General features: G+C 44.3%; 5 protein-coding genes across 6 annotated transcripts; 2 read left to right on the plus strand and 3 right to left on the minus strand.

Moving 5' to 3' along the window:
- Positions 1–11,357: 11,357 nt before the first annotated feature.
- On the plus strand, positions 11,358–24,429 carry cunh16orf87 (chromosome unknown C16orf87 homolog). The gene is made up of 4 exons (XM_072381092.1): positions 11,358–11,643; positions 17,456–17,555; positions 22,694–22,873; positions 24,074–24,429. The coding sequence occupies exons 1-4, from the start codon at positions 11,578–11,580 to the stop codon at positions 24,190–24,192; spliced, it is 465 nt and encodes a 154-aa protein (XP_072237193.1). The 5' UTR covers positions 11,358–11,577; the 3' UTR covers positions 24,193–24,429.
- A 5,154-nt stretch (positions 24,430–29,583) lies between these two features.
- Positions 29,584–52,724, minus strand: LOC140302243 (anoctamin-9-like). 2 transcript variants are annotated; one of them, XM_072381065.1, is made up of 24 exons: positions 52,357–52,724; positions 50,807–50,867; positions 45,371–45,493; positions 45,148–45,287; positions 44,762–44,811; positions 44,503–44,561; positions 41,584–41,663; positions 37,841–37,975; positions 36,605–36,698; positions 35,514–35,574; positions 35,328–35,410; positions 35,108–35,212; positions 34,171–34,335; positions 33,650–33,686; positions 33,220–33,331; positions 32,782–32,836; positions 32,594–32,691; positions 32,301–32,497; positions 31,633–31,785; positions 31,313–31,457; positions 31,108–31,224; positions 30,925–31,018; positions 30,720–30,832; positions 29,584–29,797 (listed from the first exon to the last, which is right to left on the minus strand). In XM_072381065.1, the coding sequence occupies exons 2-24, from the start codon at positions 50,828–50,830 to the stop codon at positions 29,764–29,766; spliced, it is 2,274 nt and encodes a 757-aa protein (XP_072237166.1). In that variant the 5' UTR covers positions 50,831–50,867; positions 52,357–52,724; the 3' UTR covers positions 29,584–29,763. The 2 variants fall into 2 exon arrangements, with proteins under 2 accessions (XP_072237166.1, XP_072237165.1); XM_072381064.1 differs by having other exon boundaries at positions 50,807–50,872.
- Positions 52,725–64,275: 11,551 nt separating this feature from the next.
- On the minus strand, positions 64,276–72,637 carry tssc4 (tumor suppressing subtransferable candidate 4). Its single transcript, XM_072381090.1, has 2 exons — positions 72,533–72,637; positions 64,276–66,423 (listed from the first exon to the last, which is right to left on the minus strand). The coding sequence occupies exon 2, from the start codon at positions 66,384–66,386 to the stop codon at positions 65,511–65,513; it is 876 nt and encodes a 291-aa protein (XP_072237191.1). The 5' UTR covers positions 66,387–66,423; positions 72,533–72,637; the 3' UTR covers positions 64,276–65,510.
- A 258-nt stretch (positions 72,638–72,895) lies between these two features.
- Positions 72,896–83,267, plus strand: shcbp1 (SHC SH2-domain binding protein 1). Its single transcript, XM_072381066.1, has 13 exons — positions 72,896–73,171; positions 73,567–73,779; positions 73,868–73,983; positions 74,064–74,272; positions 74,369–74,464; positions 74,551–74,781; positions 74,876–75,053; positions 76,371–76,491; positions 76,785–76,916; positions 79,946–80,064; positions 80,252–80,338; positions 82,723–82,846; positions 82,925–83,267. Exons 1-13 carry the CDS (start codon positions 73,024–73,026, stop codon positions 83,212–83,214), a joined length of 2,064 nt encoding a protein of 687 aa, XP_072237167.1. The 5' UTR covers positions 72,896–73,023; the 3' UTR covers positions 83,215–83,267.
- A 1,156-nt stretch (positions 83,268–84,423) lies between these two features.
- On the minus strand, positions 84,424–99,051 carry spg21 (SPG21 abhydrolase domain containing, maspardin). Its single transcript, XM_072381089.1, has 9 exons — positions 98,734–99,051; positions 98,572–98,634; positions 87,729–87,890; positions 87,200–87,280; positions 86,758–86,903; positions 86,571–86,679; positions 86,161–86,268; positions 85,933–86,073; positions 84,424–84,907 (listed from the first exon to the last, which is right to left on the minus strand). The coding sequence occupies exons 1-9, from the start codon at positions 98,785–98,787 to the stop codon at positions 84,791–84,793; spliced, it is 981 nt and encodes a 326-aa protein (XP_072237190.1). The 5' UTR covers positions 98,788–99,051; the 3' UTR covers positions 84,424–84,790.
- Between the last annotated feature and the right edge of the window lie 20,767 nt (positions 99,052–119,818).

A 119,818-nucleotide genomic window follows, 5' to 3' on the forward strand; every position in this document is an offset into this window, starting at 1 on the left:
TCCACCTTTCCACACTACAAAGATTTGGAATTAAAGGCTGCTATATAGGTTTCCAAAGATGTGTCAAACATTGCAAACTGATAAGTTAATTCAAAGAAAAGGTGATGGGAAAACAGCAAAACATTTGTAGCGCACCACTTTCAGCTCTACGTTCGAACAGAACCTCACATTTGGACAGTGACCAGAGACATGGGATGGTGAAAGATAAGCTAGTTTGACACTAACTTTTATCAACATTAATATTTTGCACAGGATTGGTCTGATAAAATGTTGAAGCTGTGAAAGTAACTAAAAGGTCACACGTTTGCAATGAAAATAAAGACTACATAACTGTAAAATTGGAATAATTAAATACATTGGAAATGAATGGCTGTTTTAAGTTGGAAAATATGATTATTAAAGCATTCCATCTATAACCAGAGACAAAGCAAAGTCAAACATGACTGCTATTTTGCTCAGATCTGGCTTTGGTTATCACCAGTGTTACACAGCTGGAACACTTTGGTCTTTTAACAACCATAAAGGTCCACTTCTACCTGTCTATGCAACTTCTGGTGGTGACTATATTAAAATGATGAACATGTATGGCATTAAATTGAGGACTGTTTTCGTGAAATTTCAGAGAGGCAGACACAGAATCACTAACCTGTAACAACAGGAGTGAGTGTGAGCCTGCATGGCTGTTTGTCTCTGTGTGGCCCTGTGATGGACTGGCGACCGGTCCAGGGTGAACCCCGCCTCTCGCCCAATGACCGCTGGGATAGGCTCCAGCCCCCCGTGACCCTGAGTTGGATTAAGCGGATATAGAAAATGGATGGATCTTTTCATTCACATATCAATAACATTACCCAGTCTGCATATTTTCACCTACGCAACATCGACCGCCTCCGCCCCTCCCTCACCCCCCATACCACTTCTATTCTTGTTCACGGCCTCGTCACTTCTCGCCTGCATCTCTCTCCTCTCCGGTGTCACTCACAAATGCCTCCATAAACTCCAGCTAGTCCAGAATTCACCTGCCCATTTTAACCAATGTACGGTGACCTTGAGTGTCCAGAAAGGCGCCCATAAATAAAATGTGTTATTATTATTATTATTATTAAGTCACTTCAACGATACAGTCCAGTTTAAGACAATTACAATCTAATTCATTATAATAAAATCATAATACTATCAATTCCATTTAAGTAAATTACAAATTAGTCTAATTCATACAAAACTATTTAAAAAAAACTCAAATGAAACCGAAAACTTCTCTTCAGTCTAAAGCATGCATGAGTTGACTGTGGAGAGAAGCGACTCCCTTTTAACAGGAAAAAAGCTTCATCAGAAGCAGGAAGAGCAGCCACCGCCTCGACTGGCTGGGAGTTAAGAGGACAAGAAAGAGTGGACAACAAACACCATAACACCAGGTCAGGAATACCTGCTGAGAGGGTATCCCATCACAAGTTAATGACAACAATAATGCCAAATATACACGGAGAGTAAAGAGAGTAGTCGGCAAACTGGCAGCTGGTTCCACAGAGAGGGGCCTGATAACTGAAGGCTCTGCCTGCCATTCTACTTTTAGGGGCCTGATAACTGAAGGCTCTGCCTCCCATTCTACTTTTAGAAACTCTGGGAACAACAAGTAAACCTGCAGTTTGGGAGCAAAGTGCTCTGTTAGGAAAATATCTTACAATGAGATCTTTAAGATATGATGGAGCTCGGTCATTAAGAGCTTTATATGTGAGGAGAAGAATCTTAAATTCTATTCTGAATTTAACAGGGAGCCAATGAAGAGAAGCTAAAACTGGAGAAACAGGATCTCTCCTGTTAGATTCAATTCAATTCAATTCAGTTTTATTTATATAGCGCCAAATTACAACAAATGTCATCTCAAGGCACTTAAATAATATAGTCCAATTCAAGCCAATTTGAGTAACAATTCATCCATCCATCCATCCATCCATTTCCTCTACCGTCAATCCGTCGGTCGGGTAGCGGGTGGGCTGGAGCCTATCCCAGCAGTCAATCATAATCCAATTGAATCCAATTAATTCATTGTAATCATAATCCAATTAATTCATATAGAGCCAATTCAAAAATATTATCCTAGCTAAGGAAACCAACAGATTGCACAGAAACTTGTCTTCAGCCCAATCTCCCGTCCTGAGCGTGCCTGTGGCGACTGTGGAAAGGAACGACTCCCTTTTAACAGGAAGAAACCTCTGGCAGAACCAGAACCAGGAAGGGTGGCCATCCGCCTCGACCAGCTGGGGTTTGAGAAGACAGAAAAGAGGGAAAAGAGTCACATGTCACATGTACATAAAATCAATTGAGAAATTAAACAGCAGCTTAACTATGGGATGTTTCAGGATTACCTGAGCCATCCCTAACTATAAGCTTTATCAAAAAGGAAAGCTTTAAGCCTAATCTTAAAAGTGGAAAGGGTGTCTGCTTCCCGGACATTTACTGGCAGCTTATTCCACAAGAGAGGGGCCTGATAACTAGAGTTACAAATGTAACTATGGTTCTATGAATTCTGGATGACCACCAGAGCTGGTTGAATAATATATTCATGTCAAGAATAAGCTGGAAATTCTGAGAGTAAGCTATGCTGATGAAAAAAGACTTTTTGTAGCCCCGGTGCCCACCTTACCTTCATGGCTTTATATTCAGTTCAATTAAGCTCAGTTCAAACATATTTTAATCCACAAGGGGAAATCATATTGCTGGAGTATTTTTTTATTAAAGGTATGCAATTGTTATGGATAGATAACAAAATGAACTAGAAATTTTTATTAAGATAATTTGTGCCAATGGAGCTACTGCCCACTGAGAGAGACAGAGGCTGTCATGTTATATTGTATTAAGGGCACACATAAATCAGGCTGTCATACAGCTGTTATAATAGGTTATAATAGGGCTCTGGCCTCATGATTAGTTGCCATAGATATGTACATGATATATCTAACGTTGCTGTCCATTGGAATGTATGCTGTCCATACGTCAAGGCGGCCGCCATCTTGGGACGGGGGAAGCCGTGTCTACTTCCTGCATTAGTCAACCGAGCCAGAGGTCTATCAACCATTAAAATCACCACAACTCACTGAATTTTCAACCGATTTTAAAGCTGTTTGGTTTAATACAAATTTCAGACATATATTTGTGGTAAAACATAGATTAACATATATATATATATATATATATATATATATATATATTATATATATATGTATATTGGTTCCACAGATGTATTTTAACATCAGGGAGGTGACACTGATGTTTTTAAAGGTTTATATCTGGGTTCATTCAATAGGAACAATTTCTAATAGTATATTTTATTATCATTTAGTGGGCACTGCGTTGTGTTAGTGAAATATTAAGATTTTATGAGAATTTGTCATGACACTAACTTTGCAAAGATGGTCAGGAAAATGAAAAAGTGATGGTTTCACTCCTTCCTTTAAACAGTTGACTGTCCAGTCCTGTCAAAGTCTGGTTTAAAGTGACAGCCGCAGAAGACTGAACGGTCCTTTGGGATAAAACCTCTCCTCCTGAGTGCTGCTGCCCATGCCTGCCTCCTCCTTTTATCTTTTGGAAACTGACACAAAACAGCTCCATCTGAACAACGCTCAGCTCTCCGTGCTTATGGAGCTACAGTTCAGGTTCATAACTTCCGGTAGCAGTTCATGTTAGTGCTGTGAAACTGATTCAATAGATCATTTAGGAATAACATGGCCTACTGAGCACAATTTTATACAGTGGCTGATTGCCAGATGTCACTTTCATCATCTTACTGATGTCTTACTAACAAAAACATCTTTTGTTTTCTTGTCCTGACGTAAGCTAGTAATAAGCTAGTTTCATTCTTATCTTAAGAGAAACATCAAATTCAACACGTTCATAACATTTAAATAATATAAAACAACTTCTTACTTGTGAGATGTTATTCCAAGTTCATTCGTTTCGACGTTTCTTTCGCGGGAACATCCGTAAGCGGCACAAAAGTCTGGCATTTTCAATAATACCCAAGTGCAGCCACCTGACTGCAGCCCGCAGATCGGGGCGTGGCTCAATGTGGGCGGAGCTCAACGTTGAGCCGCGCCCATGTATGGCCCCGATTGACTCCTTTTCGGACGCCATCTGGTGGTGGAGACGATGCAGCACATTCCTAAACGGCAATGTGTAAAACAATTGTAATTATATATATTAGATAGATCTTTTTTTCTTCCCGTCCATAATTTTATCCATTCTGCCTATATTTAAAACAAAGTTTTTATAGATTTTCCCCATTACAGAAACAAAAACATACACCTCTGTAAAGAAACCTACTGTATATGATTGTACCAGAGATAGTCTGTACATCTCACAAACCATATATGTGTCAGGAATTGCAGAGAATTGGACCCAAATGCAGACGCTGGTAGAGACAGGTAGGTGAACAATAAACTTTATTCTTAATCGCAAACTGAACTCACAGACAACAGGAGGAACACAGGAACACCAGCCAGGGGGAACACCTTTCAGTGAGCACTATACATTATTGAATGATATACCCTCACCTGTGATGCATTCCTAACCATCAGGCACAAGTGCAGAGACAGGATTATGTGGTCGTTAAAGTTATGGATACCATCCTCCCACTCCTGGTATCTGTAGATCATGCCACAGTTCAGGCATGTCTTTCTGTATGTTGATATCCCTAAAAATCCCTAATTTTTCTATTTCTCGTGTAGATATAAACCTACTAAATGATAAAAACACAAGACCATAGAAAGACCTGTGATAGGACCAACCTTCAACTACACCTGTACTTGCCAGGATCTTTCCTTTCGAAGTTATCAGTTGGTGTTCACAAAGTGTGTAGTCACATTCTACACATTTTGTTTCTTTAGGGATAAGGTGCTTAGGAAAGCTGCATTTGTTTTTCCCTCTCTTGACAGTTCTATGACAGCTTGGGGTAGGTCTGCAGGTAGCTTTTCATGGGTGAGGAAGTAATTCAACACCCTTGCAATTCTTTTGTCATCTGGTGGATAACTGTCCTCTTTACACTCACTTGCATTTTGATCTGCGGTTGCCTGGACTGGACTGGGTGTCTCTGCCTCTGTGCTCTTCACCTTTCTAAATAGCTCCCTCTTTGTAATGAAGAGATGCCATTTAGCAACAGCTTTGTGAATGCAAGACTGTCTTGCTTTAGAGCAGGGACAATGCCAGTTGTTCTGTTTTGTGTCATATGACACAATTACTCTTCCCAACCTACTGTAATATATTACCTTTGGTTCATGAATAGAGATATGAAATTTGGATGGTGGACCACCCACAGTCAGGTGCTCAGAGAGGGGCACACCCTCTGCATCAGCATTTTGTTGGCAATGCAGGAGAGTGGCCTTACGCTCCTTGCCAAACCATTTATTCTCCTCCATTGTTTCCAAAGCCTCAGCAGTTAGAGTCACGGTTTGATCTTCAGCAAGTGGGCAATATAATAAAGATTGTAAATGGAGGCACTCAAAAGGCAACATCCCACTCCTTACTGCAAAGTCACCATTCAGAAGGCACTGGTCGACTTCACATATCACCCTCTGTGTTGGCCCCCAAGTATTCTTTATCACGGGTGTTGCAGGACCACAAAAAGACTTCTCAACTGCAAACACACCATATATAACATCGACACACTGACAGGCCAAAAATCTGTCCTTTGACACAGTCTCAAAGTGGTGGGTATGCTTTCTTTTGCAATGTGTTTTTAATTTTTTTCTGTTTAGCCTCACTTTGCAGTGGGGACAAGTGACCATCCTCTGTTTTCTGTGTATTGTGTGACTATATGTTTTAGGGGTGTCTGAATACTCTGCAGGGGCCACTGGGTTCTGTATGGGGGTCACTGGGTGCTGAGTGGGGGCCACTGGATGCTGAGTGGGGGTCACTGGGTGCTGAGTGGGGGTCACTGGATGCTGAGTGAGGGCCACTGGGTTCTGTATGGGGGCCACAGAGTGCTGAGTGGGGGCCTTTGTTTTTTCTTTGGGGGCTGCAGCATGCTCCTCCTCCTGGTGTATTTCTAAGTGTCTTATAAACTGTGATCGATTGATGATTGTTGCTGCACAATAGCAGCAATGAAAATATGTTGCTGTCCGACAACTTAAGCCACACTTAATCATTGTGAATTCTGAAAGAGAGGACAAGACAGCTCTCAGAGCCCACATTTGAAATTCAGTATCAAAGTAAGCAATCTTTTTTGGACAAGGTGCAAACAAAAGAATACTCTTTTGAGGGCACAAACAACAGAATCAGAAATACTTTAATAATCCCTGTGGGGGAACAAAGGACAAAACCTGACTTGAGTATGAGAGCATGGGATGGAAAAGGCTTGTCCAAACTATTCCAAAAAGGGATGTGTGGCTGCAGGTTTTTGTTCTACCCATTTAAAAGCACACAGTTTGACCAATCAACTGTCTGAGATCAGTTGATTAACTGAGTCAAGTCTGGTGTACTGTTGCTTGGTTGGGACGAAAACCTGCAGCCAAATGGCCCTTTGTGGAATAGTTTGGACATGCCTGCTCTCTCTGGACAAGACGAACTGGCACAAAACAAATGGGAATGCAGAATACAACTGGCACATACACTGCCTTAATCACATCCTTGATCTTGTGCTGACTTATGGCAGTCAGAGTGAACAGTTAACAGTGTTCCCTGTCTTGTCTGTCCATTTTTTAATAACTTTTAAATTAACATTACTTGACTATAAAGCTTCTGAGGAGAATTTTACATATAGAAGGTGTCCATCAGATAATATTGTAACCAAATTTGAATAGATAATTCCATCATTAGTTTAATCTTTCTTCAGATGGCCACCCTTCCTGAGTCTGGTTCTTCCAGAGGTTTCTTCCTGTTAAAAGGGAGTCGTTCCTTTCCACAGTCGCCTCAGGCTCTCTGAGGATGGGAGATTGGACTGAAAACAAGTTTCGGTGCAATCTGTTGGAAGCAGCCTTTACTTTAATACTTACTTTAATTTACTTTACAGACAGTAGAACTCGACTCTCTTGCTTCAATGTGTACAACACTGGACAATGTTGCCCCTCTGAAAAGATGGCATAAATTTCCATTACTATGCTGATGATACTCAGCTGTACTTATCTATGAAACCAGATGAAACCAATGGGTTGGTCAGACTACAAGCCTGTCTTAAAGACATAAAGACCTGGATGACTCAGAACTGTCTGCTTTTAAATTTAGACTAAACTGAAGTTGTTCTCTTTGGACCTGAGCGCTTCAGGGAGAAATTGTCTAGCTATATAGTTACTCTAGATGGTGTTTCCTTGGCTTCTAGTTCTACAGTGAGGAACCTTGGAGTTATTTTTGACCAGAATTTATAATTTGATGCACATATAATTGGTTTCTAGGACTGCCTTTTTTCACCTTTGTAATATTGCTAAAATCAGGAACATCCTGTCTCAGGGTGATGCAGAGAAACTAGTTCATGCATTTGTTACTTCAAGATTGGACTACTGTAATTCCTTATTATTGGGCTGTCCCACATTTTCTCTGAAAAGCCTCCAGCTGATCCAAAATGCTGCAGCCAGAGTTCTGATGAGAACTAACAGGAGAGATCATGTTTCTCCAGTTTTAGCTTCTCTTCATTGGCTCCCTGTTAAATTCAGAATAGAATTTAAGATTCTTCTCCTCACATATAAAGCTCTTAATGACCGAGCTCCATCATATCTTAAAGATCTCATTGTAAGATATTTTCCTAACAGAGCACTTCGCTCCCAAACTGCAGGTTTACTTGTTGTTCCCAGAGTTTCTAAAAGTAGAATGGGACGTAGAGCCTTCAGTTATCAGGCCCCTCTCTTGTGGAATAAGCTGCCAGTAAATGTCCGGGAAGCAGACACCCTTTCCACTTTTAAGATTCGGCTTAAAACTTTCCTTTTTGATAAAGCTTATAGTTAGGGATGGCTCAGGTGATCCTGAAACATCCCATAGTTAAGCTGCTATAGGCTTAGACTGCTGGGGGACCTCATCTGTCACACCTTTCCTCACTTTGCTCTCTTTTTCCCCCTGTTTAATTTCTCAAATTTTTTTATGTACATGTGACATTATTATGGTTATTAACTTGTGTTTCCCTGTTCCAACAAGTATCCTTTGAATGGTGTTATGGTGTTTTTCCCCCCTCTTTTGTGTCTTCTCAAACCCCAGCTGGTCGAGGCGGATGGCCACCCTTCCTGAGTCTGGTTCTGCCAGAGGTTTCTTCCTGTTAAAAGGGAGTCGTTCCTTTCCACAGTCGCCACAGGCTCAGGATGGGAGATTGGACTGAAGACAAGTTTCGGTGCAATCTGTTGGTTTCCTTAGCTAGGATATTATTTTTCAATTGGCTCTATATGAATTAAATAGATTATGATTACAATGAATTGTTACTCAAATTGGCTTGAATTGGACTATATTATTGAAGTTCCTTGAGATGACTTGAATTGTTGTAATTTGGCGCTATATAAATAAAATTTAATTGAATTGAACTGAATTAATTAAAAACTAAATGAAAACAATGAAATAGGAGTGTTATTCCTGACCAGTGCGTCAAAAAACATGCTGTCCAGGAACAAAACAAACAACCCCATGAATCTCTTTATTAATAGCCTATAAAATGACGTGTTTTCCCACGCAGGGCTATAACAGCCATTTATTTTTTTTTCAAATAAAATTTTAACAGTCCTCATTCATTTTGAAATCCGTATGTTTCCACATGCTGTTGTAAGTTAGCGCTGATGTCCTCAGTTGTCTCCATCTATTTGCCGTGCATTTGAAATATTGAAGCGGCTGGCTTGACTGCTGTCTCGACTGCTGGTCCAAAAGTATGTCAGACTACAGTGAAAATGCTCTATTACCAGTCCAGCCATGACATAAGTTCATAAGAAAGCTAATAACTAAAAACACAGTGTATCATCACAGAGAGCATAGCATATTTTAAAATAAAATTATGTTACTTCCTTCCTTGTCTGTCACAAATATTGCAAATTAGCACAGAAAAACCTTGCTTACTTCCATTCTGCAAATTATAATCTTCTTCTTAACAACATTCACTTCTCACTATTCACCAGTAATACACTAACATTTTTACACCGCTCTTCTTCTTCTCTTGCACAGATTCTTCTTCTGCGGTTCAATGTGGGGACAAGTGGGCGCGGCTCAACGTTGAGCTCCGCCCACATTGAGCCCCGCCCCGATCTGCGGTATGCAGTCAGGGCTTACTCACCAGAGCCGCTACAAATCACGCCCCCTACAAACCACGCCCCCAGCTGGCTGTAGCAGCCCATGGCACTTACAAGTAAACAAAAGGGAAGCAAAGCAATAATGGGAGCATTTCAGCGGCCCAGAAGCAAATCTTGTCTGACCCTACAACAATTTATTCAGTGCTTGGTACATTTATTGTCACATTGCCTCCTGATTGAACTTATGGATTACTTTAGATGGAATATTATGCTTATTATGTCTGGTCTGTGCCGTGTTCCCCCACTGCTTCTGTTATCATCCCTTGCTCACTCATTACTTTGATTTTCATAACACATGTAACAGACGACACAAAATGGGTTTGAGTTTGAAGAAATGTGTTTTTTTACAAATAGAGTCCGCTGTCTTTGAAAAGCAGTCATTAATGCTCTTTCTGACTAGCAAAAGATGTCTTAAACATTACATTACCCATCTGAATCACCATTTCCGTCTCGTCTTGCAACACGCAGGTGTCGGTTATAGGGGCGTGGTTTGCATGCGGCTGCGGTGGCTGATGTTGGGTATTATTGGCTCTAACCCACAGCTATAGAGTATAGTATAGTATAGTATAGTATATGTACTCTATAGAGTATATACTCTATAGGTCTGCTGTAAACGTAACTACTTGCTGTCAGAAACCCCCTCCCAAGATGGCGGCCGTGTTGTTGTGCCTGACAAGCCTGAATATGGCATCTACGTGTATATATCTATGTATTGTTGCTATAGGAGACAGCTGCCTGTGTAAGAAAGACAGGAGCCAACCGACAAAAGAGGCATCACTTTGTGTCCTTTTGACCTTGGGGTTTAATAATGATGCATATGTCTCGAACAAACGGTCGCTGTTCGAAAAGTATAAGTCATATCTGAAAAATTCGGCAGAAGCCAGCAGTGTAATTTTATTCTGCTCCTATGTATGGTTTGTTTTTTATGGCAGTTTTAAAATGAGTTTTCATATTGATTTCATGAGTTGGCCTGTTTATAATGGGCTGGAATGCTCCTATCTGCGCTCAGAGGTGATTTGTGAGAAAACTGTGAGGCCAAGCTCAATGAGGGTGACTTTGGGTGAAAGAGGACAAATATAAATATGTTTTGAAGTAAAATTTGTCCAGGTCAAGCAGATATTTTGGATGTGAGAGGCATTTGTTTGAGTTTTTTTTTGGTCATTTTAGAGTGGGCGTTTGAGTGAGAGAGGCATGAGAGGAATTTCTCAGGCTTCCTAAAACGTAAACTGCTGTTGTGTCAAAGCTGTATAATATATCAACAAACCCTTTAGTTCAGTTAAAGTTGAGTCTTTCCTGTCACGTTTAAACTTTGAATGATGTCTCTGTGATGCCGTATGGCTGAGTTATGAGGCCTCCAAAATATGCCTTTTGGTGCTTTTCAGTGCATTTCTCCATAGGGAAAATTCCCAGTTTTTCCAATTTTTCCAGAATTCCTTTCGAGTAATGAGAGAGAATAATACGCTACTGCGCACGCAGCGAGGCGGTTTTTATACCAGTCGGACCAATGGTGCGGGACTAGTAGAGCGCCGAAATTCGTGACAAATTCTGGGAGTCACTGTCCTTCTCAGTGGCATGTCCAGGATTACACCATCTGTTGTTAACAAGCTCTGTAATCCTCCTCCTTTACTGTTACTGCTCTGTCTGCAGTTTCTGTCTCCCCATATAGTCTTAAAGCTGAGCAGAGACCTGTTAGCGCAGTGCCTGATTCCTGATATTCATGCAGTAGGCTTATCAGGGCTTCAAATTCATCTATTTTATCTGCGAATGATCTCACATTTCCCATGATGATCAAGGGAAGAAATCGTTTGAACTTCCCCCTCCTTTCTCGCTATTTTGTTCCTGTTTTGCATCCATGATGTCTCCTCTTTAACTCATCTGGATATGGGGTCTTATTCCAGGTGTTGTACTTTGGACAGCTGCTCCCACAGATAAACAACTTTCCTGCTACTATGGTTACTGACTCTTGTCCTCTTATGTCATGAGGTATAACCATAAGTTGTTGGTTTGTTGTATATATATTGTTCAAGATAGAATAGCATTTGAAATAAAAGAAAGAAAGTTAATCTTCATCTTCACTGTGTATCTATCACTTTTCCAAAGGAACTTGAATGCAACGCAGCAACAGATGGACAGGCTGTGCGCATGCTCACATTTTTAATACTATCAGCACTCTGTTGTCCTCAAAGATAGCTAGATAAATTTTTAACGTCTTGTCGATGTGTATTTCTGGCATGCATGACTGAGCGTATGTTGGAGGAAATCAGTTGTTGTCCATGTATTACAGAGAGCTGTTGCTACCACAAAGCTATCGGTGTGTCTCCGGAGAAAACGGACTATGTCGACAAATAAAACAAAGAAGGTCAAAATGGCTACTAAATCTTGTCCTGAATGCGACCAACAGGTGAGAGAATATATTACTATTATGCACTGTTGTTATCATTTGTGTGCTTTATAGACATGTCTTCATATTAATTGACAACATTCATGGTAGCATACGTGTAGTCACTAGCTCTTCAGACGGAAATGGGCTGCAGCGGCAGCTCCAAAGAACACTTTGTGAATTCCTCTTAAAGGCTGAGTTAGCTTTTGGTTTTCACTTCAAAACGATAGCCGTCAGTTTATCTGAATTCTGATGGGATTATTCACATTTATACCGCTGTGCACAGTTATCGTTTTTACCTCCTGTATTTTCAGCATATGGTGTGCTAAATGACACATTCTGTCCTGTCTTTGATTAAAGTTCAATATATATCTACATTATGTACAACTACTGAGAAGAGTAGTACTAAATAGCTTATATGTACAGAATAGCACACGTGGTGAAGCAAGTAAATAAGTTCTATATGAACTAGTTGAATACAACAATCACAATTTATCACTGTTTCTAATCCTTTGGGGGAAATAGAAAAAACTGTGTGTTTTTATGCTACGTTCCTTAAAAAATACAGGAACATTTGTTTTTGTGGTAGAAAATGTGCATTTCTGAATATGATATTTAGCCATAAAGGTCAGGAAATAAATCAAGTATTTCTGAGAGCTAATATTTAGTTATTCTGAAATGTGTTTACTTAAAGAATAAGTATTTCTAAATGACTTTTGTACAAAGGATGAGCCAAAAAGAAATGAACTATAGTTTCAGGTGTAACAGTGCAAAAGCACAGCTCATATTAACAATATCAGATTAGAGTTTTGTGACAATCTCCATTTGAAACCAAGACCTGATCAAAATGTTGCTTTGGGGAGTATGTTGGCACAATCGTGAGGGTTTTTACCTCTGTCTTAATCATAGGTCCCAAAGATGCTGCGAGTGGACCGTGTACTGTCTCACAGTCCCATGATGGGACCGTGTACTGTCTCACAGTCCCATCATTGGACCGTGTACTGTCTCACAGTCCCATCATGGGACCGTGTACCGTCTCACAGTCCCATAATGGGACCGTGTACTGTCTCACAGTCCCATCATGGGACCGTGTACTGTCTCACAGCATCCCATCATGGGACCGTGTACTGTCTCACAGCATCCCATCATGGGACCGTGTACTGTCTCACAGTCCCATCATGGGACCGTGTACCGTCTCACAGTCCCATAATGGGACCGTGTACTGTCTCACAGTCCCATCATGGGACCGTGTACTGTCTCACAGCATCCCATCATGGGACCGTGTACTGTCTCACAGCATCCCATCATGGGACCGTGTACTGTCTCACAGCATCCCATCATTGGACCGTGTACTGTCTCACAGTCCCATCATTGGACCGTGTACTGTCTCACAGTCCCATCATTGGACCGTGTACTGTCTCACAGTCCCATCATTGGACCGTGTACTGTCTCACAGTCCCATCATGGGACCGTGTACCGTCTCACAGTCCCATAATGGGACCGTGTACTGTCTCACAGTCCCATCATGGGACCGTGTACTGTCTCACAGCATCCCATCATGGGACCGTGTACTGTCTCACAGCATCCCATCATGGGACCGTGTACTGTCTCACAGCATCCCATCATTGGACCGTGTACTGTCTCACAGTCCCATCATGGGACCGTGTACTGTCTCACAGTCCCATCATGGGACCGTGTACTGTCTCACAGTCCCATCATGGGACCGTGTACTGTCTCACAGTCCCATGATGGGACCGTGTACCGTCTCACAGTCCCATCATTGGACCGTGTACTGTCTCACAGTCCCATCATGGGACCGTGTACCGTCTCACAGCATCCCATCATGGGACCGTGTACTGTCTCACAGCATCCCATCATGGGACCGTGTACTGTCTCACAGTCCCATCATGGGACCGTGTACTGTCTCACAGCATCCCATCATTGGACCGTGTACTGTCTCACAGTCCCATGATGGGACCGTGTACTGTCTCACAGCATCCCATGATGGTACCGTGTACTGTCTCACAGTCCCATCATGGGACCGTGTACTGTCTCACCGTCCCATCATGGGACCGTGTACTGTCTCACAGTCCCATCATGGGACCGTGTACTGTCTCACCGTCCCATCATGGGACCGTGTACTGTCTCACAGCAACCCATCATGTGACCGTGTACTGTCTCACAGTCTCATCATGTGACCGTGTACTGTCTCACAGTCCCATCATTGGACCGTGTACTGTCTCACAGTCCCATCATTGGACCGTGTATTGTCTCACAGCAACCCATCATGGGACCGTGTACTGTCTCACAGTCCCATCATGGGACCGTGTACTGTCTCACAGCATCCCATGATGGTACTGTGTACTGTCTCACAGCATCCCATCATGGGACCGTGTACTGTCTCACAGTCCCATCATGGGACCGTGTACTGTCTCACCGTCCCATCATGGGACCGTGTACTGTCTCACAGTCCCATCATGGGACCGTGTACTGTCTCACAGTCCCATCATTGGACCGTGTACTGTCTCACCGTCTCATCATGGGACCGTGTACTGTCTCACAGCATCCCATGATGGGACCGTGTACTGTCTCACAGCATCCCATCATGGGACCGTGTACTGTCTCACAGTCCCATCATGGGACTGTGTCGGTTCCACTGTCTCACAGCATCCCATGATGCTCAGCTCCTGCTGATTCCAGGATTTTAGTGTGTTTTTATGCATGCACAGAAAACACACTAAAAATTCAGTTTCAGTCAGCTCAATTTATTTATATAATGCAAATTCACACCAAAAGCCTTTTCTTTAGTCATACACTCAAATTTTTTTGAGCCACCACCTTTACCTTTGACATCAGGAAGGAAAAAACTACTTTATGCAGATAGTATCAGGAAGGGACTAAAGCAATGAGACGGTGTTGGGAGATGAAGTCAGCTTCCTTCAGTTTATGTGATTCCTAAAGTCTCGAGAGCAGTGTTGTGTTTCAGTTACCTTCAGTTAGATTTACATTGATTTTATTACAATTCATTGTAAATAAATCATAATTCAATTCATTAAATTCCAAATTAGTCTAATTCATGTATACAGAGCCAACAGATTGCACCGAAACTTCACTTCGATCCAGTCACCCATCCTGAGCTGCACGAGGTGACTGTGGAGAGAAAAAACTCCCTTTTAACAGGACGAAACCTCCATCAGAACCAGAGCCAGACTCACATACACTCCCATTTCCAGAGCAGGAATGTTTCTATGTTTCTCTGTTTTGCACATGGCGTATACCGTAAATACATGGCATAAATGCTTTTTTTCCCCCCAACAGTGCGTGTAACACCGATAGTATTAACTTAAATACCTATCGCTAACGTACAAATACGTGGGATAAATGCTTTTTTTTTTCCAACAGTGCCTGGTTTTAACTTAAATACCTATCGCTAACGCACAAATACATGGCATAAATGCTTTTTTTTTCCAACAGTGCCTGTTTTTAACTTAAATACCTATCGCTAATGCACAAATACGTGGCATAAATGCTTTTTTTTTTCCAACAGTGCCTGGTTTTAACTTAAATACCTATCGCTAACGCAGAAATATGTGGCATAAATGCTTTTTTTTCCAACAGCGCCTGTAACACCGATGGTATTAACTTAAATACCTGTTGCTAACGCAGAAATACGTGGCATAAATGCTTTTTTTTCCAACAGTGCCTGGTTTGAACTTAAATACCTATCGCTAACGCAGAAATATGTGGCATAAATGCTTTTTTTCTCCAACAGTGCCTGGTTTTAACTTAAATACCTATCGCTAACGCAGAAATACGTGGCATAAATGCTTTTTTTTTTTTTCAAACAGTTCCTGTAACACCGATGGTTTTAACTTAAACAGCTATCGCTAATGCACAAATACGTGGCATAAATGCTTTTTTTCTCCAACAGTGCCTGGTTTTAACTTAAATACCTATCGCTAACGCAGAAATACGTGGCATAAATGCTTTTTTTTTTTTCAAACAGTGCCTGTAACCCCGATGGTATTAACTTAAATACCTGTTGCTAATGCACAAATACGTGGCATAAATGCTTTTTTTTCCAACAGTGCCTGGTTTGAACTTAAATACCTATCACTAATGCACAAAGACATGGCATAAATGCTTTTTTTCCAACAGTGCGTGTAACACCGATGGTTTTAACTTAAATACCTATCGCTAATACACAAATACGTGGCATAAATGCTTTTTTTCTCCAACAGTGCCTGGTTTTAACTTAAATACCTATCGCTAACGCAGAAATACGTGGCATAAATGCTTTTTTTTTTCCAACAGTGCCTGTAACACAGATGGTTTTAACTTAAATACCTATCGCCAGTGCACAAATACGTGGCATAAATGCTTTTTTTTTTTTCAAACAGTGCCTGTAACCCCGATGGTATTAACTTAAACAGCTATCGCTAACGCACCAGTACGTGGCAAAAATACTTTTTTTTCCCAACAGTGCATGTAACACAGATGGTTTTAACTTAAATACCTATCGCTAACGCACAAATACGTGGCATAAATTCTTTTTTTTCCAACAGCGCCTGTAACACCGATGGTATTAACTTAAATACCTGTTGCTAATACACAAATACGTGGCATAAATTCAGTTTATGTGATTCCTAAAGTCTCGAGAGCAGTGTTGTGTTTCAGTTACCTTCAGTTAGATTTACATTGATTTTATTACAATTCATTGTAAATAAATCATAATTCAATTAATTAAATTCCAAATTAGTCTAATTCATGTATACAGAGCCAACAGATTGCACCGAAACTTCACTTCGATCCAGTCACCCATCCTGAGCTGCACGAGGTGACTGTGGAGAGAAAAAACTCCCTTTTAACAGGACGAAACCTCCATCAGAACCAGAGCCAGACTCACATACACTCCCATTTCCAGAGCAGGAATGTTTCTATGTTTCTCTGTTTTGCACATGGCGTATACCGTAAATACATGGCATAAATGCTTTTTTTCCCCCCAACAGTGCGTGTAACACCGATAGTATTAACTTAAATACCTATCGCTAACGTACAAATACGTGGGATAAATGCTTTTTTTTTTCCAACAGTGCCTGGTTTTAACTTAAATACCTATCGCTAACGCACAAATACATGGCATAAATGCTTTTTTTTTCCAACAGTGCCTGTTTTTAACTTAAATACCTATCGCTAATGCACAAATACGTGGCATAAATGCTTTTTTTTTTCCAACAGTGCCTGGTTTTAACTTAAATACCTATCGCTAACAAACAAATTCATGGCGTAAATGCTTTTTTTTTCCAACGGTGCCTGTAACACCGATGGTATTAACTTAAATACCTATCGCTAGTGCACAAATACGTGGCATGAATGCTTCTTTTCCAATGGTGCCTGTAACACGGCTGATTTATATAAAAAAAATTTTTTAAAAAAGACAGTAGCCTTCCAGGAAAAGTCATTGATCACCTTCAATTTAAAAGCTGCATCATATGTATTTCTTAGTTTTTTTTCCATGTTGAGGGTGAGCACAAATGACTACAATAATTTAGTAGTGTGAGTGTGTTTCGTCTATCGTAAAATTTCATTGGACCTCTGTAAATTATTCGTTAATTTTATTGGTCTAATGTCACGCAGTGAAATGTTTTTGGTGGCATGAAAAAAAGAAAAAATCATATATTGGCCGCACCATATTATGAGCCGCGGTGCTCAAAGCCTGGGGAAAAAGTAGTGGCTTATAGTCTGTAATTTACAGTAAATTGTTCTGCATGACTTTTATTCTGTGCATCTGGGCAGTAAATCTTTTTTATGTCTCCTCCTTGTTTCTGTCTAGATTCCAGTTGCGTGCAAGTCCTGTCCATGTGGTTATGTGTTTATAAGCAGAAAACTCCTCAATGCTAAACTAAGCGAGTGCACCTCACCAGCCATAGCAGGTAAGCTTTGCTTTGCACACATCCATGTGTCTGATAATACAGCTTTGACCTGAAGAGGTGGCTCTCCTATGTTGTGCCATGCACTTATGGAGCTGTTGTTTGGTCTCTCATGTATAGAGGTCTGCACACTCTTCGCTGCACTGCACTGCATAAACAACACCACTCAGTTTGTGTTTTGTCCTTTGGGGGAAGTAGTCTCTGGCTGAGGGTGTCCTTGGGTTTGAAATGCATTGGAATATCATGTTTGGAGAAGATCCCTCTGAGTTTATCTGACACTCCTGCCACATATGGAATTGTAGTATGTTTGTGCCTGTTTTTCTTAGCTTCTCTAACAATGTGATTTAGTCCATTTATCTTTGCTGATTTGACAAAGGCCCCATTTGGGTATCCACAGGTTTGAAGAGCTTTCTTTTAGTGCTAATGTTCCTTTGGTTTTCCTCAGCCAGTTGCCCTTACTCAAGCTCTGAGAAAGAAGAGCTTTTTTCTGGTTAATCAGTTCCATCATATGTTCATTTCCATGTACCTCAACTCCCCTAAGACCCTTATGTTGACGCACTGCTTGTGCCAGTAGCTTTATAAAGAGATCAAACACACCACTTAGGGGCAGCTGAAGCTCGAGAGGAAGAGCAGTCGCCTGCCAACCAGAAGGTCGGTGTTTAGTCTCCCGACTTCCCTGGGCCACAAGTCACTGAATGCCATGTTGCCTACATTATATGAATGTGTGTTAATGTGTAGAAGAAATCACTGTGTTGCCTTATTAGGCATTCTGTATGAGTGAATGTGGCATGTAGTGTGAAAGCACTATGCAAGTACAGCCCATTTTCCATTTACCACTGCCTTGTCGAGTTGATATCTGTAAACTGAATCTTTCTGTGAAACTTATTTCAAATCTGGCTTTGGCATCATATCTTTATACTTTGTATTGATTTATTGCCAAATCCAACTTGTTAGAAATTCAAATTAGTGAAGTAGCTCAAAAAATTTTAGGTATTTACAATAATAATAAATAAATAACTTTGAGAAGAACATGTCAGCAGTGACTGTTAAAAAGACTTATGGCTGTGGAGACAAAGGACCTCCTGAACATCTCAGTTCTGCAGCTGAAGTGAGATGAGCCTCTCACTGCAGCTGCTCCTCTGAGCTGCCAGGATGCTGTGGAGAGGATGTTTATTATTCTCCAACACAGAATACAGTTTCCTCCTCATCCGTTGCTCCACCACAGCACTTAGAGGATCTAGTCTTCTACCTACAACAGAACCTGAGCCATCTCAGGAAGAAGAGACGGCTCTGGCCCCTCCTGTACACTGTTTCTATGTTGGCAGACCACTCCAGTTTATTATCCAGCACCACCCCCAGATATTTGCTGGTCTGAACAATCTCCCCTCCATCAATGCAGACTAACTGGTGTGGAGTTTTAGATCTGCTGAAGTCCACCACCAGCACTTTGGTCTTGGTAGTGTTCAGGAGCAAACAGTTGTTTTTGGTCCAGCCATAGAAGGACTCCACAAGGTACCTGTACTCCTTCTCCAGTCCACCGCGCACACATGCCACAACAGCCGTATCATCAGAATATTTCTGTGTGTGGCAGGACTTTCAGTTGTATCTACAGTCCGATGTGTACAGGGTGAAAAGAAAAGGAGCCAAGACAGTACCCTGTGGATCCCCAGTACTGCATTTTAGTGTTCCAGAAACAAATCTCCCCATCCTGACATACTGTGGTCTGGCAGTCAGATTGTCTATAATCCACGATGTCAGGGAGGGGGCCACACCCATACCTAGAAGCTTGTCTTTCAGTATGGGAGGCCGTTTGATGTTGAAGGCACTGGAGAAGTCATAGAACATGATTCTCACATATGAACCAGGCACATCCAGATAAGCATATGCCCGATGCAGCATGAACAGAATCGCGTCTTCCACTCCTCTGTGTTTCTGGTAGGCAAACTAGAGGGGGTCAAGATCCTCAGCAACCTGCAATCTCATGCGACGAACAAGGAGTCTCTCCAAGGTCTTCATGATATAAGATGTCAAAGCCACCGGTCTGTAGTCATTCAGCTCCATCGGTTGCCCTAAATAGGGCACCGATATGAGACAAGAAGTTTTTCCACAGCACTGGGACTTTTTCCATCTGAAGGCTCATATTGAAGAGCCTCTGAAGAGGGACTGCTAGTTGACCAGCACAGTCCCTCAGAAGCCTTGGACAGTCTCCATTTGGGCCTGCAGCCCTCCCTGACTGAAGTCTGCTGAGCTAAGCTCCAACCTCCTCTATAGTTAGACACAGAGGTTGTAGTGGAGGGATGGCAACAGGAGTCGCCATACTGTATCAGGATATACATACTGTATCAATCATAGAGATGGGGTGTGGGTGCAACTGGACAGAAGAGGGCTAGTGGTGGGAGTTGCTGAAGAGGTGGAGGTGCAGCTGGACTGAGGAGGTCTGGCGGTGGAGGTAGAGGTTGTACACTCCTCCGCCTTTCGCCATCTTCTTTCTGAACACCCTCTTTTTCTGGTTCAGGAGGTCTTTGATGTCACTGGTGATCCGATGGTTTATTATTAGTATAGCACCTTACAGTCCTCACTGGAATCACAGTGTCCTTACAGAAGTTAATGTAGTCTGTGGTGGTGCTGACCCTCCTGTCCATGTCAATGTCCATTTCTTCTTCCTCCAGCAGTACAGCCCAGTCTGTGACATCAAAGCAGTCTCTCAATGCATCACTCCCCTTTGGTGACCACTTCCTGAAAGATCTGGTAGTAACAGGAAGTCTTTGTACACAAGGTCTGTATGTGAGTTGAAGATAGACCATGCTGGGATCAGATCTACCCAGTGGTGGAAGAGACACTGCCCTGTAAGCCTCCTTCACATTAGCATAGAACAGATCTAATGTCCTTTCTCCACGTGTTGGACAGTCCACATACTGTACAAAGCCAGTCAGGCAGGAGGATAGAGAGACGTGGTTGAAATCCCCTGTGATTGCAATGAATGCCTCAGGATGCGGGGTCTGTATTCTAGCAACGTCATGGATGACGTCACACGCCATTGTCCTTAAAAAGTCCTAAATTTCATTTTCCTAAAATAAGGCCTTTAAATGTCTTAATTTCTCCAGTCATATCATTAAAAGCTTTTTTACACTTTGAAAAATATTTCATCGTTTGAGCCGAATTTCCCGCGCAAGGTCTAAATTTGCTTACCTGGTTTCTAGGCACGCGCTTGCTTGACAACACCTCAGTCAGCGTTGCCAGTTCTGCCAATTCCATTGTGCTGTTTTTTAATGAGTTGTATGACCGGTGCCAGAGTTTGGTCCGCATTGCCGGCAGTAAGTCGGATACGTTTCCGGTGAGAGTTGGACTCCGTCAGGGCTGCCCTTTGTCACCGATTCTGTTCCTAACTTTTATGGACAGAATTTCTAGGCGCAGCCAGGGCGTTGAGGGTGTCCGATTTGGCGACCTCAGAATCGGGTCTCTGCTTTTTGCGGATGATGTGGTTCTGTTAGCGTCGTCAGGCCGTGACCTTCAGCTCTCACTGGAGCGATTCGCAGCCGAGTGTGAAGCGGCTGGGATGAGAATCAGCACCTCCAAATCCGAGACTATGGTTCTCAGCCGGAAAAGGGTGGAATGCTCTCTCCGGGTCGGGAATGAGATCCTTCCCCAAGTGGAGGAGTTCAAGTATCTCGGGGTCTTGTTCACGAGTGAGGGACGAATGGAGCGGGAGATTGACGGGCGGATCGGTGCGGCGTCTGCAGTGTTGCGGACTCTGCACCGACCCGTCGTTGTGAAGAGGGAGCTGAGCCAGAAGGCGAAGCTCTCTACTTACTGGTCAATCTACGTTCCCATCCTCACCTATGGTCACGAGTTGTGGGTAGTGACCGAAAGAACAAGATCGCGAATACAAGTGGCCGAAATGGGTTTCCTCCGCAGGGTGTCTGGGCTCTCCCTTAGAGATAGGGTGAGAAGCTCAGTCATCCGGGAGGGGCTCGGAGTAGAACCACTGCTCCTCCGCATTGAGAGGAGTCAGATGAGGTGGCTCGGGCATCTGGTTAGGATGCCCCCTGGGCGCCTCCCTGGGGAGGTGTTCCGGGCACGTCCCACTGGGAGGAGACCCCGGGGAAGACCCAGGACACGCTGGAGAGACTATGTCTCTCGGCTGGCCTGGGAACGCCTCGGGGTCCCCCTGGAAGAGCTGGAGGAAGTGGCCGGGGACAGAGACGTCTGGGTTTCTCTACTCAAGCTGCTGCCCCCGCGACCCGACCCCCGGATAAGCGGCAGATGATGGATGGATGGATGGATGTGAATTTAAGTGACATCCCATTCTTAATCCATAGGGTTTAATATGACATCATCCCACCCTTTGCAGCTATAACAGCTTCAACTCTTTTGGGCAAGCTTTAGGAGTGTGCTTTAAGGTTTAGGAGTGTTTCTGGGAATTTTTAACCATTCTTCCAGAAGCTCATTTGTGAGCTCAGACACTGATGTTGGCCAAGCCTTTGGCTCTCAGTCTCCGCTCTAATTCATCCCAAAGGTGTTCTATCGGGTTGAGGTCCAGGCCAGTCAGGTTCTTCCACACCAAACTGGCTCATCCATGCCTTTCTGGACCTTGCTTTGTGCTCTGGTGCACAGTCATGTTGGAACAGGAAGGGGCTGTTTCCACACACATCACATGATGTGTGTGTTTGTGGCATTGGCTCTGCTGTAAGGGTGTAACTTTCTCATGGTGATTGGACACTTTCAGCAGCTACGTTATGTGCAAACTTTAGCAGAGTGCAGTGTACACTTACAGAGCGTGGCCTGGCTTGCACACACTCAACTCTCCCTGCATTGTCTTTTTTTTTCTTTGGGCAGCCATCCAGTTACATATCATGGTACTTCAGTGCTGGCAGAGACCCACTAAAGCAGCCTCTGCTGATGACTTTGGTGACAGTAAAATGTGTGGCAAAACTAGCATACTATCAATATCTTAGAGGGGGTAATTAAGAGTGCACCATAGTCACCATGGGTGAAAGACTGCTTTGCTGTGCACGCAGACTGACATGTGCAACAACTACATTTTGGTTGTATCTTATGAAATCTTTGCAGTAAGTCATTTATGTATGTATTTTTTGTCTTTGACTGCTGGCGTGTGTCCATGATTGTCTTTGTTGTCTTAGACATGTTGGATTTCAAACGGAGAAGAACAGAGCGTATTCGTAAGGAGAGAATTGACTCTCCTTTAAGCAGTGACATGGAGAACCGTAGAAGACCTCGGGCCAACAGCCAATCAGATACCATCCGAAGGGGACGGGGCAGACCAAAAACAGTGGGGCTAAAAAAACAGGAGGAAGAAAAAGGTAAATAAAAATCTTTGACCTCCACAGATTGAGTTAATTAATGCATAGACATTAACTGAATGATATGTCCGGCAGTGTGAGATGATGAGCTCAAATAGATGAAGTCAATAAAAGACATGCTTACTCTAAGAGGGTTCTGGTAACAGAACGGGGAAGAAAAAACGGTTCAGAACAGCATGAAATCATGTGACAGTTCTGTATCTTTCTGTACCTCAGCAGACACTGTTTTGAAGCTCTTTTCACCCTGAAATGAATTGATGTGAGTGTTTCTGTCCCATTTTAAATGATGAACCAAATTCTATGAATGCTGTACAGGACAGACTGGCCCAGAATCAGTGTGATTATTTCCATTTACAGCTTTCTGATTCTGAACTTTTTGCGTCATCTACCAAAAGCAAGTAAAGTACGGACAGGCCATACAATTGAATCATGCATTTTTGAACTTAATATAATTATATTCACGAGCTAACTGTGCAATTCTGAGTACATAACATCAGAGCTCACTATCAAAGAAACATTCTGCAATAAGAATGTTGAGCTGTTAGCATGAAGCCTTCATATCTCCTGAGGGAATTCTTGAATATGATCATGACCCGTGTTTGCTGCTGTCCCAGCCAACTCTCTCACAAGTAGAGTGCAGATACAGCACCCTCAGGTCCTCCTCCTGGTCCCTGGTGAGCTCAGTCGTGCCTCTGCCACTCTACCCACTACGTCACCTCATCACCTCTGCCTTGCCTGGAAAGATCAGAACTCAAGCATGGCTCTGAGGGAGGGTTTCAACTCAGTTGTGGGGAGGACATTGAAAGTCTTGTAGACCACTTACTGAACTACAGAAAGGACACCATACCCACCACAGTACACTGTTTCTCCTACAGCAAGCCATGGGTCAACCCAAGCATAAAGGTTCTCTTCAATGAAGAAAAGATGGCCTCTAAATGAGGAGGAGCTGAAGAAAGTCCAGAAGGAGCTGAGGAGAAGGATCAGCTGCAACAGAGCACCTTTTACACCACATGCATGTCTTCTAGCTTGATTAGTTATTTTCTGGAGAGGACAGCAGGGGATCAGGAGGTTAAGTAGTTGTCTACCAGTAGTTACCACAGCTTTGGATAAAACAGTTGGCTAAATGAATGGATGTGAATGTCCTGAACCATGTTCATTTTGCTAAAGGGTTTTGAAATGATTTTGGTTTTGTGTTTACAGAGAAACAAGAGAAGGAAGTGGACATTTATGCCAGTCTCTCTGATGAAAAGGCTTTTGTGTTTTCTGTGGCTTTGGCTGAGATCAACCGTAAGATCCTGGGTCAGAAACTCATCCTATAGAGTAAAGCCTTAATAGCCAAGAAAGCGAGACCAGAGGACAAAACAGCTGGTAAGAAGATGACCAAAGACAGCAGAACTGGCTGGAGCTGAACTTTTACATGCATGTACTTCACTGTCAGTAAACTAAGTGACATTTCATCTGTGGCATCTTAAATGTACACCCAGTGCATATGTAGAGATATACTGTATGTCAGGACAGAAAGGTTTGACTTCCATTGTTGTTTATGTAACCATTGAGCAGCAGGCTGTGATGTCATTTTCTGACAATTCTGCTGACGCAGACATCGGAGTATATGAATCCACTTACATCTGAGGGTTTCTTAGTTTGAATACATTTACTTTAGGAGGATGAGAGAATAAAATAATTAATTCTTGAAATAAATGCTCTATCAATATAACATCATCACTTAGCCTTATTCTATGTGTAACATACATGTTTTCTAACCAGCTGGGTCCAAAACCTTAGGGCCATTACAGCCCTTCATTGGTTACTCAGGCGAATCGTAGGAAGTTAAGACGATGAGACTGTAAAGTAAAGAGACCGTAATGAGAACATTATTAGTGACCAAATCAGCAGTTTGGTGTGTTCCCACCTGTTGATTGATCATCCTTTCTTTGTCCCTCAGAGGGGCAGCAGAGGGATAGAATAAATACAGAAATAAGAATAACGTTCCTGTCACACATGCTCTGCTTTTCATTCATTGGGTGGCAACTTAATATACAGCATGTCCTCGTCAGCTGTGAGCGTTTCTGATTCCTCTGGATGGGATATGATTTTTAAGATGTCAGGATTTTGATTGGAGGCTTTTCATAGAGTTTTTAAGACAAACAGTTTTGCAGTGTTAACATGAAATATGTTGGTGTCTTTGATTTCAATAACTGAAAAATAAAGAGATTTAAAGAACGTGGATTAGACTTTGGATGACACAGTTAAGTGTGGCAGCGTGGGAAAACTAAAGGTGCAGTCTTATCTTTCAGACGGGAGGAAACACGTGCAAATGAGTGCTTTCTTCATTTGATGGTTCCTTATGTGCAGATCAGATTGAACATGGAGTTTAAGAAGAGTTGTGATACAGAAAAAACTAAGCGGCTGAAGTTTTATGGTGATACAAGTTCTTAATCCTCTGAGCCAAAATATTTCCATGGCCAGTTTGATTCCTACTGACAGTATTGCTGTGATGCCACATCCCAGCTGGTGCTAACACAGAAGGTACAAAGCACACTTTATCATCATTGATATATTAGATGGTTGACAGTGTGACAATAATAGTAAAACATCTGAGATCTCCAAAAAGACCTTCAAACTGACCCACTTTCATGAAATCAGATTAATTCATTCATATCTGGAGAAAGATTCATTAAAAATTTTCATAATTGCTTAATCCTGTTCAGGGCTGCGTCGGGGCTGGAGTAGGGCTGAGTACCGAACTTCGGTTCTTTTAAGGCACCGACCAGAGGTTAATCACGTGATCAAGAACTGATCATGCTGCCCTCGACTGGCTGTATTAACCTTAAACTTTGCCGCATGCAGGAAAATGTGCTTACGCTCACAGATGGGTTCACGCGTATCTGCGTTGGGAACTGTAGGTGCGTGCGTCGTCCAACAATGCCACCGAGGTCTAAAGCGGAGCTCCATTTCACCAAAGATTGATGCCAGCGATGCAACATCTGCCAAAAAGTCATCGCTGGAGGGATGGAAAATGAACACAATAAAAGCTGAAGGGTAAAGCACTTGATTGTTTTATGTGTTTGTTTTTTAAAGAGGTTGAGAAGTAAAGTTTTTTGTTTCAGGTTTTCCAGAAAACCCTGAAGTTTAGAAGGCTGTTATGAACGAAGTTTTAGGTTTGAAGTTGGTTTGATCTAAAGAATCGGCTGGATAACAAACTCCTACAACAGCTGTAGCTTGTTGGAAGACTTCAGCCTCATGTCCTGAATGCTGTTTTCTGGTGACATCTGCTGGTAGGTATCAAATTAGACTGATGCTGCTCATGTTGCAGGTCTGATTGAGGTAAGCGGAGGGCTGCTGTGGTTGATCAGGAGCCTTACCAACGGTTATTTGTTTTGGTTAGATTATCACAAGATCACCAGTAAAATATCTCAGGATAGCGAGCTCGTTTTCACATGAAAAAAAAAAAGTTCATTCATCCTTTTTTCTTCAAGTTCACAATATTAAATAACCTTTTATCATGATAAAATTAGCTTTGGTGTCCAGAGATCTCAGGTGATGATGAGAGCTTGACAATGAGTGGTTCCTGTGTAAAAACCGAGTTCCATTGTTCAGTGTCACTTGTCATACCTCAGAGTAGATCAAAAAATGTTTCAAGAAAACTAAATTCAGGCATGGCTGCTCTTGGCTTCTGTAAATGGGCTCACTCATAACTTCAAACAACTATGTGATGATGTGGGTTCATCTGAATGTGATTTTTTTTGCGTTATAGTATTTATATAAGGGAGGATAAATCTAGAGATCTAGTTATTTAAAACCAGGAATTGCAATTTTTCTTAAAAACATACATTGGATTTAATACATATAGATGTATGTATATCAGTCCATAGCACCCTGTAAGTCTGTATTAAAACACAGGTTCTTTAAAGATATAGCAAAGATTGTTCAGTTCAGACACAAACAGCCAGTTTTCCTCCTGCAGTATAGTTTTCTGAGGAATTGAACATCCTTTTAGAACCTTCTGCGGCAAAAAGTTTGTGTTTTATTCTTTTTGATCACTGTTGTCCAGTCAACGAAACGCGGGTGCACCAAGCAAAACGGCGATTCTACTCCACAACTCAGGTTGTCGGACTTATCTACTCCATAAATCATGGGATGAAATGCACGAACAGTGTTAATGTCACCCATGTATTTCATACCATTGTTTGACAGGGAACTTCAGGATAAGACCTCTATGCGGTCCCGCAGTTTGCTTTATGAATGTTGAAGACAGAGCGAATAAAAGAAACACATCATTTCCAACTACAAACACCATTTCCAGAAATCTTGGGAAGTTTTCTAAAACTTAAATCTTTAATCTGCTCATTTGCTTGAGCCTTTGTTTAACAGACACAGGTACAAAGGAAATGATTTTCAGTGCCTTCTGATGACAGCAAAGACATCTAGAACTTGGTGTGGTGGTTAGCACCTCACAGCAGAGGGTTCCAGGTTCACCTCCCGGCTGGGGCCTTTCTGTGTGGAGTCTGCATGTTCTCCCCGTGTTCTCTCCGGGTTCTCCGGCTTCCTCCCACCATCCAGAAGGTTAAGTGGTGACTCTAAATTGACCTCAGGAGTGAGTGCATGGTTGTGTGTCTCATGTGGCCCTGTGATGGATTAAGTGGGTATAGAAAACGGATGGATGGATCTAGACCTTGATTCAGCAACAAAAAAAAGTTAGAGAATGGTTTACTGATGAGGCCATGTTTCAGCTATATTTAGGAAAAAACTGACAGTGAAAGAGCATCCAGGCTGTTCTCAGAGAAAGGTTTAAAGCCAGCGTCTGTGATGCTATGGGGCTGGATCAGAGTCCATGGCATGGAGGGCTTCATCTGTGTGAAGGTACCACTGATGCACAGCTGGATGTTGGAGTTCTGGAGAGACAGATGCTGCCATCAAGGTGACGTCTTTTGCAACAATTCCCAAACCATTATAGTGTCATTAAAAGGGAACGGATGGAACACTGGTAAAATAAATACAATGATTGCAATTATTTAAAATACACTGGTTAGTTCTAACTGTCTGTTAACTAAAGGTTATATATAAAGCATAAATATACTGTATACTAACTTGATTTCATGCAATGTCATTCGCTTTCTGTTGCGTTGAAAAAAGTTAACTTTCAAATTACAGCTGATGGTCTGATGATTATCATATTCAGTTATGATTTAGTCAACTGCAGAAACCAAAACAAAGAGATATTCTACTTTTGTGTCACACAGCATTTATTATTTGAATAGGACAATACAGAATAGAAATCTGACATAGGAAGAGGCTGCAGAGCACATCTTCTACAGCATTAATTCATGCATGTTCCAGAAGTGAGTGACGGTCAACATTTATCATCTGAGCACTGTGTGTGATTCTAATGTATTGTTGCTCCATCTCTACAAACAATAATATGAAGATAGCTGATTGTCTGTGTTAGCTTTCCACATCTTGTAGGTCCCTGTGTGCCTTCATGTACATTAGTGTACCTGAATCTGCTCTTTCTTCTCCTAGCTTACCTATAATTAGGGCTGCCACGATTAGTCACCTAGTCACGATTATGTCGACGAATGTCTCGATGCGTTGTGGGTTTTTTTTTTTTTTTCAAGCTTAGTTTTTCTCTCAAAGCTGCTGCAGCACCTTCCACTGCTGCGTCTGCCTTTCTGTCCTTGACACACATGTGCAGTAGTGGTAACCGGGGTCAGCCGTGATGTCACAGGAAGTTAAACCAGACGGGCTCTGGTATCATGGCTACCAGGCAACGGAGCTCAAAAGTGTGGGAGCATTTAAAGAAAACTAAAGACAAATGTGTGCAATATAATATCTGTAAGGCAGACTTTGCCTTCCACAGCAGCACAACGACGTTGCACGAGCACCTGAAAAGGAAGCATGTTGTTGTAGCTGATTGTGAAGAGGGACCGTCGTCTTGGTAAGCTAACTGGCTAGTTAGCTGGTAAAATTAGTGTAAACGGAGAGTTAACTTGCTACTTACTCATATTGATAGCTGTAAACGTTAACATTAGCGATGATGATTTAATTAATTAGCCTTAGCACACATATTTCATGTGTTTTTGGGTTATGTTTCAGTGCTAAAGTATGTTCATCTTCAATGGACGGCTTTGTTACAAAGCTAGCTACATGCACACCTCAGCAAGCAAATGTCCTGACTGAGTCCACACTGAACATGTTGGTGTTATATTTGAGTCATATTTTGTGAATAATTCCTTAGTTTCAGGTGCCTACCTCATTTGATTTAAATGCAGCTGTGTTTGATGCCAGAGAAAAATGAAGGAAAGAAAAACCTAAAAAAAAAAACCAACAGTTTGCTACAGAGTTAAATAATTGTTTTTTGCAACAAGCTGCATATTTCATCAAAGGGTTAATGAACTATGATATCAATTGTCTTTTTTTGTTAGCATATACCTTAAACACTCCAAGCTGAAAGCTAATGAAGGTTATATAAGAGCAGCTGCATGTTTTACATTCTATATATACGTATGATCCGATTAGTCGACTAATCGAAAAAAAAATAATAGGTGATTAGTCGACTATTAAAATAATTGTTTGTGGCAGCCCTACCTATAATGATGTTCTCCTTTAACTTTGGGCAGGAAACTATCCAAGCATTTCTTTATCAAGACAATTTTGTGAACATGCAGCAAAACAATTCAATAACATTAAATAACAAAAATACATTTTGGTTTTACATTTTCATATAAAAACAAAACAAAACAAAATGTCCAATGACATAAACCTCACATAGTATTTTAATAGTTACAGTCCAGAATAGAGATCCAACAGCCTCCAGTTAAAAACAAGAATCCATCTTTCCATCTCGTACTTCACCCAGCTTGGATTTGTCAGTGGGAGCAGATCTGAGGTCAGACTTCTGTTGATTTGGCACGTTTCCTTTCTCTGAATTGAAAAATGAGTTGAAGAGTGTGGTGATGAGCCACAGACTTATAAAGTAAGTATCAATCTGTAATGTATGACACTTAAAAGATGACAGCATTTAAGGATGCCAGCAGAAGCAAATGTGCAATCCAGTTATTACTGATGGAAATACCAGGTGTTACTACCTGCCTGTTGGCCCCAACATAATGTGGAGACAAAAACCTTTTTAAAAACCGGGGGTGTGCATTTGGGAAAAGTAACAAATGTGTAAATCTAAGGGAATGAGAAGTGAACATGCTGAGCTGCGACGAAAAGAGAAGTGAAGCCCTCCATTGCTGCTTACATTTACGAGAGTACCAAGTACTGTAGCAGAACTAAATACCATCAACAAACTGTTGAGAGCGGAGACCAGATATCCAGGACACAGTTCACTATGGAACCTGACAGACCATGAGAAAGCGTAAAAACAAGAAACACACTGTTCAGTCATTAAACTCATCAGTCAGCCTTCACTAAGCCCACAGAAACCACAGCACAGTAAATACTGTAAAACAGATTACTGTAATGATCAAAAAAGGTTGTGAAAACCTCAGGTAGGTGTTTGAACTACACCCTCAGTGGTGCAACCAGTTGAGACAACACTTAAAAGCCTTTCACCGAACCGAAGCAGAGCAGCCAAACACATGAGGTATTTCTGACCACTTTTATGATCATTTGAGATATGACTGTCCAGCCTTCACAGCCATGGTGGTCTATTTAGAAGATGTGTTTATCAAAGCTCGAGCAAATTTGGATGATTACTGATCATGTGTAAATGTTCCTTACATATGGAATGGAGATTCTGTTTACTTAGTAAAACAAGGTTACATTTTGATCAGAGCATAACTTCGTCTTTATTTCTCACAGTGTGACATGAGCATGTTCCATTTCAAGGCTGACTTACCGTAGCTCCTCCTTTAGACGAGTTAGTTTGTCATACAGGCGGTCATTCTTTACGTGCATAGGATTGTTGGGGACAAACCAAGCTGCTATGAACTTACACACCACCACCACGTGCTGTAGAAAAGCAAACGACATAAGCACAAACCCTCAAGTAGCTTTTTTGATTTCAATTATCAACACTGTTGGCAAACTTCTGCTATACGAACCTCAAAGAGGATGACAAAGGCAAAGCGTACAGCCAAGACCAACCAGAACTGGGAGGTCAGAGTGTAGTCGTCTTCATTCCTATAGTCTCTGTAGCTGCACACAAGACAGTTTGTCCATTTCATCTAATCTAAGAAATAATGTAAGTATGTGGACATTAAGTAAAGGTTATTGAGTTGTTTCACCTGCACTGGGTGACATTGAAGTCATGTCTTTTCATTGGATTTATAAATGTGGTTGTGGTCCCGTTACTCATAAAGTATGCTGTAGACAGAGTGTCCCCAATGTAGCCCTGCATGCAGCTGCAACAAGAGGACAAAATACATAGAGTACAAACAACCCTGTCGGCTAACGTGTTATCATGCGTTTCAAGCAGGCGACGTGGCTCACTGTGTGTTTGTGTTTCCTTTGGCACATGGGCTGTAACGGTAACGGTAAACAAGACGAGGAATAAAGTCCGATGTGACTCCAATGACCAGACCATTAGCAATCACTGCCAATACACCAATGGCCTCCAACACCTTTGTCCACACATCTGCAGACACAAACAACAAGACGAATACAGTACGGTTACATGCACACACCTAATGAATGTTTCCGTCATGTTGCGATCTGTTCTTCTACAAATGGGGTTTTTTCCTAGCCGTTCTCCACATCCATTCAATCTTCCCACAACCTTTGACTCATTTGAAATCAGCCCCACTGCTCACCGATGTCATTGGTCTTCCGGGGAATCAGACGTCTTTCCAGACGGACCATTTTGATGGCATCTAGGCGGATCTCAAAGATGTTATTGATGAGGGCTAGAAGTGGTGCAAGAGGGAATGCTGCCACGAATATGGTGGTGAAGCTGAACTGGATCACTGCAGAGCACAGACAGCAGTCCCAAACACGGAGCCACAGAAATGGAATCAGCTTTCAACAAACGAGAAGCGTTTAGTTTGGAAGTTCAGACGTGAGAGAGAAGTAGAAATTAGAAAAAAGTCTCATTTTTAGGCCAGAGCTGCATGGCTTCTTAAGTAGTGGGAGAGAAATCTGACCAATATTTCTAACAGCACTATTCAAAACATAACAGGAGCTTTCATATCTACTAGTTTGAGTAGTTTCAGTAAAGTGTGATGTTACCAACGTGTTACTGCATCATGTTCCAGCTGCATTGGGAGATAGAGTGGTTTCATATTAGCCCAGTGTTAGCTGTTAATGTGGGAATCCACCTCCGTTGTTCCTGGGTGCCCCCATGAGACCCTGAGATAAGATGCCTATTTTGGGCCCATGCCCACTCAGTACCCTACGTACATTAACTCAGATTGGGCCACCTACACATGTTGGCTAGGGCAAAGACCCTGATTTTCAGATATGTTCACAACAGTGGACGTACCCATCTCCAGGAATTCATTGAACAGGCTGAAGGCATCAGAGTTGGCCAGGTGGTAGTTTCGTAACCAGTCCCGAAGTTTGCAGACATCACATGGTTCAATCCGTCCCTGTTCATCATGGCAGGCTTTCCTGTAACAGTGACCACACTTCCTCTCCAGCTTCCTGGCAGTCTTTCTGCTCAGAAGGCTCATTAACCAGCTGAAAACAACATGAATGGAAACTGTTTCAAGGTGTAGCTGACACAAACTTGACTGTTCACTTACCAGAAGAGGTGAGCAAGAACAACACACTCACGGTATTGTGAACTCAAAGATGTTGTTGAGAGTCTGTTTGAGCAGCATGATCACTGCCATCTGGATGAAGAGGTCTGTCAAACAACCACTCGGATGGCACTAAAAGACACACAAACCACATTTGAGAGCATGCATTTTTTTGCAGTTGCAGTTTGAATGTATGAACCCGTTGGAAGTGAATCATCTTACCTCCTCTAGTCTAAACCCTGCAATAAGCACATACTTTCCTGGATGTCCATTTATCCTGTGCAGAGACAACATCACAAGAAGAGCTTTACATCAACAATCAGCAGCTGAATCCTTTCAGAGTAAGGCTGGCTTCTGTATATTGCTTATAATGGTGAGAGGGTTTTAATGCAGTGAAGTTGTTAAGACTGATTCATCTGTATCTGACCCTTTATTTTGCTTTTCTGGTTTATGAAAATTCAGAAATGTATTATTATACATCTTTAAAGGAGAAAATATTTTTAAAACTTCAAAATTTTGTGTGAAAAATGATGATGTTTTGTCAAAGACAAGTTGGCTCAACTCATCATCAGTGCAGCACCAGAAGTTATCCTACAGAATATTTTGTGCCTGACATCAACTACAGATTCCATCACGACGATTCGGTTCCAGTCAGTGTACCTGCCCAGGAAAAAGGCCACGTAGAAGAGCGAGGAGAAGAGAGTGAAGAACTGGAAGGTGAACATCTTGACAGTAAAGCTTCTCTCAGTAGCAGCAAACGAGTTCAGCTTCTCTGAAAACACAAAAACACGAGTTTTCATCTAATTCAACAACAGAAATGTTTTCTACACTACTGAGCCAAAACATCATGACCACATGCCAAATATCTGGCTTATTCACATTGGGGATCAGACCTGTGTCAGCACACCCCCTAATGTCCAACTCAGCACCACAGACTGAAAACACCCCACAAACCCCGAAGGCCTTCTCCTCTTACAGTGACTGAAAAGCAGCTCCTACTCCGAATATTGAGTGGTCAGGTTATTGTGGCTCAGATATGTAAACTTTACCTAGACTTTCACATCTATAGTGATAACAGCCGTGCTCTCACCTATTTCACACAGCTTGAGGGACACCCATCTGTTAACCTGCAGGTGGTGTTAGAAGAGAAACATTACAGCCAGCACACTGCTGATAGGGAGAACTTCAGGAGTCACCAGCATTTCTTCAGAAGCTTCCAGCAGAACTTACCTCCTGTTTCGGTCATGTTCAAACCTGTGTGGGTTTTTTTACCAGGTGACTGCTGTTTTAACTCATGAGCTGTTCATCTTTTTGCACTGAGCCAAATGAGAGATCTTATGTCGAAGTAACACACGGCTGCCTAGAAATATCTTGTAGATGTCACGACTTTAGAACCCTTTCATTTCAAGAGCTACATTTCCCACTCTGTGCCGTCTCCAGTGATGCTAATCCACTCAAATTAAAGCACAGACTTGATCATTTAATGTAGTATTTGTTACTCCATTGCAAAATAGAGCCTTAACAAAAAAGTAGCTGTCCAAAAATTTTTTGCTGTAACTACAAATATAAATGTGTGCTGGGAGTTAATGTAATCAGGATACATATACATACCCGGGTCATGATCTGAATAGTGACGTAGTGCAGTACAGCTCCAAGCAGCACAGCCACAGTGTTAGCATGGTCTGTCAAAAATTTCCACTTGAATTCAGACATCAAGGGAGCAGCCACCACTCGAAACACCACAATAGCATGAGTAAGGCCGATGATCACCATCATCTGCAACACAACAATCAACATGACATTCCAGGACTTGAACCCTGGCTGCTGCCCTTTAATGTGTATGGGTCAACCAGGTGAGCTGCCTGCTACTGCACAGGTTGCTTTTATTTCTCTTCTAAACAGCAACATAAATCTGAAGCAGTCTTTTGAAAAGCTGTTTGTTTTTAGTTGCAGCAAATATGGTCAACATCAGAAAAAGCTCCTCGGGAATCTTTCATCTTTTTGTCAATTTAAAACTCTTCATGTCTTACTGTATTAGGTTTTTGTAATACAATAAAACCTGAAAAAAAACATTTCTGACTGTATCTGGAATATTATATCATATCATATCTTGTGGGGTTTTTTTTGTTTTTTATGGCTTCGACCTGAAACGAGTTTGGAACCATATCATTTAATGTTTGCAATGTCAGATGAGATTCACAGAGTTGTTTCAAGTCTCCCTAATGCACGTCGAATCTTCTTTGAACGTGAAATAACATAAGCAAAGTCTAATAAGTATATCCGATACTACAAATAATAAAAGTGGCTGATATAGATATAAAAGAGGAATCAGAAGGTAGGGACTTGCATGTAGTAGGCACAAAGTTTCAGAAAGGTGAGGCTGCCTGTGACATGGTTTAAGTTTCATCAGTAAGGATGACCTGGATGGGAACATTCCTGTGACACTGAGAAGTCAGGGTAGCCTGGAAGTCACACATGGTAATGCCTCCTACATCCCAACCACCACAGCTACGAGCTGCACTGCAAATGGTGCGAGTGTGTTTCTTACCATGACTGTTACTAAGGTGAGGACGAGAACACTGCGCAGGTAAGAGTGTCTGAACTGTTTGGGTCTACAGTTTGGATCATTGACTATTTCTAGGATCAGTTCCTCCTGTTGACACACACACAATTCATGTACAAATACACACACACATATATATAGATGTATAAATATAAATATGTACGTATACGTGTATTATATGTGTAAGTCAGGCAGAAAGCTTTACCTCCTCCTCACACCAGTCAAAAACCTTCCACTTAGAGACATATTTGGCTCGGTGTCTCTTCCACAGCTCCAGGAACAGCGTAGCTAAAAAAAAAAAAAAAACGCGCACACACACACACACACACACGAGTAGATCAATAATTCAGATCATCACCACACAATACTTTAAATTGAACTCAAGACTCACCCCAGATTGCCATGAACATAGCAAAAGCCACAGTGCCCTCATTGTCAAACAAATGGCTGACCTGTGTACACACAAACAAACCATGACACCGAACAGGAAGAATGGCACTGCTGGACCAGACAAACAGGCGCAATAACGCGACAGGACGACAGCATCCTCACTGCTCACTCAGTGACTGATTCTCACAAAGCGGATGAATGAAAGGGTCAGTAGGAGTCAGTGGGAGGCTCAGGTGATCATGAAGATCAACTTCTAGCCCCTCCATATGTTTATGTTTATGTATTTAGCAGACGCTTTTATCCAAAGCGACTTACAGGTAGGCAGGTAGGGTAAGGGGGTCTTTCCTAAGGACCCCTGCTGGAGGTAGTACCTTTCATGCAGGGGATTTGAACCCAGGTCTCCCACATGGAAGGTGGCAATCATACCACTACAACCCCCCATGTTGTGTGATTGTTGTGCAATCTCACACTAATTAACATATCAGGGGTAATATGGGAATTCTATATTTCTGTGGTAATTCCATGTGGTAATTTACCAGGAGTAGTAAACCTCATTGTAAAGACCAATTAGAGGCCAGTGAGTCATTGATCCAACAGAAACAGAACAGAAAGTAACAATGGAAGAACCCACCAGTGACCATTATTGGTGAAAGAGTCCAGCGAGCTGAAAAAGTTTTCATTTCAGTTTTACTACATAGATCCAATTCACAGGAGAAGTAATTCAAGGCACGTTGAACCTACAGTCCAATGACACAAGGGTCTAAATCAGAGGAAGCAGAGAAAGTGTACCAGCAGGCCAGCGGGACTTAAGTCATTCCTGCATCTCTTGAATATGATTGAGTAATAAAAGTTGGAATAACTGAACTTCTGCTACTTTTACTTTTTGTATTTTACTTTGTTTTCATAAGCAGCCTCGGCAGATTAGTTATTCGTTATCATGCAGGAATACCAACCAATAGTTAGGTCCCATGTTATACTGTTACATCTAGTTGGCTGTGAACTAATTCAAGTTATAGAATTCTTTTGAATGAGGTTACATTAATACATTCAAGTTAAAGTTTGAAAACAGGATTGATAAAGCATCAACTTCACCTTAGCATAGGTGCATGTGTCTGACAGGTGCCACACTTTGGAGGTATTATCCCAGCGAGGGCACATGGTGATGTTGGACTTACACACTTCCTCACTTTGGACATACACACAGACAAAGATAAAAGTGTTATTGTAAATAAAAAGTATTAGCTGTTGCTTAATCATACATCTTCATTTGATACCCATCATAAAGACTTTACTTTTATATGAAGGTAACGTCATGGCAAATGTTGTTGGATAACATAACACACTATTGTACTTCTAGTTAAGGTTTGGCAATAAAACCATCTCAAAGTTAGATCAAAATGAAAATCAAGTTGATCTCAGTGGTAAGCGTTACACGTTTTCAGTTGATCCACAGCTCAAACCAGTCCCATAACAGCTAATGTATCAGACCATCACTTCAAAATAAATGCACAACTGCAAAACATTGTTTTAGCTATCAGCAGAAAGGGGAAAGGGGAGAAAGAATTGACCTGACCGGTGGCATGGAAGCAGGGGTGAGACGCGGACTTGGGTTAACTAGCATTATCCTCCCAATCTGTTGCTTTGGTTTTTTTTCAATTTTTACTTCCAAAAACAACAACTTCTACTTTTACTGTACAGCTGCAGCTGCAGCACATATATTCAGCCCTTTCTCTGTCTTTAGTGAGCAGCCCACACACACTCACCACACTGGTCCCTCCCGTCTCTATGCACAGATACCCAAGAAATGTGTGGAATAAGGCTGGCTGAGTTACACTGTTGCTCCCTGAATGCTTCTGTTGAGCATCGTAAGTAACCTTTTCCCAAGAAAGAATCTAGTGAAAACACAGCAAATTTCAGGCTGATTGTTGCCACTGCAGGCAGAAAGAAGGAAGAGCATGGAGAATATAAATATATATGGAGAATAATATAAGAGAATATAAATTCTAAATATATATAAGAAGAAATTTGTAGATAAAGTCCAATAAAGTGAACTGCAGTCTGTAGGGTGAGTGCAGCAGCCTGGCAGCTGATAAGGATGTTAATGTGAGTGTGACAGGTAGTATGCTGCTGATGTGGGATGTAAATATGATTAGAACTGTAAATCCATATGCATGTAGCTAAGAGGGACTTTGTTACACATACACAATGACAGAAAACTCACTCTATACCGTGATCAAGACTGATATTGATCATTTAAGAAAGCAATATTGTGATTTTTTTTGTCATATTGCCCAACCTTAATTCTAGATATGCATATACCTGACTCACATGAGAGGGCTGGTGTTGAAAAAGGCAAGTGCATACAAGAAAACTATAACACCAAGGGCAGCAGCTGGAACCAGCAGTTTAGTGTACCAACCCAACCACAGGTAGTAGAGAGCCACCTTCTCCCCAAAGTAACACCTGCAGGATCATAAGAACAGAAGATCAGTTTTCATTAAAAACTTCTCTGTCATCGCTGAAATTCAAATTTCACCCAGATTCATTCAAAAACAGCAGCATTCAAAGCTGACACTGTGCATTAGACATAAAGTGTAACGGCTTTAGATGTCCCGCAGACCTGTCTAGGAAAAATGTGAGAGGAACTCAACAGTTTTTGTTGACATTGATGATCATGTTAACTATTGGTGTTGCACTAAAGTGATCCTCATACTTTCTCCCTCTAGTGTATGTTAATGGTGTTTTTATGCATAACACACTTGCAGTTTAAGTTCCACTGTGAGAAACATATGTGTGAGAACGATATTCCAAATGGGGTAAAATACATCTTCAATCTTACCTACTCCATCCTTGAATTTTGTCAATTTTGGCCAGAAGCAACAGCCCTCATAGCTTCCAAATATAACAACTTTTGTCTAATCAGTCTTCAGAAAAAAAAAGCCCTGAGGTTCCTAGAATATTTCCTTGGATTGACAGAATGAGTAATTTGTTCTCATCTTCTTGAGGAAATTTCGAAAAGGTGGCCACCTCCAAGTGGTTCACGGCAGTTTCCAGTATGCTCCAGTTCTTGCTTTAATTTGAGTGACCATCAAAGGCTCTGATGTTTACTCATCTTGCATTGTTTAGTTGCACAAGTTCAGCAAACGTATGATTTAGAGTTTACAGGCATCTGTACAGAAATGAACTTTTATTGTTTTTAAAAAGAGCAACACAGAGCTTCCAACAGCTACCGCTCATGTTCTGCACATGTTGTAACCAGCTCAATATGTAAAGGGACATTTCAATCGCGTTTTCGCCCTGTTGTCGAAAAAAGTTGGCACAATATTAACTGAATAGCAAAACAGCAGCAAAAGCTAACCAGTGGGAGCAAGGGATTTCAGATTCAGTTTTAGTTTCCTTGCCCCTCAGTTAGCTTTAGCTGTTGTTTCACTCTTTGGTCTATGTTGTAGCTAATTTTCTCAGCACTCAGTGATGTTAAAAAACAGGCCTATTGGTTGAAATACTCCAGAATATCCCTTTAAGTTCCCATTGCAGTGTAATTGTTGGGTTTGACAGTGGAAGAATTGTATGTACAATGTGATGTTGCACTGGAAAGTCACAGTCTGAGTACATGTACTCATATATAAAAAAATAGAATTTAATATCAGTCAAACATAATAATATTTACAATAAAATACTGGCCGAAGATGTGTTTTCATCCAAAGACTTCTCATAGACAGTAGCAGCATCTTTCATGTTCTTGTTGTTTGGTCATACTTCTAGGATTCTGCAATCTAATTGGAGCCTGAAGCAGTCAATCTGAATTTATTGCCAAGTGAATTTACTGATTAATTGAATTTGTGACACAATTGTAACAGTGTGCACAGTTTCAGTGAGAGTGCAGATGAAGTTGAGTGAGCGAGAGAGAGACTGACTGAGCGAGCGTGTGGCGGGCTGCCAGCACGGTGGAAGAGTTTGTGAGAGAGCGCAGAGTGAAACTGAGTGAAAGAGGCTCTTATTGCACATTGATATTCATCATAACAAACATGCTTTGTTGAGCGCAGAATGGATTCCTGCATGCTGCAGTTCCGTTAGCTCACATTTAATATTTCCTCAAAATACAGTTTTTGTGCTTTCACAATATTTATTCTGCGCTCCAAGTGTCCCTTTGCTCGCTCAGAAATGAGGCACAAATATAATGCCACATGAGAGTGGTAATATATCCACTCTCCATGGCATTTTACAAGGCCTCCTGTGACCCCGGCTGCTGGCTGAAGTATTAATGCCAGAGTCCGAAAAGGGTCTCTCTGCCAGGGTCTGGGCCAGACCACTCCAGCAGTCCATCACAGCACTTAGACGTGTGTCAATTAAATACTTAACTTCGCATGTTTCCAACTGTTTCCATCAACAAATATATTAACATTTTTCTTAAATTTGAAGACATAGGCTGTGATGGCTCACTGCAAGGTTCCCAAGGGCTTTCCGCTGACTACTGGGACAGAACAGCCACCAGCCTTATGGTACCACCTGGGCAGTAATGAAGAGGAACAGTCCTTCTCCAGCTGCATCATCACCATGTCTCCCACTGCACAGCTGAGAGCTCTGCATCAAGAGACACGGCTGCAATGAAGGAATGATGACCCAGAGAAGGATAAACTTGACTCAGTGGTCAACAGATATGCCCATTTCTACTCTTTCTATAACTTTAGAATGATTCCAGTTCCAGATTCCAATTTTGACCATAGATAGGTGTCCACTCTGGCATTTATGATTGGACACTGCAATAACTCCAGCTCCATGGTAGTTAGAATAAGGTGACCAGATGTCCCAGATTTCTGGGGACAGTCCCCGTTTTGAGTGACCTGTCCCCGGTCAAAGCTGTCCCCGAAAATGTCCCCGATTTTGACACTGAATGGGGGAAAATGCCCTCAGACTCAAAGTACCACCAGTTATTACAGTAGCCATTGAACGCACCGCCAGAGACTACGTCGTATGACGTAGAGACGCAGCAGCGTCAACAACAATCTAGAGTCAGCAAAAACGAAAGAAAAGGAGACCAACGGTCGCGATAAATGGTATGTTGAGTATTAACTTATCTATTTTGTGTGAACTGGCAGTAGACTTGGCTGTGAGTGCATGTGAGTGTGTGTGAAGTGATGTAACTTTAAAGTAAGTATGACTGTTTTTCTGAATTGAAGACCTAACGCAGGGAAATATCTAAAACCTGCAGGACAGCAGCCCTTGAGGACCGGGTGTGGACATCCCTGACCTAACGTAACGTTATAAAAGTCAGTGAACGTTAACATTATGACACTGTTTTCATATCTGTCATTAGGGAAGCTGTGACGTTAACATTAGCATGAGATTACCAGGTGATGACATTTTTTCTCATGTTCTCCTCTGCTCTTATTCTACCTGGGCTCCTGAGGTGGAGGTGGATAAATGAGGAGATAACTGGAATGTCACTAATTCTTTTGATTGCCACCTTTTGTGTAATAAAAGCTGGTTAAGATGCATGAAAAAGTACTTGTCCCTGTTTTTTTATTTCATAACGATGATATTTGATGATTTTTCACCACTGCAATGAAAATGATTTTCATTTCAGAAATCTGGTCATCTTAAGTTAGAAGTCATTGAGTAAGCCTCACAGGATCAGAATTTGTGCTAGCCCACCTGAAACAGAACATCTGCCGACTTTCCCAACGAGAGAAAAACACATTAAGTAGCTTCTCCTTGTTTCTGGCATCTTCTCCTACTAGCTTGTGCTAACTATTTCTCATAGCTTGCTAGCTAACGGCATTGATTGCTGATTTTACTCACGTCATGTCTAACACACGGAAAAAGAAAAAAAAAACATTGTATGGAAATACTAGTTGTTTTTTTTTTGTTTTTTTTTTTAATCTGAAAGGATATTTTATTGTTAATTAATAAAAACATCAGGTGATCATCCTAATCTTAGGTCACATGTTCTCGAGACAACGTTTTCTCAATAGCCTTCCAGTATTTGGTTTGTGGTTTTAGTTTTAAAAAGTGTGCAAAAAATGAAGGACTCTGAATATCTTTAGTAGTCACAGTGACATGTAAAGACTCACTTGACATCATGGAATGGTTGTCCTGAGAAAAGGGCCGACCATCGAGCCCACTCCTTTCGCAGTTTTTTCTGCTCCTTCCTCTGAATAATGGGGGGGACAAAAACAGGTACAAACATCATGGTCTATCAAACGAGGTAACAAGAAATATGGAAAGAAAATGGCGTTCCACTAATTTTCACTTATTCTGGAAAGGAAGTTTGATAATTAAAAAAAAACTTTCACAGAGCAAGAACTGCTCATTATTCATAATTGACAGAAGAGAGTACAGCCCCCAGCTTTTTTTTCAGCACTGTAGCCAGTCTACAGAGACTCATGTATTCCATTAACTCTCAGTAGTGATGATTTCATGAGCTTCTTCAGAAATAAAAATAGTTTCTGTTGAAGAAGAATTCCATGGCATCCCTTTTACAGCATAATAAGAGACTTAAAAGTGCCACTGGACGTATCAGCTTTCATCTGAAAGGCTCCTTCACTTGGTGGTTCGTTAAGTTCACATGTGTATCAATGACTCACCTAACCAGTGGGTGCGACTTGCTAACCTGCCTGAAAAACATTTTTTGGTCGCAAAATCCAACATGTGAATGGTTGTGAAAGCTCTTGGGGTGGAGAGACAATGTTGCATTGTCGGTGCTGAGAAGGTGATACCTGAGACCGCCTCCTCTGTTCAAAGATACTTTTTCCAGTTTAACATAGATGCTTCTTTGACTCCTCTCAGGAAACATATGACTTATTTGTCCAAGATGTGTAGAATAGAATAGAAAAATACTTTATTAATTTTTTCTATTCTTCTTATTATTGTCATTATTATTCAATAATAATAAGACTAATAATAACATGACTTCTTTGTCCAAGATGTGTACATTACTGTCTTGAAAAGAGTGTTCTTCCCCTTCAGATGGAGAACTACTGAGTCTGGCTCCCCTGTGTTGTGCTATGCACTTGTAAAGTGGTTGTTTAGTTTCTTTCACCAATTAGTTTCAGAAATAAAGGAGCCTTTTGGATGACAGGTAAAACATCTTCAAGAAACAAGAAAAAAAGTTCAGCTGCCTTTATTCAAGCTCTTAAGCTAGATTTATACTCTTCCAGAACGTCGACGATGTCGACGTGAAGTCGTTATTGAGCATTCGAAGTTCTGCGTCGAGGTAACACGTTGTTCTGCAATTCACCATGGGGGGAGGGAGGTGTGGCTGTATGTTTGTGTGGTTTCAGGGGTTATAGCCGAATCCTTGCCTTTTCTTCCAGTCACAGTTAACAGCAGTAAACAATGGCAACCGAGGTGGAGCAGCTTGCAGTTAGCTCATCAATATGAAGAACAAAAGCTTAAATTGCAAATGTTGAAGCCAGGCGACAGAGAAGACGTTTGCGGGGGTGTTCTGTACGACCGGCCGAGGCTGGGAACGGGTAAATTTACAACACTGGTTGTGAATTCACTGGTGTGAACAAATGCACTTTAGATAATTTCAAATGTCAATGAGCTTCTTTGCCATATACAGCCATTAGGACCAGAAAAGGCAACTGCCGGAAATTACGTTCTGAGCTGACCAATCACAGCCCTTACGGCCCGCATCTACGTAACGTGAAGTTAGAATTTTTGGGAGATGCACGCCAGGCTACGGTGGAGGGGTCAACATCAACAACGTCTGTACTAAGTAGCGACGTCGTTGACATGACGTTAAAGCATAAACTACGACTTAGGATTCCTACACCATTGAACCTGACTTTTATGTAAACTGTTTTTGTTCCGTCAAGCTCTCTAAGCTAACAATAACCATACCTTCATGTAAACCATCAACCTTTATTTGAAATCCTATTTCAATCAGACAGTTAAAGAATAATTTTTCCTCAGTTAGCAATTCCATAATGCATTTGACTTCACATTTTATTTCATATGGTCACATTTTTTTTGTTATCAGAACATGTTATTGGGATTAAAGAAACCACATCAGGCCAGTTTAATACATATTCAACTGATAGATTCCAGGTTGTTCTTGTAAATGAAGAATGTTCCTCACACACACCAGAGTAAGTCATGGAGTTCCACAGGGTTTCTGAGCTTGGACCGATACTTTTTACTTTATAAATGTTACATTGGGTAATATTATTAGACAGCATGGCATAAATTTCCATTGTTATGCTGATAGGGTGACCAGATGTCCCGCTTTTTGCGGGACAGTCATGCATTTTCATTACTTTTTACACGTCCCGCAAATTGAGAGGTTGTTATTGACAGTCAGACTCCAGTTCTGAAATGCATGTTTTATAATCTGGCATTTATCAAATGGCTGTGTGGAGAAAGCAGTGAGGCTGTCATCAGGGGCAGGGTGGGCTGTTTGATCATGTCAATCAAACAGGAACACGGACGCAGGTTAAGGGCGCGCCCACCAACAAAAAACAATGCAAATCAGATCAGAACGGCACCGGCATGCAGCACGAGACATGGTGGGAAAAGGAGGAAAGACTAAGAAAAGAAAATACAGCTACAACAAAGACTGGGAAACTATCTATCCCTGGGTGAAACCAGTGCGAGGTAAAGTTTTGTGTGAAGTTTGCTTGAGTAATTTTTGAATCAACCAGATGGCAAAGTATAGTAATGTTATAAGCTAAGGGGCAGAATAGAGACTTTTAGCTTTTTAAAGTTATTTTAGACTACCTCATTGTATTGGTATCCCACATTGTCCCACACAAACATAGTCTTTGTTCCACATCTGGTGAATTGGAATCTGGTCACCCTATATGCTGATGATACTCAACTATACTTATCCACGAAGCCAGATGAACCTATTCAGTTGGTTAAATTACAAGCATCTCTTAAAGACAAAAAGACCTGTAAGACACAGAATTTTCTGTTTCTAAAAAGACAAAAGAGAAGTTGTTGTATGGTCCTAAAACAGACAAGCAGGTAGTCAAAGGTTGGCTCACCTCATGGAGGCAGAAAATCGTTTCAAACACATCCTTCGTCAACAGCTCCTCTAGGTTTTCTGACATAAGAAAACAGAATATATCTACATGAGAGGAGGCTGTGTTTTTTTGGCTCCTATCACTACATATCTTACATGAGTCATTTCAATAATTAATACTCATTGCTTCTTGCTAATAATCTTTCATGGATAGTTAGTGTAAAACAAAAAACATATACATTATTAACTATATTAAACTTCTTTAAACTAATCATACTCACCTCCTGTGTTAATGAAGGTCTGATGGACAATGAAATGTACAATTCGTATCCTGGGAGAATAACAAAAAGCTCAAATAAAGTAATACCCCCACCATGGTGAAAATGTGTACTGTCAGGTTAGGTTTTCGTCATTGTTCAGGCCCAGTGAACGTGCTATCATTCATGTAAGGTGTCTTCATACATACATACACAGTACATGTATATGTATATATATACATATTTGAATGCTAATGACATTATTTGGCATCATTAAATACATCACTGATACATCAGTGCTTTAAGCCTTTTCTTTCCTGAAACAACACAACTGGAACTACCTGTACAGCTTTTGTCGAAGGGTGTGTGAAAGACTATAGGTGTGTTTGTGTGTGTACGCATGTGGTTACCTGTTAGCTTGAGTGACAATTCCCTTCATGTCTCCAAACCAATTGCACGAGTCCGAGACTTTGAGCAGGTATTGGTAGTCCTCAAAGATCTCATTGGGAGCTCGCAGGCCAAAAAAAATCTTGTCGTGTTGGATGATCCTCTGAAAGACAACACACACAGGTGGGTTATCTTCGATTCATCCCTTAATTTAAAATGTTTGTTACATCATTTGGAGAAACTCACAGTGACTTTGATGTTTTTCTTTTCTAGCTGCTGGATAAATGCTCTCTGTCTCTGGGCCTTCTGGTCGGAGTCATCATCCACCTTGTCAGCCACCAGTACAAAGTCAAATGTCCTCTGGGTGGGCTGTTCAAAGACACCCCCCCCCAGCGAAAATGGAAATGGAAGATGGAACAGACAAGGAGCGTTGGACAATTGTAACAGATTATTTCTGATAGACCACCCGTGTCTCCTCTCATCCAGTTCTGATCAGGCAAAAGTGTTGGTAGCCAGCAGAGGTGTCAAAAGTATTCACATTCATTCCACTTGGGTGGAAGTATAGATACTAGAGTTTCAAAAGACTTCTGTAAAAGTTGAAGTATCAACTCTTTTGAATCTCTGATTCTCAGTTTTTCCCACCCAAAGTGGAAATCACAAAAACCTCTTGAGTTTGTTGTTGTGTATCGTCCACCTGGCCCTTATTCTGAGTTTCTGTCTGAATTCTCAGAGTTTTTATCACAGTTAGTGCTGAGTACAGATAAAGTCATTGTAGTGGGTGACTTTAATATTCATGTAGATGTTGAAAATGACAGCCTAAATATTAACTTTAATTCTATATTAGACTCTATTGGATTTTGTCAAAGTGTTCACAGACCTACTCACTGCCTTAATCATACCCTTGACCTTGTGCTGACTTATGCCATTGAGAGTGAACAGTTAGCAGTGTTCCCTTATAACCGTGTCTTGTCTGACCATTTTTTAATAACTTTTGAATTTACATTACTTGACTACACGGTTTCTGAGAAGAATTTTACATATAGAAGGTGTCTGTCAGAGAATTCTGTAACCAGATTTAAAGAGTTGATTTCATCATCCTTTCCTTCACTGCCATATGCAGATATGACAGAGGACGGCTACCTACATTTTACTCCAGTAGAACTTGACTCTCTTGTTGACAGCACTATAGTTTCAATGCGTACAACACTGGACAATGTTGCCCCTCTGAAAAGGAAGGTAATCAGTCAGAAGAGGTTGGCTCCTTGGTATAATTCACAGCTGCGTGCGTTAAAGCAGACTGCAAGAAAGCTGGAGAGACAGTGGCGTTCCTCGAATTTAGAAGAGTCTCAATTAGTCTGGAGAGATAGTTTAATAACGTATAAGAAAGCACTTCGTAAAGCTAGAACTGCTTATTATTCGTTATTGATAGAAGAGAATAAGAATAATCCCAGGTTTGTTTTCAGCACTGTTGCCAGGCTGACAAAGAGTCCGAGCTCTGTTGAGCCATGTATTCCTTTAACTCTCAGCAGTGATGATTTCATGAGATTCTTCATCAATAAAATTGTTTCTATCAGAGAGAAGATTAATGGAATCCTTCCCATTATTATCACTGATGTATCATCAAGTAGAGCAGCTTTAGAAGGATCTTTCGAACCTGATTTGTATTTAGACGGCTTCTGTCCAGCTGATCTTTCTGAGCTAACAACAGCAATAGTCTCTTCTAAACCATCAACTTGTATGTTAGACCCAGTCCCAACCAGACTGTTCAAGGAGGTTTTCCCCTTAATTGACACTTCCATATTGGATTTGATCAATCGGTCTTTGTTGACAGGATATGTACCTCAGACTTTTAAGGTTGCTGTAATTAAACCTTTACTTAAAAAACCTACTCTTGATTCAGAAGTGTTGGCTAATTATCGACCTATATCCAATCTCCCTTTTTTGTCTAAAGTTCTTGAAAAAATAGTTGCAGCTCAACTTTGTGATCATTTACATAGAAATAATCTGTTTGAAGAGTTTCAGTGAGGATTCAGAGTGCATCATAGCACAGAAACAGCACTGGTGAAAGTTACCAATGATCTCCTCTTAGCCTCTGATAGCGGACTTGTTTCTGTGCTTGTTCTGTTGGATCTCAGTGCTGCATTTGATACGATCGATCACAGCATTCTGTTACAGAGACTTCCATCCATCCATTTTCTATACCGTCAATCCGTTAATCGGGTAGTGGGTGGGCTGGAGCCTATCCCAGCAGTCATCGGGCGAAAGGCGGGGTACACCCTGGACAGGTTGCCAGTCCATCACAGGGCCAGATATAGACAAATGAGACAAACAACCATGCACTCTCACTCCTACAGACAATTTGGAGTCAGCAATTAACCTGACATGCATGTTTTTGGACGGTGGGAGGAAGCCGGAGAACCCGGAGAGAACCCACGCATACACGGGGAGAACATGCAAACTCCACACAGAAAGGCCCCAGGCAGGGATCAAACCTGGAACCCTCTTGCTGTGAGGTGACGGTGCTAACCACCACACCACCATGCAGCCCGTTACAGAGACTTGAACATGTTATTGGGATTAAAGGAACTGCATTAGGCTGGTTTAAGTCATATTTATCTGATAGATTCCAGTTTGTTCTTGTAAATGAAGAATCTTCCTCACACATTGGAGTAAGTCATGGAGTTCCTCAGGGTTCTGTGCTTGGACCGATTCTTTTTACTTTATACATGCTTCCATTAGGTAACATTATCAGACAGCATGGCATAAATTTCCATTGTTATGCTGATGATACTCAGCTGTACTTATCTATGAAACCAGATGAAACCAATAGGTTTCCAATAGGTAGACATGATCCAAAATGCTGCAGCCAGAGTTCTGATGAGAACTAACATGAGAGATCATGTTTCTCCAGTTTTAGCTTCTCTTCATTGGCTACATGTAAGATTCAGAATAGAATTTAAGATTCTTCTTACATATAAAGCTCTTAATGACCGAGCTCCATCATATCTTAAAGATCTCATTGTAAGATATTTTCCTAACAGAGCACTTCGCTCCCAAACTGCAGGTTTACTTGTTGTTCCCAGAGTTTCTAAAAGTAGAATGGGAGGCAGAGCCTTCAGTTATCAGGCCCCTCTCTTGTGGAATAAGCTGCCAGTAAATGTCCGGGAAGCAGACACCCTTTCCACTTTTAAGATTAGGCTTAAAACTTTCCTTTTTGATAAAGCTTATAGTTAGGGATGGCTCACGTAATCCTGAAACATCCCATAGTTAAGCTGCTATAGGCTTAGACTGCTGTCACACCTTTCCTCACTTTGCTCTCTTTTTCCCTGTTTAATTTCACAATTGATTTTATGTACATGTGACATTATTGTGGTTATTAACTTGTGTTTCCCTGTTCCAACAGATATCCTTTGAATGGCGTTATGGTGTTTTTCCCCCCTCTTTTCCCTCTTTTCTGTCTTCTCAAACCCCAGCAGGTCGAGGCGGATGGCCACCCTTCCTGAGTCTGGTTCTGCCAGAGGTTTCTTCCTGTTAAAAGGGAGTCGTTCCTTTCCACAGTCCCTCAGGCTCAGGACGGGAGATTGGACTGAAGACAAGTTTCGGTGCAGTCTGTTGGTTTCCTTAGCTAGGATATTATTTTTTGAATTGGCTCTATATGAATGAATTGGATTATTTTGAAATGAATTGAATTCCAATTGGCTTGAATTGGACTATATTATTTAAGTGCCTTGAGATGACAATTGTTGTAATTTAGCGCTATATAAATAAAATTGAATTGAATTTAATTGAATACAGATGGGGCTGCATGGTGGTTTGGTGGTTAGCACCTCACAGCGAGATGGTTCCTGGTTCAACTCCCGGTTGGTTCTTTCTGTGTGGAGTTTACATGTTCTCCCCGTGTATGTGTGGGTTCTGTCCGGGTTCTCCAGCTTCCTCCCACCGTCCAAAAACATGCATGTTATGTTAATTGGCATCTCTAAAGTTGTGAGTGTGTGTGTTGTTGTTTGTCTTGTTTGTCTCTGTGTGGCCCTGTGATGGACTGGCGACAAGTCCAGGGTGCACCCTGCCTTTCACCCGATGACCGCTGGGATAGGCTCTAGCCCCCCAGCGAGCCGACCGACCGGTAGAAAATGGATGGATGGATGAATACAGATGACTTTTACAGTTACTGTGTTATTGCAATGCTGTAAACACATTTGATATAGAAATTAAATAAAAAAGCCTGAAAAAACATGTTCACTAAACAGGAGACAGAACTGAAAATGTCCTTTTATTTTGTTCTTATTAATTCTGAGAAGATAATGAATTAGCAGTGTGCTGCTCACTATCTTTTTAGAAGTCAATCTAAATAATCCAACAGTTGACCTCTTCATTTTTGCCCAGAGCCAGTTATCAGAGCAAAATTATTTTCTTTGAATACATTTAGAATCTCAGTGTCTCAAGTGAATGTCTGTATTGGTATTTCCAATTCAAAGGAAAAAAATAAATGGTGACAGTTAGGATATTGCTTTTTAATTTGTATACCCAGTTGTACCCACTTGTAAATGTCCCTGTAATATTACTGGTTTTTACAATCATGATTACATGTGTTAGGATTAAGGGCTATTCCTGGCATCCATGTCCACATGTTGGACATTGTGGATTCATGCACGTCTCTATTTGTGCCACAGCTCAGGTACATGTCAGCCTTTAACATCAGCATGAACCACGGAAGGAAAAGAGCAACTCCACAGCAGCAAGAACAGCTCCTGTGCATGTGCATGTGCAAAGGTGAATAATGGTTGTGTAGATAAGATAAATCCTCTCAAGCAGTATCTGCTCACAGCGCTGGAGTTTCATCTGCTCAGACATAGATAATCGCCATAAATACCTCAATGATTAAAAGCAATGGCACTATCCCTCAGTGAATAAACACAAACTGTCATTTGGCTGTGATGTCTCCAAGTTTTCTGGAAGATTTTAAAATGTGAGGACATGCAAACACCAAACAAAAACTGGTGGAAGAAAAGAAAAGCAACACAGTCTCTGTTTGAGCCAAAGTTAAGCTGAAATTCAATCTTCTTCTAAATGTCCCTTTTAAGTAAAAACTGCATTAGTCTCGTTTAATTGAAACAGGCAGAAGTTGTGATCCATCTCTGACTGAGCAGGTAGTAAAAAGTGAAAACTAAAAGTCAGAAGTGACTCAGTGTCTCATCGCTGCTACAGTTGAAAACAGCCATATGCTAGCTTTTAAACAATCCAACTCCTCCCCAACCACAAAGACCTGCAGCAGGTGAAACTGCACCCTGACACCTGCATGTCTACATGTTATATCCTCCTAGCTACCTGTGTACCTGTACACTCATCCACTGACTGAGCTGGGTTCTGTACAGTTGCAGGTTCGGGATAATACATATATTATAGGTATTATCAGCTTTCACACGGCATTCATTTAAACCAGAGTTTCAGCAGAAAGGAATCCTCAGGAGAATAGGCTAAACATTACTTTTTCAATGTTAATCTACATATGTAAAGCAATGAGACATCAGACACAAGCAGCTTGTCTCTTATTCTGAACAGAGATAAAACTGCGGTCTGGTCAGTGGAGTCCCGTTGTGAGCAGGTACAGGCTGTGTTTGCATGTTATCTCATTGATTCAGGAAAAGCTCAGACGAAGGGGAGAAAGGCAGGGTGGACTCTTACCAGTGAAGGGAGTAAAGGCTCCATGCTGAGGTCATTCTTCTGTCTGTCACACAGCTCAATGCTGTCCTTTAACACACACACACACACACATAGAGAGAATCAAAAAACACTTTAGTTCATATTCAAGGTTTATATCCAATATGGCTAAACTAAACATTTCTGCTTAATTCATATAAGTAAAACGGATTTTGTCTTTATTCAACCTTTGTAACTACAGTTCAGCTTTATATGATTATTATATTTATATGATTTCTATAAATGTTTAACTGCAAAGGTTACTGTTTGTTTGCAGATATGCTTTACTTTCTCTTTTTTATGGATATTTAACACCTGCTGATTGAAATGATACAGGTGAGATGTTATTATGGAACCAGTCTTTGTCCCTATCCAACAGACATGTAGCAGCCTGCAGGTGCAGACCTGCCCGACCTGGCATTCCCTCACACGTAAGATGTGTTCTTTTTTCACTGTAGGCTTAGTTCTTTCTTCTGTGCAGTGTGCAGCCCTGTCTTACTGCCTTCAGACCTTTCACAGAGCAGATCCAGAGATAAGATCAGTTTCTATTGTGGCAGAGCAACAGTAGATACAGCAGTGAACCCTCAACATGGGTGTGACCCTCAACTTTACAATCCCACTATACCGATAATAAAAGTACAAATTATTAATTACAATCACAGTCCTTTAAGAAAAACCACCAGCAGCTAAAACGTCCTGTATTTTAGTTGGTGGGACACGGTGTGTAACACTCAGGGGCTTCTGGTATTTCCTGAACCAAACACATGAATTTGAGAAAACAGTCAGAATGAGAACTGATACAGGAGTTAAACAAAAGCGCGTTGCCCTGCAGAGGATTCAATGAAGACAACACGGCCCCGGCAGAGAAAATTCACGGATTGTTCGATTGCTGCAGCTCTGTCTCCTGTGCACCACAGAGGTAACGCAGAACTGTAGTGTGGCTTCTCTTTCAGACTGAACGACAAAACAAAAGCAGCTGTCACACATGTAGATGACTAAAACTTTTTCAGTTGTTGGAAGTTTGTGATTTAAAGCGCACCGTGTAAAATGTGATTGATACACTGAAAAATACCACAACTGATTTTCCAGATGTTAACAATAAATATCTACTCAATAAACATCTGGAAGTGTCATTATGTATTCCGTCAGTATAAATAAATTTCCTGTAAACTGTTTAAATGCAGAACATCACTCATAACAAAGTCACCTCTGGTTGTTGGACTGTTTGCTTTAAGAACCATATTGTTCATTTACCAGGAAAAAAAACTTCACAGCACAATCTTAACATTGTGTCCGATTTGAATTGGTTGATCCTGTTAAAAGCCCCATATTCAATTGAATAGTCGCTGAGAGATGGACGGCAGCATATGTTGTGCAATGGAAGTCACATCCAATAGAAGCACTTCAGAAAACTCCCCACTGAAGTTGTATAAAGGTTAGCTTCTTAGTTCAATTAATATAAAAGTAAGAAACCTCAGCTGTATTTATCACATATATAAGAGTCATTAGCGTTAGCAGACAGATATCTCTGTTACCTCGGTATTCTTGAAGTACATGCTTGTTGTCTTTTTCAGATGGGAAGACGAGTCTGAGAAAAGCGCATCCGTCCGACAGCCAGCAGCGGTGTCCGGTTCATGAACGTCTCTCCATCACTGACCGTTTCACTGGTCAGGAAAAGGGCTAAAGACCTCTGTGATCTCAACAACAAGTCCGCTTCACTTCCGCATACCTTCAGGTGACCGCTGCAACGTGCTGTGTGAGAGGTATACAGGTGTGCCTTACCTGGTCAGCTGACGTCACCTTTCAAAAAGAAGCCACAGTGATGAGGCGTTTAAGTTCCGCGGTAGCGATCGGCAAACTTTGCTTTGTCTTCAAAGACGAAATCCTTTTTATATGAATTAAAAAGCAAAGATCCTGCTTCTCTGAAATATCTCTTCTTTAGAAGAACATCACTGTATGAGCAAAAAAATCTATCTCTCATTCATTACTGAAGTTGTTTTAGGGCCATCAGCCAGCTACACCCTGTCTTCTGTTGACACCCTGATTTTACCCTTCAGGTTACCTTCAGTAGATTTCTTGCATGCTCAATGTTTTTCATTACACTGGTGAGTAACTCTAGACTTCACTGAACAGTGTGCACTGTGCTTCCATCTCAGCAGAACATTCACTTCCTGCAAGAGCAGAACAAAATCATCTCCATGTGTTCAGCTGTGGGCTGAGCAACATCTGACTTTGGCTCTGTGCTGGACTGGCAACCTGTCCAGCCTGTACCCAGCCTCTCGCCCAGTGATAGTTGGGATAGGCTCCAGCCCCCCTGCATCCCTGAATCAGATTAAATGGGTATAGAAAATGGATGGATCAGTGCATTTATTGCCAAATTACGAAAAAGTCAACACTGTACATTCCAGACTGATGTTATTTGACCATTCGTGTTCTTTAGACTCAGCACTTCAGCTCAGTCAGGATCAAACGATAAATCAAGCATAGCATTAGAGGATTTTTTTTTACTATTAACAGAATCATGAGGGAGATACTGTCACACAGCAAGTGCAAAGCTGAGAACTGAAGAACAAAACATTTTAACTTCCCCGATCGAATCCTCAGAGATCATCAGTGATATCATGCATTTCAAAATCAAAACAAAATCTTTTTGTTTTTGAGTTCTGTTTAAATTGTGAAAGAGTAAGGGGTGACACAGGAACCCAGGCACAATTTGGCCAGTAGAGGAACCACTTACGTTGATAAAAGGCTCACAGATACATAAGCCTTATTCCTGCACAAGCTTCCCTGGTAAGCCAAAGAGACTCTTTGGCTGTTCTAAAAACATATACTATTTGAATATATACTGATGGGTCAAAATGTGTAGAAAAGTACAAAACTTACCAATACTGTGATTGGTCGTTGTATTTAGTAGACAATTTTAACAACTGCTGTTGTGTTTCACTGAGTGCTGTAGAGGTGCAGTTATACTCTGTGGTAATACCTGTTTTATATGCTGTTTTATCCTGTTTATGGAAATATATTCAAAACAGCTCAGTTCATTAACATGATGATTCAAAGTTCTTTTCAGAGAACTGTCATGATCTTGACTGGCTGTTGTTGTTTTTGGTTTCTGGGTTCTAGGCAGGGCTGGGCAGGTCTTCTGGGAGTCTTGGGCGGAGGCTTGATTATTCCTGCCACCACACCTGTTCCTTGTCTAACCTCATTCGGAGACATTTATTCACCAGATTGTTTTTTAAAATGGGTTACTGTGAGGTTTTTTTGGGTCTCAGCTACAGCTTTACCTGAGTTTGTGTCTTCCAGCTTCCATCAACCTTGTCCACCCTCCGTGTCAAGCCGCATTAATCTGTTTCACCCTCCACCATCGGATTACCTGTCAGCCGTGCCCCGCCGACAACTCAAAGCTGACAACACAGCCCAAACCCCCTCCTCCTGCTTGGATTTCACCTGGACTAAAAGTAAGAACAAATGTTTCACTCTTCGCCATATCCCTGGAACCTGGAACAAACATCTAGTCTTTTTCCTCTCCCTGCAGTTTCCCAGCACCTCGGAATTCAGATTTCACATTGCATATCCACTGGCTGTCAATAAATCCTTTCTTGCAAATCCCGTCTGCTGTTGAGTCCTTGTGCCTTTTCAGGCGGCTTCAGCCGTGCAGTGAACTAAATGTATTAAAGATGCAATGAAATTTTTATTTATTTTTTTTTTAGAAAGGAGTAAAAAATTATTAATGCAGTCGCAAACAGAGTTTTAGAATTTGATTGAAAGCAGCAGACCTACAGTTCTGTTGGTTTAACACGCCGCATAAAAACTGAAAGCAGCTTCTTTGTTTAGTTTTCACTCCGAACGCAGAAGACAAGCCTGTTCCAAATGACCTAAGATGCTTGGAAAGCTGATTAGTGTACCACAAGATCTAAAATTTATCTTTGCTTTCGAAACCATATCCTGTATCTGAAAATCAACACTGATTAATTTTGAAGCTAGATTACAGACTTCAGAACCACTTTCTAACTTTTGGTCTCTTGTAAAGGTTCCAACAGTTCAGGAATGGTGGCAGTGATGAAGTATGAGACAGTTTCCTGAAAGGGAAAGTTGTAACCGTGGTTAAACTACAATCATCACAATGTGTTTTTATTTGGGGTCAAAGTTCTGTTTGCTGTAATTCAAACTTAATCTTTAATTCTGTTAGTAGTGGTGCAGCTGGTCCTGCCCTCTAGTCAGCTGGTGCTGGTGAAGTTCTATTATTTTGTGCTACCATTTAAAGGTTTGCTGTGACACTAGCAGTTTGTCATTTGAGAGTTTTGTCTTGTGCATGGTTTCTATTTTCTACTGAAGGCATATGCAGTATACGGGTTATACTCATGCTGAATGAACTCATGCTGAAGTTTGGTTATAGGTGTCACACAATGTGTTTAAGTTAGCACTGTCGCCTCACTCGAGTTCCTGGTTCAAAAACATGCATGTCGGGTTAAGTGGTGACACTAGGAGCAAGGTTGAGTGTGGATGGTTGTAGTCTCATTTGTCTCCGTGTGGCCCTGGGATGGACTGGCACCTGTCCAGGGTGTACTCTGCAGCTTGCCCAATGACAGCTGGGATAGGATCCAGCCCCCATGCAACCCTGAATTGGATTAAGCCGGTATAGAAATGTGATGGATTAAGAGACGATGCGTTTAGAAAGAAAAAGTGTCGCGCCAGCCCTGTGTTCATGGTCACGACCACGTAGCGCGTGCTTGTCCTGAGACCCCCGAGACGTTGACTGTGAGGGGTGGCAACACCCATTCCGAAATCCCGCCATTCCGACATCCCGCCATTCCGACATCCCGCTATTCCGACATCCCGCTATTCCGACATTCAAACGTCCCACCATTCCGATAAGGCTTTCCGTATAAGGAAATGTGCGTTACTCAACAGGTGAGTCCCTTCTTTCTGTTCATGCATTTTACATGTTTTAACACATGTTTACAGATAAGCGTTATCAAAAACACAAAGTCTGGGCAACTGGAGGAGGAGAAGCAGACAGTGGTGGTTTTCAATCACACACTCCAATGCCACTTGTTTCAACTTCCGAAAATTTAATCCAGGAAAAAAAAGGCTTACAAACATGGACCGAAACGGCTCCATAACACGCACAAGAATCCAAAAGAAACGAAAGTTAACTAAAAGAAAGCAAACAAACAGCATGAAGTGGTCAAAATTGGTTTTACGCATGCCTATGTGCGTCTGGCACATGCGTCTTCGGGCTCTCCCACGTTGGTTTGTGGATGAAAGCTATATGTTCAGCTGTAATGTCATGTAAAAACAATCTCTACATGACATTTACTCCCAGGTGTGACCAGTTAGGTCCTTAAGATATCAACAGGCTGTATATAAAGCCTTGCGCAACGGCTGTGTGTTTGTTTCAAATGCGCAAAGCCCATCCGCGCTTCCCATAATTGGAGCGAGTACTCATAAATCACGTGAATAACATGAATAAATGTTTTTACTGCATTTTGTTGTGTTTTACACGTTCTATGCTGTCATTTCTCTCTTCTCCTATTGGCAAGGCAAGACAGAGTGCTCGCAACTGTGTCCTGTGCAGTAGCCGTGATATCTGTTATTGCAATTATTACTTTTGCATATGATGACAGCGTGCAAAAGACGCATGGGCTCTGTGGAGAGCTCCGCTCCAGCTGGCTGCTGTTACAGCTCACCGACACTGTATTTCTGCTTAATCAGTTTCAGTCTCGCCAGAGTTACATTAATATCTGTATTTTTATATTTGAAATTTCAGGGGATTTTGATAATAGATTATTAAAGTTTGTTTGCGAGGCTGTGGCCTTTGCATGTGCAGAGTTTGTGCGCCAAACTTTAGGGCGTATTTGCGCCGGCATATCATTAGTGCAAAATGTTTTGGGTAAAAAATAGGCTATTAAAAGGAACTGTCGGAATGGCGGTATGTTTAAAAAAAAAAAAAACATACCGCCATTCCGACCATAGAAGGAAAAAAGTGTCGGAATGACGGGACGTTTGATAAAAAAATTAAGTGTCGCCATTCCGACAATTGGAGGCCAATGTCGGAATGGCGAGATGTCGGAATGGCAGCATGTAACCGACTGTGAGTGCTGTTCGTTGAGTGAGCTGAACCTGGGTATGAAACATGATGTAAACCTCATTAATTAATCCCCGCATGTTGTATTGATAACTATCTTGTTATTAGGAGAGCTTTGAGTAGTTGAGAGCGGAGCTGCTTCAGTCCTGCAAGGCCTCTGTTGGTAAGAGCATTGCTACATGCTAACAGGCTAGGCCTCGTTGTTAGCTTGTTGAAGTTAGCTCAGATGAACATGCTACTTACTGAGATACTTTTGTAAAACCAATCGGAGTTACATGAATGTTTCCTAATGTTTTATCCCACCGTGGTACTATTGTATCATTGTGGTATGTGGAAAAAAAGACTTCAGAAAGATTGCTAGCGACCACGCTAGTCGCGGGCAGCACTGTTAAGCGAGCTCAGGTATGGTTACATGCTGCCATTCCGACATCTCGCCATTCCGACATGGGTCTCCAATTGTCGGAATGGCGACACTTAATTTTTTATCAAACGTCCCGCCATTCCGACACTTTTTTCCTCCTATGGTCGGAATGGCGGTATGTTTTTTTTTTTTTTTAACATACCGCCATTCCGACAGTTCCTTTTAATAGCCTATTTTTTACCCAAAACATTTTGCACTAATGATATGCCGGCGCAAATACGCCCTAAAGTTTGGCGCACAAGCTCTGCACATACAGAGGCCACAGCCTCGCAAACAAACTTTAATAATCTATTATCAAAATCCCCTGAATTTCAAATATAAAAATACAGATATTAATGTAACTCTGGCGAGACTGAAACTGATTAAGCAGAAATACAGTGTCAGTGACCTGTCACAGCAGACAGCTGGAGCGGAGCTCTCCACAGAGCCCATGAGTCTTTTGCATGCTGTCATCATATGCAAAAGTAATAATTGCAATTACAGATCACGGCTACTGCACAGGACACAGTTGCGAGCACTCTGCCTTGCCTTGCCAATAGGAGAAGAGAGAAATGACAGCATAGAATGTATAAAACACAACAAAATGCAGTAAAAACGTTTATTCGTGTTATTCACGTGATTTATGAATACTCGCTCCAATTTTGGGAAGCGCGGATGGGCTTTGCGCATTTGGCACAAACACACAGCCTTTTATACAGCCTGTTGATATCTTAAGGACCTAACTGGTCACACCTGGGAGTAAATGTCATGTAGAGATTGTTTTTACATGACATTGCAGCTGAATATATAGCTTTCATCCACAAACCAACGTGGGAGAGCCCGAAGACGCATGTGCCAGACGCACATAGGCATGCGTAAAACCAATTTTGACTACTTCATGCTGTTTATTTGCTTTCTTTTAGTTAACTTTCGTTTCTTTTGGATTCTTGTGCGTGTTATGGAGCCGTTTCGGTCCAGGTTTGTAAGCCTTTTTTTTCCTGGATTAAATTTTCGGAAGTTGAAACAAATGGCATTGGAGTGTGTGATTGAAAACACCGTGGACTGCTTCTCCTCCTCCAGTTGCCCAGACTTTGTGTTTTTAATAACGCTTGTCTATAAACATGTGTTAAACATAGAAATTGCATGAACAGAAAGAAGGGACTCACCTGTTGAGTAACACACATTTCCTTATGTCGGAATAGCGGGATGTCGGAATGGCGGGATTTCGGAATGGGTGTTGCCACCCCTCAGGGTTATACTTTGGTGTTCAATATAGTTGATGTGTGGCTGGTTAACTGCCATGCCACTACCGTATTTAATGAGAGACAGAGATGGAATATGGTGTCGGGTTGTAATAATATTGTTCTCATATACTTTACTGTATACATAATGTAATAATTTCATGTTGATTAAACAGGAGCGAGCTGATAGTTAATTTTTCAGTTAAAAAGATAAATATTGAATCTCTAAAAATATAAATACTGCTAATAGAGATAAATAAGTCTTTATGTTAAATACAAGTTTATGATGAATAATTGTGTTAAAATAGTCTTGCTGTAATTTACTGTAAATCCCCATTTACAATGATTGGAACAATGTACTGCTTCTGCAGAGAATCACAGTAGGGGTAGGAGAAAGTCATGTGATAAATATGGATAATTGAAATGTATTTTCTGCACAATGCGTGTAGATTTTTTTATTTTTTGGTTGCTGGATCAGAGATTGATCGGTATTCTGAAACTTCAGTGGTTCAGCGGTGAGCCAGGTGATCGACAGCGGACTGAGATCGGGATCCACTCCGAAGACCAAAGACATCTACTCACTTCCGTTTGACACAGATAAGAAAGTTCACCACAAAACCTACCAGGGCAGCAGAACGAACCCACAACACAGGGTTGAACCCTATCTTCTGATAGAGAAGAAAGGACACTTTCGTTGAACTTTATTTTATTTTATTTGAAGGAGCTCTATTTTTTCATTTCTTTTTTTTAATTCCATGCACTGTAAAATAATAATTGGTTGTGAGGCAATAAAAGATTACTGTTTAACTTCCAGTCAAAGTTCAGCTTTCTGAACTTGGGGGAAATGTGGTCTGCTTTCTTCCATTAAGGTTAAAGGTGCTACATACACAAAGCTGGGAGTATGGTCTTCTACCTGAGTGACTCCTTTCAATTTAACAAACATTTTTACTAATGTTGAACGCTGTTGAAATGAGAATCTTTGTCATTGTATTGCTGTATGCCCTGCTGCAAGACAGTTCAACTCAACAAATGACCCAGGTCACACAGGGCAGAACTTCAGCGTTTAGGATCAGGCTGCTGAGTAGATAAGTCTTGATATGACCTAGACCAGGTCTGTTTACAACAGGCCATGGTTCAGGTTAGAGAGTGAAGTTTTACTCTGCAGAGCTGTTTCTCAGAATAACTGCCTGAACACAACTCAGATTTTATTGGAAAGCAACATGTTTACTTTAAAATCACAGTCAGCTTTAGATATTGCTCTACATTGTGTCTGTACCCATAACAACAAACTTCAAATGAACAGAATCCACCATGAAGTCTAAGGCCTCTGTCATTTTCTTTCTGGACTGTAGAGTTTTCATAGGCAGAATATAGGATATCAGCTTCAACTTCACAGGCCCTGTCATTACCTGAGGCTGCCATGCAAAGCTCCTGTTGTAAAGTTAGGAGCTGCTGAGTTGAAGTGCACTACCTTTGTGTCCCTACTCAGTGATATGCAAACAGTGACAGATGAACAGACATGATGGGTTATGGACTTGCTTTCATTTCTGAGGAAGTTGAGTAATGTCATCCTAAGATGATATTGATCTTCCATTTATCCAAGCTCTCCATTTTGTGCCAACACCATCAGAAAATCATCGTTAACTTCCAAAGAATATTTCTCAATGTGAGATCGTAAAGAACTCTGGTCTCTCAAAACATTGAAACACTGGTGGGAATTTCTTAAAATAACAAAGTCCTCACTTGTCCCATGTAAGCTTACACCCATCTGGAACAATCCTGACATACTGCAAAACAAAAAAATGCTAAACTTTACTCTGTGGAAGATCAAAGGAATCAAACATCTGGAACATATAATCCAAAATGGAAATTTTATTTCATTTGATGAGCTCATATCACAACACGAGATAGGCAGCAATAAATTCCTAGAATATCAACAACTTAAGTCTATAATAACAAAGAAATATATCCTCCACCAACCAGACTTACAACTCCCGACTAGGGTAGCAGAATTTCTAAGCATCTGCACCCCAAAACTACTATCAAAAATATATAAATTATTGTCTAAAATAGATAACACAATGTCTCTTCCATCCTCAAAATAGGAGGCAGATTTATCCATCAGTTCTAGTCATAGCTTCTGGCCACAAATATGTTTGAACACCTTCAGAATGACTCAGAATCCTAATTTACAACTCATACAATACAAAATCCTTCATAGAACACACTATACAGGACAAAGGATGTTCAGGATGGGTCTAACACACTCAAACATCTGCTCACATTGCACAGATAACACACCTGATGATTATGCACACGCTTTGTGGTTCTGTGCGCCTGTCCAGAAGTTCTGGCTTGAAGTCTGTGAGGACCTATCAACATGGCTAAAGTGTAGCATCCCTGCATGCCCCACACTGTGCATACTGGGTGACTTAGACAACATCAACATGGAAATTAACTCAGCACACATGGTTCTCACAGTGTTATGTATCGCAAAGAAAACTATTCTCATGAACTGGAAAGCGAAGAACAATCTGTGTATTAACCAGTTTAGAAATTTTCTTTTAGACTATATTAGCATGGAAACAATGTCTGCCTCCTCAAAACATCAATTGGCTGAATTTCATTCTCTCTGGTCCCCTCTGATTAGCTTTATCACATAGTGGTGGTGGTGGGTTGCTGTCCCGTCGCTCTGGGCGGTTGGGTGTGTGCTGGGGGGGGGCTGTGTGGCTTCGGGCGTCTGGTGGTCTCTCGGGTTGTGGGGACCGGGTTGGTCATTGCTGGGGGGGACTGTGTGTCGGGCTTGGAGGGCAGTTTTGGGGGCTTGCGGGTGGGACTGTCTTGCGGTGTGGGGCGGGGTCCCTTAGGGGCCTTGGGGTGGTGGCTGCTGGCTCTGTGCCGGGTGGCCGGGCCGCTCTGGCGTGGGTGGTGGTGCTGGGCCTGGGCCCTGGTGGTGGGTCTCAGGCCCGGGCTGCTGCGACTGGTGTGACCGGGTGGTTTGTCTGTTTGTTTTTTGTTGTTGTTTTTTTTTTTTTTTGTAGAGGTCCTCCGGGGTGGGGTTGGGTTGAGTGGGGTGGGGCGGGATGGGTACCTTCTGGGGGTACAGTAGCTCCCGGAATATGGTCGCTGCAGGCCCCGAGCCTGGTGGACATCAGCCCCTCCTGCCCTGGGTTGGCTCCCAGGTAGCGGGGATGCCTAATGCAGCCAGTCCCTGAGAGTAGCTCCCCCGGTGTATATCCCCATACCCCTCTCCCTTCTGGCTCCTGTACACAGCACACACTCACACATGAAGGGTTTTGGGGGCGTGTGTGTTCGGTGGGGTGTAGTGGATGGGGCCATGTAGGTGGTCCCCTTGGCTGCACTCTGCAGTTCCCCGCCCCTGTTTTAATTACACCTTAGACATTACTACTTATCAAACACACTCACACACACACATTAGGTCTTGGGGGGTGGTTACACAGAGTGGCATCTGGTGGGCGGGGCTCTTTGGGTATGTAGGCTGCCCAGAGGGCCGCGCTCCCAGTTCTACAAGTTTGGCTGCCCCTCAATTTTAATCGCTCACTATTAGAAAATGTTGAAGAGCCAGAAGGGTGAGGGGAGGGGTCTTCTTCCCACACCCCTGTTTCCTGGTTGCTGCTCGGGGCAGGAGGGGCCAAGAGGATTAATTAATTGTTCTGCTGGTTCGGGGTCTGTGGTGGCTGGGGGGCAGCTGGCCCCCTGGTGTGCCCGCTGCACTACACCCCAGCGGAGTCGAGGGAGGTAGGATGTGTGGATGTATGGGACCTGAAAGTGTGTGTGGTAATGATTGGGCCTGGATCTGGGACTTGCTGTCGCCTGGCCTGCCTGTGCTTCTCCCGATGGGGGGGCGGCGTTGCCTCTCCCCGCTGCTCGCGACTTCACCCACCTGCGGGCACGTCTTGACTCCCAGGGCACTTGGCCAGGGGCGCTGGGGCAGGCGCTGACCCACTGTGTGGCTGTCTGTCTGTGTGGCATTGATGAGAGAGTCGGTGTGATGAAGTGGATGATCTGAGTTCTTCAGTGTCCAACCTGGCTCCATTCACAGAGCCAGCTCTCCTAACTAATATGTCCCGTCTCCTTTCATCCTTGGGTCTAATGCTGCCTCCTAACATGTTGATAACATAACCAGTCTTTCAGAATGCTCTCAAGATGTTTTCTGTAGGCTGGGCATTGGTGAATGAAGGTTTTTCAGTACATGAATAAAAAACTGGTTATGTTATCAACATGTTAGAAGGCAGCATCAGACACAAGGTGGTGATGGTGCTTATAAGGTGTTGGACGGCTGAGTCTGAGGATAGACAGAATACCCACTACACCCCTGCCTGCAGGAACTATGCCACAGTAACGACCAGCAACCAGTTAGACGGATAGAACAGAATCACGCACTCGTTACTTCTGTGACTTTACAGCAAGTCAACATGATGTACGTACATGACACTGAAAGCTGTTCAATATAATGTGGTTGAGTTGAACAATAATCTATGTGCTCAGGCTCCAGGAGTTTACTCAGGGCTGCATCTGCATGTGTGGCCCGGTTCAACCGAGTCTACTCTGGACCAGAGCTGAAGCAAGCATGGAAACCTGCTATTGGTCACCTTGTGTTTTTATCAGCAACATAGAAATGTGTTGGACTGAAAATTACATTGAGCTCATCTTATGTCTCGTTTTTGTGCCTTCAAATCTTTTTTCTTCAAAAATGATGTCAGTAAAGCATTTTGAAGGACGCATCACTTCCTAAAATGCACCTGGAATAGAGAGGACGCTGAAGGAAGAGCACAGGCGTATCTTCTGTGGAGGCCTTTACTGCATCCATGAACTCCAAAGCGAGTGGGACCTGTTAAAGCCATTATGTAAACTGAATAAAAAGAAGAATCTGACTTACGCTCAACGTTACGTCCACACACAAGGAATGTGCCTCCAGCTGTTGGTCTCAGTCTCAATGCACACTTCATATTAATGAGTTACAGTTCACAAGAAATACACCATCAACATACAAATCACACACAGAAACACTATTTAATGCAATGATTAATACCCATCAGTATGCTTTTTACAATCTCCGTAAAGGTAAAATAAAGTAAAGCCAGAAGACAAACCGACTCCCAGCAAGCTTCCAGCCATCTGGAGTGGTGGTGCAGCCCCAGACCTGCCTGAGTCTGCTGGGAAGGGACTTTTAGTTGCTGAATCTGTCATGTCGGGCTTCAGAACTTGTATTTGATGTTTGAGTGAAGTATCAGTATCAGACAGTGATATGGAGAGGGAAGAAGGTGTGCAGGGCTTTTTAGCAAAGGCTTGAGGCTTGAAGAAGTTGTAGAATTTAGCTTTTTGTTCTGCCTGCTTCGTCATTCCTGAGAGAAAACTAAGGTGTTCCAGTGATTTTCCCAGCTGGCCTTACTGTTTGCTGCAGTGGTTCCTGTCCTGCAGTTACTAACAGCTGCAGTGGCAGGCTGTGCTATCCCACTTACCACAGGAAGTGCTTCCTCTGCTTGGCTTCTCTGAAGATCAAGTTGATGTTCCACTCCCACTTCAGGTAATTATGGATTTCAGAAAAATTAAGGTCTGTGTAGCCAACAAGCAGCTGTTGGATATGACAGGAAGTGCTGACTAATGTTTTGCTTGTGACAAACAGTTTATATTCTTTTGAAAGAAAATTGTTTTAATGCTACATATGTGCCAGACATCATTACAGTAACTCATCTTATCTTGGCTCTCTCCCTCACCTGCTCTGCTTGCATCTCTGGTGGGAATGACTAAGACGTGAGTTGGGGAGTCAATGATGTACAAACTGAAAAAATTCAATAATGGATATCCATGTAATGTTGATGGTGACGCATTACCAAAATGAATACTTAAAAATAAGACACATTTTCTGCCACTGCTTTGTCATTTAATTTGAAACAAGAGGCCAACACAGAAGGCCTTAGCTTTAAAAACTAAACAGACCAAAAGTACATGTATTCCAATCTGCTGTACAGCTGCACTGTGTGTACTGAAAATAAGCTGAACCCTAATGAAGGGATATTTACACGTCAAACACATCAGGGGGAAGGTAGTCCTCATACCAAAAGATAAAGCTCTACTCTACACAGAAGCAAAACAGCAACAAAAACAAACGCAAATGTCAATTTCTGTTTCCTTTTAATTACAGTAAGCCTTCTCCAACATTTTGACTGCGACTGGACCAGAATACATGGGCAAACAAACAATGCTTCTCAACGAAGACACTGATGGTGATTTAATTCTACTCAAAATTCAGTCAAACTGCAGCTCAAAGTTCCCAGTGCTATATGAAGCAGTGAGGACTTTCATTTCAAACAGAGGCAGGTTCACACCAGCAGGTGTAAAGTGTTAAAGAAGCCTCCTGATCGGGAAACTGTCTCTGCTGAATCTTATGAGCTGTAGCTAACTAGCCAATGAAGCTAATCAGCTATCTGAAAACACTACAACTGCACCTGCAGGGAGCTCCTCAGCTTAGCCAGCCAACATCAGTTCAGATGAGAGCAGATAAATCCAGTCTTCACCTATGTGTTTTTATTGTTTTGTCTTGATTTACCTACAGGTTCAATGTACACGTGATACCGGATGTAACAGAGTGTCAGAGCTCTGTGCAGCCACATGACCGGCAGGTCTGATGGCTAATGCAGTCCTCTCTGCTCTGAACTGCAGTGACAGGTTTTTCTTATTCTTCACACCAGTCCTTTCATACAACCTGCTCTTCTTATCAACTGAGCATTGTGTAGCCTGTGGAAGAAATAATGTGTAAAACAAGAAAAAGCCTCGTTAACAAAGATCAGAACATGGCTGTAGTATCTGTGAGTCAAGGTCTCCATTTTGTGCTGACCCTGCTCTGTCGTACACCCCCAGACTGACTGATGGGACTGAACAGCATGTTTGTACATAAAGAGATGAGCTCTGCTGTTCGGAAGGAGCTCCCACTGAGCATCAGTCGTCCTCACATCCTGAAACTTTCCTGTAGTTCTTCCTCTTCGTCTTCCTGAGGGAAGTGAAGCCAAGACTGGAGTCCTCTATCATCTTCTGCTCTTGCACTTGTTTCTTCTTCTCTGCTGGACCCACAGCTCCACTCATATCGTTCTCCTCATCTTTCTCTTCTTCATCTGTCTTTTCTACAAATTGTTCAGTTCTTCCTCCAGCCTTCTCTCTTTCTCTGCCTTCCTCGTCCTGCTCTGCCAGGTGACTGAGGTGCAACTCCTTCTCCTTTCCCTGCTGATCAGGTGACATCTGCTCAGCTAACTGTTCCTTCAACAGTTTCTTGGGTCTGGAGAAGACCACCCTATGCTGGATGTCACAGGGGGAATCGTGTTTTCTCTCCTTCTGCAGACTGGACAGAAACTGATGAGCCTCCCTTCTGTTGTCCTGATCGCTGCTCTCAGGCACATCTTCCAGACTGTAGTGAGTCCAGCGTTCAGGGTGCACCAAGTAATCTGGGACTCCTCTCTTCTTTGGTGGTGTGGGACAGGTGGCTGGAGGGTGACTCCTCTTCTGGCTTTCTGTAGCACTCCCCTGCTTCAGACAGGAGACAGGCTGCCTCTCAACACTGTCCAGGCAGTCAAAGATGCTGTGACTGCGGTGTGAGAAGGCTGAGCTCCCTCCACTCAGGATGAATGGACTCTGAGCTGTGGGAGCAGCTGGGGCACAGACCTCAGCCTCGCCGTCATCATCACTGTGATCCAGTTCAGGGTCAAATGGAGCTCTGCTGGGCTGTTCTTCAGGCTCCGATTCATCACTGGCTGACAGCTCATCCACATCATCGCTGTTTAACATCTCACCGTGGTCTCCGATGCGTCTCTGATCAGACATCTCCAAAACTTGACTGCAGCTCAGCTCAATTAGAAACCTGACGAGAGACAAAGGAGGAAGTCAAAACTGCAGCAGTGACACGGTGTTCATAAAGATGCATCCAGAGCACAGCAGCTGCAGACATCAAGTCCAAAATGATTCTAGTTAAACCGTCCGTGTACACTGTGGAAATGATACATTTAAACAAGGGATTTTGGATGTCTGAATAACCGGCTGAGCTCATCCGAAACTGAGATAACATTCAGCCTACATTTGTTAACATTGTAGTTTTACTGAAAATGGCAAACAATCAGAGGTGCAAAGGGCACTGCTGCCTCACAATGAGACCACTGCAGGTTCCACTGTCAGCTCGGGCCTTTCTGGTTGGAGTCTGCATGTTCTACCCATGCACAGATGAGTTCTCTGCAGGGACTCTGGATCGGGCAATTCTATACAAAGTTGCCCCCAAAATAGCTTGAATTGGTGGCCATCTTGGAAAAAATGGCAGCTATCGTGATTTTTGTGCGGCTAATGGGTTTCATAAAAAATAGTCCCAGAGGAGTTTGTGCCAATTTTGGTGATTCTTTCCAACCTCAGATACAAAAACAAAGTCAATAAGTGAACCCAGCAGCTTCAGCAGCAGTGAGTGAAAACTAAGTGAACCCCTCATCCAGCAGCTTCAGCAGCAGTGAGTGAAAACTAAGTGAACCCCTCATCCAGCAGCTTCAGCAGCAGTGAGTGAAAACTAAGTGAACCCCTCATCCAGCAGCTTCAGCAGCAGTGAGTGAAAACTAAGTGAACCCCTCATCCAGCAGCTTCAGCAGCAGTGAGTGAAAACTAAGCGAACCCCTGATCCAGCAGCTTCAGCAGCAGTGAGTATAAAACTAAGTGAACCCCTCATCCAGCAGCTTCAGCAGCAGTGAGTGAAAACTAAGTGAACCCCTCATCCAGCAGCTTCAGCAGCAGTGAGTGAAAACTAAGTGAACCCCTCATCCAGCAGCTTCAGCAGCAGTGAGTGAAAACTAAGTGAACCCCTCATCCAGCAGCTTCAGCAGCAGTGAGTGAAAACTAAGTGAACCCCTCATCCAGCAGCTTCAGCAGCAGTGAGTGAAAACTAAGCGAACCCCTGATCCAGCAGCTTCAGCAGCAGTGAGTATAAAACTAAGTGAACCCCTCATCCAGCAGCTTCAGGAGCAGTGAGTGAAAACTAAGTGAACCCCTCATCCAGCAGCTTCAGCAGCAGTGAGTGAAAACTAAGTGAACCCCTGATCCAGCAGCTTCAGCAGCAGTAAGTATAAAACTAAGTGAACCACTGATCCAGCAGCTTGCAGCTTCAGCAGCAGTGAGTGTAAAACTAAGTGAACCCCTGATCCAGCAGCTTCAGCAGCAGTGAGTGTAAAACTAAGTGAACCCCTGATCCAGCAGCTTCAGCAGCAGTGAGTGTAAAACTAAGTGAACCCCTGATCCAGCAGCTTGCAGCAGCAGTGAGTGTAAAACTAAGTGAACCCCTGATCCAGCAGCTTGCAGCAGCAGTGAGTGTAAAACTAAGTGAACCCCTGATCCAGCAGCTTGCAGCTTCAGCAGCAGTGAGTGTAAAACTAAGTGAACCCCTGATCCAGCAGCTTCAGCAGCAGTGAGCTGCAGTAATGGTTTCCTGTGGGACGTTATCAGTCTCTCTCATGGTTGTGGAGGAATCTCGGCCCTCTTCTCTCCAGCGCTGCTTCAGCTCATTGAGGTTTGCAGCTTTGGTTTCTGCACAGCTCTCTTAAGGTCCCACCACAGCATTTCAGTCAGGCTGAGGTCTGGACTCTGACTGGACCATTGCAACACCTTGATTCTTTTCTTTTTCCCACATTCTGCTGTAGATCTGCTGCTGTGTTTGGGATCTTTGTCCTGTTGATGAGCCAGTTTCAGCCCAGCTTTAGCTGTGGGACAGATGGCCTCACATTTGACTCTAGAATACTTTGGTATCCAGAGGAGTTCATGGTGGACTCAATGACTGCAAGGTGCCCAGGTCCTGTGGCTGCAGAACCAGCCCAGATCATCAGCCCTCCACCCCCGTGCTTGACAGCTGGTATGAGGTGTTTGTGCTGATCTGCTGTGTTTGGTTTCCTCCAAACGTGCTGCTGTGCATTAGGACCAAACATCTCCACTTTGCTCTGGTCTGTCCAAAGGACATTGTTCCAGAAGTCTTGTGCTTTGTTCAGATGCAGCTTTGCAAACCTAAGCTGTGCTGCCATGTTCTTTTTAGAGAGAAGAGGCTTTCTCCTGCAGCCCTTCCAAACAAGCCATCCTTGTTCAGTCTTTTTCTAACTGTGCTGTCATGACCTTTAACCTTTAACATGCTAACTGAGGCCTGTAGAGTCTGAGATGTAGCTCTTTTCACCTTGGGGTGAACTTGCTGGGACGTCCACTCCGGGAAAGATAAGACAGCTGTCCTGAATGTTTTCCACTTGTGAATAATCTTTCTCTCTGTAGAATGATGGACTCCAGATACACAGCTCAAAAAAATAAAAGGAACACCTAAACAATACAATGTAACTTAAGTCGATCACACTTCTGTGAAATCAGCCTGTATAGTTAGGAAGCAACACTGACTGTGACTCAATTTCACCTGCTGTTGTGCAAATGGAACAGACAACAGTGGCAATGAGAGGCAATTAGCAAGACAACCCCTATAAAGGAGTGATTCTGCAGGTGGTGACCACAGACCATTTCTCTGTTGTCATCCTTTCTGGCTGATGCTTTGGCCACCTTTGAATTTTGTCAGTGCTCTTACCCCGAGAGGTAGCCTGAGGCGGTGTCTACAACCAACAGAAGTTGCTCAGGTAGTGCAGCTCATCCAGGATGGCACATCAATACGAGCTGTGGCAAGAAGGTTTGCTGTGTCTCTCAGCACAGAGTCCAGAGCATGGAGGAGAAGCCAGGAGACAGGCCAGTACACCAGGAGATGTGGAGGGGGCCGTAGGAGGGCAACAACCCAGCAGCAGGACCGCTACCTCCTCCTCTGTGTAAGGAGGAACAGGGAGCACTGCCAGAGCCCTGCAAAATGTCCTCCAGCAGGCCACTAATATGCATGTTTCTGCTCAAACTGTCAGAAACAGACTCCATGAGGGTGGTATGAGGGCCCGACGTCCACAAGTGGGGCTTGTGCTTACGACCCAACACTGTGCAGGGCGATTGGCATTTGCCAGAGAACACCAAGATTGGCAGATTCACCATTGACACCATATGCTCTTCCCGGATGAGAGCAGGTTCACACTGAGCACATGTGACAGACGTGCCAGAGTCTGGAGATGCTGTGGAGAATGTTCTGCTGCCTGCAGCATCCTCCAGCAGGACTGGTTTGGCGGTGGGTCAGTAATGATGTGGGGAGGCATTTCTTGGGAGGGCCACACAGCCCTCCATGTGCTACTCAGAGGTACCCTGACTGCCATTAGGTACCGGGATGAGATCCTCAGACCCATTGTGAGACCATATGCTGGTGCAGTGGGCCCAGGGTTCCTTCTGATGCATGACAATGCTAGGCCTCATGTGGCTGAAGTGTGTCAGCAGTTCCTGCATGATGAAGGCATTGATGTTATGGACTGGCCTGTCCAGTCCCCAGACCTGAATCCAATCGAGCACATCTGGGACATCATGTCTCGTTCCATCCACCAACACCACAGACTGTCCAGGAGTTGACTGATACTTTTATACTCCAGGTGTGGGAGGAGATCCCTCAGGAGAGCATCCGCCTCCTCATCAGGAGCATGCCCAGAAGCTGTAGGGAGGTCCTACAGGCAGGTGGAGGCCACACACACCACTGAGCCTCATTTTGACTTGTCTTGAGGAATTTCCACTGAAGTTGGATTAGCCTGTAATGTGATTTTTTTCCACTTTGAGTTTGATTCCAAATCCAGACCTCCATGGGATATTCATTTGGATTTACAATGATTATTTTTATGTTATTTTGTTCTCAACGCATTCCACTATGTAATGAATAACGATTTTCAGCTGGAACGTTTCATTCATTGAGCTCTAGGATGTGTTATTTTAGTGTTCCCTTTATTTTTTTGAGCAGTGTAGTTTGGAAATGGCCTTGTAACCCTTCCCAGATTGATGGGCAGCAACAATTGCTTCTCTAAGATCATCGTGTTAACACACACCTGAATGCTGCAGAGCAGCAAACTGACAAACTTTCTGCTTTTGTAGAGCTGCTCACACTGACTGATGATCAATTAATCAGAGCATTGATCAGCAGCTCCTGGCTGCTACTTACCTTTTAAATTCCTGTGGAAGCAGTAAGGGTTCACTTAGTTTTACACATACTGATTCTGCATATTATCATAGGTTTTGTTCAATAAATAGCACAACGTAATTTATGTCAAGTGTTGTATTTGCCTCATTTTAAGACCTAGTAAGAACCAGATTATTATTATTATCACATATCATCTTTATTATGACATCCAAATGCCTTTTAAGCCTTAAAGTGTGTACTTTTTTCCACACGACTGTAGGCAGCTGTGCTCATCACAGAAAGAGTGCAGAGAAATACTTTGAATCGGAGTGACTTCTGTCCTGGAGACTGGCCTCTTCTGTAAAAGCTAAAAGCTCTTGATGTGGTTGCAGCGTCTCTGGGTAACATAAACACAGATTTCATTGATATGAAGTTGAAGACATAGGCATCTTTAGGACTGGGCATCCTACAAGCAAGCCTGTTACATTTTGGGGTTTCTTAAATTCTAAATTGTGTGCAAAGTTAAGAGCTAATTGGGCAGACATCATGGAAAAGAAGACTTATTTCAAGGCACACTGCTGATGTGATCAAATAACCGGTAAGTGTGCCACGCCATAGAAATGAGAAAGGAGAGAGAGACTGACACTAATGCAGCTCAAACAGATGACAACTAAGAGGTGACGGAGACTGACACTTAATTATATTATTGTACATATTTCAAATTGCCAGGTATAGTAACTGTAGAGTATGCATGCATACTGTTTTTTGGCCTGCAGACTCAGTGGTTCTTTATACAACTCCACTACACTCTAACAGTTGGGTGATCAATCTGAAGGGTAAGATGAGAATTTAAACCATCCTCAAGCTGAAGGGATCTGTGGACATGTTGCAGCACAAAGGAAAGGAAAGCAACACTTATGAGAGCTTTAACGCAATCTTTTAGTTTACACTTAGATTTATTAAATCCATTGACAAGTATTTCCTTTTAGGTGATAGAAATATATTGTGAATTTATTGGTGGAAACAAATAAAAGATACATTCATGTGCTCCAAAATTAATTAGTGGATGTTTACATTTCACTGCCATAGTTTTAGGTACTTTTCTGATTTAACAGTGAGTCATTTCAAACACATTGTCAGTAAATATCATGGCATGGTTAGGTAACATCTAAATAATCCAGCTACCGTTTACATGCAACATCTGTCAATACTGAAGGTGAAATTTACAAAGTCCCAAAATATTCAGAGTCACACTGTTTTAGATGCCCTTTACTGACTTTTTGGTAATCTGTTCCAAGTCACCATCATACTCACCCAGTCTTCTCTAAACAAGAGATCACTAAACCTGATGAAAGCTCACGTTAACAGGTTCGGGCTACTTCTCATTCGAAGTGCCACAACATGGCCTTTTAGTTGGGCTGTGTACCAACAAAGACATACTGTACATATAATATATACAATAATTTACTACAGAGGAAAACAAACAGGTTATCGGCTGATGAGAGAAACTCCTACTGTCCCATTCAACTTTCAGCTAATGTTTGTGATGTTATTACCTGTCCAATGTTAACAGTACATTGTTGTTTAATATCAGATATGTATTTATTCGACTTATCTTCAAAGTCATACAATATAAGAAGACTAGAATGAACGCTTCCTTAAAAAGTTATAAAAATCTAAACCATTCCGCTGTGGGGAGCCAAACAATTCCCATCATGCCCTGGGGCCGCGCAGTCGGGTCGTGGCGCCAGCAACTTACTGTATTAACATTATTACAATTAACATTAGTTAGCAGGCTGATGCTATCTGGCTGGCTGATGTACCTGCAGCCGTAAAAATGAGCTGTTATAAACCTACACAACACGAAGGAAACGTTACAGCTTATTTGTACACACTACTAACAAAAATATATATATTTGGATCTTTATATTATTTCTCAATAATTTACCTGAGTGCCAGCTTTACGATCCCAACCGTAGTAGTTAACCAGCCAAATATTGTCTTCTTCTACGGCTTCGGGTATCTTCATTGTATTGCTGCCTCCTAGCGGCCGGTTACCTGGTAAGTCTACAACAGGACGTGCTTTCCAGTTTGACCTAACACAATTTCACTACGTTCATTTGAACGCCCGTATTCTACTCTAAACGTACATAAGCCGTTGGCAGTGGCTTACATACTCCGATGCGTCATTGCTGACATGTCTACATAGTAAGGAGTAGGACTGGAAAACTTTGCGCATGCTCAGTGGTTGGACAGTCAAAAGGGCGGGCAGTTCTCCCGTTTGATTGGCTGTAGCACTACCGGGATATTTTGAAAGTAACAGGGTGTTTGCTATTAGTTTTGTTTGTCGAAGAGATCAGACGGTAACACACCCTGTTTAGGCTTGTCTTTTCAATTTAGTCGACAAACGTCAGTCCTGAGAGATCTTTTAAATTACTAATGGAACAGGAATCACGGGACGCCGCGTGCATTGTCAACGACATGTCGGACTTGGTAGTGGTTGATCTAGACTCTGCTGTTAAAGTAGAACTCGACTCAGAGAACGGCCTCTCTGAAGAACGCCCTCATATTTTGGATATAACTCAAGGTCTGTGGTAGGATTGCACTTTTTCGCTTTTATTACTCAAATGGCACTAGTTGAAGTGTTCAAGGGAAAAAAAGGCCACTCCTAAGGCAATGAAAACTAACTTTAATCACGCTGGGATAATGTAGCGTTAAGTACTAATGTTAAGTTGTTAGTCCATGTGTGCTGATAGAATTTATAGAATGAGAAGACCATTATTGTGAATCCGCACATTTTTCCTGTGCTTCACCCAAACATCACTTGTCTCCTTCTCAACGTCAGTGAATACCAATGCAGAGCATCTCAGTTCAAACCCTCACCAGAGGTTGGTGCTTGTGTCTCAGCAGACATCAGCTCTGTGGTTTTTCCCTATGTCAAACTTATCAGAGTGAGGTAGTGTGTGTTTGTTTCCTCTACAGCCCTGTTTCAGAACGATCAGGATGGAGCTGGAGAGGACAGTGACGATGGTAATGATGACAGCGGCACAGATCACTTTAACTCTGAAAAGTCAGGGACCCAGCTGCAGAGATGTGAGCGGCATGAAGGAGGGAATACAAGTCTTCCGGACACTTTCCAGACCAGCCACCTGCTGTTTTATGAGCGGTTTAAGGCTTATCAGGACTACATGCTTGGTAAGCATAGCCTTAATTGGCTCAGAAAAATCCTAACTTTGATTGCAGGTTTTCTGTGTTCATTCACGTTTGCCCTGTTTGTATGTAGGGGACAGTAAGCCTTCAGAGGTGAAGGCCTTCACAGCAGATTACCTGGAGAAGGTGTTGGAGCCGTGTGACTGGTTGGCTTTATGGTGCACTGATGTCTTTGATGTTTTGGTGGAGGTGAGACCAGCTGCCACGACTAATTTAGCTGATATCATGAATGGCAGCTTTACTTGAATAAATCCTGTCTGTGATTTCAGGTTCAAGATCTGGACCTGAAGGACCTGAAGGCATGTGTGAAGTTGGTGCTGCCTCTGCACTGTGACACCAGAGGCTGTGAACTCACTGAGGAAGCCATGAATTCTCTTCTGGAGGCCACTCGGCACAAAGTCCCCCTGAAAGAGCTTCAGGTGGTCTATGATGAGTCTGGGGACTTTGATCAGACGGCTCTCGCTCTGGAGCACCTCAGGTGGAATTGTGCTCATTGGACTTGCACCTGCAGGGCTTTTATTGTTGTTGTCATATGTAGTTTGACATGATTTTTTTTGCTCTCATCCACCTTCAGGTTTTTCTACGAGCACATCTGGAGGCAGTGGGATGAGGAAGATGAGGACGATGACTTTGACTACTTTGTTCGTTGTGTGGAGCCTCGTCTCAGACTGTGAGCATCTTGAGTGTCTCTAAGAATTTTGTATTTGTAAGTGTTGGTTCATGTCCACGAGTTACGTTTAAAATGTCTCTTCTCAGCCACTATGACATCTTAGAGGACAGAGTTCCAGCAGGCCTAGTGGCAGAGTACAAGTCCTTAATGGAGAAATGTTCCCAGTGCTTCAGGCAGTTCTCTGAGCTGCGCAGCGGCCTCAGTGCTGATTCTGACTCTGAGCTGGACAACGTGTCCATGGTGGAGGGCCTGAAGCTCTGTGACCAGCTGGAGACTTTCAAGCGGAAGTTGCACATCATTGAAAACCCCCTCTTGAGGTGTTTCCTTCATCCAACCTCTCACAATTCCTGCTTTCACATATCCAGTTTTGTCCACAACAAGGACCTTTACTTCCCTCTCATTCTTTTTCAGATATGTTCTGGCCTATAAAGGAAACTCCAGGCAGCAGTGTGTGCAGAGCCGTGGGCTCAGAGCAACGGGTGTGAAGGTGGTCCACGTGGTAACGGCCTCCTGCAGCACCATCCAGCTCCAGTCACTCCTCAGTGCTCGTCTGATGCCTCTGTGCTCCTCTGAGGACACTGAGATCCAGGTCAGTGCCGCCCACGACGGCTGTGCTCATTGGGAGAACACATGGGCGCCTGAAGTCCGACACAAGCCTATCTTCTCCATTCTGTTATCTCTTCATTGTTTCATGAGTAAAGATTAATATACAAAACTTAACAGAATCTCAGGTTAAGTGAGAACTGACCGCTGTCACTTTCATCATTTAAATCTGTAATAATCAGCAGGACAGATTAGAGCTGAACGATATGGCCAACATTTCATATCTCTATCGATTTACATCATCCTTTTTAAATCCCAAGTACCTCCAAATAATGGAGGATGATTTATGTTTGGGCACCAAATCAGATTCTGCGCCGCCAACGGCCGCGTTATCTTCCGCACTCGTGTCACTTTTCTTTCTTTCTTTCTTTCTTTCTTTCTTTCTTTCTTTCTTTCTTTCTTTCTAATTTCCCCGCTGTGTAAGTAGGGCTCCGTGTCCCTCACTCCCGCCCTCATATATTTGTCATTGGTTGGCTTCAGCTGTTGAGCCACAGCAAGCATGAAATAAGGTTTGTGGTTGGCTGGCCTTAGATTAGTCGATGTTTGTTGTGACTGCCAGAGCCGTGCACAGCTGTGCACGAGCGCGGGGGGGAAATCTATCATTGCTTTTTCAATATTAATATCTTGAATGTTCATATCTAGATATAGATACGATAACGACATATCGTTCAGCCCTAGTACAGACTAGGTTAGTTAAGTTCCCTGCAGGTGCTGCCTGTCATCACACAGACTGTTGAAAGGACGCACCACTCTAAATGGGTCATGAGCTACGACTGCTTTTGACTTTACGTGGAAACGCATAAATTAAATCCAACAGAATTCATGAAGGTCCTACTCAATCAGTTATCGGTTAAAAACTCATCTGTGTTCCATAGAATTGTTGTTAACATGGTGTGAGGTTGGACTGCAACTGTGTCCCGACCCGGGAGACCCACATCTCTGCCGGCCAGTTCTGCTGCTCCGTAAAGTGTCCAAAAAAAGCTCTGCGACACTGACTCTGATGATCTGAGCTGCTAACCCTCTGCGCTTAGTGAGAAGCTCCTTTCATTTGTATCACACTAGAAGAGCTGCTCCAATGTCTCCGGCTGGGGCAAAGCATCGTCTGCCCCAGCCGGAGCACAAAACCACATTATTGTGTTAGAGCTAATAACACACCCCAGTAATGTGGTTTGGGTTTGAATCACTTGTGTGTGCATACATTCACCTAGACTAATTTGTCTTTTCGAATCTTTCTGTAGAAACGGTAAAATTGCTCCAAGTGCAGAGTGTGCACAAACACTGAGTGTGAGCTGTGTTCTTTCAGTTCCACAGAGAGCCGGTGTCTGCGGTGGATGCATGCCATCAGGGCGATGTGGTGATCCTTCTCCCAGGGATCTACTGTGTCAGCAGCTCCATCTTCATACCGGACTCCATCACTATTGAAGGTAGAAGAAAGTCACTTTTTCTTTTCCATCTTTTCCTGTGGACAGCGGACTATGACATCACCATGTTGTTAAAAAGCTGACAAGGCTCTTAAGTCGGAGCGCGTTAATTTTGCGTAATTAATTAATCTCGGCCCTATTATTTAATCATTTACAATAATTTATTTGATTACATTCTCCTATTTGGGATGAAAAACATGTGATTTATCTGCTTTTGTTGGTGAGAGGGCTTTCATTGCAGTGTGTTGCCCTAAAGCTGCTGTGAACTGACAGATTTCTTGGTGTCTGTGTGACAGGCTTTGGGTTTCCTGATGAAGTTGTGATTGAGAAGAAGAATAAAGGTGACACATTCGTGGAGTCCACAGCAGCTGATGTCAGACTGTGCAACATCAAGTTCATCCAACATGATGCTATTGAAGGCATTCTGTGTGAGTCCTCATACTGACATATCTGAGTGGCTCCTATCTGTTTTATGCTGACCAGTATGAGGAAGTTTCCTTTTTTTAAACAGGAATATGTTGTCACATGATGGAATTGCATTCAGACACTGTCACCAAAAGTCCCATATGAACATCTAGACATTAGTCAGGATGTCAAAGTGCTCAAAAACGAACTGAAGCAGCTGTTTGGCGGAATGTTCCAGGACAAAAGGTTGGGAACCACTGCAGGGCTCCAGAGTAACTTGTTTGTGTTGGTTGCACTGGTGCACCCAAACATTTTACAGGTTACCATTTTGTCAAATCTCATACACACTGATAATAATATAACTGATGGTAAACAGAAATAAAGGTGCACTTGTGTTTAAAAGTACTTGATAAAGATAAAAATTCATACTTTACTAATTTATTAAGGGCATTTTATAATGTAGGTCAACTTGATTAATTTAAATGTCCACCACAACCATTAGTAAATAGCTTGTGTAAATATCAGTCAGGTTGACTCAGGACTTGTTGTTTGTGTTGCGCATTAAAGGACAGAAAAAGCTCTGATGTGCAGCAGTAGTTACTGTTTGTCACCTTCCCAGGAACCGGGGAGACTTATGGTTGAACACTTTCCTCAGCTCATGCTTTGACGTCTAGACTAGAGCTTTAGGAGCCGGGATCGGGGATATGTGTTATGGACAGCAAAGTGTTTTCCACAATAAAAAAATAAATAAAAATCGGTACTCTTCTTTAGCTTTAGTCACCAGTGACCATTATGTGGCCTCTAAGAGTACAGGTTGCAATTTCAAAAGCACACAAACTCTGGATCAGAGCCAGTCAGAAGTGATGTTATATTGATGTTATTCTAGGACTGTGAGTTTGAGGGGAAAGCAGGCGCACACAGACATCCGTGTGCAATGAAAGGTGGGGAGAATGATAACAGAGGTGCTGAATGCGGGGTGTACCAGTGCGACAAGGAGATGTGGAGTCGCACTCCTCAGGTTTTTGGTCCCGCTCTGGAGACTTGTGCTGCAAAACAATCAGAAAAGAGTTTTAGGTATTTCTAAAACCCCTTTTTAATCAAAATCATTCTAGTGCAGGTTTGGAGCTGAAGAATGGCTTTGAACTAGGGCTGGGAGATATAGGGAAAAAAAGTCATATCACGATATATATTTTTGATATCGATATATATCACGATATAAAACAAATCACTATTTAGTGAATTTTAAGTGTTCCCTGTTACTCTTAATTGAGATTTGAAGATATCCAAAGGTTAATTTCTAATCTTTTGCAGTACAATAAGCTACTGCATTTATAATCTCACGGTGTCTCTTAGATTTTGTATCCTACTGCAGGGCGCTGGATAAAGCACTCTATGGCCTGCTGCTGCTGCTGCACAGGCCTTGTTATTGAGGGAAGATCAGCACTTGTTCCGGGGTCTGTTTGTAAAGTTTGCATTCTCCGTGCTCAAACGGGTGAGGAAGAAGATTAGCGGTATTCCCTGTCTTTGTCAGAACATGTGCTCGACATAATTTGCAGTGCACACTACTCCGTTTTGTGTTGGACTATCTTGTGGAGAACAAGTATATCGACCATGTTTCATGTCTCTATCGAGGAAAAGTTATTCCTCGACGGTTATCATTTTATCGCTCAGCCCTACTTTGAACCGGTTCATTCTTTTGACTGCCAAACTGTTGGTCCAGGTCAAGTGAATTGGTGCTATATTTGCATCAACTACTACAAATAAATTTTTGTGAGCAGAGTTTAAAACAATGGAGCCAGTGTTGTTTGCTCAGAAAGAGCCATTTGTTCAGCCTTGATACTGAAGGGAAAACAAAATAATCATCTTTTAACACTGGTAAAAAACACTTGCTTGCACCCAATAACATCTGTCTTTTGACTACAAAGTGAAAACGTGTAATCTCCAATTGGTCCAGCTTCAAATGACTGCTAGTTTTTATCGGCTCCAGCTTTGCTCCTCATCGATGGGAACACAACACCCAGGTGTACGTACCAAACAGCTCTTTTTCTTATGGAAACACACGCACCATCTTGTTTGTCACGTCTCCCACGGAGGCTTTGACACTTACCCCAACAACTCATGGACAAAAAGATACAGGATTGAGATATATATATTTTAAACCTGAAATAAAGACAGTTGGAAGATTTTTCCTCTTCTGTGTGGCCGATGACTTTGTCAAGTCAAAAGTAGTCGGCAGGCCTTATAATGTCAGTTGTTTATCAGAAAAACACATTGCAGGATTCAGTGGAACACCACTGAGCTGTAATAGTGACACACCTGTCCACTGGAAGGTAGAAATATCCTGGACCAGCGAGTATTAGCCTGCAAAGGGCTGCTGACAAACCTACTACTACATGTAGTGAGAAAGGCTTCATGGTTTGTCTTAATAGGTGTAACCACTTTGAAAACAAACTAGGGCTGCACCGATCCGCTTTTTTAACCTCCGATACCGATATCAGAGGTTTAGTATCGACTGATACAGAAAAACAGCGCAAATTATGGTAATAAACGTTAAGTTTCATTGTGTGGAAAACACTGGGATCATTCTATTGTGCAAGGCAACATCGGACTTGACTTGAATATTTCTTTCCTATTTACAAATAAACAGATATAAATGTACTGAATTACTTATTTAACAATTGTGCACAAGTAAAACAATCTGCAACTGGTTCAGTCGGTGCAATTAGGGATTCAAAAGCCAATGTAAAACAAAATATTAAATAAAGGAGCTGAAATTGAGGAAAAATGGATATGGATATGGATACCAATACCCGATCTCGATTTTTCTCCGACATCGGTACCGATATCGGATCGGTGCATCCCTAAAACAATCCTGTTGAAACACGCTAAATCTGGTGTAAAAACAGTATTAAAGGACTCTTTTCTCACTGACTTCTGTAGTTGGCATCATAAGAGATATTCCCATGCCCTCTTTTGACATGTTTCTGTTATGCATAACATCTAATGAAATAATTAACTCTGTCGTGTGTGTGTGTGTGTGTGAGATCATCAGGTGTGCGTGAGGGGACTCTGACTATGGAGAACTGTGTGCTGCAGTGTGAAACCACTGGCGTGATTGTACGAACATCTGCACGGCTTGCCATGAACATGTGTGACCTGTATGGCTCCAAGGTGGGTTGAGACGCTCTGGGAAGCTGCTGTGTGCTTCTCTGACACACGTTGCTCTTCATTTAAACCACTTCTAACTGGAGAGCTTAGCCTCTTGGCACTAGCATTGAACTATTTTTGTTTTTCTAACACTAATTGATTAGTGATCAGCTGTGACTGTGCACGTAGTTAGTCATGCTACTGTGTGCAGGGGGCAGGTGTGGAGATTTACCCCGGCAGTGTCTGCAGTCTGGTTGGTAACGGTATCCATCACTGTAAGGACGGGATCCTTATCAAGGTGAGACCCCATGTCTCCTGCTACCACTCACTTTGAGTGGTGAGTATCCCAGAGACTTCGTTTACTCTCTTTCATAACATCGTGTTATCCATCCATCCATTTACTACACCCCCTTTATCCAGTTTAAGCCTATCCCAGCTGTCCACCGGGCGGGAGGGTGGGGTACACCCTGGACAGGCTGACAGTCCATCACAGGGCCACACAGAGACAAACGGGACAAACAACCGTGCACTCACTCCTAAGGACAATTTAGAGTCACCAATTAAACTGACATGCATGTTTTTGGATGGTGGTAGAGAACCCAACTCCAGCCTGGCCCCCTCTTGCTGGGAGGCGACTGTGCTAACCACCACACCACGGTGCAGCCAACATCGTGTTAGTCTCATACCAAATCAACTCAGTCAGTATAAGGAGGAGCAGAATCTTCCATAAATTGGATCAGAGCAGCACTCTTGCTTTTATTGTTGAGAACCATGGCCTCAGATTTGGAGCTTATTTTCATCCTGGCTGTTTTACACTCTGATTCTTCATCATCAGCAAAAAGCAGAGATGGAACCCTGAGGTTCTCAAACCAGACACCCTCGTCCACCCAGTGGGTCCTTCAGTTCATCCAGCAGGCCACAGTTCTTGGAAGCTGTATCAGAACATGGTCCATTCAGATTCCATGCCCCCAACCTCCCTGTGTAGATGAGAAAAACTCTCCTGGAGTCGTGAGTTGAAGAACTTTTGGACAGGAGCCTCCACCAGATGCTCCCACTTCACCCTCATTACCCGTTTGGGCTTACCAGGTCTGTCCAGCAGTTCCCCGCCAATGGATCCAACTCGCCACCTATAAGTTGGCAGCTCTGCCCCGAGTGTCCAAGACATACGGCTGATACGACCACAAAGTCAATCATGGACCTTTGGCTAAGGTGGCCTGGTACCAGGGAGGTCCCAGTCACGCCTCTCCAGGTCACTCCATAACTGTCCACATGGGCACTGAAGTCCCCCATAAGAACAACAGAAACCCCAGGTGACACCCGCTCCAGGACCCCACCCTGAGACTCCCAGAAGGCTGGGTAATCTGAGCTGCTGTTTGGTGCGTATGCATCAGCTGTTCTGGAGCCATCCGCACAGTGTCAGGGATGGACTCGGCCTGTTGAACACAGGTGGCCACTCTGACATGATTGAGTTTGGGCATATCTGGGCTAAGTAGTTGACATTTTTTGTGTTTTGATCAGTTGTACTTGCATGTAAAGTGAAGCTGCACACATGGGAGCTGTTGCTCTGCTGGGCAGAGAGAAGTGAATGGGAAGAGGTCGGTGCAGCGTGGCTGCAGTTGTCCAACACGTCGCTCACACTAACGCTGGTTGCTGATGGCAGCAGTGAATCTGCGGCCCAGCTTGTCGATGAAGAATGGAGAGAGTCGGTGGGGGGAAACCTTGCTGGATTATGTTGGTAGAAACTCTGTCTGAAGCTTTTCTCTATTTTGAAAAAAAACAAAAGAAACTGATATGAATTATAAAGTCTGGATGCCGCTCAGCCCAAGATGAGATATTTTAAACAACACATCTGAGTGAATATGAACAACTGTTAACAAGACAAATCACAGCACATATTCCAATAGTGTGTCGTATGCATCATCTGAGAAGGGCCAAAGAAGGCTGGAGCTCACTGATTCTAGAGCAATTTAATAGTGCAGCTCTGCACAGTAGGGTGGAAACGTTCTTCTGTTTGCACTGTTAGATTAAACGCATGAGCCTGATGAAGGCACAGGGATATCAGAAAGGCTTGTTTCACTGACACCTTGCTGCAGGAACAGCTCCAGCACCTGCAGACAGAGGTAATGTGACAGTGTGACGTGATGACCTCATCATCAGCAGAGTGGTTGAAAAGTACAAAATGCCCCACTTCATTCACGATGAAGACTCCACATCTCTCTCTGCTACGCTGCAAGTATCCAAAGGTTTGTCAAAGATAAAAGTGGAACATTTCCTACTGTGGAAATCTAATTTCCCTTCTGGGAACAATAAAGGAACGTTGAATAGAATTTAAGCAGGACCTCCTAGAAGACAACACAGTGAGATACAATGAATCTCTCAAAAAACCTCTCGCCCCTCTGTAGAGATCCTTCCTGTCCAAATTAAGCTTGCACGATACAGAAAAAAATGCCTGGAACTTTTAGCCACGTCTTTTCCCATTAATGTTCTTGCCTGTTGAAGGAGGATTTATGGTGAAGTTGCATTTGTTCATTACCTGCATGTTTGTCACAAAAAGCTTGGTTATTAGAGTCTTTCTATGGCAGAAGTAGGAAGCAGCTCAGAAAAGGAAAGATGAAGAAGTAATTATGTGTAGTCATAACCGTTCCCTAGATGCATCAATGAATAATAATTCTGTGTATGTAGGATTTTGCCAATGAGCTGGATGGGATGCCATCCATCACCATGGAGAACAATGTGATCCATAACAATGAAGGCTACGGGGTGATTCTGGTGAAACCGGGCAGTGGAGAACCACACAGCAGTGAAGGTGGGCAGCGCTGCCACATGTGAATCAATGTTGCATATCAAGATGGAACTTTTTAGCAAACTCCTCTTTTCTTCCCAGAAGAAGCACCCGTGGCCAAAGACAAACAGCAGGGAGAAGATACAGATGTGCACTTCGTGTGCACGCGGTCATCAAGTGCCCCCCAGCCTGAGCCAGTGGAGGCCCCCAGCACAGACGGTGACACGGCCTCCAGCAGGAAGTGGCAGTTCAGCCGACAGCTGAGCAGAAACAAGGAGGCGACCTGCAGCCGAGCCGTCCAGGATCTGATGGAGCACCAGATCTTTGTTTCCGTCCAGGGGAACCAGTTCAAACGCAACGGCAGGGGCGACTTTGGCACCTTTTTCTACTGACCTTCACACGGACGCAGCTTTGAATGTCCATCTTATTATCGTCATTATTTGATGACGGCTGCAGGAAAAATGCTTTCCTGCTTCACATCTCTCTGGGTTGTGATCGGTTAAAAGCTGCCTTTGTGCTTCTATTTACTCTCTTGATGTACAGAGATGGTGAATTAATCCCCAGTGTTGAATTTGCACAAATGCTTTTATCTAATTTATTCTTTTGGGCTTGTGGTGCTACTTTTTATTAGTTTTAATGCCTCAAGTTTAACATCCACTTGTCACGTAGAGCATAGTTGTGGTGATTTGACTTCGGATCTGGTAGATGTTGTTCTTTAAGTTGGTGTCTTGTTGAAAGTAGAGCACTATTAATTTTCACCTTCAGAGATTTTAGAGGTGGAAGTGATTTTCGGGTAGATGTGCTCTGAAAGTCCAATACACTAAAGTTTTATTAGAAACATGAAATGGAAATAGTTTTTGATTAAGTTAACTTGTAAAAGTGTAAATGTAAATACATTTTTATAGATTAAAAGGTGTCTTTTCAAGCGCTGTGAAGTGTGTGTAGTTGTTTTCAGGAGTCTGATGAGTTTGTGCTGCTGTTTCCACACTGTGTGATCACTACAAAGCGTAGATATCTTTTTCCAGAGATGGAAGCAAACATGAACTTTATGTGGGACTGGAAGTCTGTGAAACCTGCCTGGGGGGCACCCTGTCTCCGGGTTAAAGTCCCAGAAGTCCTGAACTGCTGTTATGACCGTGTCTGCGACAGGAACAGATACTTTGTAAAAAAGCTGTGCTCCCTCCGGGGCGAGGAGGGAATGGTTGAAGTATCTCAGGCTTTCTTGTTCACAGGTGTTGAAGTGACAGACGGACACGGGCTTGGTCAGCAGTAATTTACTGGGCCGTCTTGTTCCAACACTCGGTCTGGATCTGAAAGGCTGAGGCTAAATCTTCCAACTCGACTCATGGGATAGTTGAGACTGCATGTTTTGAATAAAAGAGAGTTTAGAGGACATGTCCTCAACTCCCCTGTCCTGAAGAAGGTCTCAAAACCTTTGGGCTAAACCCATTTGTACATGTCGTCTGCCTTAAACACCTCAGGATGCTACAGCAGCACGCTGGAAGTTTCTGGCGAACCCATTTGGACCCGAGATACATTCTTAGCATAGGTACGCTCATATTTTGCAGGAAATAATTTGGGAGAAAAAAGAACTACTCCAAAACAAAAGGCAAACATGTAATTTAATTTCAGTAAACTACACAAACACTTTCAGATATACAGAATGTCTCTACAACAGCAAGCCAGTGTACTGCTGTTAACCCATGTGACACCGTTCATGTCACACTTCAGGCAGTTTATGAGTGCAACAATTTATTTCACATAAGGCAAGGTGTGTATGTTTTAAAGCAAAGCAACAGCAAAGTACCATTTATGTACAGGTCATCATCAAAATATTGCTTCATCTGTCAAGTAAAAATATATTTTCAGCTGCTGATTGACTGCTGAGCTCCATAGTAAAAATCACTGAAAATCCATGTGAGGAGTTCAGGGGGAGGGTGAGAGGCTGCTCTGCAGGTGACTGTCGTCTCATTGGTTGTCCTGGTTACTGCTCAGGTGACTCTCCTGCACCTCCAGCTCCTCAGCGCTCACCATAGCAGGACTTATGGCAGCATATCTTGTCCCATGGAACTGACGCAGGTGGATCTGCACATGAACAATCTAAATCAAAAACTATTCTACTAAAGCGTACATGTGAGTAAAATGCATCACGTTCCAGCAGGAGTTTTCACCTCACCACTGTCAAACGTACACCCACTATGATGTACTGTTCTATGTAAGCTGGCTGCTCCTCCTGGAACAGAAATTCCATCTGGAATCACATTCTCATGTTTTAAATGAAGCTTTTTCTGTGACATCAAAGAGCTGCTCAGTGTGACATCACTGTTCACATTTCTGTAGGAAAATATCATGTGGCAGCTTTGTGCAGGACAGGGCAGCCTAAACACATTCTTACTAAAAGTCAATGTAATGAAATACATTTCAGGTCTTCCACTGAGCGGCTCAGGTAAAGAGGTCATATCCCAACCAGAAGGTTGGGAATCTGATGTTCCCTGGGCTGGTTGGCAGTGTATCCCACTTACAGTCTGACACACCAAGTCCTGCTGCCCATTAGTGTTTTATAACATGTGATGCAGATTTAAACAAATGGTAACAGCCTGGAGACCAGACTCGTCATGGTGTACACCGCCATGGTTCTGTGTCACTAGTTCTGGGAGATGGCAGTGATCAAACTCCTGAAAGGAGTGAATCAGGGTTGAGTAAGACCCTCCACATATCTGCAAGTATGACAGGCAAGACAATTCCTTCCAACGTTTGGAGCGATGCATAAACAGCATTTTAGAATCAAAGTGATGAGCAACAAAAAGCATTTTGCTCTGCAGTCTGAATCACGTCAGATTTGTTACCTGAGAAATGGCAGCTGTGTGACAACAGACGTATCATGTCTTTGTTCATGGACATTTACAGAAGTAAATCTGCTGAAGAGCTGCAGGTTTACTGCACAAAGATGAGCAGGCAGCCCACACGCACGCGTGTCTTTTCACTGTTACCCTCATACACAACACTGAAATACTTCTGAATGACTCACCTGAACCTTTTCTAGAAAAAAGCAAACGCTGTCTACTTCCTGTAGATACATTAAATATCTCTATACAGGAAGCAGAGCATACCTGTATGTAGAGGTTGACCTCAGCACTCCTGCACAGGTATGGGAAGTTTCCTCCTGTTTTCAGATGAGCTCTTCTGGCATTGGGATACAGTTTATACATCTCCTCTTTGGCCTCCAGTGACAGAGCACTCTGATCAAACACCTCAACACCAAGACCAAGCAACATTCAGTAGTTTGCAGTAAGAACAGAGATGAAATGAATTCGGTACAGTTGATAGGAGACACTTACATCTATAATGGTCACAGCAATATCTTTTATTTTGTGTGGCTCCACATAGGAGTTCTGGCAGTTGAGTGTTAGCCGTGAAGCTAACTCACTTTGGTTGAGACTCTCCAGCTACAGTCAGACATGGAGCAGAGTGTTAATAATCAAACGTATCCTGAACCTGCTGTTAGTGTATGCATGAATGTGGCGAGCTTCGCTTTGCATATAGTCACTCTTATGTTTTCAGACACATTAACATCTGCAACATAACGACAATCAGGTGACACTCCAGCTGGAAATGTGCAAAGCATTTAGCATCAGCAATGTTAAAATGTAGCTTTCCGTTTAGAGAATCTAATCTTTGATGCTGTAGAGACGCGTCATTAACTTGAAGCACCTCAGTAACATTCACTAACACACGCAGGTCCACTCACCCTATCTACCATGAAGTCAATTGCATCTGCCATTTTAGGGTCCACAGGTCCTTTAGCAAAGTTTCCCAGAACGATCTTCTTCAGTAAGAAGGCCGGCATCAGCCAGAAACTGAGGGGCAACAGAAATAAAGCATGAACACTGGAAGCCAAGCTGCAGGGCAGAATGAGAGGGGACCACTAAAAGCACCTGTTTGCTGTCCATGTCTGGTTAAAGATGGAGGTGTCACTGAAAGAGTTACACAGGACCAAAGAGTGCACTCTGGGAGACTTGTGTGTACACTCAGCAAACTTCTGAGCCAAGAACCCACCGAGAGATGCTCCGAACAGATGGACCTGAGGGGGACACGGGATCATCATCAGACACTCAGAGTGCACCGGAGGGTGAGCAGGATACCTTTTACAGCGTAGAAATTAACTTCACCAGCACCAAAACAACCGACTTCTCTGTAAAAACTGTGTTAAAGATAAAGAAGTGTTCATATTTACTCATCCTTTCTAACATTCCCACAAAGAAATGCCCCTCACGACGGGTGTCTTTACACCCCTGGAATGGACAGCGGAAGCCGAATAAAACACTCACAGAGACATTCACGATCCCTTCAGCTTACAGAGAGATGAGTCTGCTTTACCTTGTCCAGCTGCAGGTGATCCAGAAGCTTCCTAAAGCCATCACAGAACTCCATGAGATCCCAGTACACAGGATACTGCAGCTGGGAAAGAATGATGTCCTTATAAATCAGGTAAACTCAGAAACTGAAATTCAGATTTCCTAATCAGATCCATTAAAAAGCATTTGGGAAGAAAACAAAGGTATCAGCACTGAAACAAAGTGAAGAAATCATGACGCGAAACACTGGGCTGTCATACGGTCTTTGCTGTTTCCTGCAGTGAGGCCCGAGCTGCCAGCTGTCTCTGCGAGGTCAGTCAGCGTGGCGTGTTTCGACTCATCAAACACCACGAAGCGCCAATTAACCCTTTTTTAACTGAACTAAACCGGCGAAGTTTGACCTTTCTAACATACAATCTGCCCATTAAACATTACGAGGCATGAGCCACACACACACACACACACACACACACACACACACACACACACCTCCACTCTGAAAAAAACAACACAAACAAGATGCTGCAGTTTTGTTCCAGCAGACAACTCACAGAGATGACTCTGTAACCCCAGCCTGTCAGGGCCAGAACCTGCTGGAAGAACACCTCAGCTGTCCCACTGACAGGGGGAAGGAAGACGATGGGACACCTGATGCTCTTCGGCCCGGCATCATAAAGTGACCACACCTTACTGTCGTCGTCATCAACTATAATCTGAAGGAGACAGAAACACAGCAACGTGAGGAATTACAACCATCCCAGTCAGCAAGATTAACTAAAGAGTGTTTTTGAAACTCATTTGACAGAAGACACATATGAGGAACTCTTTCACGCTCAGGTCAACATCCAGTCAAGACAAACCGCACTTGCATAGATGTGTCTCAAAATTGGTCGACTTCCACTCCAGCACAAAACAGATATTTAGGAGTCTTTAATCATTCGTCTTACACGTCATTACAAGGTTTTCTCTGTATTTAGCACCACCCATCGTTTCCTCAGCTTGCTACAAAGTGGGGATGGTGTTCTTATAGTGATGAGGGGTGCTGAAAGGCCTAAAAGTTCCATTTTAGCTGCTCTCCAGCTCCTTCAGGGTTAGCTTTGGCCTCCTGCTGCCTCTCTGATTAATGCCCTGCCTGCTCTGGGAGTTCTGATAGGACGACCCTCTCTCTGTGGTGCCGTATTCTTTCCATTTTATCATGGATTTAATGGTGCTCTGAGGAATTTTTGAAGCAGCAGATATTTTGTACAACCTGACCCTGATTTGTACTTCTCCGTAACTTAACATGGATGATTTTGGACAAAGGGAGAAGCCACGCATGGTGAGAACATGCACACTCCACACAGAAAGCAGCTGGAAGTTGACCTGGGAACCTTCATGCTGCGAGGTGACAGTGCCAACCACCACACCCCCGTGCAGCCCCTTGGTCCATTTCAACAAAGAAATAATTCAATCAATCTTGATCAACATACAAAGGCTGGAAAAACACCATGGGGGCTACTGTACCTATTACTCAGTGTCAATGAGTTATTTAAGTCAATGCAAGCTCCAGCTGCTCCTGAGTGGTTAAAGCTTTCTGAGTTTGAAATATCTGCTCCTGGAATTACCCCATTTTAATAAGCCATTACAGCAGAAGGAAAGCGGTGCTGAGAGGAGGAAAAGTGCATACTTTGCACTTTAGCAGCTTTGACTCCCACGGTGAAGGGTCTTTGGGCAAACCACTGAACCCTACATGGCCTAATGTGCCCATCAATGTATAAAGGTGTGCGATGGAGGCTGTGCAGCCTGTAACTTTGTATAGACTAAAGGATGATGTAAGAGTGTGTGTGCATGTGTGTGTGGATGGTTCAATGTGGTTTCTGGTGTAAATACGCTTTGAATGAACAACTCGACCAGAAAAGTGCGATATAAACGCTGCCCCAACCACAGTCACACTGGCTTCGGGATGGTTTGAAAAAAATCAGATGTGTACCGAGGGGCTCAGAAAAGAGATTTGACCCGACTTGGAAATCTTTTCTTCCTTTCTTTAATCAACCCTCGACGCAGGCTGAGGAATAGATGGTTCTTAGTGATGTTGGTCGATCTGGTATTGTACAGCAGCGTGTACGGTTTTACATTCGTTGCACAGTATTAAATTGACAGTGAGGACTGGGTCTGTTCATTGCTCTGGACATGGACATGTTGCATAAAGCAGTGGTTCTCAACGATAACAGCGCGTGCTAAACTTGAACAAAACACAGTCGTTTTTCTTTTAAGCCAACACTCCAGTGAGCAAAGTTCACAAAGATGTGCGCTTGTTTTAAAAAAAAAAAAAAAAAGAAATATCTTACTTATTTTAATATTATGTTAGCTATTTAAAAACAGTCTGTTTGATGATTAGACACGAAAGCTTAAAAGTCTCTTTTATTTACTGCATTGCAAAGATTTTTGTGTGTGCAGCTCATATATGACATTTAGGTCAAACATTTTCATGGACTGGAGTTTCAAACTGCTTTAGGATGGAGCCTCAGTCTGAAATAACTTAAATGTGCACAGGAGGCAAATCAAATCTGAAGCCTACAAGACACAGGCCAAATTTAAAATCATTTAGAACATGTTATTCCTGCTTTATTTCCATGAAACATTTGAATGTGCTATTTTACTTTTATTTTCCTATTTAAATCAAACATTTTTGCCCTCAACTGGTCAAGTGACCAGTAACAAACCACAAGATGACTCCTTTCAGTGTTAGAAAACTAAATGCATTCTGTCTGAGCTGTCCCCAGGCAGTCAGTCATACCTGCTCCAGTACGACGCAACATGTGACGCGTGTGAGCCACTGCAAACCGTCAACAGTGCACGCGTGTGGGTGTAAGAAGCATGTGACGCATGACTGAACCTCCTGATGAACATCTGCTGTGGGACAAAAGCCTGACGTCCTCGCAGGAGGAGACAGCAGGAAACACTTTTATGTTCAGCAACACACACACACATCTTTAAAACCCTTCGCAGAGCACAGCGCTGTGTTACGAAAAGCAATCACAGAGTCGTCGGACAGTGAGGCTTGACTTGCGGTGTGTTGAATCCTCCAGACTAACAGGAAGCAGCATGAGCAAACAGTTAGGCTGAAAATACAGCTGCTGTTTTAGCTCCAGTTCACGAAGACAACTGATGATACCAAACATCAGAAGTTAGCTTACACCTACAAATTTCAGCATGTGAACGTCCAACATTCATTTCTGAGGACACGCGAGGCATCGCGGGACACCTGAGGCATCGCAGGACACCTGAGGCATCGCAGGACACCTGAGGCATCGCAGGACACCTGAGGCATCGCAGGACACCTGAGGCATCGCAGGACAGGCGAGGCATCGCGGGACACCTGAGGCATCGCGGGACACCTGAGGCATCGCGGGACACCTGAGGCATCGCAGGACACCTGAGGCATCGCGGGACACCTGAGGCATCGCGGGACACCTGAGGCATCGCGGGACAGGCGAGGAATCGCAGGACAGGCGAGGCATCGCAGGACACCTGAGGCATCGCGGGACACCTGAGGCGCATCGCAGGACAGGCGAGGCATCGCGGGACAGGCGAGGCATCGCGGGACAGGTGAGGCATCGCGGGACAGGCGAGGCATCGCAGGACACCTGAGGCATCGCGGGACACCTGAGGCATCGCGGGACACCTGAGGCATCGCGGGACACCTGAGGCATCGCGGGACACCTGAGGCATCGCAGGACACCTGAGGCATCGCAGGACAGGCGAGGCATCGCAGGACACCTGAGGCATCGCAGGACACCTGAGGCATCGCAGGACACCTGAGGCATCGCAGGACAGGCGAGGCATCGCAGGACACCTGAGGCATCGCGGGACACCTGAGGCATCGCGGGACACCTGAGGCATCGCGGGACACCTGAGGCATCGCGGGACACCTGAGGCATCGCGGGACACCTGAGGCATCGCGGGACAGGCGAGGCATCGCGGGACACCTGAGGCATCGCGGGACACCTGAGGCATCGCGGGACACCTGAGGCATCGCGGGACACCTGAGGCATCGCGGGACACCTGAGGCATCGCGGGACAGGCGAGGCATCGCAGGACACCTGAGGCATCGCGGGACACCTGAGGCATCGCGGGACACCTGAGGCATCGCGGGACAGGCGAGGCATCGCAGGACAGGCGAGGCATCGCGGGACAGGCGAGGCATCGCGGGACAGGCGAGGCATCGCAGGACACCTGAGGCATCGCGGGACACCTGAGGCGCATCGCGGGACAGGCGAGGCATCGCGGGACAGGCGAGGCATCGCGGGACAGGCGAGGCATCGCAGGACACCTGAGGCATCGCGGGACACCTGAGGCATCGCGGGACACCTGAGGCATCGCGGGACACCTGAGGCATCGCGGGACACCTGAGGCATCGCGGGACACCTGAGGCATCGCAGGACACCTGAGGCATCGCAGGACAGGCGAGGCATCGCAGGACACCTGAGGCATCGCAGGACACCTGAGGCATCGCAGGACAGGCGAGGCATCGCAGGACACCTGAGGCATCGCAGGACACCTGAGGCATCGCGGGACACCTGAGGCATCGCGGGACACCTGAGGCATCGCGGGACACCTGAGGCATCGCGGGACACCTGAGGCATCGCGGGACACCTGAGGCATCGCGGGACACCTGAGGCATCGCGGGACACCTGAGGCATCGCGGGACAGGCGAGGCATCGCAGGACAGGCGAGGCATCGCGGGACAGGCGAGGCATCGCAGGACACCTGAGGCATCGCGGGACACCTGAGGCGCATCGCAGGACAGGCGAGGCATCGCGGGACAGGCGAGGCATCGCGGGACAGGCGAGGCATCGCGGGACAGGCGAGGCATCGCGGGACACCTGAGGTATCGCGGGACACCTGAGGCATCGCGGGACACCTGAGGCATCGCGGGACACCTGAGGCATCGCGGGACAGGCGAGGCATCGCGGGACACCTGAGGCATCGCGGGACACCTGAGGCATCGCGGGACACCTGAGGCATCGCAGGACACCTGAGGCATCGCAGGACACCTGAGGCATCGCAGGACAGGCGAGGCATCGCAGGACACCTGAGGCATCGCAGGACACCTGAGGCATCGCAGGACAGGCGAGGCATCGCAGGACACCTGAGGCATCGCGGGACACCTGAGGCATCGCGGGACACCTGAGGCATCGCGGGACACCTGAGGCATCGCAGGACACCTGAGGCATCGCAGGACAGGCGAGGCATCGCAGGACACCTGAGGCATCGCAGGACACCTGAGGCATCGCAGGACAGGCGAGGCATCGCAGGACACCTGAGGCATCGCAGGACACCTGAGGCATCGCGGGACACCTGAGGCATCGCGGGACACCTGAGGCATCGCGGGACACCTGAGGCATCGCGGGACACCTGAGGCATCGCGGGACACCTGAGGCATCGCGGGACAGGCGAGGCATCGCAGGACAGGCGAGGCATCGCGGGACAGGCGAGGCATCGCAGGACACCTGAGGCATCGCGGGACACCTGAGGCGCATCGCAGGACAGGCGAGGCATCGCGGGACAGGCGAGGCATCGCGGGACAGGCGAGGCATCGCGGGACAGGCGAGGCATCGCGGGACACCTGAGGCATCGCGGGACACCTGAGGCATCGCGGGACACCTGAGGCATCGCGGGACAGGCGAGGCATCGCGGGACACCTGAGGCATCGCGGGACACCTGAGGCATCGCGGGACACCTGAGGCATCGCGGGACACCTGAGGCATCGCGGGACACCTGAGGCATCGCAGGACACCTGAGGCATCGCAGGACAGGCGAGGCATCGCAGGACACCTGAGGCATCGCAGGACACCTGAGGCATCGCAGGACAGGCGAGGCATCGCAGGACACCTGAGGCATCGCGGGACACCTGAGGCATCGCGGGACACCTGAGGCATCGCGGGACACCTGAGGCATCGCGGGACAGGCGAGGCATCGCGGGACACCTGAGGCATCGCGGGACACCTGAGGCATCGCGGGACACCTGAGGCATCGCGGGACACCTGAGGCATCGCGGGACACCTGAGGCATCGCGGGACAGGCGAGGCATCGCAGGACACCTGAGGCATCGCGGGACACCTGAGGCATCGCGGGACACCTGAGGCATCGCGGGACACCTGAGGCATCGCGGGACACCTGAGGCATCGCGGGACACCTGAGGCATCGCGGGACAGGCGAGGCATCGCAGGACACCTGAGGCATCGCGGGACACCTGAGGCATCGCGGGACACCTGAGGCATCGCGGGACACCTGAGGCATCGCGGGACAGGCGAGGCATCGCAGGACACCTGAGGCATCGCAGGACACCTGAGGCATCGCGGGACACCTGAGGCATCGCGGGACACCTGAGGCATCGCGGGACACCTGAGGCATCGCGGGACACCTGAGGCATCGCGGGACAGGCGAGGCATCGCGGGACAGGCGAGGCATCGCGGGACAGGCGAGGCATCGCGGGACAGGCGAGGCATCGCGGGACACCTGAGGCATCGCGGGACACCTGAGGCATCGCGGGACAGGCGAGGCATCGCAGGACACCTGAGGCATCGCAGGACACCTGAGGCATCGCGGGACACCTGAGGCATCGCGGGACACCTGAGGCATCGCGGGACAGGCGAGGCATCGCAGGACAGGCGAGGCATCGCGGGACAGGCGAGGCATCGCGGGACAGGCGAGGCATCGCAGGACACCTGAGGCATCGCGGGACACCTGAGGCGCATCGCAGGACAGGCGAGGCATCGCGGGACAGGCGAGGCATCGCGGGACAGGCGAGGCATCGCGGGACACCTGAGGCATCGCGGGACACCTGAGGCATCGCGGGACACCTGAGGCATCGCGGGACACCTGAGGCATCGCGGGACACCTGAGGCATCGCGGGACACCTGAGGCATCGCAGGACACCTGAGGCATCGCAGGACAGGCGAGGCATCGCAGGACACCTGAGGCATCGCAGGACACCTGAGGCATCGCAGGACAGGCGAGGCATCGCGGGACACCTGAGGCATCGCAGGACAGGCGAGGCATCGCGGGACAGGCGAGGCATCGCGGGACAGGCGAGGCATCGCAGGACACCTGAGGCATCGCGGGACACCTGAGGCATCGCGGGACACCTGAGGCATCGCGGGACACCTGAGGCATCGCGGGACACCTGAGGCATCGCGGGACACCTGAGGCATCGCGGGACAGGCGAGGCATCGCGGGACAGGCGAGGCATCGCGGGACAGGCGAGGCATCGCGGGACAGGCGAGGCATCGCGGGACACCTGAGGCATCGCGGGACACCTGAGGCATCGCGGGACACCTGAGGCATCGCGGGACACCTGAGGCATCGCGGGACAGGCGAGGCATCGCGGGACAGGCGAGGCATCGCGGGACACCTGAGGCATCGCGGGACAGGCGAGGCATCGCGGGACACCTGAGGCATCGCGGGACACCTGAGGCATCGCGGGACACCTGAGGCATCGCGGGACACCTGAGGCATCGCGGGACAGGCGAGGCATCGCGGGACACCTGAGGCATCGCAGGACAGGCGAGGCATCGCGGGACACCTGAGGCATCGCAGGACAGGCGAGGCATCGCGGGACAGGCGAGGCATCGCGGGACAGGCGAGGCATCGCAGGACACCTGAGGCATCGCGGGACACCTGAGGCATCGCGGGACACCTGAGGCATCGCGGGACACCTGAGGCATCGCGGGACACCTGAGGCATCGCGGGACAGGCGAGGCATCGCGGGACAGGCGAGGCATCGCGGGACAGGCGAGGCATCGCGGGACAGGCGAGGCATCGCGGGACACCTGAGGCATCGCAGGACAGGCGAGGCATCGCGGGACACCTGAGGCATCGCAGGACAGGCGAGGCATCGCGGGACAGGCGAGGCATCGCGGGACAGGCGAGGCATCGCAGGACACCTGAGGCATCGCGGGACAGGCGAGGCATCGCGGGACACCTGAGGCATCGCAGGACAGGCGAGGCATCGCGGGACAGGCGAGGCATCGCGGGACAGGCGAGGCATCGCGGGACAGGCGAGGCATCGCAGGACACCTGAGGCATCGCGGGACACCTGAGGCATCGCGGGACACCTGAGGCATCGCGGGACACCTGAGGCATCGCGGGACACCTGAGGCATCGCGGGACAGGCGAGGCATCGCGGGACAGGCGAGGCATCGCGGGACAGGCGAGGCATCGCGGGACAGGCGAGGCATCGCGGGACACCTGAGGCATCGCGGGACACCTGAGGCATCGCGGGACACCTGAGGCATCGCGGGACACCTGAGGCATCGCGGGACAGGCGAGGCATCGCGGGACAGGCGAGGCATCGCGGGACACCTGAGGCATCGCGGGACAGGCGAGGCATCGCGGGACACCTGAGGCATCGCGGGACACCTGAGGCATCGCGGGACACCTGAGGCATCGCGGGACACCTGAGGCATCGCGGGACAGGCGAGGCATCGCAGGACACCTGAGGCATCGCGGGACACCTGAGGCATCGCGGGACACCTGAGGCATCGCGGGACACCTGAGGCATCGCGGGACACCTGAGGCATCGCGGGACAGGCGAGGCATCGCAGGACACCTGAGGCATCGCGGGACACCTGAGGCATCGCGGGACACCTGAGGCATCGCAGGACAGGCGAGGCATCGCGGGACACCTGAGGCATCGCAGGACAGGCGAGGCATCGCGGGACAGGCGAGGCATCGCGGGACAGGCGAGGCATCGCAGGACACCTGAGGCATCGCGGGACACCTGAGGCATCGCGGGACACCTGAGGCATCGCGGGACACCTGAGGCATCGCGGGACACCTGAGGCATCGCGGGACAGGCGAGGCATCGCGGGACAGGCGAGGCATCGCGGGACAGGCGAGGCATCGCGGGACACCTGAGGCATCGCGGGACACCTGAGGCATCGCGGGACACCTGAGGCATCGCGGGACAGGCGAGGCATCGCGGGACAGGCGAGGCATCGCGGGACACCTGAGGCATCGCAGGACAGGCGAGGCATCGCAGGACACCTGAGGCATCGCAGGACACCTGAGGCATCGCGGGACACCTGAGGCATCGCGGGACACCTGAGGCATCGCGGGACACCTGAGGCATCGCGGGACACCTGAGGCATCGCAGGACACCTGAGGCATCGCAGGACACCTGAGGCATCGCGGGACAGGCGAGACATCGCAGGACACCTGAGGAATCGCAGGACAGGCGACGCATCGCAGGACACCTGAGGAATCGCAGGACACCTGAGGCATCGCAGGACACCTGAGGCATCGCAGGACACCTGAGGCATCGCAGGACACCTGAGGCATCGCAGGACACCTGAGGCATCGCAGGACAGGCGACGCATCGTAGGACAGGCGACGCAGCCACGATAAGATGCGCACGCAGGATTAACAGCAGCTGTATGTGAGCACACTGAAAGTCCAACACACTTAAAAAGAATTGTTGGAGGAATTTCCTTTGACTTGAAGCAGGCTTTTCATCACGAGTTTATTCTATCAAGACATCTTTGTAATAAACAAGAACATTCTGCTTTGATTAGCTGAAATGACAGATTCAGCTTGGATTTGTGCATCTTTTGGCCTATGCATGTCTGTAAAGTGAAATCTAGAATGCCACCAGCGCCAAACCTCATTAAAATGTCAAAAATGTGATTGGACCACAAAGTGCTTAAAGAGATCATAACGGCGTCCAAACTCATGATCCCACACACGCACGCACGTGCGCGCGCTCACACACACACACAATTCCAACAACTGGTTTAACCCAGTTTGTTCCAAAAAGAGGTTACAGCTTTGTCCACTGCACGTCCTCCAGTTATTGGACTTCCTTCTGTGTTTTATCCTGGCTGCTGGCCTACAGAACTGTCATCAAGGCAAAATATGGAGACATTCGCTGTAGCAGGAGGGAAGGAAGGAAGGAAGGAAGGAAGTCTGATCTATCTTTACAGTTTGCAAGCTTCATACTGTCACAGCTTTTCACGATTCACCACAGAACGCTCCAGGTGTTCAGCCAAGCTCACGTAGTTTGTAGGCGAGGGTGGTCAGAGATGTTACTGGTTCTGCGCCTGGCGTACTCCCATCATAAGATGGTTTCTAGCTTAGATAAGGTTGACATAGAGCAGAAAGTCTGTATGATACATGATCCTTTAATCGATTAGAACAACAAGCAAAGAGTGTAATCAAAAATGCCAGCAGAGATTATATCACACTGATGTTCATTTTGTAATCACACTTGACAGATACTAAGAATATTGTTACAGTGTTTCTGCCACAGCCCAACCAAACCAGGACATGTCCTCCATGCTTTTCTATTTGTGCCTTCGAGCATAACTGCTGCGAAGCAGTCAGAGATGAGGTGTCTTTGCTTTGACTCATCGATCTTCAAAGATCCTTCTCACCATTCATTCTGAAGCAGCTGTGTGTTCTCAGCTGATCGAAGCTGTGTCCAAACAGTAACGGCCATTCTAGCGACACAACGGAGTTATGGTGGAGAATAAACATGACAAAAAGGTGGGAAAAAAAGGAAAAGTTCAGCCCTGAGGGTTCAGGATCGTCCCAAAAGCACCACCTCTGTTCTGGGGATGTGAGCAGTTCCTGAAGCAGCTCGTCACTTGGAAGAGATGGCCAGAAGAAGCCAAGCTTACACCAGTCTCATCAGCATGATAACAGACTGAAGTGAGATTACCCCCCTATTATCTGTTAGATCAGGTGGATAGCACAGACTTATACTCTTGATCTTGTTAATCGGGACAATATACAAAAACTTAAACTGTGTCACCAACTGAGAGTTACATCTGTGGTACACTGACGATTGATCTTCTCTTAGTTATTCAACATATTCTGACATTGATTCAGCATCGGCTAAAAGCTTTAAACAAACACTTCAACTTTCAGTACTTGTGCCTGATGACATTCGAATGATGTGTCATTCTGATTTTGTTGTCTGGGATTTAATCAGGACAAATAAACAGTGAAAGGATTAAGTTTTTTTTCACAAGATTTAATCCTAAACTCTGAACATAAACTGCTCCCACCACCTTATGAGTTCAGTTACCATGGTGACCACGCCAGGCAGAAAGTGAAGAAGCTGCTTTTGTGACACTGAAGACTGACAAACTTTCAGCTGATCTGAGTCAGACCTGACAGTGCGTTTTTTGATCATCAGGCATAATTCTCCAATACAAATATCAGCCAACACGTGTTGGATTAACGAGCACATCCATTCAGCACCGATGTGTTCTTTTTCACCACAAATACAAGCCCTGTCCCACCACAGCTTAGCCCAATTTAGCCACCGATAACACAACTTATTTGAACATCTGTGGAAAGCGTTTGCTGCACAGCACCATACAGCAGTGCACATGATGAGGTACTTACCCTCTTCAGGGGCACTGTGCTTCTGAACCAGTTATAGTCAGGAGACACTTTAATCTCCTCCATCTGCGGACACAGTCGAAGACAAACAGTCACACAAAGAAGGCACAACAATCACCAAATCTCCGTCCACCGCTTCAACTGGGTCCACAGAGTTAAACAAACCGTGTTGGCTCTCTGGGTTAGCTGGGCTGCTACTTGAAGGCGAGCATCAGGCATCGACGCTCGGTGAGCACAGCGCGTGTCGTCCGGCCGGAGCTCTCTCACACTCACCACAGAGGTTCACCGTGTTGGAGCACGAGCTCAGGCCGCTATTATCGAGCTGTTGGTGGAGGTTTAGATATGGAATGTTTACCCATATCGGGCTAACATTTTCTCCGACTGCTGCTTGGTCATATGACTCTCCGCTCACACACTTCCGCAAAGCTTCTGTCGCGACCCGCCCACAGAACTGACACGCGCGGACAGTAGGAACTCATACTACGTCACTGTGTGCCTCCGAGTCGGCAGCGAGCCAAAGACAAAAAACATCCTATACACCTGTATCACCTACGTTATTTTAATAGGACCCGATATTGCTACGCCTGCACCACCTGATGAATCATTGGCTGCATCTGTATACATCTGTAGAAATTCTCACTGTCAGCCTGCACGAGACCTAGATCACAAATAAAGCTCTTATGCTTGTTCGTTCTCTGTGGTTAGGTGAAATGTACTGATGCTTTGGGAAGGATTCGGGGTAGAATTGTTCACAATGGCACTGTTGGACTGATGTTTAAATGTAAACTTGTAATACTGTCCATCCAAAGCTGGTATTTTCCCTCCTCTCCACTTCCCAACATGGTTGGAATGTAGCTTGTGTGGGGTGATCTTGACTGTCCCTGAAAATCAACCCAAACAAAATTTTTAGTTTCCATTATTTTTCAAGAACTAGCCCAATTTCATAATTATTATAATTCCATATATATGAGTATATGGGCATTAAAAATCCCCACAGCATGTCACCATATCCTCTAACCATGATGTAACCTCACCCAACAATTCAACTGATAATCTTTTACAAGGATTGTTCAAATGTACTACTTTGAGTTTCCCATTTATTGTCCATTCCTCAATTGCTATATATTCTAGGTATTTTCCTTTATTCTATATTTTATTCCTTGCTTTGAAAATATTATACAACCTTCTCCATTATCCTGCTCTCTATCTCTGGATAGGGATACTATCATATCCCTTGACCACAAAATCTAACTGATTTTTACCATGTTTCTTGAGTACAGATAATATCAGGGTTTTTTTATTAAGCTGATTAATGAATCCTTTGAATTCTTGACCATTTGCTATCAAACTTCTTGCATTCCATTGTGATAATCATATGGTCCTATCACCTAGGCACCCCTTTAAGTTTTTGTTTTATCTGCTCCCAAGATAAATCTATGTGCTAGAAACTTCTCTGCTTCTTTCAAAATTATCTTAATTTTCCTGATTAACCTGATCGGTGCAATTTATTACATATACAATGAACAAAATCAGTTTGTCAGTCACTAACACAATATTCATTTTTCCAGTTTGTTCTACCCCCATTTTTGGTTTGTTATCTCATTCCCTCTCTGTTGGCTTTGTACCTTCTTTACTGTCCCTGTAAAACACACATTCTTGGAAATGTTTACTTACCATACCACCTTAAAGATCCAACATGTCATGATCACCTCTCACCCGAAAGGCTTCTTCAGTTCTGAACTATATGGGGGGGAGTATCAGCTTATAAGAGAGGTGAGAGTGGTGAAACGTCTTCAAGATCCAAGAAGAAGTCCAGCTGCCCTTATTCAAGCTCTTATGGTCTGAATTACGGTGGCTGAGAAGTGCAAAATACATTTACAAAAAAAAAACAAAAAACACGTTAACAAATTGAAAAACAAAATAACATTTTAAGAAAAAAACACATTAAGAAATTTTTTGAAAAATTAACATTTTAAGAAACAAATCAAATTTTAGGAAACAAATGTATTTTTGAAAAACAAGATTTCATTTTTAAAAGCAAATTTATATTTTAGGAAACAAATTCAAATAAAAAAAAATTACATTTAAGCAAAAATGTTTGGGGGAACACATTTACATTTTAAAAAAACACTCGTGCCGACACAAAACTACAAGTGGCAAAACACAGTTACAAAGCAAAAAACTAATTAACAGAAGACAGAAAGGGAATGTCCTAAAGGCCGGACGTGACGTTATGGAGACCCAAACTTGTAGTACAAACAACTGAATTTGTAGTCCTGCTTCACATGGAAAGTCAGTGGTGATTTTTGATGGCAAGAACTGTGCTGAATGTGTTTTTTCTTAAGTTTATGCTAGCTGAACAATGTTTTGCCCTTTTTGTGGAGTAAATTCCAGCTAGTTTATACCATTGTGTATACCATTGGGGTGACAGTGTGGAAATAGCATACAGGAATAGAGGGAAGTACAGGGTAAGCGCTAGGGTAGAACAATTGGAACATTATTAGGGCCCGAGCTGCAAGCAGCGAAGCTCTATTGTTCTTCAAGGCATTATTATTATTTTATGTGCATTTTACACAATTTTCGGTGCTTCCCTGTGTCACCCCTGGTTCCCAGGGGGCCTCTGCCCTACACTGTAACAAAATTTCCTGTTAAATTACAGTAAACTACTGGCAGCTACAGTTGCCAGCTTGAAACTGTTATTCCACAGTGTACCTACTGTGATCTACAACAACAGTTTAGTACTGTAAACATATTACAGTACTGTGCTGTATGGAAAATAAACATTACAGTATTATACTGTCAGCTCTTTTGTTGCAATTATACTGTTATTTTACAGTTCCTACAGTATTCTCCATGAACAACTTGTTACTGTAAATCTGTAGAATGTGATCATCACAGTGATATAAACCAAAGATTTAAAAGTTTTACATTTAAAAATAATAATAAATGAAAATAGCTATCACAGAAATGGCTCAGACAAGAGAAGGCCTTACAACATTAGGCATTTATTAAAGCTGAACATTTTCTGCATCTACGAAATCCATAAAAACACCAGTACTACTTGCTTGTCAGAATTTTCTCTTGAACTATGACAAGTGATGGCTAATGTTAAATTCATTAAACTTTGTAAACTTTAAACTTGACTCCTCCCCGGGTCAAAATTGACCAGGTCTGCATCAAATGCATAGCAGCTAAAAAGTAAAAGCTAACTTAATAACACACATTCCATTAACAATAACATCAAACAGGCTCTCAACAATGGTGGGTCCAAAAATGAACCTGGACATCCGAGACAGATAGACTATACTGACTAAATAAAGCCCCACTCAAAGTCCATCAAATTTTTTAGTAGAGTGGCCACATGGGGATTCACTGTTGTTGCCTTTTTGTGGACCAGCTTCCCCGTCTTCTTTGACACCACCTTCCCCTGGCTGGTCTTTCTTCCCCTCTCAGGATTAATCCCAATGAGGCGCCTAAAATGTAATAATAGAGAAAGTATATAAGATATTAGGTATGGTAAGTTGCATTTAATATGGAACCCTATCACATTAATTGAATAAAAAAATAAAATGTATTTTTATGATAATGACCCCTGGGTCTTATAATTATGAGAGAATGATCTGAAACTATTTATGAGAAACAAAACATTCACGATTCAGGATTACAACAGATCAGCTGTTGCCATTATTACAGTATCTATTAAACTTTGAGGGTGGCATGAGGAACTCTTTGGGAAATTTAATCTTTGGCAAATTTCAACATATAGATACTTTTTGAAGACAGTATTTCAGGCTCCTCAACCATGGTGTCTATTTTCAACTTAAGAAGAGCAGTTAATGAAGGACACATTGCTCAATGAGAGCGCCACGGAGAGTGACATGGCCAGTCTGAACATCCCCATTCCCTCAGTTATATGACTTTTCAGGTGCAAGAGAAGACCCCGGATATCCTCACAATGTTTACCACAGAAGTCAATGTGACATGTTAAATCTCCTGCATTATCCAGTTTAGTTACATTATTTACATATTTATGGCGATGAGTGTGAGAGCGAAAGGCCGAAAACTTAGAAAAAGCTCTTGTGCATCCAGGGAAACCACACTTGAAAGATGCATTAGGCAGACAACTATGAGCTCGCATGTCCCTGACATGTGCAAATGTATTCCTGCAGGTTTTACCACATATGTTGCAAGTTATCATGTTACTAACTACAGGCCTTCACAGCAAAAATATCTTTAACATACTCTCAAGAAAAAAAAATCATTACATCAACAACGAGTCAACTAACCTTTAGCTACTGTATATTACATTGGTGTATATTTGGAGCTACTTTTTAGCTTTTAACATCAACCTGCATAACAAGCTTCTCCCTATAAACTCGCATAAACCGTTCTATGTGAAAAAGGACAACAACAAATGGCAAAATAGAACCTTGTAGCCCATCTTAATTAGATCTGACAACAAATCAAATGGCCAAGCCAACTTATGCTTTGTAATGAGCTTCAACGGAAAGCTAAACTTTTGTCCACATAGTTGCTAAATGAGAGTAACGTATGCTAGCGTGCAGCACGTACTTTTGACCCAATCCTTTCGGCAAAAAACAGTCAATAAAATGTTAATCCGATACAAAATCACATTAGCATTATGCTTACTTTTGCAAGATTATATTTACCTTCTTAAGAAATCCACAGGGACAGGATGGATGAGGATGCGCTGCGCAGTTGACGAGAGAACGGCGAAGAAAGCAGCAGGTGATGCAGTTCGGTGCTTTCAGTTTAAGAGTTCGGATGAAAACTAATTCTTCATCTTCTTGTTATGGTGTCCTCAATCTCAAATAAAAACACTGATGTGTAGGCCTATTTTTAATTTCATTTAATATTTTATTTTGTTCAGATGAACTATTAAACTGACCGAAGATCAAGTCTGATTTAAAGTTAACTGAAAAAGAAAAAAATACTGTATTATACCGTATTACTATAGCTAGCTTGCTGTAAAAAAAAAATACTGCTTTTTACCGTAAAATTTTACAGGAGCTTGCCGTTTATATTTTGTTCCTCAAAGACATCAGAATTTACAGTATTCAACTGTATTAATGGAAAACGGTACACTACTGTGCAAAAAATCCAGTATTTTTACAGTAATTTGTTACAGTGTATGCTTATGGGGGCTCTGTCCGGGGGCTTCCTCTGCAGTCTTCTGGGTGGATGCGTGGTTGTTCCTGCGGTGGGCTTCTCGGGTTCTGTGCTCCGTGGGGGCTGCTGGTGGCCTGGGTCTTGTGGCCCTCTCTGCCTGCTTCTGATTGCTGAGGGGGCTGTGGACCGTGGCCCTGTACACTTATACACTCATAACTGAGCAGGGTTATCATGTAGGTCCTGTGCCATGGGTATCGCACATTCATGCACACACACATTCATTAGCCCAGTAGCATGGTCGCTAAGCAGTTGATGTGTTATCCTGTGGTTTGAGGTCATCTATCCACAGTTGTGTTGTATGTGATTGCAGCTACTTGTGCTTGTTTTTGTTTGTTTGTGTGTTTGTTTTTTCTCTGCTTGTCTGCTTTCAGGTGCTCCTGGTGGCTCTAAGGCTGGATTCACCACAGACACCGTGGATTGTCTTCTGTTTGGTTTTTACAGGTGTAGTGGCAGGTTGTCTGGTTTTTCATTGTTTTCTCTGATTGTTTCTTTCTATTTCTGTTCTGTTTCTTTTTCTTTTGCTCCTCTTTCCCTGTCCCCTGGTCCGGTTCGGCACTATTACATGTTAAGTATTGTAAAAAGATAATAATAATAAGCAGTTTTTGGGCATCAAGGGGATCTTTACATTCATAAACAAATGTGCTTCGCATAAACTGAATCCAGATTACAATTTTACTGCCATAATGCTGAACAGGACAAGGGAAAAAAATAAATACAAATAAAATCTTTCTGGTTAGAATATTCCTTTAACAAGGCTTTTATTTTGAAAGTAACAGAGGTTACCTTTAGATTATGTGGGACTTCAAATCCTCAATTAGACAAAACCTGTCATGTTATTCTCGTGTTCTATTAGTTCTGAGCAGAGATAATAGAATTTAAGATTCTTCTCCTCACATATAAAGCTCTTAATGACCGAGCTCCATCATATCTTAAAGATCTCATTTTAAGATTATTTCCTAACAGAGCACTTCGCTCCCAAACTGCAGGTTTACTAGTTGTTCCCAGAGTTTCTAAAAGTAGAATGGGAGGTAGAGCCTTCAGTTATCAGGCCCCTCTCTTGTGGAATAAGCTGCCAGTAAATGTACAGGCATGCTCAGGACGGGAGATTGGGCTGAAGACAAGTTTCGGTGCAATCTGTTGGTTTGCTTAGCTAGGATTTTTTTTTTAATTGGCTCTATATGAATTAATTGGATTAATTTTAAATTAATTAATTGGATTTAATTTGTTTATGATTACAATTAAATTCGCTTGAATTTGACTATATGTCTCAAGTGCCTTGAGATGACTTTTGTTGTAATTTGGTTCTATATGAATAAAACTGAAAACTGAATAACACAATGGCGGCCATTAAACATGTTATATGGGGGCAGCCATGATGGAAGGAGAAGGAGGAGCATCTGTGTACCTGGCTGCTATGGTTATGGCTACTAGCTTTAGACAGTATAGGGGAGGGGAACACACAATTATTGCTTGAAGGAAGAGAAGGGCATTGGAATCATAGAAAGTTTCCCTTGAACAAACAGTCGCAGTTCGAAAACTGTAAGTTGTGTCTGAAAAACTGTGAGCGGCAGAAGGGACTGCTGAAGGCAATTGTATCATTTCAATGCAGTTGTTGTCCAATTTATAGTTTTTATGGCAGGTTTAAAACACAGCTCAATTTCAGATTTAAAGGGAAAAAAACAACAACTTATAATAGAAAGGAATGAGGACTTCTTTGGGCGCATTTTGGATTCTCTGAGGAAATGTGAGAGAAAACTGTAAGACCAATTACAATGATGCTCACACGGGGTGAAAGAAGATAAAAGGCCCACGTATTGGTGTATAATTTGCCTAGATACAGGAGATACTGTGTATGTGAGAGAAATTTGCTTGAGTGATACTCAGGTTAATCTGGGGTCAGAGTGGGTAACATCACCGCACTGGGTGACATTTAGAAACAAGTACTTTCAGTCATTAAAAGTTTTATCTTTTATGACCCGTTTAAACTTCGAATGACGTCTCTATGATAAAGTATGCTTGAGCTATTGGGCTCCAAATTTGATTAAAATCTCTTAATTTCCAATGGGACAATTTTCTGGAACCGTCATTGCGCGGCTCCGGGCTGTGTGCCGCTGGATTTTGGGACCTAGTATTCCACATGCCCTCTCCTGCAAATCTGTATCTTTCTAATAGATACTTGTCACTGAACGCCAGTGGATCTGACCTGTCTCTAACCATCCTGTGAGGTCGAAATGCCCACCAAACAATTGCTACCTCATCATCCACAATGTCCTCCAAAATAGGACATGCCATTATGAAGGAAAGGACACATGTTCATGGGACTTATTATAGTGTAGGCTATTACCCTAATCACTGACTTAGTTGCAAGCACCTTTGCAAGTGCAGCCATTTCCAATTACTCTAATATCTGCAATAAAATCAGATTTGAGCTGGCAAACAATATGAAGGGTGTTTATTTACAATGACGAACACAAAGGCCCCAATTATGAAAACGAACTATCGTAATAGGCTAATTTTATTTCTTTTTTAATTTGATCATGTTTTGTTTTATTTCTTTTTTAAAAATAATAATTTAGCCTACGTGTTGTATGTTTAAAAACGAGGCCAATGCGTAGCCTTCATCAGAACATGGAATGACTGTATAAAACACATTAATTTCTGATCAGCACAGCCGCTGATTCCAAAGATAAGACAACAGAATCAAATAAGCCTGGCATTTTAGCCTGGTCTGTAGCAGGCTAGCTGCAGAGAATAAATCACCATGGTAACTTGACCAGGATAAAGTTATCCAGCTTTCGAACAACTGACTGCAGGCTAAATTCAGCCAGGATAACCAACATATCCCGGCTTAATCCCTTATCGAGGTTTCAAACAACAGGCCCCGGGGCGTCACGTCATCTATTCAGTCTGAGAAAAACACACCTCTTCCTCATTCCTGGGCAAGGAGGGTGATCTGGTGAGATACTTCACTAATTTTTCAAAGAACTGGGGTTAATTTCTTCACTTAAATTTCTCTTTCAACATTAGTTTCTGTATCTCACTATGGGATATAGAGACTCCCATATTGCCAGACCTCGAGCATACCTCGAGCATACCTCGAGGACCAGTTATTAAAATAACCACAGTCACATAGATAGCCCCATCTGTCACAGAACCCACACGCAGAACTGTGTGAGCCAATGTGGGTACCATAACACCCAATCTGGAAAACCTGGAGAAGGTGTGAGGCATAGTCCAGCCAGCAGCCGCACATATTTCCCCAACAGAAATGCCTTGGAACAATGCCCATGATGCGGCCATCCCACGAGTAGAATGACCATGCAGCCCTGAGGGGGGTTGCAGCCCCTTGCTCTGATAGGCCAAGGCAATAGCCTCTACAATCCAGCGTGACAACCGCTGCTTCGTAAGAGGCTTCCATAAGTGTGGCGCAGCCCATGACACAAATAGCTGTTCTGGTTTCCTAAACCCAGCGGTTTTGTCCACATAGGCGCGTAATGCGCAAACTGGGCAGAGCAAGAGTGTCTGGCTGCAGACCTCCAGTGTCAGGCTGCTTCCGGTGCAGGCTCCACTCTCAGGCCGCCTCCAGTGTCAGGACAGGAAATAACAAAGCAAACCTCCAAAATAAAAGACTTTTTGTGCAGACCTCCAAAATAAAAAACTTTTTACGCAGACCTCCAGTGTGAGGCTGCTTCCGTTGCAGGCTCCAGTGCAGGCTCCACTCTCAGGCCGCCTCCAGTGTCAGGACATCAATCCACAGCTTATGTTTGCAAATTGCAGAATATTAATACCAAATGTGAATGGTTTGTAATACATAACTTACGCTAATGGTGACTAACGGTTGACTGACGATCAGGTTATCTGACGATCTCTTATGCACAAAAAACTTCATAATAAAACTGCATACACACTTTTTGAAGAAGCCGCTTTGTTGTTGATTTATTCTTGTTGTTGTTGATGTATTATTGTTGAATTAATTTTAAAATAAGCAACACTAACACGAGAAACATGAATCTATACGTTGCATTATAAGTCTACCAGCAATATTATTGCATTAGCCTACATCAATTGTCAAAATAAACTCCATTCATAGCCTATAGTTTAATGACATTAGTCCATGTAAAAACGTTGAGCTTGATGGAAAATGTATTTTATGTCTGCTCAGAGGGTTATACTGAAGTAATCTCAATTGTTATGTCCCGGCTAGACGAACCTAAGAAATGACATGAAAGAGTGGATACCTTCTTCACTCCCAAGCCACAGATTAAACCCGAGACACCGGTTTGCACGTTTTCAACAGAGGTTTATTTATTAAAATAAAAATATACAATATAAACAATATGTTCTTAATCAGTCCTGTGAATGTAAAAAGTAGTGGTTGCAGCTAACCTTTATTGACTGCAACTATTCCTTTTTACATTCACAATATGCCAAGTATCCCTGTTTATCACAATTCAGCACAAAACAGCCACATGTCCTCGATTGTGGAGAAGGTGAACTTGAATGGTTCCCGGATGTCATCTTCCTCCAGTTCATCAATCTTGGAACATTCTTCCTCAGACCAAAGTCTGACATACTGCTTTGCAGCTTCTGCCATTTCCTCCTCTCCCATTGTTAGTGCACTGGGCAACTCCACCTTGGATGAAAACAAATGTTGGTTTGTTTCCACCCACTCTGCTGACGTTCTACAGATACATCTAGTAAAACAATTGAAATAGAAACATTTTTAAAGATCTTACTTTTTTAATAAAAATATTTTAGTATTTGGTGTAAACTTGTGATGTGACAAGATTTTGATTTGTGAACAATGCTGCTTTCAAAAATCTTTCATAAAATGAGGAGCGATATTAATAACTTACGTTCAACTACACCATTGATGGTGATTATCCTGGCATTTTTGGAGATGATTTTTGACTCATCAAGTTGTACTGACCCCGGACAGATGGTGCAAGTGGTCTCTGTTGGGTGCAACTCCATACTGTAACTTGCCCTTGGTTTTACAAGGTCACCTGGGAGGCTGGCTGGAAGCTTGTTATGCCTGTAGATGTAGTGAACAAGCTGCTTCAAGTTCTCAGAAGCTGGTGGATACACAGTGCCTTGTTGCTGTTGGGGTGTAATTTGGGCAATCTCTGTTCTGAACACATCTGGGTTTGTCTGAAATAGATGCCACTTGCTAATGTTTTTGTGGAGACAGGACAATCTAGGTTTAGCACAAGGACAGTGCCATACGTTAGCTGGTGAGTTGGTGAGTTGTATGTTACCATCACCCTCCCGAGGCGACTGTAATGATGCAAAGTTGACTCATGGACTGAAAAGCAAGATTCCTTAGGGTCCTTTTCAAATGACACCTCCACACAGAGAGGGACATGGGCCTTCAGGGCAATTTTTTTTTAATGCACGTTGCCTTCTTAACATTACCAAAACATTTTAACTCAACCATCTTGGACAGCACTTCTTCCTTGAGCCATTCTTCTGTTGCAATTTCTGTGCAATGTTCAAGTGAACGGATGTGTTCACACTGGCTGAAATTCAACCCACTTCTTAATGCCATTAAATTATATTGTCTGCAGTCTTCAAGCTCACACTGCACCTTATGCTGGTGGCCCCAGGTTTTTTTTTTTTTACATGAATAGGAACAGAAATGCCATGCCTTGCTTTTTGGACTGCAGATATCCCATGTGTGGCATCCAAACAAACACCCTTCAATGTGCTCACTTTTGTATCCTTCTTCTTACTGTGCTTCCTTTGTATAGGTTTAGCCAAATTCTTTTTATGGCAGACCAGTTTGCAATGAGAACATTGCACCTTCTTCTGGAGAAATCGCTTTGTTGTCTCCTGGGCAGTACATACATGTATCTCTCCAGAGGAAGGGTTGGCAGAAGGTGTGGAGGAAGAGGTAGCAGCATGTACCTTTATATCTGGTTGGGGAGGAGGAACAATTGAAATGGGGGAGACAGGTGGAATGGTGGATGGTGAAAGACGGGGGGAGGGTGTGGCAGGTAAGTATGCATTTTGTTTTGATGGGCCAGCAGCTTCAATAGCACCTTGGCAAGCCTTCAGGTATCTCTCCATGTCGGTTCTTCTTATAATTGATTTGTTGCATATAGGGCAATGAAAGTGCCCTGTATTTCTGAAGTTCACATTGCATTGCAGATCTTTTTGTCTAAGAGCAAGTAAATAAAAGTTTAAATTAGCCAGCAACAATACATGAGAGTACACAAAGAAACAGACATACACAAATCCATACCTTTGAATATAATAAAAAATTTTGTGTGAACATCGAGGTGCTGCTGAAGCTTGGCTCGTCTACCCTCCTCATAGATTGAAGGATGCATCTACATAACACAGAAAAAGTGCAGTTAAAATATATGTATTTCAATTGGTAAAAGTATAAAACGAGTGGAATGAAGGATATAAAAATGTAATATCCGGTCTATGTAATTATAATTTAGACAACAAATAACCTGAGCGTCAGTCAACCATTATCGTAAAATATTACAACCCATCCACTTTAGTAGCATTCGGTAATTAGTCTAGGTAAGGCGGCAAGTAAAACGGCAAACATATGGTGCGTGTTTATGTCTATATCCATCCATCCATTCTCTATACCCGCTTTATCCTTTGTAGGGTCACGGAGTCTGCTGGAGCCTATGTCTATATATATATGTACATATTTTGTTACTTACTGTTGTCCAAACGGTAGTCAATTAGCAGCAATAAATATTCTTCTCCTCCTTTTCTTTTTTACTCACAATGTGGTTATACGCCGAACTCTTTTAAGAGACGCACAAAAAGTTTGTTATTTCCTGTCCTGACACTGGAGGTAGACTTAGACTGGAGGTCTGCAGCCAGACCCCTCTCGGGCATTCAGGCGTTCGTGCTCCTGCAATGAGAAGGGAGGAGGATAAAACGCCAACAGCTCAATAGGGTCATATGGCACTTACGGGTTAAAAACCTTCGGCACAAACGTGGGATTAGGCTTCAGTAGAACCTTAGAATCCTCCACTAAAAATCGCATACAAGTCGGGTACACGCATGTATGTCACTCACACGCTTGACCAGTGCCAATAACAGAGCCGTCTTCAAAGAGAGCACTCTGAGCTCTACCCGAAGCAGCGCTTAATGGGAGGACCCGACAGTGCATCCAGAACCATGGAAAGATCCCACAGAGCGACCAGATCATCCTTTGACACTGGTTGAATGTGCCATACTCCTTTCATAAATTGAAAAACGAGGGGGTGCTGACCTGCTGTTTTGTCTCTAAAACCCACGTGACACGCTGATATAGCGGTTAAGTACACCTTAACAGTGGAGAACGCCAAGACCTTATCCAGCAGCCCCTGCAGGACCGCCAGGATAACCGGCACAGGGCTCTGAAAAGCCAACACCCCAGCTTTTACGCACCAGCCCTGAAACACACTATTTACCATCATAAGCGGAGCGCGTAGACGGCGCTCTTGTACCCTGAATAGTGGCAATGACATTCTGCGGAAGCCCGGCGATGGTCAGATTCAGTCTTTCACGGGCCATGCCCATAGAGTCATGTGTTCCGGATAAGGAATAAAATTGACGCGCCTGCGTAGGAGGTCCCTGCGTCAGAGGCAGATGCCATGGGTGACCGCACAGGAGTTGAAATATCTCTGCCAGCCAGTGTTTCCCTTACCAGTGGTGGGCTATCGGGATTAGAGTCAGATGCCTCTCCCGCACCCTGGCGAGAGTAGAGGTGATCAGCTCTAATGGGGGAAAAGCATACAGGAGGCCAAAGGGCCACGTGTGCCAAAGCATCGGGGCTGTCCGATCAGTGAGGGAGTAGAACAGAGGGCACCGAGTGTTCTTCTCTGGTGCGAACAGATCCACTCTCACCTTGCCGTATCTCTCCCAAATCTTAGCAACCACCTCACTGGGAAGTTTCCAATCCTTGTAGTGAGGGTCACCCCTTGAGAGTAAATCGATCCCAAAGTTCAATATACCTGGCACGTGAGTGGCTCTCAGCGACAACAGGTGGGAGCTGCTCCCTGTTATCAGTCTGTGTGCCAATGCAGTGACACGAGGCATGCTGTATGGGTGAGGGCAGTTTAAAGATTCTAATGTTGCCAGACAACATTACCCTGGGAAATATTTTAAATCTTCTCGACCCAAAACAATAAAAGAAAGGGAGGCACTCAGCTTCATTACAAATGAGGCAGATACGCAGTTTAGAATACAAAATATAATTTTACTGGTTCCATTGGTTTATTGGTTACTTTTTTAAAATAAAAATGGGTAAAAACCTCACTCACTCAGGGACAATCAAGCGGAGGACCAATTGGGGCTGAGACTTACGATGATGGACCTTCCAAATAAAGGGGGACCCAAGGAGCACCACATGTGAAACAACTAACAGTGAAGCAAACCCAAACAACGTGCAAAACACAAAAGAAGAGGGGCACAGCCACCGGGGTCCCCAATCCACCACCGTAGACTCGGTAACTATAATAATAAATGGCTTAACCATTCAAAGCTCTACAGAATCACAAATAAGGAATATGACAAACAAACACAGACGAAACACAAAGGCTCAAAACAAATGAGTACCGTCTGTCTCTCATACACTCACACAGTTAAAATGTGTGCACAAAACGAAGCAACATGGCTGGGGCAAAACAAAACAAACCCACAAAAACAAGGCCCAAGTAAAGCCAAGCAAAGCAAACAAAGACAAAGCAGCTGTGGTCTTTTGCAGGTTAGCTGGTGTAGAGGGGGAAGAATGGCATCTGGCTGAACCTGTGGACAGCATCCTAAGTGGCGCGTCATTTTTCCTTGCCCCCGAGAGTGACTCGTGGGGCAGGCTGGCTCCCCTTCGTCACATTTGCAGCAAATGGCTTCTTAGCCCATGCACCTTTCAGCTCCAGTGGTTTGCTCTGGGCAGCCCTCTCGGGATACGGTAACCCGTCCGGGTTACATTGTGTGTGAACGTCTTCCGGGAAGCTGAGGTCTGCCGAGATGGTATCTTCCTGGGCAGGCACAGTTGAAGTGCTTCACCCTCCTTTTTCTTTTCCTCACACCTTCTCTGCATGGTGGCCACAGCCGGTCCAAAGAGGCCCTTCGGGTCCGCAGGGACGTCGAGGTGAGCTTTCAGCTTTCAGACTGGAGAGATTGAGCCACCTGGCTCTCTCCTGTGCGACAATCAGGGCCATAGCTCTCCCTGATGCCTGGACAGCGCACCTGTGTAGGCGTAAGCAGAGGTCAGTCACCACGCAAACTTCATCCCACACGGCTGGAGAGGGTGAGGTCGTCATTTCGTCCTGCAGTTCAGCCTGATAGCCAAGCAGCAGGGACGACGCGTTCAGGGCCCCCACAGACTTGTAGCCCTTTTCAATCAGTGAGGACTGGAAGTATGCCTTGGACGACAAAGCAGGGCCCACTTCTGGCCGGGGTGGAGGTCGAATGCCAGGAGGGGCTCGACCGGGGGAAGGTGGGAGAAACCGTTCTCCTCCATGCCCACCCAGTTGAGCGCCACCCCAGATATTTCCTTGCCGCACACGCACAACTTGTGTTAGAAAGGCTCCAGATTTCAATGATTAATATTGTTTGTTATCCGTCTTGGTAGTTCCACCTTAAGGGTTAACATTGAACAAGTAGTCCGCACCACCTTAAGAATGCAAGATATTCTGGTTATTGTAGCGGTACCAGAGAAGTGAGCGCCCGTTAAGTTTAGTTTAGTCATCATTATATGCTGTTCAGCACCGAAGTGCCAGTGTGCGTCATTGTTGATTGTAAGTGCATTATTTCAATTCGGTAATATGTGTTTACTCATGTTGAGGTTTACTTCATTTACCGTTTCCAGTCATGGTTGTATGTGTTCACGTGAGTTCCTCATTGCGTGCCTTAATCACCGCCTTCGATACTTCTCACTTGGAATTTAATGCGTTGTGAGAATTTGTCTAGGTTGATGTGCACATTTATAAACATGAAGCATTTATGCTGTTTAACATCTGTGTTTTGTGTAGCCGTGTGTTCGTAGGCGCCGCCCTTATGTCGCGCTGGTTAGATCTATCGCGGCGGGCCCTTTGATCGCTCGTTAAGCTTGTTAACGCCATTTAAGGCTATCGAGACCTTTATTTGATAACGGTTTATTGCTTACTTTATTTGTGGTCTATATAAGAGCTGGTATGGTAAATTGAGAGTGGTGAAGTTCTTGCACTAATCAAGATTATTCCTCATATCTGATCTTATACTGTGACAACCTGTATAGTGTAAATGCTACACTATCGAATACTATATTATTGCAATTATGTAATATATTATGGTATTTGTGTTTATGCTCATAATGGTTTCCTTTTCTGTTTGTATTCTGCAGAACCACACACACACACACACACATTCAGACATCTATTCAGTGTTAGCACCGTCTCCTGCCATGTAAACAGTCTCATGCCTGTAACTCACCTGTGCCTGCCTCTCATCAGTAAAACTGCCTAAACTGGATTCCAATCTCCTCTGTTTGTGTCCTGACCGACGCCCCGGGAGCGAATGTAGCTTAAACTCAGAACGTACCAACCCTATACAGTCCTTTATTCTAGTCTCATCAACATTTATGGTCCTTCGAGCCGGATTTGCCCCATTTACTCCCAGCATGGAATTCGAGGACGAGTATTACGGAGCACGGCCTAAGCGTCAGATACGCCCACCAACCCACTTCGATGACTACGAGGTCAACTATATCGGGCACAGGCAACAAGACAGGCATGGACGAGACGGAGAGTGCTTATCTCACGAAGAGGGAGCGGCCAAGATGACCGCCCTCGACTCCCGCCATGTTCCCTTCACTGACTACCACAGGAGGGATGCTGTCCCAGATGAGGCGGACATGTACTACTGAGAGCGGCAGATGTACAGTCCGGAAACCCAGCTAGCCCACCTACGGTATCCAGAAAGGGATCTCAGGAGGGAGATACAAGAACCACCTTCACCGCCACATGCAATTCAGGAATGCAGCCCCATGTTACAACAGTCGCAGCGAAGCAGGCACACTGACATGGAGCGACTCCACGAACCGTGGGCCGGAAGTGGAAGGCTAACTAACACTACCCCTGCCCACATTGAGGATGAAGACGACTGGCCCGACCCCCCACCATGGATACACACCGAGGACTACGAGGAGCCATTTGACAAACCAGAGATTGGAGCAGCTGATGGTGGAGCTACAGTCGCTAAAGAACCAAACCATGTCAGCTCGGCACTGGAAACCACCACCTGTGATGGCCAGCTGTCACCCTCCACGACTGCAATCCCATCAACTACAAAGGGAGTCACATCCGTCCTACAAGGCAGCCACCTACGCCGCGCCCTGGCGACACAAGGAGGACCCTGCCTCGCAGTCTCCCGGACCCAGGGCTTCAACCTACACAACAGGTTATGCACCTCAACAGCGTATGTATCAGTACCGGCCTGAGACCCAGCCTCCACCCCCCACAGCTATGTCATATGCCACAGCTTATGCACTTAAGCCGACCCCAAATAACCACCTGCCTGCATATCCACAGTTCATTCCTTCAGGAGTGCCATCCTATACAGCAGCCTATATCCCGCACCAGCCTGCAAACTTCCCAGTCTCCACTCAACAAACCGCATGGATGCAGAGACAGAACCAAAGTACCCCTGTCTCACCATACCATGATCCAGCAACTGCCGCTGAACAGACATACAGGGGCCCACGTCCAACCATACCCAACTTCAACCACCGTGATCCATGTGAGTGGGCACGTTTGAAGATAGCCCTGGAGAACCTCTTGCCTGTCGAAGGGACTGAACTGTTTAAGTACCAGATTCTGGTCGACCACCTGAAGTTTGAAGAAGCAAAGTTGATAGCAGACTCCTACCTCAACTCCCCCACACCCTACGCGGATACCATGTCAGCCCTAAACGAGAAATTTGGTCAGCCGCACCAAATAGCCCTCAAGAAAATAGCCAGTGTCCTAGACTCACCTGATGTTCGCCGTGGCGACACTGCAGCCTTCGAGCGATTTGCACTACATGTGCAGTCTCTAGTTGGCCTCCTAAAGACCTTGGGCAAGGAAGGGGATGTGGAACTTCGCTGTGGGTCTCATGTAGTGAGACTGCTAAGCAAATTACCTCCAGAGCAAAGAGCTGACTTTCGTCGATGCACCTTCAGGGAGCCAGGTGCTGTTCCCACCTTGATCGATCTCGCCCAGTGGTTACAGTATGAATCCTGGTGTCAAGACTATGATGGGCAGACATTGTCCAGGGGGCCGAAGGAGAAGCAAGTGTCCAGATCAGAGAGTCATCAGGGACGAAGGTCAGTTAACATCCTTCATGGTGCTAAGGATATCAAAGAGAACAATGCTCATACAGGAGGCTCTAAGGGGAAGAAGGTGAGAATCAAACCCTACTGCCCTTTCTGCGAGAACGAGGAACACTTCCTCAGTCAGTGCACCCAAGTTCTGAAGCTGTCAAGAGAACAACTCACAGAGTGGATAAAGACCAACAAGAGGTGCTGGCGCTGTGCAAGGCCACACCAAGCTGCCCAGTGTGACCTCAAGAAGCTCTGTAGTTTATGCCAAGGGAAGCATCTACTGGTCCTACATGAAGTCAATGATAGATCATCAAGATTGACAACCAAAGAGGAGAGTTGTTTGGTGAGCTCGACCACTGAAATCCTCTATATCGACCGGCCACCAGAGGACAACCGGGTCTTATTGAAAGTCGTCAGAGTGCTCCTCCGGTATGAAAGCCGTACTATAGACACCTATGCCATCCTGGACGACGGGTCCGAAAGGACTATGCTCCTATCAGCAGCAGCTCAGGAGCTTGGCCTCCAAGGCACATGTGAAGACCTGCCCTTGAGGACCATCCGGCGGGATGTTGAGACCCTACGTGGCTCCACGGTGTCTTTCCAACTCTCTCCTGCTGATCAACCTAAGACCACCTTTCTAGTCTCAAGGGCCTTCACCTCAGCTCGCCTTAGTCTTGCCGACCAGTCCTACCCAATGGACCAACTCCGGAAGAGGTACAGTCACCTAGTAGGTCTACCCATTAAGTCCTTTCAGAAGGTCAGACCCCTGGTACTTATTGGCTCGGACCATCCACACCTGATCACCTCCATTGCGCCAGTCAGACTGGGCCCCCCAGGTGCACCCGCTGCTGTCCGGACCAGACTAGGTTGGGCCCTTCAGGGCCCAGTGAGGTTCGTCCAGCGCCCCGCATGCCCTCAGCAGTGTCTGGTGACGTTGGTTTCTCCACAAACTTCAGAACTCTTCAAGCATGTCGAAAGGCTCTGGCAGCTCGACACTATTCCATACAGGAGCGAGAGGGTCGTAACCAGGTCAAAGCAAGATCAAGCGGCTTTAGCCCTGCTAGAAGAGAAGACCACCCGCGTAGAGGTATCGGGAGTCCGGCGCTATGCCACACCCCTTCTGCGCAAGGTAGATAGGCCTCTCCTTCATGCTTCCAAAGAAGCCGTCATGCCGAGTCTGCGGAGCACAGAAAGACGGCTAGCTAAAGATCCAGAACGAGCCAAAGCCTACAGCCTAGAGATTCAGAAGTTAGTGGATGCAGGTTCAGTCACCAAGCTAAGCTCTGAAGACCTCAACCACAATGGAGAACAGTGGTACATCCCCCATCACATGGTCAGTCATAATAAAAAGAACAGAATTGTCTTCAACTGCTCCTACCAGTACAGGGGCCAGAACTTGAACGAGTCGCTGCTGCCTGGACCCACTCTTGGAGCTTCACTGTTAGGAGTACTGTTGCGCTTCCGGGAACATGCTGTCGCCTTAAGTGCAGATATAAAGGGAATGTTTCATCAAGTCCGCCTCCTCCCTGCAGACCGCCCCCTCTTGCGGTTCGTGTGGCGCGACTTAACCAGAGATGACCCTCCAGCGGTGTACGAATGGCAGGTTCTACCGTTTGGCACCACCTGCAGTCCATGCTGCGCTACGTTTGCCCTGCAGCGTCATGTAGCTGACCATAGTCAACCAGGAGATGATGTAATGTTTTCTATTGAGAGGTGCTTCTATGTAGACAACCTCCTGCAGAGCCTGCCTACGTCTGAGGAGGCCAGGCAGCTGGTAGACAGACTTCGAGAGCTCCTAGCATCCGGTGGGTTTGAACTACGCCAGTGGGCCAGCAACATGCCAAGCGTCGTTGAACACCTACCCAAGGAGGCCAGGTCTGATAGCCTTGAACTCTGGCTTGCCCAGGACAGGGTAGACTCCCCTGAATCCACCCTAGGACTCAGCTGGCGCTGCCAAACTGATACCATAGGCTACAAACATCGACCCATAGAGTACGATGTTCCCACAATGCGGAACATTTATCGGGTCTTAGCCAGTCAGTACGACCCTTTGGGATTTATCCTACCCTACACCACTCGAGCCAAAATGCTGGTCCGACGTCTTTGGGAGAAACACAGAGACTGGGATGATCCTCTCCTCCCCCAAGACCTCCTACAAGCCTGGAACGCATGGGTGGAAGAACTACAGGTTCTGCCTCAAGTTACCCTGCCACGACCATATGTGTCTGCTAAAGTGGATCAGTCCACTGTCACACGTGAAATCCATGTGTTCACTGACGCATCCGAGCAAGCTTATGGTTCAGTGGCGTACTTGAGAACGGAAGACAGTCGAGGTCAAGTTCATCTATCCTTTCTTCTGGCCAGGTCCAGAGTAGCACCCAAGCGACACCTCTCCATGCCCAGATTAGAGCTGTGTGGAGCAGTCACTGGAGCTCAACTGGCTAAGCTCCTGGAAAGGGAGCTCACACTGAAGATCGACCGCACGACCATGTGGACAGACTCTACAACGGTGCTGACATGGCTGCAATCAGAGTCCTGTCGCTTCAAGGTCTTTGTTGGCACCAGAGTGGCAGAAATACAGGAACTGACCAGCTCACATGCCTGGCGTTATGTGGATTCCATGAGGAACCCCGCTGACGATATCACCAGGGGTAAAGCCCTGCAAGACCTTGTGAAGCCCAACAGGTGGAGCCAAGGACCTCCGTTTCTTCTTCAGCCCTCAGAGGAATGGCCTGTCAAACCCACTGTCAAGTCTATTGATGATGTCTCTGAGCATCGGAAGTCTGTGTCTCCTCCCCCCGCGACCAGCACAGTAGACACGGAGGCGAACCAGTATGTCACTTGGAATGAGTTGCTAGAAGCTATAGTACAGGAGCAGCACGGGGCGGCAGAACAGACCGGCAGCTGTACTGCCGAAGATTACCGCAAGGCAGAGATCTTAATTCTCCAACGAGCCCAGCATGATAGCTTCCAGGAGGAGCTGCGGCTCCTGAAAGCAGGCAAACCTGTTTCATCCAGCAGTAGGTTGCTCACCTTGGCACCTGAGATAGATGAAGAGGAGGGTCTTATCCGTGTCGGTGGCAGACTCCGCCGTGCTGTAGACCTTGAGCAGACAACAGTGCATCCTATCGTGTTGGATCCTGGTCACCTATCTACCAGGCTCCTAATTCAAGACTTTGACGATCGCCTACACCATCCTGGCCCAGAGAGGGTGTTTGCTGAGATTCGGCGCTCATCTTGGATCTTGCGGTACGCTTCCAGCGTACCTGCACCGAATGTCGGCGATGGAAGGCCAGACCTTCTCCTCCCAAAATGGCAGACCTACCGCCTGCCCGCCTACGACTCTTCAAGCCGGCTTTCTTCTCAACAGGGATGGATTGTTTTGGGCCATTTCAAGTTAAAGTGGGAAGGCGCATGGAGAGGAGGTGGGGAATTATATTTAAGTGCCTTACTACAAGAGGCGTCTACATAGATCTGCTAAACGCCATCGACACTGACTCATTCTTGATGGCCCTCAGGCGATTTATCGCCCGCCGAGGTACACCAGCTGAGTTATACTCCGACCAGGGAACAAATTTCCGGGGAGGAGAAAGGGAGCTGCGAGAGATGTTTGCCGCACTGTCACCAGATCTGCAACAGCAACTCGCCAAACAAAGGATCAGTTTCCACTTCAACCCTCCTGCAGCACCCCACTTTGGAGGAGTCTGGGAACGGGAGATCCGCTCTGTGAAGACAGCTCTTTACACTACAATTGGAGCCCAACCAGTA

This window comes from Leuresthes tenuis, unplaced genomic scaffold (assembly GCF_036924035.1).
Source record: "Leuresthes tenuis unplaced genomic scaffold, fLeuTen1.0.hap1 SCAF_2, whole genome shotgun sequence".
Taxonomy (NCBI): domain Eukaryota; kingdom Metazoa; phylum Chordata; class Actinopteri; order Atheriniformes; family Atherinopsidae; genus Leuresthes; species Leuresthes tenuis.

Bases quoted from the DNA above. Each gene is read 5' to 3' on its own strand.
- cunh16orf87 (XM_072381092.1), top strand. From the start codon at position 11,578: ATGTCGACAAATAAAACAAAGAAGGTCAAAATGGCTACTAAATCTTGT. The intron at 11,644-17,455 runs GTGAGAGAATAT...GTTTCTGTCTAG, and splicing joins GTCCTGAATGCGACCAACAG to ATTCCAGTTGCGTGCAAGTC. The intron at 17,556-22,693 runs GTAAGCTTTGCT...TTGTTGTCTTAG, and splicing joins CACCTCACCAGCCATAGCAG to ACATGTTGGATTTCAAACGG.
- LOC140302243 (XM_072381064.1), bottom strand. From the start codon at position 52,377: ATGTACTTCAAGAATACCGAG. The intron at 35,575-36,604 runs GTGAAGTTGATG...GTGTGTACACAG, and splicing joins ACACATGCACCTATGCTAAG to GTCAGCCATTTGTTTGACAA. The intron at 31,458-31,632 runs GTGAGCAGTGGG...TTGTGTCTGCAG, and splicing joins CCGGAAGACCAATGACATCG to ATGTGTGGACAAAGGTGTTG.
- tssc4 (XM_072381090.1), bottom strand. From the start codon at position 66,386: ATGTCTGATCAGAGACGCATCGGAGACCACGGTGAGATGTTAAACAGC.
- shcbp1 (XM_072381066.1), top strand. From the start codon at position 73,024: ATGGAACAGGAATCACGGGACGCCGCGTGCATTGTCAACGACATGTCG. The intron at 74,273-74,368 runs GTGGAATTGTGC...ATCCACCTTCAG, and splicing joins CTCGCTCTGGAGCACCTCAG to GTTTTTCTACGAGCACATCT. The intron at 80,065-80,251 runs GTGGGTTGAGAC...TACTGTGTGCAG, and splicing joins GTGACCTGTATGGCTCCAAG to GGGGCAGGTGTGGAGATTTA.
- spg21 (XM_072381089.1), bottom strand. From the start codon at position 98,787: ATGCCTGATGCTCGCCTTCAAGTAGCAGCCCAGCTAACCCAGAGAGCC. The intron at 87,891-98,571 runs GTAAGTACCTCA...TGTCTCCTTCAG, and splicing joins GCACAGTGCCCCTGAAGAGG to ATTATAGTTGATGACGACGA. The intron at 86,074-86,160 runs GTAAGTGTCTCC...CTTGGTGTTGAG, and splicing joins TTGCTGTGACCATTATAGAT to GTGTTTGATCAGAGTGCTCT.